We start from the raw sequence: 116,081 nt of genomic DNA, 5'->3' as shown, positions 1-116,081 counted from the left end.
TGACAACAGTGCTGTGTCAGTGTGAGTCGGATGAGTTTGGTTTTGAGGTTTGACTTCTGTTGCTAATGATGTAGCAATCCTTTTTTTTTCTTTTTTTTAGTTTATTGAGAATTTGTCTGTCTTGGCAATCTGAAAAGTGGGTTAGATTTGGAAAGATTTGATAATGTGGGAAATGTATTTGTTGAAAATTGAAACTTGTGTCTTATCCTTGGTTTTAGACTTTTAATTATCAAAGAAAATCAATCAAATCAAAAATTATTTTAATCATTCAATTGTGTTGAACAAAATTATCAATTTTAAGAACAATTAAGATCCTCAAATAATAATGATCGATTGGAATGACAGTAGATAATGCATATGAGGAATTTTGGGTACGCTAAAATTGTAATGGGCAATTAATATGAACGGTTTTGGACATGCTAAAGTAGTACTATTCAAATATAAATCCAAATTTAATTCTCAAAAAAAAAAAAAAATTTAAATCCAAATTCAAATATGCGAGCCCAATTAATCGATTTTCTTAAAATTTGCATAACAATCTAACACTCAGTTGGGTCTGTATTATTATGCAGTGTGTTTCTACAGTCAAATATTCTTTTTTGATTAATGGTCAACCTTGTGGCTATCTCACTCCTTCCAGGGGACTTAGACAAGGGGACCCCCTCTCTCCATATCTGTTTCTGCTTTGTGCGGAGGTATTTTCTAGACTTCTTGAGCGTAAAGCTGAGTTGGGGTTGTTACAGGGTATTCAAGTGTGTCCTGGAGCACCAACTGTTCACCATTTGCTTTTTGCTGATGACAGTCTGTTGTTCGGTAAAGCTCATCCGGAGGAGTTTATGCATATTCAGTCTGTTCTTACAGATTATGAATCAGCTTCGGGTCAACAGGTTAATTTTTCTAAGAGTAGTGTGGTTTTTAGCAAGCGAGTCGATTCCAACTTGCAGATTCAGTTGGCGGATTTTTTGGGTGTTAAGATTGTGCCCAAGCATGAAGAGTATCTGGGCCTCCCAACATTTTTGGGCCGGAATAAAACTGAGCCGTTTGCTTTTATTAGAGAACGGCTTAGCAAGAAATTAGAAGGTTGGCAAGGCAAGCTACTAAGCAGTGCCGGTAAGGATTTGTTGATTAGAGTAGTGGCCCAGTCTTTAACAACTTACTCTATGAACTGTTTTCTTTTGCCACAAAGTTTCTGTGATTCTCTGCATCAATTGTGTGCAAGGTTTTGGTGGGGCAGTAAAGCTGAGAATAAGAAGATTCATTGGCTTTCTTGGTCTAAACTTTGTCAGCCTAAGGAGCTTGGGGGATGGGGTTTAGAGATCTTCATGCTCATAATTTGGCTCTTCTAGCTAAGCAGGGATGGCGGTTGGCTTGCAATCCCACTTCTCTTCTTGCACGTTTGTATAGTGCTCTGTACTTCCCTAATGGGGTTATATGGAGTAGTTACTTGACTTCCTCTCCTTCTTCTTGCTGGCGAGGGATTTTTTCTGCTTTGAGTTTGCTTAAAAAGGGTGTACGGTGGCAAGTTGGTGATGGTGCAGATATTCGAGTATGGGATGACCCGTGGATTCCTAGGCCGGTTTCATTTAGGCCTATTATCCGTAGGGAAGTTGGCCCTATGTGGGTCAAGGAGCTGATTCTGCCAGGGATGCTTTGGGATACTGACTTGGTACGGTCTAGTTTTGATCAAGAGGATGCAGATGTGATCTTGGCTATTTCTTTGAGTCATCGATCTGTCTCTGATCGATTAGTTTGGCATTATGATCCTAAAGGTAAGTTCACAACGAAAAGTGCCTATTTGCTTGCCTTTGATCAACTATATGAGTCTCCCTCTACTTCGGTGACAGGGAATGTGACTGATTTTTGGAAGAGGATTTGGTTTGCCAATGTTCCAGGTAAAATCAAAGTTCATTTTTGGAAAGTGTGTTCTGCTATTTTGCCTACAAGTTCCCAACTCCTGTCTCGTAGAGTTCTTGTGGAGGCTGGGTGTCGTCTTTGTAGTGCAAGGGAGGAAACGATTTTACATATTTGTTGGGAGTGTCCTTTTGTGAAAAAACTACTGGGTTTGTTTCCGGCTCTACGGGCAGTACGGCAGCTCAACCTGCCTTCCCAGTGCACCGTGGTGGATTGGTTTTCTCTGAGCATGAGGTTATTGTCTAAGGTAGGGTCCTCCTTGTTTCTGACCTTACTTTGGTTTGTTTGGAAGGAAAGAAATGGACGACTCTGGTCTGGTAAGCGGGGGACTCTTAATCAATTAGCCTCTCAAGTACACTCTTTTCACCACCTTCATCTGTCTACAAGGTTTGTAGAGAAGGTGTCTCGAATTCGGCGTCCTGCCCAGTGGCATTATCCGGCACCTGGATGGCTCAAAGCCAACTGTGCTGGAGCTTTTGATCAGTCTTCATGTACTGGTGGCCTTGGGGTGATCATTAGGGACAGTGATGGTGCTGTGTTGGGAGGTGTTTGCTCAAAGGTTGGGTCTGTCCTGTCTCAACAGACTGTAGATGCTTTGGCATGCAGAGCTGGTAGTCATTTAGTGCAGCAATATGGGCTTTCCCCGATTTGCTTTGAATCTGATTGTCAAGGAGTAGTTAATGCTATTTCTTCTCCAGGTGTGAATACCTCGATATTGGGAAGGATCTATGATGACATCTCAAGTTGTCCGGAGACTTTTGCAGGGTCAAGTTTTACTTATATAGATAGAGATGCTAACAAGGTAGCCCATAAGCTTGCCAAGTTTGCACTAGGTTCGGATTTTAACTTGTATTGGAGTGGGTTTGTTCCCATGGAGATCAGTGGTTTCTTAGCCACGCTATGTACACAATAGTTCTATTGGTCTCAATATAATCTGACGTCCTTATTCAAAAAAAAAAAAAAAAAAAATCTAACACTAAGAACTTTCACAATATAAAAATAATAATGCGGTAATTCTGAATTAGGTTAGGACTATGTTATATCAAAGGTAAGCACTAGAAGGGTTAGACAACCCGGAGCACCCAAAAAAAACCTAGGTTTTGAGAATTTGCTCGTCCGGCGGCGCTCGGAATCGGTGAGGGTTTGCCTTGCCGCTGCCGGACGGGACTTGCTATTTGCACGGGGAGGTCTTGGGAGAGGTATTGAAACTCAAGGATCTAGACGGGTGGCGGTGGTGAGGTCCCGACGAAATCTCTGGGTGTGTTTTGTGTTGTGCAAGGTTGGCGAGCTTCGGACCAAGCTCTACAGATCAAGGGCGACGGGGTTTCTGATGGGGAGCGGCGGCGTCGCTCTGAGGGGCTGTGCAGCAGTGAAGATCTGGAGGATCCGGGCGGCTCTTCTGACTCTGGAGTGGTGCGTCGTTCTGCTGGGTCGTGTCGGCGAAGTGGGCCATGTCGGTGGTGCGTCGGTTTGCTGGGATTGTGTCGGTGAGGCTGGTTGGGGCGTGATCGACGCGGCGCGGATATGGCAGATTGGTGGTGGCACGGGGTTGTACGGGCAAACGCATGCGGCTGATGACCTTTGGGCCTTGCTCCAAATCCTACTGGGCCTTGGGGTTGGGCTTTTCTCCTTTTGAGCTTCCCAGTGGGCCTCTAATTTGGACTAGGGCTTTGCCTTTGGCCCAATTCTATGTTAGATAGATTTTTCTTTCTAAGTTATACCCTATTTTTTTAGGGACCTATGCGCTTTTGTTTTGTTTTTTATGTGCCTATTTACTATGTATGTTCATAGTTCATAGGCTCGCTGAATATGTGAGCACTGGTTGTCTAATGGGTGGTGCTAGCATACCACGTCCTAAAGTACTTGTCCTTGGTATGGCAAGGGAATGTATGTATCCGTGCCATTCTGGCTTGAGTATGAATGAAATTGATGTTTGGTTCAAATATATATATATATATATATATATATATATATATATATATATATATAATAATTATTAGTGCTCATACATGATTAAAAAGAAACTTTGTAATAAATTTGCATAATCTTCTCTATGTTACACAAATATCATTGTGCCTCGACATAAGATTAACCCCGTCTACCAAAACCTGTCCAATATATATCAACGGTCACAAGACATCTATAATGTTCAGTGTAGCCACCACGATCGAAAACGCCGGCATAACACGCCGCCTCTCATGTAGGAGCATCACTGTGGGAATTAGTGTCCGTACGTACTCAATCAGCTGTATGTATAATTCTCTTTATCCACTAAAATATGTATGTGATGATTGATCATTAGCTACCCAACACTCACTGATTTCAACATGTGCTTATGTAGGGTCAAGTTGATCATTTCACACTGATGTCTTTTGTTAGTACCCAAATTCGTACAAATTTGTTATAAGTGTAAAAGTCAGTAGGTTTAAAATCAATATGGATTGCTACGTTTAATATTAATAGTGAAGTTAACCTTCTATAAGTTTGTTTGAACTCTTATACTCCTCTACTGTGGAACAATCACCAACCATTATTCCAGACATTACTAAGCAGTAAGCACAAAGTTGATAATGATATTCAAAGTAGAACAGTAGTTATCGCAATGAAGCAAGCAAGGGATAACTTATCAAAACCTCCAGGAATAACAAGGCAATTTCGAACCTTCCCTAGCTTCTTGTAATCTCCAAATTAACCAACGTCAAGTCCTTGCTCATATCTTCTGCTATAGAACCTGAACCCTTGTTTCCCATCACACCAGGAAAGCAAGGCTTTCTCATTGTCAGCCATTATAGGCGCGCGCGCCTTAAGTCTCACCGGCGAGCTTCTTGCTTTTGTTCATCAAAACTAGTTCTGCCCCGGCTAGGTTCAAGTTGATTGAACCAAATTTAGGCTTCTTTCTTTGATTGATTGTGGAGTTGTTGGCCCGATCAGATAGGTTCCTAGGAATCCTAGCCATAGCTTTTTGGCTGGCCATGGACCATGGTGGAGTTCTTGGGTTGAGAAATAGAGGGTTGATGCTTATCCTGCAAACGAAGAGTGATCATATGATGATATAGGCTTTCTGGAAGCACCTGCCAGCCAAAGAACTTTGACGTACGTACAGTATGATTTTATACTTTGCCGACAGAAGGATATACATGACCTTTCCAATTACACGACATTGTTTTCTTTTGGAAAAAGGAAATAATACATATCAATCTAGTAAAGAAAAAGAACATTAAGAAATACGCTTTAAAGATAATATTTATTTATTGAAACATTAAGTTACTACATCGGATAATTAAAATTGACAATGGAACAAAAACAAATTTGTGACGTTTATGTCAAATCTGAATGAGGATGCTCCTTGATAAGTTATTGGAAGGTAATGATACCCACACAATTAGAGTCTAGAGTACAAGAATCATTAATTTTGAGCATGCATTTTCTTGGCACTCTTATTGATTACTGGTTATACTTTTCCAGGGCTTAAGCGTATGAAGAGTAGTGTTACACATATAATATTGAAGAAGAGTCCTTGATCATCTCTACGGTTACATATCGGTACTCCTAGATTGTCATCTTGTTTGTTTAGAGCTTTTATCTTGTATGGGATTTTGAAACTAATGACAGTTTAATGAGTTTATGTGGGTTGGTACCAAGCTTGCTAGCTAGTAACAAGTAATTAAGGAGAAAGAATATAATTATAACATTGTATGGGATATATGAATTTCAAAATGTAAAGACAGTTTATGTGGTTTGGTACCAACTTGCTAGTTTATATGACAGTCTTATACTAGATAAGGTTGCTCTATAAGATTATATATCTTAAGCTTTAATTTGTTCGCTCACCAACTTCGACTACTTTTGAATAGACATGCATGAAACATCAGATCATGTAATGCTTTGGGACCATTTTCAAATCCCAAAAAACTTGCATTCAATCTTAAACTCAATCCTAATTCCTTACGTACAAGATAATGACTTGGAAGTTTACCAATTTCATGAGCTAAACTAACATTCCACTATCACATTTCTGCATTAATGTATAGCTGATTAGAGAAGAGAAATTGCCCTAATTTGTAAGAAAAAAGCTACTAAGCTAGGAAACCACACCCGCATTCCGATAACTTAAACACTTGGGGTTTCTTGCGCATGCATGGCGGCGGTACTCTTGGGACGACGTCGCTCATCAGGTTAGCGATGATAGTGTCGTGCACTCGTGCTAGTGTTTATTGGTCATGAGAAGTTGTTTTCTCCAGTAATTGACTTATTTATTTGGCAACTGTCTTTGTCTAGCAAGAAATCGTACATGTAAAGATTAACTTTTTATTATTTTTTAGGAAGTGAAATTGAATGGTTACCATAGGTACGTGCATAGTCAACTAGCTGCTAGTGGTCATTTATGTGTAAGAGATGTCGCTTAAAATTTGTTGTAAGAAGTTCATTATTAATGAAGTTATTATTTGATAAAAAAAAAAAAGTGTAGTAGTAATAAATGCTCTTAAATACTAGAACAGTAAGGCTGCACATTTGAGTTAGTTTTAAATTGATTAGGTTTGAGAAAAATTAAAGTAATGGCGAGCATGACTGTGACGCATCTAAGAAAAGAATAATTTTTATTTATTTTTGTTAGTAATCAACTAATCATAAATGTCCATGCAAGCAAAAACCAAATATAATTTGATCACGAGAGTTGTGACCAAAATTATGTTTCACATAAAATGCGTAAACCTCACGGACGTAGATGATACCAAATTGTTCTGTATATGCATTAAATATTAGATGTGCCCAAATTTTCATTGATGTAGAGTTACCTTGGGGTTAGGTTGGTGTGGTACTTCGGCTGAAACCCACAACTTCGGTTTTTTGGATTTTAGGCACCGAAACCACAAAATGTTTGATCACCAAACTAATTACGCCAATAATATTTGTCACCAAAATGGTAAACAAAGCTCCAAGTTCAAATCTTCCTTCTCTGGAAAAAATAAAATACATGGAGATCAAGGTTGCTTATTTCAACCCAAATTATATAAAGCTTCATTTTAATAAGCAGAAAAATAGCAGAGGATCATTAGTAACAAAGGAAGATTACAATAATCAAAGTCAACATCCCATACAATAACTGGCTGGCACCTCCCATAACAAAAAAGAATTGGCCCCTAATGAAATCAGTAATCTTTCGTTTAATCTTTCTGCTCAATGCTGATAGTGTTTTACTTAAATAAGGCTCAATCCAATTGAAAGGTTCTGCTTAATTAGTGATTTAAGTTTATGCTTAAACAAATGGAACATCGAATCATTTACTGATATTAAAATCCTAAAACTCGCGGCTGATGACAGTCAATGGGTATCATCACTCTAGATACGAAACCGCACATAGTATATATAATTTGTTTTATGTTTTATGTTTTTGGTTTAGATTATGATTGAGTAGCTATCAAAAATAATTTGGCCGGGCTTCTGCGCTGGCTAATAAGTCAAAGCTAGCTAGCTAGTTGCTGAAACTTCTGGAAAAGGGTATTAAGACTATTAGTGAGGTGAAATTTGAAGCATGCCAAATGTATTGATTATGAAGAAATATAAAGCTAGATTCACTAGATTGTGTTCACAAGTTGAGAAAGTGTTTTACCAATTGTAAAATGACAGAAGGAATTCCATTTGAACATCTAATAATTAAGCTCGGGGAAAAACATACCAAAATTGGCTGATGAACTAGATGGAACATGCATCAATGATCAATCTTTTGTAGACAAAGATAAAAAGAATCAACAATGAGAGTTTTTATTGGGATCTCTTAATCTACTCACTAGACCTTCCTTAATTTTTAATTATTCAATGACATATGTATTCTTATACAAAAAAAACTTTTAAAGACAACAAACTAATAAGGAAAATTTTTTTTTCTCTGCAAAAATTTATAATAATGGAAATATGTACATTTACAGTACTTTAATTATTTATTTCCATTTTAGTTCTCATTTCATATTTCTCATTTTTTTTTGTTTATAAAAGCTTTTAAATAAGAAAAAATTAAGAGAAAATGCATTCAAAATTACTTGGCGAATTATATAAAAATAAAACTATGATACAAAAGTCTTCCTCTTGAGGATCATGAAACGGGGGATAGAGAGCTCTCATGTAAACTAACTAAATAAGTTTGTGAAGCGGCATATAAAACAAAAATAAATAATAAAAGAACAGAGCGTGAACAAATTTAATATTGCAACCTATCTAGATTCCAGCATGCAACCATGCATAAACCATAAAAACTAAGCTTTGAAAATCCATAATTAAGCATGAAATAGTTGGCTTGAAAAACCCCTTATAAATTTATGTTAATTAGTTACACTATCTTTTTTCAATAATTATCTCAGATTTTTTTTCTTTGAACAATGTCAAGTTTATTTTGTGGTAAATAAATAATTATGGGAGCACTAGCTCACCTTTAATGCTCCCAAAAATTTTATTTTACGAGTAAGGTTAAGTTAGGTATTTGAAAGAGGTTTACTTAGCAAATTTAAAAAAAAATAAAATAAATAAGAGGTGTAAAGAGATGAGAGGTCAAATGAGCAAATATGGAGGTCTCAATAAAAAAACTCATCGACAAATTAGTTATTAATCTAGTGGTATCTTTATCATAGAGAAAAAAATGCAAATAAAACAAACATGTGCGTTTATCAATGTTAGAGACTTAAGACACTCAAACTATAACAACCTGTAGAAGCAGGAAATTGAGAGATGAATCCTGATAACGGCCACACGGGCTCCACGTCACCCAAAAGTTGTCCACGTGTATGGCTTGAAAATTCGCTACACGTGCGGGGGCGTGTTGAGAATATATACATCCCACATGGGAAAATTGGACATTGCCTATGAGTTTATAAGGGTTTGAGCCACTCCATCCATTGTCAATTGGTTTTGGATGTGAACCTCAGATTACTTTATCACTTTGCCCCATCACGTTGAGTCCTACACTGTAAACAGCGACTAGATAATACATATGGCATTCAATGCAAGTATCCTTGATTTATTAAAGGGAAGCATATATGGGCAAGGATGGTGGCTATAGGTCTACGTACAATTTGAGATCGACCCCCTAAGGTCTAAAGAACAAGGTAACTGATTGTTATGGATGATGGTCACCTTAAACCTAGCCTAAAGGAGCTGTAGGGAGACTCAAGAAGTCAACAGTACGTTTAACTAGCTAGCTAACTAGTCCAGACTCCCAAACACTTCCTGCCTTTCATTGTGGATCGGACCTTTCTTATTGTGTCTAATCAATGATACGTACGCACGGACGTACCCATATAATCTCGATCTTTTATATATGCATGAGAAATAATATGAGATTGCTATGCGTACGTCTTATACCGGCAATGACCTTGGTTTGATTTGATAATGGCGGAAATAATCGATAAAATAAACATCCTATGTATGTTAATTGTTGAACCAACCTTTCACCTTTGTTATAGATGGACTAGTTGCCCAGTTTAATTATCTTATTCCAAGACCCTCAGATGATGAACAATCACCACACCCACTTAGACTAACGAATCACTACTAGAAATATGGCTACTAGCCACCCCCCTTTTGGATACACTTTGTTAGCCGTGTCATTTGATATAGCAAATGACACCATTTTGTATTTGTGGTATTATTTGTTTTATGAGTACTGATAACTGTGATAAAATAAAAAAACATAATCGGCAAAATGCTTTACAAAAAATACAAATTTGGATAAACACAAATATCCGTAATCATTGCTAAATAAAGGGCTAAATTAATGTATTATTATTTAATATTCAGATAAACATCTTATATACATACGGTTAAGGGTGTGAAGTAATGTTAACAAACCACTCTTTTACATTTAATTTATTCAAATTTACAAATTAATCATCCCTTGTTTGCAACAGTATTGGAAATACGCCAAAATATATTATTTTTTGACATTTTTTCTATTTATTATAGCTTTTCCTATTAATAATTAGTTTATCCAAATTTACAAGTTAATCATTCCTTGTTTGCAGCAGTATTGGAAATACGCCAACAATAATATTTTCTATTTAAAATTTTATTAGTGCTTTTCCTAGTATTAATTTAATACACATACTTGGAAATTAACTACGCATAGGTACTCAATGCACTACCATTTTTTGCACACTAGTATCTGTATTCATAGTTCATTAGCCATGGATTTATGTATGAAGGCATAGCAAAATCTAGTTGACTTTTTGTGCCGTTTTAAGACAATAAATTTACATTTATATATGTTCCATATAAAAAACAAACAAAAGAAAGTGTTTAATTCTTATTACCACGGGAAACCGTAGTTGATGTTGATTAACACATAAAACAGTATCCAATATGATTTCTATTTACGTATGAAAATGATTTCAATATCCAATGTGTTGAGGAGTTCTTTTATCATTCTTCTATTTGCAGAACTAATATTTAAGCAACTAAAAAGAAGTATTTTCACTATTCAGAATACAATTGAGTTGAAAAGAAGAACTCCCATCAGCAGGTATTTTTTCCAGTACTAATCGTCTTCAAGTTTTTACTATTCTATATATATATATATATATATATATATATATATATATATATATATATCCCCTGATACTTAATTTTTTTGTTCAACAGTATGGACAAGGCTAGGAATGGATATTTTCAGATAAAAATAGTGAGGAATACAATACTGGGTTGCATGCATTCATCAATCATGCCTTACAACATGCTTCTTTTAAGGGTCAAATCAAGTGTCCGTGTAGTAAATGTCATAATACCTATTACAAATCTCCTGCAGTTATTGAAGAGCATCTCTTTATGGATGGCATGGATCCGAAATATGTGAACAATCCTTGGACAAAGCATGGTGAACGTTTACCAGTTGCAGTTGATCCTAATTTGCCAGGATCTTCAGAACCTCAACCAGATTTTAATCCATCAGGACCATCATCATCTCAGCCAAATTTTGATGTGCAAGATATGTTGCTTGATATATTTGGCGTGTATGAAGAAGAAGATAATTGGGAAGCACCAGGACCTACTGAAGGTCCATCCATGCCCCATGGCCCTAGCCCATATGTAGAAAGATTCTACCGGCTTATAGATGATGCTGATATTGAATTATACCCGGGTGCAGGGAAGAAGATGTTTGATTTCCTGATAAAGTTGTATCAGTTAAAAGCATTGCATAGTTGGAGTGATTTGTCGTTCACAAAGTTGCTTGAATTGTTAAAAGCCTATTTGCCTCCGGGGGAAACTCTTCCTGCTACGTTTTATTTGACAAAAAAAATTTATTAAAGATCTCGGGCTAACATACCAAAAGATCGATGCATGTCCTAATGATTATATGTTATATCGAAAAGATCATGCTTCAGACACAAGATATCGGCGGTATGTTTCAACAACAAGTAATGTCTCCCAGCAATGACAATGGTTTATCAGAGACCCCTACGATAACAAAGAGACAAAGAGGCCCAAACCAAAAAAATTGGGCATTGGAGGGACCAGAAAAATTGTTGTGGAACCGCTTTGGGCTTCCTAAGGGTCCGCGGAAAAAGGTAGCAAGATTTTCCAGATATTTGGGCATTTTAGCAAGAGATTGTTCACTATTTCCAATTAGCGAACCTGATTTTCACAAGTTCAACAAAAGTGACAACTATGAAAGGGCTTGGAATCGCGTAAAGGTATTAAAATGTTTCAAATTTTCTCATTTCATTGCTCGCATGTGCATTATTATGTTTTAGTTCTCCTTATATTGTCATGATGTTTGAGAAATTATTGTTAACAATTTTTGTAGGAAACTCTTGACTTGACACACCCACGACTTGCCTGTTTGGAAAGTAAAATCAGGGAAAATGTCAGGAGCAAGTTGAATAAGCGCTGGAAGCATTGGAAGTCTGAGTTGAGCAAGAAATGGTATAAACCATTCAAGAATAGTCCCCTTAGGTTTCGCAAACCTGATGATGATCGTGTTGATGAGGACCAATAGAAAGTGTTTGTTGCAAACAACGATAAGAAGAAGCATCAGGTAATGAAAATATTGCTTTTCTTATTACCTTATTTAATTGCTTTATTCCTACTTAATGATTTTCATTTATGGATCACACAGAGAATGGTGACCATCAACAAGAGGAACCTGTCTCAAAAGAGAATGAATCAGTCAACAGGGACACAAACCTATGCTAGTTTGGCTCATGAATATGTAAGTTAGCCTATACTTTTACTTATTTTCCATTTTATTGACTAGAAGTTTTGATGTGTTATCTTTATATAATATGTACCATCCTTTGAATTAGGAACTTTTGCATGGTAAAGAGCCAAATAGATGGGAATTGTTTAAATTAACACACCGAAAGGCAGGAACTCAAGAGCCAATTGATGCAGCAAGTGCAAAAGCAATTGTAAGCGCTATACGAAATATTAATGTTTATTTAACAAATACGAGACTAGTGAGATTCTTGAATTTATAATATAATATTTACATTTTGTAGGCGGATTTTGAAGAGGCCGAACAAAAGAGGCTAAGCATGAATGTTGACATCACTGCTCCAGAAATCCGTGAAGAGATGTATGCTGAGGTTCTTGGTGAGGAGAAGGGAAACCGAGTATGGGGTCTTGAAGCTGGGGTTACTTGGGATGAAGTTCCTGGAATTCATGTGGAAGAGCGAGGTGTTTCAAAGGAAGTGCAACTCTTGCGAGAGCGATTAGAAGCACAAACCAAAGAGGCACAAGAGAGGGAAGCACGTCTGATGGATGAATTACAAAGGAAAATGGTTGTTGATATCACTTATACCACATACCGCCAAACATAAGCAACGACCTCATAGGTGGGCCCCGCGACATGGTTAGTCCCGCCTACGACATGCATCCGGTAGTCCGACACCCGAGCTACCTCGCTATGGTGGAGGTCGGCAGGTACCTCGTAGGGAGGCCACCCTCCCATGCTCTCCAAGAGGCTTCAAGAAAAGCAATATATGTATTATTGTCCCACATCGAGAATATGTAAATGGAAGGGGACTCATTTAGCTATAAAAAGGAGTCCACCTCTTCTTAGAGAATGATGGATCCATGATCCCTATACTTGTATCACTACAAAGGCTACTTGGCCTCACTACTAGTGGAATCTCTAAGTGGACGTAGCCTTGCAACCACTATACGTGCTTGTGTCCTTGCTCTCTTCCTCTCTACCTTGCCTCATACTTAGTTCCCGTTCCGTATTCTCACACAGAAACATTGGCGCTAGAATGAGGGGCCCTATGTTTGGGTATGAACCTCCGACCTTGAGCAAGGGTCATGTACGGGAACCACCAATCAAATACGCGCAAGACACCTCCGACCTTGAGCAAGAGTCATGGATGGGTACCACGAGTCATGTACGGGTACCACAGGTCATCGGGTACATGGTTACATGCCGGATACCCCTCACCTTCCCAAGCCTCCGAACCTTCGGGTACATGAGCTTCCTAGTACATGATCTTTCGGGTACACCACTACTAGAAATTTCCCCAATAGCACCCTTTTTTTAGCCACTAAAAATTATCAGTGTCAAAAAAAATAGTATTACACTGATATAAAACATCAGTGGGTTTTTTACTTTCCTCTCACTGATATCAGTGTGTGTAGTATACAGTAGATGAAAAATATTATTTGTTTAATGCGTATGACACTGTTAATGGGGTCAAATCTGTAAAATATGTATTGAGAGGAGCTGACACACATGCTTTTTAATCCTTTTATCAGCTGTGGTGATCTATTCTAGCCGTCGGATCAGTGAAGAGCTGATCGAACGCTCAATAGACAGAAGACCCCTTTCCTTTTTAATCTCTATCGAGACGAGTTCAGACATAAAACCAGATCTAGTCTTCTCTCTCTCTCTCTCTCTCTCTCTGAGAGTTAACCATGGACAGCATCAGATCTGGACTCTACGGTCAGATCTTCCGTCCCGATAACTTCGTCGTCGGTCAGTCTTGTGCTGGAACCAACTGGGCAACAGGTCAGTACACCGGTTGGGGGGAAGGGGGGGGGTTGAGTTTGATCGATTTGGTTCTCGATGTGGTGTGAAAGGAGGCGGAGAACAATTTACTGCTTGCAAGGTATGAATCCGGTGTAACCAAACACAATTTCTTAGATCTATACCTGGAGGTTTCTCCCCTCATCTCTCTCTCTCTCTCTCTCTCTCTCTCTCTCTATCTGTTTCCAAACCTAAACAAGATCTAATTTTTTCTCCCCTCCTTTTAATTTTGGATATCTCTCCTCTATGGTGTTTTCAATCTACTGGGTGACTATTGCAGTAAGGAAAAGATCGTCTCCCATCACTTGTCAGCCGTTTTCAATCTCACAAAAGAACTCGAAGCCGCCATTGACGTGTTTCCAAGCTCTGCGTCGAGGTCCAAACGACGTTATGGTCAAGCCAAGGAGGGATTCTCGAGAAGAACGACCCTCCTATTTGAAGCCTTCAACTTTGTTTCTTTTCTCTCTGGATCTGACCCGTAGCCGCTTAATCTCCATGCCTCTACCGATCGTTAGTTGAGGTTAGAAGTTGCTTGGATTTTGATCAAATTAAAAACCCAAGCTTGAGCCCTTCTATTTGGCATTGTTTTGCTTATGAAAGTTTGGTTGAATTTTTGTGTTAATCTGCTTGTGATTGTGCATTGAGGGATTTTGTTTTGATTGAGATTGTAGCGAGGCAATACCGAGCTCTATGGGAAGTAGAACATGTAGATTGCGGGTAATTTCAGCCTGGTGGATTTGGGAGTGTTCAGTGATGCCAAATTCTTTCTCAATTTCATATATGTTCTTCTAGGTATTATTATCTTTTAATTTGTTTAGATTAACAATTATTTTCATGCTCTTTTTCAAATAGCATATCTTGGGGTTAAACAATTTCTTGGGCTAATGTAAATATGAAACAGTATTTTTTTTTCCCCATAAAATTAGGATTTGTATATGAATTTAGGGGTGCGAAAGTAATGAAAATTTTCTCTAAATATTTTGACGAATGGCAGGCAAAGAGGTTCTTGTGCTGGCCACACCTACCTATGATTTTGGCAGGAGTTTAGCTTGCATGGAAGGTATGTTCCTGTTAAGTTAATATGCTTGTATTATGTGATCGTTTAATTGGAAATTTGAATGCTCATTGGAGTCCGTAATAGAGTGAAATGTAAATGTGTTTTGGTGGATTCATATACAAAAGGTAAGGAAAGATCTATGCACTTAGTGCTTCATGAATAGTGTGTGTGTGTGTACTATGTTTCTAACCTCTCTCTGTTTATGTTAATCGGTAACTGTGATTGATTTTGAATTCGGGATCTCAGTTGACAGCTACCATATCTCATCTGCTTTGGTTTCCTTCTAATTGTTTTATTCTGGTTTTGCAGCCTCGGATGACCGTCTCTCTGTCTTCTCTACTTATCATTTTCTCACCAATTCCACCTTTGAGTAAGAAGCTTTTAGTTTATTAGCAACTTGACTTACATCTATGTTTTAGTTTCTGCATTTTGTAGACTTGTTGGACGGTTTTCTGTCTAAATTTCTTGTTTGCATGCATTGCCTGTATAGGTTTTGAAAGCACAGGTTAGTGCAATTCATTTGATAATTGGGGCTCTCCAGAGGATGCATTTATTTGGTGTTGAGAACAGAGATACTTTAATTCACAATGCCATGGGTAATCCTATTTTCATTACTTTATGAGCTTTCTGTTCTTTCTATTACCCAACTTACTGCCTCGTATTTGAGCATTATGTGCATAAAACTAATGGGAACAATGATAAAAAATGAAACTAGAGAATAGAAACCTGATAACAACTCCAAAACTATTTTGAAGTGTGAAATAGCAAGAGTTTGGGAACAGAGATAATTTAACTCACAATATCACGGGTAATCCTATTTTCATTACTTTATGAGCTTTCTATTCTTTCATTAATTAATCAGTTAGCACATTTACTCATTAGTCAGTGCCTGCATTTCATATTTGTCAGGTTGAGGATGTTTAAGGCCATGACACACCAATACAAGGGCTTGCTGATTCAATAGCTGGACCTTTTGTATACAGTATAATGACTGGGCTACAATATTTGCTTTTTGGTATGTGGTGATTTTTCTTTCACATAATACAAGTTGATAAAAATGTCATTAGACTGTAATGAACCTGAAGTTTTAGATAATTGTAAATGTCAACAGAAACAAAGGGAGTTGGAATCAGATCGCATAGAAAAGTTGCCGGAGGTGGCAGATGCAGCATGGAGAGGAACATGCAGAGATTTAGGTTTTTTGATGTTGTATTATATTTGAAATTGTGGGAGAATTGTACAATACATTCTATAAATACGTGGTTGTGGCTAGACCAAATTGTTATTTTTTTTATATATACTCCCAATTTTGCCACTGATGTTGGTGGCATTGAAAAAACACACTGATTCTGTAACAGTGGGAAAGAAAAAGGTGTATTGCTGCATTGGGTTTTGGGATGCCACTGATGTAATATCAGTGTGGATTGCCCCAATAGCACCTGCTATAGAGGGGACTGATAGGGGATTAGTGGCTGCATAGTGGCTAATGGCATTAGCCACTGTTATCAGTGTGCTTTGTCCCAATAGGGACTAATTCAAATCAGTGTGCTTTGGGGAAATTTCTAGTAGTGCACGTACTACCCCTCACCTTCCCAAACCTCCGAGCCTTCGGGTACATGAACTTCCGGGTACATAAGCTTTCGGGTACATGGGTACATACAGGACACCCCACCCTCAACCTCACCCAAGCTTTCGAGCCAACGGGTACATGAGCTTCCGGGTACATGAGTCGGCGGATACTTGCACATCCCCGTACACTGAACCCTACTCCCAAGCTCTTCTCCGGGACCCTCATAAGTGACCGGGTACGCCATGTCCCCGCACCTTCAAATACATTCCCAAGCTCTTCTCCGGACTCATTAGTCAACGGGTACACCATGTCCCCGCACCTTCAAATACATTCCCAAGCTCTTCTCCGGGACTCATTAGTCAACGGGTACTCCTGTCGTCCCCGCACCTTCAAACCCACTCAACCGTTCCCTACACCACTTATGGCCTTGCCAAGCACCATCAGTAAACATCATGGGCCTGTCAAGACACCCAAATCCTATCTGGACACACGTACGTCCCCGCACCATGCCTCACCTCCCGGTTGGTTCTCAGAGGCAACTTCATCGCCTTACCGGAAATCCAATCTGGGGACCCATGCCCTACCGGCAACTTCTTCGCTTCCTGGTGACCTTCGCCGGTAACTTCCTCTTCCGCTCATCTCCCTTTGCGTGCGCACCTGACAACTCTGAGTCGCTCTACTCATATGGTGCTTCAACTAAACATCTGACTGTCCAAATGGTTGACCCAGTTGGTTTCCTACTCCACCGTCACCGACACTTGTCGATGAACTAGCCCCAATCACAGTTCATACTACCTCATATCAGTGACGGCTTCATCAGGTCTCGGTCAGCTTATCAAGTACCGATGGATCTCACCTCTGGGTGACTTATTCCATCAGCTCCCCGTGACTCAGGTCTCGGAACACGAACAACATCGGAGGCGGAACTCAATCGTTATCGGGTCCGACCCGGTAATGCTCTGACCAAGCCATGCCCATCGGTGACACTTTGATGCTCAGCTCTCGGTGCCCTGCTTCAACCCCCGCATCCCACGAGCCCCCCTGCCGACACCATGACCTTCTATCGACTCAGCTTCTTCATCGAAGCCTCCGGTACCAGCAAAAGCCACCAAGCACCCGGGTCATTTCAAAAAGGACGCTCTGGGCACCCGGAAAGTTAATTGGAAACTTTGTATACTCACCCGGAGACCACAACCCACCGGCAATCCTCGGTGCTCCCTCTCTGGCGAGCAAAGCAAGCTTAATATCAATCTAGCAGTCACCGTTACCTTGGTGGTATTCATCTCGATTTAAAAAAAAAAAAAAAAAAAGGGTCTCGACAACGGGAAACTGGTGTGGACACCCACCCTCCCATCCCGGTAGTTCTTCACAGCAGCATTGAGCACGACCACGGTCAAAGGGCCATCTTTCCGGCACTGCAGTTGATCAAACTCCAGAGAACTTGGCTCTGTTTTCTTCTCCGGCACCAGCTACCTCTGAGGTAGTCTAGTAAGAAAGGGGGGCTTCCTTGAACACCCATCAACCTTCTCTGGGAACCGGGAACACACAACGACCCGTTCACTTTCATGAGTTCATGACCCCGGCGGCTTAGTTGACTGACTGGCTCGGTGAACAATCCTCTATGCAAAGCTAAGTTGTCCCATTCACACTTATTCAGTTGAAATTATAAGCATGCAAGCCCTCATGTTTTCTCTTTATACGTGATCTGTTCAAATAGTACCACGTATCAATCAAATAGATATACATGCACACCTATATAGTACGGTTACACGTGCCCTGTAACTTTATAACACATGCATGCAAGGTATCTTCGACGGGACACTTCACTTGTCCCATTCTCGTGTCAACACATAAGTATCCATCCTCTTCCCTATACAATACATCATATATGACCACCCATGTCCCACTTAGACCCTATGGCACGATTCATGATTAAACATGCACATTTATAGCACATATCTATCACGCACCATTATGGCACAGTTACTTTATTTCTATATGTTACTCCCAAGTTCAAACTAAATATTGTTACTACTTACACTACCATGAGTCCATGATTAACCATGATTATTATTGCATGATGACTATCGCCATGCAATAGTTGTTATCAGTATACGTCATACACCAACAGTGATTATTGATTTTTATTGGCATGATTAAAAATATCTTCTCATGTCAGACTAATTATTTCCCTACTTACATGGGCAATTCAATCCTTCATGCTATTTAAAATAGATTTAAATTATCAATATGCCCCTCACACCATATCAAAGCATTCAAACAAAATATATGTGATTCATCAATTAAATCATATAAATTGCTAATCACTTATTTTGTTTTGCCTTCGGAGGAAGCAAAATCACTCTAAATCGGGCATCTTCTTACGCATACAAGGTTGAGCAAACTATCGACCAATAGTTGATTACATGGAGCGTCATGCTTGGACAACTCTAACATGATTTGGCACTCATATGCTGACTCCAATTCCAATCCACTCCAAATAGGCATAAGATAAGTTCTCACTTACACTTTTTTTTCTTCAAAATTTGAGCTAATGCAATGCTTTACATGCTTCAAATAACGATTTCTATAATCTAAGCATGCCTACAAAATGTGATAGTCTCGATATCATATTATTATGGCTTTGTATTAATGTCATGCTTTATTTAATTGCCCGTCCATTAAAATTACTACATGCATACATGCGGCACTTAAAATCCTCGCTCCGAGCGCGGTACCCCCAAAGGGTAAGCCAATATCATATCCTTACATAAATCCTCTCCAATCGCCGAGGTACCCCAACGGGGTTAAGAGGCACAACCCTCATTCTACCCGGGGCCACGCCACCGGGTACCGAAGGCCCGAGCCACCGGTTACCCCCACGGGGTTAAGAGGCACAACCCTCATTATACCGGAGGCCACTCCACCGGGTACCGAAGGCCAAAGCCACCGGTTACCCCGACGGGGTTAAGAGGTACCAGCCCTCATTCTACCCGGTGGCGTGAGGCCTACCGGCCCTCATTCAACCCCATTGGGTTAAGGAGGCTCAAGCCCTCATCTATCCCACCGGGATTACGGGCTCACTCACCTCATCGGGTACATGAGGCCTCGAGCCTATCTACTCCACTAGGTACACGAGTCAGCCTAACCCTCATCAGGTACCAGAGGCCCAAGGCCATAAATACCCTATCGGGTACGAGGCCTACAGGCCCTCATAAACCCTCTACTCGAGCGAGGTATCCCGACGAGATAACTAAAGGGTAACTCCCTTACAGAAGCCAAGGTCCAGTCCCTTGCATCAAAGTCCTCGCCCAGAGCGCGGTACCCAGGGGGTAAGCCAAGGTCCAATCCCTTGCTTTTGAGTCATCTCACCTCCCGAGCGTTCTCTATACTTGGGGGACTTATTCATACCACTTATCACAAATGGAGGTAGTACCCGACTGGGACTATCATTGAGCTTCACGCTCATACTTTTCGTGCTATGGTCTATTAATGGAAATATTGAAATTTTTCGCTTATTGTTGATTGCAACAATTAAATTTCTTTTACATCCCATTAATAAGACCATATGACAAAACTCATACAACCTATCACCCACTCAACACGAGTGAACTCAAGTCCAAACTTCAATTTTACTAACTACGTGACTTGGGGGACTCGGCGAGTAATAACACTCCCGATCCCAACACATATGTATCACGTGCATACAACATTACATATCATTATGTGTCATCGTGTTCATCACACATCTTTGCATCATATGCACTTTGTATGCTATCACAACCACATACATTTTCGACTTATACGTCGTATGTCAACATTACATAATATGAACATCCACACCATGTGTAACATGTATCTCACATAAACATTCATCCAACTCGACGCATTTGACTCAAATGTCACTTAGATTGCCCTAGCGCAATCAATATGCTCTTTGTACACTCTTATCTTATTTGCAGGTACTAGCTAGATGATGGGCCCCGTGGCACCAACCTGTCATGGAAACTTCACAAGACCCGGAAGAGTCCCTTCTTACTTACGGAGTTGGGGGACTAGTATGGGTATGACGTTTAACGAGGTCATCACTCATACTTGGCGGCATCACATTTAAACTCTCCAACCAAGAAGCGCCTCTTACTCGGGGACTTGGGGGACTTGTTGATATCACTTATACCACATACCGCCAAACATAAGCAACGACCTCATAGGTGGGCCCCGCGGCATGGTTAGTCCCACCTACGACATGCATCTGGTAGTCCGACACCCGAGCTACCTCGCTATGGTGGAGGTCGGCCGGTACCTCGTAGGGAGGCCACCCTCCCATGCTCTTCAAGAGGCTTCAAGAGAAGCAATATATGTATTATTGTCCAACATCGAGAATATGTAAATGGAATGGGACTCCTTTAGCTATAAAAGGGAGTCCATGATACGCTAAAAGTAAGCGCGCAATTTAACCCTGAAAATGTCATCGTTAGTATATGGTAAATAGGGATCGTTCTAACTGGGGATTGAGGGTACACCTGTAATTGCAAAAACAATTAATTAATTAGTAAAAGTAAAAAGTATTATTTACAAAAATAAAACAAAGAAAAGAAATATATACAAGTAAACACAAATAAGGAGGTCTTAGGAATATAAAATTAATAAATAAAATAAAGAAAATGTAAAAACATATACACAAGGGTAGAACGCAAGGAATAAAGATCAAAACCATATCCATATGAATGAAATCCAATTACAATTCCTATAGTTGATTTTCTATGTCATGAGAAAGAAGTTGACTATGTGAAACGTTAGAAAGCAAACGATTTCCCATTTTTTACTTTCCTTGAATAATTAATCTAAGTGAAAGCACCTAAATTAAACCTATTGAACATGCAATCATAGTCTAGAAAGCTAGCTACTCATGAACACATTCAACGCATGAAGAACAAAGAAAGGATGTCAACCAAAGTGCACAACCTAGTATGCAAAGTTCATCTATTTGCAATCCTCCTTAATTGATTTCGACTTTTCTCCAAAGCCTTCACTACTTAAATCTAGCTCCAATTACATGCATATATCCTAAGTTGGCCACCAAAGAACATAAACATGCAAAAGTTTTCTATAATCCAAAATCAATTAAGCAAACTCACATAAGCAACATATAAATCAACATATAAAAATCACAAATTTATTTCAAAACATATAAATGGGCTTTAAACTTTGCCCTTAACATCATGTTAACTAGAATTCATAACTCTACGAATCAAACAAAGGAAAACAAAAGAAAGTAAGAAATACACTGTGAAAGATGGATGACAAGCTTTGAGACGAAGAACTTGAAGATCCTTGAAAGCAAGCAATCTTCTAGAGACGACACAAGGATAGATGGTGGCTAGGATCTTGATGTATTGCATGACTTCTTCTCCTCCTTGCTTGAAAACGCAGAGCTTCTGAAGACTAGAGAATGGAGAGAATTTTTCAAATGTTTATTTTCTGAGGGAGAGAGGTCTTGTGTTGTGTTGGTGTGGTGTGTTTAAAACGTCTAGAGAGGAGGGTATATATAGGGGAAAACAAGGCTTCATGAATTTAATTTCCAAGGAATTTTCTGGTTGCACCACACAGCTCCAACCAATGAATTAATGCCACATCAGCTCTGCCATGTCACTCAACCAATCAAAAAGCTCCAAAATCAATCCCTAATATATTGTTGCTGATTTCCCAAGATTATTTCTGATTTTTCTCTTAATTTTCTGCCAAATATCTAGGCACGAACGTAGACAATGTATCTGGATGCATTTTGGACCTTTTCTCCCTTAAATCTCTCCATGGCTTTATCCTTAATGTCCTCCCCTTGATTTTCTCTTGATTTTCACATTAAAATTGCAGATTTTATTCTCTAATTTCAGCCAACATATCTTGAGGAAATTGAGGAACAAATCTAGACTTGTTTTGAGCCTTATCTTGTGACACAATCCCATGAAACTCTCCCAAGATTTTCTCAACGTAATCTCCTTGATCTTCTCTTGATTTTCACATTATCTCCATCATTTCCCATGCAAAAATCAGATTTAATCTCCCATAATATCTCCCACGTCATCTTCAAGCCATAAGGTCTCCTAGTGCCTCCAGGACTCCTCTCTTTTCGCCACGTGTCTTCATTTCAGCTCATTTCTCCTCCATTTTCTCCAGCGCACCTAAAAATAGAAACTACATTAAAACTGATTTATTTAAGGAAATAAATAAGTAAAATATGAGGAAATAACTATTAAAACATCTCATTAAAATGCTCCTATCAGTCCACCCCTTCTTAGAGAATGATGGATCCATGATCCCTATACTTGTATCACTACAAAGGTTACTTGGCCTCACTACTAGTGGAATCTCTAAGTGGACGTGGCCTTGCCTCAAGGGCAAGGTGAACCACTATACGTGCTTGTGTCCTTGCTCTCTCCCTCTCTACCTTGCCTCATACTTAGTTCCTGTTCCGTATTCTCACACAGAAACAATGGCCGAACAAACAAAAAAAATGGAAGAAATGTTTGAAGTAAGGTGTGAGGCATGGCGGTCCAAAAAATGGGAGAGATGTTTAAACAATGTGGAATATCAGTGGATACGTACACAAGAAGATATGGAGCAAACAATGTCTCAATTTGCTCAGAACATTTCTCAAAGGCCGTCAAATGTGATTTTTTCCCCAAATGATGATGTTTACCGCCCCACATTGCCATTTGAATGTTTTGATATGCAGACAGATTGAAGACATTGCTTGAAGATGGTAGTCACTCGTTCAACTCTATCGAAATTAGTTTGATATTACAATAAAGATTTTCGTATTAGTATTTCCATTTTCTAGTCATTTGAGATTTTAGACTAATTTTAATTCTTGTCTTTTGTTAGTTTAAAGTTTAAACTTTGTAGATTTTATTATAAATATATTTTCTTTAGAATATTAAGGATTATGCCTCATTGTTATTATTATTTTTTTAATTCCGTGAAAATAGAATTATTTGGATATAATTTATTTATATTAAAATTACTGATTTTCATAATATTTTTTTTAAATATAAAATTTAAACGATACCGATGTCGTAGTGTATCCATTGCTTAATACACATGGATAATTATCCGTAATTATGGATAAATTAATATTATACAAAAAATATAATATTAAATAAAGTATAACATATTTTGTATACGTATAAAAGTATTTATGTATTTTGGTAAATATGAAAATAGAAAATAAAAGAAAATGAGGAGAGAGAAAGAAAATAAAAATTAATGCAGTAAAAAAGAAAAGAAAATTAGGAGACTTCAGTGCGTGGCTTTTGGTTAGTGGAACTTGCGATAGAGATCGAATACTCTTTTTCATTCCGTGGCTGCACCGTACCCAATGAGTTTTCGATACCCTTATTTGTATCATTTGAAACAAAAGATACAGAAAAAAATCTGTATTCTATGAGCCTTTTGCTAGTAGTGAATCAGTACAAATACCATTAAGTCTCCAAAATGGCATGGATTATTCTCCAAGTAGTGAGCAAGAGTTAACTTATGAAAACCTCCAGGAATAAGAATTGCAGCGAAGAATTGGAATCTTAGACATATCACGGTATGAATTACTGAAAAAGGATGAGATGGAGAGATATAGATATGGAATTAATTAAAGGAGAAGCATATATATAGATCGAGAAAGTGTGTGCTTATGAGATACAATACTTGACAAAGAAGGCACTAGCTAGGCAGCTCCAACATTCATGCAATTTCAAAGCTTCACTCTAATATATGTATGCTATCCGGCCCCTGAGTCCCTTTCGCTTCATCTTCTTCTTTTGAGCCTCGATCTTCATCTTCTTTCTTTTGTTAATCGATCAAATTAAGCTTGTTAATTTAATTGTTGCCCACATGAATTTCGAAAATTGCGGGGCGAGAGAGAGAGAGAGACCTTGCCATATAAATCGGCATATATGGAACTTCAGAGGCTCAGAGCCATCTAATGCTTTTTGGGACCATTTCCGATCCTCAATCTCAGAAGCTGGCAGTTAATCTGAAATTCATATAAATGTCCCGACAAGCTTGATCATAACGGCGTCCAAATGTTACCTATTTTCAGAAGTAAAACTAACATTGTATATATGAATGCCATTTCCTACCTCAATGTACGTATATAAGAATTAATGATCACAGACAAATTGTTAATTAATATCTAATTGTACATTCACACTATAATTAATGCGTGACAGAAATGAAGCAACACTGTGAGCCCAATCTGACTGGTTAATGTATACAAACTTCATATAATCATCTCTTCACAAAAATTCAAACTTAGACGCCACACTATGACAACCTGTTAGAATGCAATTTATTTCTGAACATCTAAATACTTGATCATATATAGCAACTCTTATCTTTATAGCAGCAAGAACATTTGAAAAACTGTTCATGCAACTTCTGCAGATATATATGATTATGAATTATGATTGATTCTAAGTTCATTGTCATACTAGATAATTAACAAGGCTATGCCAATTATAAGATTGTAATTCTAGAACAACATGAATCAAGAATCTGCTGCATATTGAACATTATATCTACAAAACAAAACTGATAAAAGTATATGATACTAACAGGATGTAGTTCCAGAATCCATTGATGCTTCTCCTAGATGCACCCTCAATCTCAGATTGTTAATGGGACAATTTTGTTTGAGGTTTGGTGTTCTAGCAGGAATCAAATGAGGACGTTGTAATCCTCCTTATATCAGAAAAACTGTTGTGGCAGTTCCTTCCATTAAGCAACTGCCTTATAATTTCCTTATGTTTATCTGAATGGATTAATCTAAATAACCATACATGTTTGAATTCAAATTCAAAAACAGATTGCATTAATAAAACTATTTTCGATTACAAGCTTTATTAAATACTCTGATATTACAAACTGAAACTCTAAAACTCCTCACAATGTCAATTTGCATGTCTAGTTCAATAAGGTCTTACACAACCTTCAGCGCAGGTCTCCGTCAGCGAGATCATTTCCTGCTGGCGATGTTGATCCGTGAGCGGATGCACATCACGAATTGACCCTACAAATGCAATGCGTAGATTAAAGAAGTTATTCATGCTTCTATATGTGGATCCGGCTCCTCTAAAGTGAGCAAATCATGAATTTCATAAAGTTCATAAAATCTCCAACCTCGATATAATCTAATGATTAGAAAGATATCCACGTCAGTTAACATAAAGAAATCATTAACGTAAATTCTATGTTTTTTCTTTTAGAAAATAAACTGCAGTCATTGATCTCATCTGATTAACTTTTATCTTTTGGCCTATTTTCACGAACTGCATCCAACCCCAGAAAAGAGAGTGAATGAATGTTGAACCTACTTTCTTATCACTCTCACTACGATTTGTGCTTTGCATCCCTACTTTTTTTTTATTTTTTATTTTTTATCGATGATGGGTTTCTAATTGCCATGTATTTTTTTTTTTTTGAGTAATCTAATTGCCATGTATAATTGTTGGTTTTGGGGAAAAATTTGATCCCTAATTTATATTTTTGTGTATCATTTGTTGGCTGCATGCAAGAGTCTTAACGTGTGGAGTATGAAGGTTTGAGAAGACAATTGCAATTGTTATTTAGTTTTTATTCACCCATGACCATGGATCTCCCTAGTTTTTCTGTTTTGAGAAATCCATTGATGCGTAGATACAGAAACGCAGGGAGCAAAAGATGAAGATTGAATTGGCCAAAAAATAAAAATTAATTAAATAAGTTTTTTTTATTAAATTAAATAAGATTAACGTAAAAAACAAAATTTCTTCCAAAAAAAAGTCAAAAAAAGAATTCTAAGTGACGTGGATATCTTTCTAGCCGTTAGATTACATTGAGGTCTCCTTCACGTAACTTCATGACTTACTCACTTTAGAGGAGCCGGATCCCTATATGTTGCTTCTTAACAATTCTCCTCAGTGATCATTAGCTGCATCTTTGTTTTTTTGTTTTTCGCCGTGCTCTATGTTATCCAATATTGTATAGTTTCATCGACATTCGATGTTTAGCCTACAAAGCCAAAACTCAGTTGAAAATTAAGCTGTTGACTCCAATGTGTATTATATCTAGTAGCCTAGTATAGGTTGAGAAGATCCTTCTTGATCAATTTCTCAATTTGTTCATTATTCATCACTGCGTTTTGCAGCGTCGTCACTCGTCAAGGAATAAAGAATGAAGTTTTCTAATATAGGATTGAATTCTAATATAGGATCTAATTTAGATTTTCATTAAGAAACTGTCATAAAACAGATTAGTGAATTTGTTTTTTCCTTCAAACACATAACTTAGTTTGATTCAGCCCACCTTCTTTTACAGTCCTGGTTCTGTCCCTGGTCGTCAAGGAATAAAGAATGAAGTTTTCTATGTGATACGAAATGAAAGAACAAGAAAGATATTTGCAGGAACTCATCATTCTGGATTTTATTAAGTCTCCTTTTTTGGTCCCTGGCAACTTCGTATTAGTTGGGTCAATTGCTTGTATTAGATTTCTAAAATGACTTTTTGTGTATTACATATTTTTCGTGAAAGTAATAAAATAGCTGATGTTTTGACGAATTATGGTACGACTTCTCCTAATATGGTATGGTGGGATATTTCTCCATCTTTTATTTTATTGCATTGTCAGAGTGACTAATTAGTGATCAATTTGGTATTTCTCAATATCGGTTACAATAGCTTATTTCTTTTTCGTTACTTTTGTAGGGAGATTTGGTTTAGTCCCCCTCCTAAGTTGCTACTTTTCTTCTTACTTTTTTAATAAATTCAAATAATGGGAAGGCCCTTATTTGCTTTAGCTAAAAAAAAAAGGTATCTCTTACACTACTAACACTGCACTTGGACAAAGATCTTTGTGCGACCTCATTGTACATATCAACACAAAGTGAAGAATTAAGATGTGAGGTTCAAACTTATGAAACCCTAAACCCTAAATGGTGAAAAATAACAAACGTATATTAAAAAACCAAAGACGAACATAATACAGTGTCAATTGAGTTGAGCTCACTTGAGAGTTAGAGTAATGCATATAAAACAGATAGCGATCAGAACTTCTTTGTTGTGTCACAACTTGTGAGAATCGTGCGGTACTAAATTTCCTATTTCCTACTTTGCCATTGAAAAACAAAAAGAAAATCTGACATGAAAGACGAGTCGAGCTTGAATGTGGAACCACGTTTGGTCCCTACTCCATACAATTTAAATTGAAATGCCATCATTTTCATGGTCTACTTTCCTATTTCCCCTAACATGGTAGGCCACTCTTACCAATTTCCAGACACTACTAGTCCACGAAGTACAAAAAACTCAAGTCCACCACTTGACTCTTCCACTAAGCCGCAACTGTTGAAATTGACTGCCATTAACACTACCAAATTCTAATGTAAATTCCCAAGTCAGTCACGTCGTATTCTTAAAATATGATCTTGAACTAGTGTATCAGAATCAGGGTTTTCATCAATGTAGGTGGCTTGGGATGTACTTGAAGCCTTGGAGTGAATCAGAGCAATGGAGTTTGAGAAAGTTGGAAGCTTGGAACTTTGTGGGTTTCTGGTAGGAAGAAAAAATTATTACTCCAGTTCAGTTCTTTTGGGGTGGTTATTTCTTGTTCAGCACAATTTGGGCAAGGACTGAAAAATCGAAACTTTCGGCGAAATTTCGTCTAAAATTTCGGTTTTTTAAGGGGTCGATATATCCGTAACATACCAAGCATATTTCGACCGAAATTTTGGAAATTTCCCGATATATTCGATATATCGCCGAAATTATGGATATTTCCGAAACATACCCAGTTTCTCAGAGAAACTTTCTCACGCCAACCCTCATTCTTGCAAGGTCAACTTTGACCTACCATTCTGCCATGCACGTCCACCACTCTGTCCACCACTCTTCCTTCAAAGTTCAATCAAGTGACAACTCATGGACACAATCTGAAGGACAATCTTCAAATGATTATGGTTATGGCCAAAGTCGAGCAATGCATGATCCCTACTATAACTACCAGCACCAAAACCCACAGCCAATCCCCCCGGACCCATATGGTTGGCATGTAAGTCAATACATGCAAAACTACAGAGGGGAGGTATCATTTAATGACTATTCTTCACAATACACTCAAGACTCTACATATAGAGATGATGAAGATAGTGAAAATTTTGTACCCCATAGGTCTTCTACGTGGTTCTAAGTTACTCATGTAATTCAAGATGTAATGTATGATATGTATAAAGAATGTATATAAGGCGTGATGGCCTAGCCTCCCATTGGGTTTCCAGCCATCAAAAAAAAATTAGACATTTATTTCAAAAAAATTCAGAGTTGTCGGCGATTCAGCATTTACCATTTTATGTTAAATTATAACAAATTACTATATAACAATGTTTATTCAAGGTTTTATTTTCATATATAGTAGACAACTGATAAAACAAACATATCCAAAAGTTTCACTTAAAATTTCCATATTTTTCTTCAAATTTCCATCATTTTTCTTGATTTTATATCGAAATCGATATATCCTCGATATTTTCGTCGAAATTTCCGTTTCCGGGACCATCGAAATTTCCTCGAAACTCGATATTTTGGTCCTTGAATTTGGGTAATGGGCATGTGCAGCTGACATGTAACATTAATAAATCACAGGGCTTCAATACCATCTTTCCCCAACCCAATTATTTCTGTCCAGTCAAATATAGAATCTACCATATTGAATTGTGGAAATTTCCTTGTAGATATTTTGAAAAGCTCAAATAGTTTAAAATATATAGTACAGAATTAGAACTGACAACCCATTGGTCCCATGTTCCAGAATCCAGAGGGTATGATATGATATCTCATATTTGTCAAAAGTGAAAAACAAAAGGTGAAAAGAAAAATGACTTAGACTCAGGGATAGTCAAGCCTAGCTCACCCGTTCATTCCTTCATCCCTGGACTGAACTTTACATGTGTATTGGGTCACCACTACACTACAAGACACCTTCAGATAACAAACCACTGCCACCCTGCAAATCTTCAACACTTGGCCTGTACTGCTCTTCATTACTTTATTTCTCTGTAAATTAATTTTCTTCGTCATTGTTTGCACCAATTATGTAAAGAAATCATAACCCAAAACCCCCCCAGCGCTTTTCCTTATCGGTTTTTAGTTAAGAAGATACATGGGAAAAAGGTCTTATGCTTTTTGGGTGCTAGATTCCATTGTTTGAAAATGTGATTTGCAGACTTGCAGACAAGCTTGAAAATTCAGAGCCCCATATTCCATTGTTTGAAAATGTGATTTGCAGACTTGCAGACAAGCTTGAAAATTCAAAGCCCCATGTGCAACACCCTGCCTATTTGGTCAATTTACTGAGGGAGGCAAAGTGGCAAACGCAAGAAAGAGAGAAGGAATTCCACGTTTTTTTGTGAATTTTAAACCACAGAAAACAACGCATCACAATCATTGGCATTCTATAAGAGAAAGGTCGAGTCTTCATAAATGTGAAGCACAGGAAGGTCTCAGTAGGTGATTCTTTGCAGACATATATTTTGGGATCTGGGTTTTATAGGTATAAGTGCCCTGTTCCAGAATTGTTTTGGGATTTGTGCTTCTGGGTTTCTTTTGAAGTTCTTGTAGTTGATCTATTGGTGGAGGACATACTTTATTTGAATTGTTAGTCTTCTGAGTTTTAATGGGTTACCAAAACCCACTATTTGCATCTCTTTGCATTTTGCTACTTTCATTTGGAGCTTGTTTTGCTTCTTCTATTCAAGATCAAGTGAGGGATAGGATAACACAGTTGCCAGGGCAGCCAGCCAATGTGGGGTTTCGTCAGTATTCTGGTTATGTCACTGCCAATGAGCAAGCTGGGAGAGCATTGTTTTACTGGTTGGTTGAGTCCCCAGCGCATCGTGAACCGGAGTCCAGACCGCTAGTGTTGTGGCTCGCTGGTGGTCCAGGTTGTTCTTCTGTTGGTCATGGATCAGCTCAAGAGATTGGACCTTTTCATATTAGACCTGATGGAGAGACCCTTTACATGAATCCATATGCTTGGAACAATTGTATGTGTAAACTTACGATGCATTTTCTCTTCATTAGCTCCTAATGTGCCAATACTTTTGAATTGTTCTAATTGATTTCCAAATTTATGCAGTGGCAAATTTGCTTTTCCTTGAATCTCCAGCTGGTGTTGGTTTTTCATACACGAATACGTCTTCAGATTTGTATACAGCTGGAGACCAGAGAACAGGTTGTTATTCACTTTTTAGTGTTTTTCAATGAAGTTATAGTTTTCCTCAATGTGTGAGGGACTTGCTTTTGGAATATTCATTGGTTGTCTCAACTTAGTTTCTTTGTTTACAACTTAGTTTATGGCATTCCTGATTTCCTTTTTTTGTGTTTCTGCGTGTCTTACATTTGTAGCTGAAGATGCGTATACATTTCTGGTCAATTGGTTTGAAAGGTTTCCTCAGTACAAGCACAGAGATTTCTACATTGCTGGAGAAAGTTATGCAGGTGCTGAATTACTCTACCTCTACCTAGTTTACCACTTTAACCCCTCCCTCTTCTAATTTCATTTATGCTCAGTTTTCCATTTTCCCTTTCTTTGATATCACTTTCAGGTCATTATGTTCCTCAACTGTCTCAATTGGTTTATGAGAGAAATAAGGGAATTCAGAATCCAGATATCAATTTTAAAGGGTTTATGGTAAGAATGAGTCTCTGGAATTGCAGTCATGTGCAAATGTAAAGTTATACTTTTAACGCATGCCCGATAGAATTTATAACGATGCCATTCAAATTTGGACCTCAATGTTATCTTGTTGATTATTTTTCTCTGCCAGGTAGGAAATGCTGTAACTGATGATTACCATGATCTTGTTGGCACATGGGAACACTGGTGGACACATGGTTTAATTTCTGATTCCACCTATCGTGAGCTGCGAGTCAAGTGTTACAATGTTTCCGCTAAGCATCCATCACTGGCTTGCTCGGAGGCCCTCGATGTAGCAGCGTCAGAGCAGGGAAACATTGACCCATTCAGCATTTACACCCGTCCTTGTAATAGTACTGCAGCACTAAAGCGCAACTTGAGGGGTCATTATGTAAGTTCTTATAACCCTTAATTTCCTTACTTGGTGTTAGATCTATCAGAACAGTTACCATTCTCTAATTGTAAATTTGTAAGTTGGGTGGTGCTGCACTTACATGCATCTCTTTGTGTGCCTTTCCACATGTATGATAGGCTTGCACTCGAAGAACTGTGTTACCTTAGCATGTATTATCAACCTATTTGCTAGGACACCACATGTAAAGTCTAACCAACCTTATAGGAGATGGAGAATTGATGATAAAGGAATAAGCAGTTTTAATTTCTTGGGACTTTAGTTTGTTGTCACTACGTGGGTGTGCTGGAGAATACCCTGCTTTGTAATAACCTAGTAAGTTAGAATTTTGTTCAAATTTTTTAGATATGATAATTTATCTACGTGGGTGTGCTTGACTTTAGTTTATTTCTAACTTAGCTAGCGCCAGTGTACTTGGAATTCTCTGAACTGCACCTTATTTCTTTAAAATCATTCAGAGGTCTGTGTAAGTTAATTTTAATCTTTTTAACTCCAGCCATGGATGTCCAGAGCATATGATCCATGCACTTTTCTGTATTCTGCAAAGTATTTTAACCATCCAGAAGTCCAAAAGGCACTCCATGCAAATGTAACTGGAGTTTCGTACCCGTGGACAACATGCAGGTGGGCTATTTGTTCTTGATTTTAACGGATTCTTTTGCATGTATTTGTATAGCATTGTTTAGATGAAGTGTATATTCTGCAGTGATGTTATTTATGGCAACTGGTCGGATTCTCCACTGTCTGTGCTTCCAATTTATCGAGAGCTCATTGCTGCGGGTCTCAAGATATGGGTATACAGGTAGCTTATGGGTGCATTTGTAGCTTTTTATAAATATGAGCTCTTGATCTGTACTCTCAAAACCTTTCAGTATTCACACCTCTTAGTTTTAGTGTTTTACTGTGCATCCTGTATGTGACATGGTTATTGATGAACTCTGTCCAGTGGAGATACTGATTCAGTGGTTCCTGTGACTGCCACGCGTTACTCCATAGACGCCCTTAAGTTACCGACCATCACCAATTGGTTCCCATGGTATGATACTGGCAAGGTGAGTGCTGTGTATGAGCATGCTCTTTACAATAAGAAACTTGAATGGCATTATGTTTTCGATCATAACTTCAGTCACCAAATCCTTTTGTAAAGGACTCAAATAATTTTTCATTCTGGTGTTATGTATAGGTTGGTGGCTGGAGCCAAATATACAAGGGGCTGACATTAGTCACCATTACCGGAGCTGGACATCAGGTCCCACTCCTTCGACCTCGAGAAGCTTTCATTGTTTTCAGATCATTTTTGGAGAACAAGCCCATGCCTAGTTAATTTTCATTTCCAATCTTATTCAAACATATTCTTGATGAATAAGCAGCACAAACACCTGGAACTTGCAACCATTTTTCATATACAAACGCCGTGAAGAAGGAAATGATAAAATAAGAGAAGTATTCATCTCGAATTCCTCTCCATTCTTGCTTGGAGCAGCGTCATTTTCATATTGTTCTGCAGTTGCTATCTGGCTATTGGGTAATGGATAGCATTCATGAGAAGGAAAGCTACTGATAAGTAAGAGCAATTGTACTATACATATATATAGATGGATTCCTCATATTAAAGAAACATTCTTTGGGTTTCAGTTTAGTAGAAGTGTTCTCATCAGTTATATTGTACTGGTATGTGCGACATATATATAGTCTTCTTCACAAGTTCTTAAACTTTTGCTCACATTTCCAAGTTAAGCATCTTGCAGCCTTCCTATATTTAAATCTTGCTAATATTTGTTTGCTCAAATTCCAATTTCTGATCACCATGATTATGCAGTAACTATAAGAAAAGGCCATAAAAGAAGTATAGGTTCCAAGAAAAGTCCATAGTTTTCGGAGGTTAGGATGCTTATGTTTCTTATTGTAAAGAACAAATCCAAAAGAAGCGAAGAAAAATTGTCTAGTGATAACACATTGTCTAAAATAAGGGCAACACCTCATTATACTTCCAAAGAAGGAATTCCATTTGAACATCTAATAATTAAGCTCGGGGAAAAACAGACCAAAATTGGTTGATGAACTAGATGGAACATACATCAAATGATCTCTCTTTTGTAGACAAAGATAAAAAGAATCGACAACTTAGTTACTAATCTAGTGGTATCTTTATCATAGAGAGAAAAAATGCAAATAAAACATACATGTGCGTTTATCGATCTTAAAGACTATGACACTTAAAGCTATAATAACGTTATTAAAGAAACAGGAAATTGTGAGATGAATCCTGATACTTAACAGAATGCAATAGGAATTATGCAAAACAGGCCTGTGTTTTACTTTGTTTGACCTAATACTTAATTAAGGCTCATACAGTCATACATATATGAAACTAGGAATAAGCACCCTAATTCTATAGGGCTTTACCCCATCACGTTGAGTCCTACACTGTAAACAGCGACTAGCTAGGCATTCAAGTCAAGTATCTTTGATTTATTAGAGGGCTTTTCCTTGTTGTTTTTACTCTATAAAAGTTTATTTTCACTGTAGGGAAGCATATATGGGCAAGGATGGTAGCTATAGGTCTACGTAAAATTTGAGATCGACCCCCGGCCCTGAGGTCTAAGAAGAAGGTTACTGATTGTTATGGATGATGGTCACCTTAAACCTAGCCTAAAGGAGCTGTAGGGAGACTCAAGAAGTCAGGAGTACGTCTAACTAGCTAGCTAACTAGTCCAGACTCCGAAACACTACCTGCCTTTCATTGTACCTTTCTTATTGTGTCTAATCAATACGTACGTACGGACGTAGTCATATAATCTCGATCTTTTATGTATGCACATGAGAAATAATACGAGATTGCTAATACGTCTTATACCTGCAATGATCTTGGTTTGATTTGATAATGAAAATTTTATCGATAAAAACATCTTATGTATGTTAATTGTTGAACCAACCTTTCACCTTTGTTATAGATGGACTACTTGCCCAGTTTAATTATCTTTTATTCCAAGACCCTCAAATGATGAACAATCACCGGCCACATCCACCACCTAGACTAATGAATCAGTGCAAATACCATTAGGTCTCCAAAGTGGACTATTCTCCAAGTAGTGAGCAAGTGTTAACTTATGAAAACCTCCAGGAATAATAATTGCAGAAAAGAATTGAAATCTTAGACATATCACAGTATGAATTACTGGAAAAGGAGATGGAAATATATATATATATATATATATATATCAGGGCCCCTTCTAGTGAGGGATTCATTTTTTTGGTATTTTCTAGGGATAGGGCATTAGACCAACTTTTTGATCATATTTTCACATCTCAACCGTTCAGTTTTTAGGTTCTAATGTATAGATCACTCCTGCAAATTTTCAGCAAATTTGATGATCGTTAAGGCATCCAAAACTGCAATTTACCATTATAAATACGAACGGTTCCGGTTCGACAGATTCGGTCCGTTCGTGTAAATTGCAAGGATGCCTTAACGATCACCGATTTGGCTGAAAATTTGCAGAAGTGATCTACACATTAGAACCTAAAAAATGAACGGTTGAGATGCCGAAATATAATAAAAAAGTTTGTCTAATGCCTATCCCTATAAAAAACCAAAAAAAGGGATCCCTTATTGGAAGGGCCCTGATATATATATATCAAGGCCCTTCTAGTGAGGGATCCCTTTTTTGGGTCTTTTATAGGGATAGGCCTTATACCAATTTTTCGATCATATTTTCACATCTTAACCGTTCAGGTTTTAGGTCCTAATGTATAGATCACTTCTGCAAATTTTCAGCCAATTTAATGATCGTTAAGGCATCCAAAACTGCAATTTACGATTATAAACACGAACGGTTCCTGTTCAACAGATTCGGTCCGTTCATGTAAATTGTAGTTTTGGATGCCTTAACGATCACCAATTTGGCTGAAAATTTGCAGAAGTGATCTATACATTAGGACCTAAAAACTGAACGGTTAAGATGTGAAAATATGATCTAAAAGTTGGTATAATGCCTATCCCTATAAAAGACCAAAAAAATGGATCCCTTAGTGGAAGCCCTCTCTCTCTCTATATATATATATATATATATATATGGAATTAATTAAAGGAGAAGCATATACATAGAATGTGTGCTTATGATCGATGTAGAATACTTGACAAAAAAGGCACTAGCTAGGAAGCTCCAGCATTCATGCAATTTCAAGGCTTCACCCTAATATATGCATGCTATCCGGCCCCTAGCTTGGTCCCTTACGCTTCATCTTCTTCTTTGAGCCTCGACCTTCATCTTCTTTCTTTGTTAATCGATCAAAGCTTGTTAGCAATTGTAGCTCGCATGAATTTCCAAACTTGCGGGGAGAGAGAGAGCGGATAGAGAGACACCTTGCCTGTGTTATAAATTGGCATATATATACACACGCACACCATCTAATGCTTTTTGGGACCATTTCCTCAAATCTCAGAAGCTGGCAGTTAATCCGAAATTCATATAAATCATATAAATGTCCCAACAAGTTTGATCATGACGACGTCCAAATTTACTATATACTAAAGCTCCTATACTGTTTATTTAACAGTGATTTGGCTCCAAGTGGTTGGACAATTTTGCCCTCACTTCAAAAAAAATTTCCCGCATAGTCGTCGGGTTTGGAACTCAGCCACTCACATCAATCAATAAAAAAGACAAGCTTCAAAGAAGCATTTCAGGTCCGGACAAAACGAACCTCCATGATGCTTCCAGAATTCACAACCACTGTTCAGATTGTGCCCTGAACTTTTTGGTATACAAATAAGATCTCCACTACTTTTCCATTTCGAGTAGCCTCTATCAACATCAGTCTCTCTCCGTCGCCGACATGAACAGCTCCCATCAACATCAGCATCATTCATAGCCTGGTAAGATTTTATACTGACAGAAGAGAATTAGCCCAATATAATAAGCACTTATTCAAATTGTTTGATCCAAGTTTTTGATTCAAAGGGCAGGAAACCATCTGATTCAAATTGTTTGATCAAGTTTTTGATTCGGTTTTTATTGCATTGGGAGATTATTCGGTTGCTTTTATTGTATCATTAATTTGTCCTTTTAGTCCGTTTGACAGCTTTGAAGATTTCAGTTTTGAAATTTTTTCTCTTTTACTGGTTCTGCTACTTTTGATATACTTTGGTTTCTGATTGGGTTTTTTTTTTTTTTTTTTTTGTTTGTCCTTATGGTTCATCGTCAATTGATATAGATCTTTACAGTTTAGAAACGACGTACGATGTACTTGATACTTGCTTGAAACGAATAATGTTCTGAAAACTGGGAAAGAAAAATAATAGTAGCGATTCATCAAAATTTAAGATAGAGAGGGTGAAGTCATGATCTAATCAGTCAATTGCACCATTATATTTGAGCATGTTGTAGGACCCTTTTCATAGTGCTGGGTGTTCAAACTGCCATCCACTTTGATTCTGGTTTCATGGTTGAACCAGATCTAAATGGCCGCCAGGTGTTCTGGTTATTAGGGGCTAGCGAAATCAGATCTCAAAATCATTTCTTCCAGACTATCAAGGTGACCCAGTTGCGAAATCAAATTGGAAAAGCAGTTCTAATTTTTAGTTAGTAGTATTGGTTTAGGGTTTTTTGTATTTGTGTTTGTTCTGAGTGTAACTTTCTCTGATTGCTTCTTCTTCTTATGTTCAGAAGAGTGTCGAAAGTTGAGGCTTTGAGGCGATACTGTCGTATTTGTCATTAAAAATTTTTCAGAAGAAAGAAAAACGATAGAAGCTCTTGCGTTGTTGGGATCGGGGGAAGAGAATAAGAGGTTTTTCCTCGGAGGTGATGTTTCATTGATGTCTGTGGTTTTGTGGTTTTGAATCGGTGAATTAGTTTGTGTATAGAATTGAAGAAACATAAATTATAAGTTACAAAGTAGACTAACTTCATCATGGTCGATTAGAAGGATGTTGGGGCATTTAGTAGCCTAACTTCATGTGGAATAGACATAACTTACAAAGTAGTAGACTAACCCAAAATGTCAAACAGATTTCATTTCATTTTGGCTCTAATAACGTGTTTCATTTTGCAGTCTTTATAAAAGGTCAAGCACTGAGATACAAAAGAGAAGTGGGCAACCGAGTCTGCGTTCCTTTTGGAAAAGGTACACAGCAATATTTTGATTTCTGAGATTGATTGGAACAAGTTAAGTATCGTTATCTTGATACCTTTGTTCTTTCCTTTTGTTAATTAAAGATCATCTAATTGAATTCTTTGTATATGAAACTTGATTTCATTTTGTAGTGTCTATTTTTGTAGCTTTTGAATAACTACAGGACCCAAACCTTTTTTGCAAAACTCAAAATTCAGAAGGTTTACAAGAGTTATCAAACCTGAAGAAACCTTGCAGATTGTGCTGTGGAGGCTGAGGAGGTATGGTAATTATTTTGTTACTTGCTTAGTATGCTTCAATTTAAGTTTGTTTTGATACAAAATTGTTTGACTAATCCGGCTATTTTCAAGTGGTTTAGGTGGAAATACAGATTAGATTCTCCACCTTAGACTGAAGAGCTATGGTAATTATCTAAGCACTTCATTATTATCTCTCAACATTGAAATTGTACTTGAATTTAGTTCTCTTCTATTGTTGTTGTTGTTCTTCTATTTTTTTGCCCTTCCCTTTTCATGGAAATTGTATGATTCATTTGGCTATTTTCAAATGGTTCAGGTGGAAATCTTTCGATTCTGCAGCTCTCAAGTACAGTTTATCTCATTCTCTGATGTTGAGTACCTGGAATCTGCCATTTTCCGGTGGGCAAAGGGTTAGGACTAGGCTGCAAAGGTTTGTTCTTTTTCTTATACATGCTTCTTTCTCATGTTTCCATAGTTTATTAGACATTCATTCTAATAATAACACTTTGTCATTTCAGATTCGAAAAGGTTTGTTTGAGGATGAGAAAGCACACAAAGTTAATTCTTCAACATTGGCTTGAAGCTGTAAGTTGACTAAGTTCACACTTTATCTATGACCTTTAATAAGCCCATATATTTCTTTTGAAGACCTATATTCCTTGCAATATAAAATATGCATGATCTAATATTAAGCCATTTACTTCTTGATGTGCTCTACAGATTGATCCACACCATCAGTATGGACACAATTTACACATGAACTACGATTTATGATTTAAAAGTGAGAGCAGCCAGCCTTTCTTCTACTGGTAAGCGATTGGCCGTAATCTTCATTTATTTTCACCATATAATGATCAAATACGTTGGTGAAACCTTTTCTGATGATAGATGTGATATTTGAGACTCACCGACCAATATGTATTTATTTTCACCATATAATGATCATATACTGCTTTGTGTTGTTTATATATTGCAAATTACTCTTTCCAATGCTATTGGTGATAAATAATGTTACCTCTGATTATTTTTGTGTGTCCTATGTATGATTATATAGACGGATACTCATCTGAATTGTGGGAAGGCACTACTGGAAATGCTATTATGTATTTATGTCCCCCTGCCATCATATGTTGCAAAAGACTTGGGACTATGTTCAAAAGCCGTGATGGGTCCTGCTGGAATCTGTTTGCTGTGTTTTTGAACATTTGGTGGAACTATGGGCTTATTTGGGAAGAGAAATGATTGAAGAATGTCACTGTGTTATGTTTGTGTACTGGTAGCTTCTTCTTCTTTTTGAGGCAAGCGACATTTTACATTGGAGGATCAGTGAGCAGCTTTCTTGCCTCCTCTAAGCTGAAATACATGCATTCATTTTAGGTATAGAAGCACCTCCCCTTCTTAGTCTTTTCATATAATCGTTCATAGAGCTGTATGAATAATTGAATCTTCTGATATTTCTTATGACTAAGAAATCATTGTTTTCACATGTTTTTCAAACTTGGTTCATATAGTATTCGTATCTAACAAATGCAAAACATTTTGGTTGGCAGGCCAATTCTTGAAAGTATCCCTTGCAGTATCTTAGAAGCTTTCTTTTGCACCACTGACTCTTTGTAAACATGAAACTTGGTAAGTTCTTATCAAAATCTTGCATTACACCAAGTTTTAGTTCTCATGTTTCTGTGTCTCTTGAAGTTCCATATATAAAAATTTAAGCCCTTCGCGGAGGTTTTGTTTAGGTAATCATCAAGTAACTGCCATTTTGGTGTAGTGATGATCCTAGCAACACCTCAACATGGCTTCCTTAGCGGCTTGCGTAGATCAACACCATTAGCCATCATGAAATCTTTCCACTCTCTCTATCTCAATGATATGTAGCTATAAATCACGTTTCCCCTCCATTCTCAACTGAAATCACATTTCCATTCTCTCTTTTATGTCGCTGTTAGTTTATGTTTTGTGATGACTTGCTATTGATCCTATTATGCTATGATTTACAGTGACAACCAGTTCTAGCCAACCTCAGCAGCGCACAACCAAGGACAGCTTCGAGGAGCTAATGTAAAAACTGTTGAATCAGAATAGAAATGTTATACATTTTTGTTCAGACGTTGGTTAGAATAGCAATTTTTTGAGAAATGTAAATAGACAAGGATGGTTACTGCACTGATTCTACTTAGAATTTCGAGTTTTGAAATATGTAAATATACACAACTGACTCATGAAATAAAACCAAATCCGCAGCATCGCACGGGAGAGGTTGCTAGTGTTACCTATTTTCGGAAGTAAAACTAACATTGTATGAAACTATGAATGCCATTTCCTTCCTAAATGTATATATGAATTAATGATCACTGACAAATTGTTAATTAGTATCTAATTGTACATTCACACTATAATTAATGCTTGACAGAAATGAAGCAAAACTGTGAGCCCAATCTGACTGGTTAATGTATGCAAGCTTCATATAATCATCTCTTCACAAAACTTCAAACCTAGACGCCACACTATGCCAACCTTCAGCGCCGGTCTCCGTCAGCGAGATCATTCCCTCCTGGCGATATTGATCCGTCAGCGGATGCGCATCACGAATTGACCCTAAAAATGCAATTAATAGCGTAGATTAAAGAAGTTATTCATGCTTCTATCTGTTGCTTCTTGACAATTCTTATCAGTGATCATTGACTGCATCTTTGTTTTTGTTGCCGGGCTTTATGTTATGCAATATTGTATAGTTTCATTGACATTTTTTGTTTAGCCGACGAAGCCAAAATTCAGTTGAACAATAGGCTGTTAGCTCTAATGTCATATCCAGTAGCATAGCATCGGTCGAGAAGACCCTTCTCGATCAATTTTTCAATTTGTCCAATATTCATCACTGCGTTTTGCAACGTGGTCAAGGAAGAAAGAAATTTTTTTAACTCATCATTGCAGGAACTGGATATTTGTAGGAACTCATTATTGTAGCTCATCATTCTGGATTTTATCAAGTCTCCTTTGTTAGTCCTTGGCAACTTCGTATTAATTGGCTCAATTGCTTGTACCAGATTTCTCAAATGACATTGTGAATCACATATTTTTCGTGAAGGTAATAAGGTATATGGCACGACTTCTCCTAATATGGTGTGGTGGGATACTTCTCAATCTATTTTATCATATTGTAAGAGTGACCAATTGAGTATTCCTCAATATCGGTGACAATAGCTTATTTCTTTTTCGTTGCTTTTGTAGGAAAGTTTGGTTTGGCCCCCTCCTAAGTTGCTACTTTTTTTCTTATTTTTTTAAATAAATTCAAATCAAAGGAAGGCCCCTTATTTGCTTCAGCTATAAATAAAAAAAAGGTATCTCCTAAACCACTAACAATGCACTTGGACAAAGATCTTTGTGCGACCTCATTGTACATATCAACAAAAAGTGAAGAATTAAGATGTGAGGTTCAAACTTATGAAACCCAAAACTCTAAAGGGTGAAAAATAACAAATGGAAGTTTCCAGTTTTCAACATCTCCAAACATTAAATCTAATATAATTTCAAATAATCAAGTTGAGAAATAAATTAACAACGTATATTAAATAATCATATACGAAATAATACAGTGTCACCTATAGGTTACTTAAGAACAGTGCATATTTCATGCATTTTGAGTTGAGACCACTTCGAGTAATGCATATAAAACATATAGTAATTAGAATTTCTTGTTGTGGTCAAAGATCTTTTCACACAACAAACCACGTTTGGTCCTTACTCCATTCAATTTAAATTGAAATGCCACCACTTTCATGGTCTACTTTCCTATCTTCCCTAATATGGTAGGCCACTCTTACCAATTTCCACTTTTCCAGCACCCTTCAACACTTCTACTCTACGAAGTACAAACTCAAGTCCACCACTTGACTCATCCACTAAGCCGCAACTGTTGAAATTCACTGCCATTAACACTTGGCTTGGGATGTACTTGAAGCCTTGAAGTGAATCAGAGCAATGGAGTTTGAGAAAGTTGGAAGCTTGGAACTTTGTGGGTTTCTGGTAGGAAGAAAAAATTATTACTCCTTCAGTTCTTTTGGGGTAGTTATTTCTTGTTCAGCACAATTTGGGTAAAGGGGGTTGTGCAGCTGACATGTAACGTTTATGTGCCATTAATCACAGGGCTTCAATACCATCTTTCCCCAATTATTTCTGTCCAGTCAAATATAGAATCTACCATATTAAATTGTGGAAATTTCCTTGTAGATATTTTGAAAAGCTCAAATAGTTTAATACAGTACAGAATTACGACTGACAACCCATTGGTCCCATGTTCCAGAATCCAGAGGGTATGATATCCTATGATGATATTTCATATTTGTCAAAAGTGAAAAACAAAAGGTGAAAAGAAAAATGAAAACGTTCTCAGTGCCCAACTGAGACTCAGAGATAGTCAAGCCAAGCTCACCCATTCATTCCTTCATCCCTGGACTGAACTTTACATGTGTATTGGGTCACCACTACACTACAAGACACCTTCAGGTAACAAACCACTGCTACCCAAATCTTCAACACTTGGCCTGTACTGCTCTTCATTACTTTATTTCTCTGTAAATTAATTTTCTTCCTCATTGTTTGCACCAATTATGTAAAGAAATCATAACCCAAAACCCCCCAGCGCTTTCCTTATAGGTTTTTAGTTAAGAAGATACATGGAAAAAGGTCTTATGCTTTTTGGGTGCTAGATTCCATTGTTTTAAAATGTGATTTGCAGACAAGCTTGAAAATTCATAGCCCCATGTGCAACACCCTGCCTGTTTGGTCAATTTACCGAGGGAGGCAAACGCAAGAAAGAGAAAAGGAATTCCAAGTTTTTTGAATTTTAAACCACAGAAAACAACGCATCACAATCATTTGCATTCTATAAGAGAAAGGTCGAGTCTTCATAAATGTGAAGCACAGGAAGGTCTCAGTTTTCTCTTATAGGTGTTTTTTTATGTCTCTGTAGGTGATTCTTTGCAGACATATATATTGGGATCTGGGTTTTATAGGTGTAAGTGCCCTGTAGATAAATGTATTGGAAATCCAGAATTGTTGTGGGATTTGTGCTTCTGGGTTTCTTTTGAAGATCTTGTAGTTGATCTATTGGTGGAGGACATACTTTATTTGAATTGTTAGTCTTCTGAGTTTTAATGGGTTACCAAAACCCACTATTTGCATCTCTTTGCATTTTGCTACTTTCATTTGGAGCTTGTTTTGCTTCTTCTATTCAAGATCAAGTGAGGGATAGAATAACACAGTTGCCAGGGCAGCCAGCCAATGTGGGGTTTCGTCAGTATTCTGGTTATGTCACTGCCAATGAGCAAGCTGGGAGAGCATTGTTTTACTGGTTGGTTGAGTCCCCAGCGCATCGTGAACCGGAGTCCAGACCGCTAGTGTTGTGGCTCAATGGTGGTCCAGGTTGTTCTTCTGTTGCTTATGGAGCAGCTGAAGAGATTGGACCTTTTCATATTAGACCTGATGGAGAGACCCTTTACATGAATCCATATGCTTGGAACAATTGTATGTGTAAACTTATGATGCATTTTCTCTTCATTAGCTCCTAATGTGCCAATACTTTTGAATTGTTCTAATTGATTTCCAAATTTGTGCAGTGGCAAATTTGCTTTTCCTTGAATCTCCAGCTGGTGTTGGTTTTTCCTACACGAATACGTCTTCAGATTTGTATACAGCTGGAGACCAGAGAACAGGTTGTTATTCACTTTTTAGTGTTTTTCAATTAAGTTATAGTTTTCCTCAATGTGTGAGGGACTTGCTTTTGGAATATTCATGGGTTGTCTGAACTTAGTTTCTTTGTTTACAACTTAGTTTATGGCATTCCTGATTTCCTTTTTTTGTGTTTCTGCGTGTCTTACATTTGTAGCTGAAGATGCGTATACATTTATGGTCAATTGGTTTGAAAGGTTTCCTCAGTACAAGCACAGAGATTTCTACATTGCTGGAGAAAGTTATGCAGGTGCTGAATTACTCTCCCTCTACCTAGTTTACCACTTTACCCCCTTCCCTCTTCTAATTTCATTTATGCTCAGTTTTCCATTTTCCCTTTCTTTGATATCACTTTCAGGTCATTATGTTCCTCAGCTGTCTCAATTGGTTTATGAGAGAAATAAGGGAATTCAGAATCCAGATATCAATTTTAAGGGGTTTATGGTAAGAATGAGTCTCTTGAATTGCAGTCATGTGCAAATGTAAAGTTATACTTTTAACGCATGCCCGATAGAATTTATAACGATGCAATTCAAATTTGGACCTCAATGTTATCTTGTTGATTATTTTTCTCTGCCAGGTAGGAAATGCTGTAACTGATGATTACCATGATTTTGTTGGCACATTCGAATACTGGTGGACACATGGTTTAATTTCTGATTCCACCTATCGTGAGCTGCGAGTCAAGTGTGACTTGGATGTCTCTCAGCATCCATCACTGGCTTGCATGGAGGCCCTCAAAGTAGCAGATTCAGAGCAGGGAAACATTGACCCATACAGCATTTACACCCGTCCTTGTAGTAGTACTGCAGCACTAAAGCTCAACTTGAGGGGTCATTATGTAAGTTCTTATAACCCTTAATTTCCTTACTTGGTGTTAGATCTATCAGAACAGTTACCATTCTCTAATTGTAAATTTGTAAGTTGGGTGGTGCTGCACTTACATGCATCTCTTTGTGTGCCTTTCCACATGTATGATAGGCTTGCACTCGAAGAACTGTGTTACCTTAGCATGTATTATCAACCTATTTGCTAGGACACCATCTAGCCAACCTTATAGGAGATGGAGAAATGATAATAAAGTAATAAGCAGTTTTAATTTCTTGGGACTTTAGTTTGTTGTCACTATCTGGGTGTGCTGGAGAATACTCTGCTTTGTAATAACCTAGTAAGTTGGAATTTTGTTCAAATTTTTTAGATATGATAATTTATATATTTTTTTGTCATATGGAAATCTTCTGAGGTGTCCTACTGAGAAGATATGCATCTCATTACATTGCTTTTCTTCAGACCCAAAGTTTTATGTTATCTTGGTTTTATAAGTCCCTTTTAAGCTGTCATTTTGAATGCCGCTAGATTCATTGAAGATGAAACTTCTGATTCGGAACTTTGTCACTGGTATTACACATAGGTGAAATTTGCTTGCTTAGAGTTTATTTCTACCTTAGCTAGCATCAGTATACTTGGAATTCTCTGAACTGCACCTTATTTCTTTAAAATCATTCAGAGGATTGTGCAAGTTAATTTTAATCTTTTTAACTCCAGCCATGGATGTCCAGAGCATATGATCCATGCACTGAGAGGTATTCTGAAAAGTATTTTAACCATCCAGAAGTCCAAAAGGCACTCCATGCAAATGTAACTGGAGTTTCGTACCCGTGGAGAACATGCAGGTAGGCTATTTGTTCTTGATTTTAACAGATTCTTTTGCATGTATTTGTATAGCATTCTTTAGATGAAGTGTATATTCTGCAGTGATGTTGTTGGAAACTACTGGTCGGATTCTCCACGGTCTATGCTTCCAATTTATCAAGAGCTCATTGCTGCGGGTCTCAAGATATGGGTATACAGGTAGCTTATGGGTGCATCTGTAGCTTTTGATAAATATGAGCTCTTGATCTGTACTCTCAAAACCTTTCAGTATTCACACATCGTAGCTCAACACCTCTTAGTTTTAGTTTTAATTTTTTACTGTGCATCTATGTGACATTGTTATTGATGAACTCTGTCCAGTGGAGATACTGATGCAGTGGTTCCTGTGACTGCCACACGTTACTCCATAGACGCCCTTAAGTTACCGACCATCACCAATTGGTCCCCATGGTATGATACTGGCAAGGTGAGTACTGTCTATGAGCATGCTCTTTACAATAAGAAACTTGAATGGCATCATGTTTTTGATCATAACTTCAGTCACCAAATCCTTTTGTAAAGGACTCCAATAATCTTTCATTCTGGTGTTATATATAGGTTGGTGGCTGGAGCCAAATATACAAGGGGCTGACATTAGTCACCATTACCGGAGCTGGACATGAGGTCCCACTCCATCGACCTCGAGAAGCTTTCATTGTTTTCAGATCATTTTTGGAGAACAAGCCCATGCCTAGTTAATTTTCATTCCAATCTTATTCAAACATATTCTTGATGAATAAGCAGGACAAACACCTGGAACTTGCAACCATTTTTCATATACAAACGCCGTGAAGATGGAAGTGAGAAAATAAGAGAAGTATTCATCTCGAATTCCTCTCCATTCTTGCTCGAAGCAGCGTCATTTTCATATTGTTCTGCAGTTGCTATCTGACTATTGGGTAACGGATAGCATTCATGAGAAGGAAAGCTACTGATATGTAAGAGCAATTGTACCATACATATATATAGATGGATTCCTCATATTAAAGAAATATTCTTTGGGATTCAGTTTAGTAGAAGTGTTCTCATCAGTTATATTGTACTGGTATGTGTGACATATATATAGTTTTCTTCACAAGTTCTTATACTTTTTTGCTCACATTTCCAAGTTGAGCATTTTGCAGCCTTCCTATATTTAAATCTAGCTAATATTTGTTTGCTTAAATTCCAATTTCTGATTACATGGTGATCACCATGATTATGCAGTAACTATAAGAAAAGGCCATAAAAGAAGAGTTCCCTCTATAGGTTCCAAGAAATGTCCATAGTTTTTGGCGGATGTAAAGAACATATGCAAAAGAAACAAAGTATAATTATAGACAGAAACTACTTGGAGTTTAGAAAAGTAGTTTCCCCTTGCACTTTGGCTTCATCTCTAAAAACACCTCCACAACCAGCATCACTCGGGTTCACAAAGGAACCATCCGTGTTGACCTTTAGCCAATGCATAATAGGCAGCTACCAGGTGATAGGTGTGAAGCTAGGTGCTGTGCTCTGCAATGGTGACAACCCCAGTAAATTAAAGATTGGGAGCGTATTTTCCGAAGAAGAATACTTGTGGAAAATTAACTGTGCTGACTATGTGAGGAAAAGGACAAAGCCCTGGTTAAAACGATCAATATTGAAATTATCACCATCATTTCTGATCTTATTTCGCTCCTCCATGTGTACCAAAATAAGGTGCAGAACGGCAGGCGCCAGAGTTGCTTTGAGGCTGGTGTTAATTGATTCATAATTTGTGGTGAGAACAAGAAATACAAGCCTGCAGCTTGAGAGACCTGAATTCAAAACAAAGAGCAAACCCAACTCCAAACTGCATGTATAACATTGCAGTCTATAAATAAGTGTGATATTGATTATATACTAACCTTGCAGAAGGACTATTGTGAGCACAATTGGACCCCAATGTTTTGGAGATAAACATCATCTTTGATCTTCCATAAAACACATGCCAAGCAAATAGGCTTCTTCTAGGAGGTAAAGCTTTGTGCTGGATCAATTTACCCAGTTCACAAGAGCGCCAGCTAAGAAATAAAATCAATAGTATCTTTAGAGAGTACCAGAACTGCTATAAGGCCAGATAAGCTAATATGTCTCCGAGTCCAGTGGTAACACATTGTCTAAAATAAGGGCAACAACATCCAGGAAGAGAGAAGAAAAATTGGAGGAAGGATCCATTGATTGTCAAAAATAAATTTACGAACCTGATTATTAGTACTAGTACAATAGTACTAATGCTCTAGTACTTGTCTAGTTGATCGTTCCTCCAAACTTTATAGTTATCTTATGTTGGTCTTCGCTAGACTTGTAAATGGATAAGATTTTGATTCGTATCCGCTCCGGATCCATGGTTATTGAATGAGTTTGTGTTGAAAATTTGATCCGTTGATCCGTTAATAAATTTATTTAACGGATCAAATACGGATTTAGATTGATTCGATCCGTTAATGATCCAGTCTATTTTAATAATAATTAAATATTATTTTGGTATCAATAAATTTTATTTGTTTAAAAGTATTAAGAATACTTATTATTTTTAAATATATAATAACAAATATTTATATATTATAACAAAACTTTTGCAAAAACCTAGATGACGTAGTCTTCTTAATTAAGCTTTCAATATTGGGAATATGGGATAATTAAGGGTACTCTAAGTATTGGGAATATGAGATTATGAAGTTGAAGCTTATTGATGCTGTTTGGACCCAAAATGAGCATTTTGGCCTGACAAGGCGTGTCTTGGAGAAATTGAGCCAAAATCAGTGGCTCAAGCTATATATTGTCGACAAGTTCGAAATATATTATTTAGAGGCTAAATAAAGCCTACTATGGAAGATTATGCGAGCTGCAAGAAAAGGAAATGTTGGAAGCATGGAAATGAAAAGTCAACTTTAGCACATTTTCCTACTTCGGCTAGGAGAAACCGAGCTAAACAAGGAAGGAGGGGTGACAGACTGACCAAATGAACTCTAAATGAGCTGAAACTATGTAGATCCATTCTAGACAGCCCAAGAATCATTTCTTATGAAGAGTGCCAGAGCTAGTTTTGAGTGGAAGGCCTTCAAACAATCAGTCCAATTTTCTGCAGAAGCAAAACTGGAAAACTGGACCTGTAAGAGGTCCAACAGCATTTCAGGCCCAACCACATGAAAGCAATCTCTGAAAATTTGCCACAATAATCTACACTCATTGTGGATAATTTGATATGAAGAAGTCGAAGGCCCATTTTGAGTTCTTGGTGGAGATATAGCTGCAGCAAAATTGGAGCAGTAAGTGCTTAAACCTAACATTCCATTAGTGTTTAAGTGCTTAAACCTAACATTCCATTAGTGTTTTAAGTGCTAAAACCTAACCCATTATGAGTTGTTTAAGGCCAAATAGTGTTGCTTGGTAGCCTATATATAGAGGCTACAACAAGTATCAAAAACACAACAACACAATTCAACAAACAACTCTAAGATGATCTAAGTTCTCTCTAGAGCAACCTCTCTAAAAGCAACTCCTCTCCTTCTCTTTCTCTTACCGGTGATCACACTCCTAGTCCTAGTCTTCTCAGAAGCCGACTTTCAGTGCCACCAAACCCTCTGTCAACGTACTTCGGTCCTAGTCTCCTCGGGAGCCGATTGTAGTACCACGACCACAACGGTTAAGGAACCAGCCAAGCAAGGGTAACGCCCTCGCAAACCAGCCAAGCTAAAGTCACGCTTTAGCAAGTTCTCTCTACTTCCCAGTGTTTCTCGCTCTGCTCGATCTACAACATCGAGTATCGATTGTGATTTTCAAGAAGCTCAGCAAAAGTCCTCACCACGAGGCATAAAGAATCCCACGACGAGGTTGGTGCTCTCCTCGTCTACAATCGCTTGAAAGAAGTCAGGTCAAGGGACACCCCCGACAATCGCACCCGAACGGTGCTGGCACGCCCGCGCAGAAAAGAGACTGTTGACCAGCTGCAACAAAATTGGAGCCAAACAGATGCCTACAGCCCCACTGAGATTTTTTTTTAAAACACATATAAATAGCTAAGAGTTTGTTTATACTTCTAGTTGTCAATTTGGTGTAGTGGTCAGTTTTCTGTTTTTCATACTGCAGGTCACCTTTTCAACTTCTGTTGGCAACATTGGCTGATTTCATATATATATATTTTTATATCTTTTTTGGTTTGGAACAAAACTAATATACTTTTTATTTGTTTTTAACACTATACTTTCTTGTAATTTTAAAAGTCAAAGATAATTTGCACCCCATCATGAAAAAGTTTTTGAAAATCTAAAAATATTTAATTAATAAAATATATAATTTAAAGAAAATGATCTTATTGGAATCTTATTCTAATATTTTAATTTTTTATTAAAATTTTGGTATATAGTTTAAGTTCTAAATGTTTTTTCTAAAACATCTGAGTGCCCCACTCAATATCAAATTCAGGCTCCGCCATTAGATGCCTATGTTCTTTTCGTTCTCTTATCCAAAAACATCAATGAAGTATTGCTTTGGAAATTTAATATCTTGGTTATCTTAGTTTATCGTTTTAAGGAATATATAAGTAATTCAACTTTTGGCGATACTTTCCATTTTTTTAAAATATTTTATTAATGTTTTGTGAAGTACCATGATAAAAAAATTAACATTATAGAAGTCTCAGACCCAGAAAAAGAAACAGAGCCTCAGAGAAAGCATTGGTTATATAATTCAACTTTTGGCGATACTTTACATTTTGTTTAAATATTTTATTAATGTTTTGTGAAGTACCATGATAAAAAATTAACATTATAGAAGTCTCAGATCCAGAAAAAGAAACAGAGTCTCAGAGAAAGCAGCGAGCTAGGGTTCTAGAAGTCTCAGACCCAGAAAAAAAAAAAAAAAAAAACAGAGTCTCAGAGAAAGCATCGATCTAGATGTTCCTTTTTGTTTCAGATTTGGCAAAGAAGAGTAAGAAACAACAACCTAATTGGCCCAAGCCCTCAGAGCTATTCATTCAGTGCTCCCGATGCCCACATATATTGCCCATATGCATGAAGGACTTTGGTTCTCAAATAACTGGTACACATCACTCGACGTCAATCCGGGCCAATTCGACACAAGACAAGGTCAAGTGTCCAAAAAGAAGAAGGTCAGAAATGTTAAGAATTATTGGTGTGGCATCTGCGAGGCATTCCCCCCTAAGCTTCACCAGCTTTGGTGCATTAGAGGCTACGTACCAAAATACTTTGCACAGGAAGCTAATTGGCCAATGAGAGTATTCAAAACAATAATTGGGCATGTGTTTCCTCACTGCATGTGTTTATCAATTTGTACATTGCATGTTGCATGCATGTGCCAATTGTTTTTTGAATTTTTTAAAAATTAACATTATTATTCAAATTAAAAAAAAAATTTCGTTATTATAAACGGATTTGATTAGCAGATCGGATATCCATTAATCCACCAGATACGGATTTAATTTGAGTTATCAACGATCCACTGGGTTATTGAATTGGGTCGGGTTGAATTTTTTTTTTTTTGAAAGGTGGTTGAAATTTTTTTATTACTAAATGAATTTAGATTTAAGTCGATCAAATCCAAATCCGGTATATTTATATGTCTAGTCTTCGCATCTTAAAGTGTTTTGGAGCCATATGTATGCCTCCTTGTACTTCTAAAGTGGTTAAAGTTAAGGTGTTAACCATTTATTGGTTGGGGACTTGGAGTAAGATAAATTTAGATGTAGCATGGAAACATGTTAAGGGACTAGCTTGGTGGTTATGAAGCAATTTTTTTCTTTTTCTTTTAGCGGTGATTAATCTGGTGCTTTTGCCTCAAATCTCGATGTTCTTCGACTGCTGTGAAGTAATTGTGGTCATCAAAGCAATTGGATGAGTGATTACACATTTCCGGACCAAAAAATGTATGTTCACTATTGTTATAGTTCTGGCCTAAACCCTAAACCCTAAAAAATCGTTCCCTTCAAATAGATGTCTATAAATAGGTTTTGTATTATTTGAGTTCTCATCCACCAAACACTTTAATTTGTTGATCAAGTATAAAATTTTAACCAAAACCATACTTTTTTTTTTTTAGTAGTTGATGTGCTACGCCTGCAGCACTTAATATATTTAGGAAGAATCGACCAACAGAGAGTGAATTTTGATTACATTTCAAAATTAGCAACTCAACTGATTTATATACTATCAATTGCTTAAGGGTTCACAAATCAAACTTTCAGAGGTAAACCTCAAACTGTGTTTAACAGTAACTACACAAAAGTAGCATCTAGTCTGCACAAAGCTGTTTTAGTAATATACCAGAAACTAGGCTCAATATGCAGGCGATTATACACAAACCAAAATGAAAGATGTCTAGAAGATCTGAAGTCCTCCGACTCTCAAAACTATCAGTCAACAATGGACAAGTGTCGAATTACATTTGCTTGAAGTCACAATCTGCACATTGTGGAAAAGAACATCAGGACTTCTTAGATACTGCACTCCCAGCAATCTAAACCATATAACCAGTTGAGGCCAGAACTATAACAATAGCAATTGCATCACAATTGCGAGCACTACATCCGGAAAGAGACGGTACGTTGGGAGGAACTGTTACAAGTATTCCAGCTAACCCATTTGCATTTTCATATGAGCAGTAGCGACGAGACCTCTGCAGAACACGGATCTCGTGCACAGTACGCAGCCCATCATAACGTGGATAGAAAGCAACTAGCAAGCCGACACTCCTGGGATGAATCATATTTAGTATACGCCTATGCTGGCCAGAAAATTGCACTTGAAGAACAATCTGAGTGCCAGACATGATTCTCCACAAGTTACTAACCAAACCCCCGCCTGCGGAATACCCAGCTTCTTGAAATCTTCCTTCACAGAAGTAGAAAAGTATTCTCTCGTTTGTTGAACAAATATCCAGCTTCTTGAAAGGCAATCCCAGCACCCACTACTAGAATTATGGCCCCAGACATCGGCCAAAAACCTATGAGAAACAAAAACCCGACCGATGTCTTTGTGAGTGATGAGAAAGATCCGGAAAATGCAGACATCGGTTTTTAGCCGATGTCTAGTATTCGTGTAGACATCGGTTCCTAATTATAAATCGATGTAAATAGATTTAAATGATAACAAACTTACATGTTTTACTATTGTTAAACCCACATTTTATTGTATTTAATGCTTAAAGAAATATAGATTACACAACACAAGTTTGCGTTTTAACATTGTTATTGATTTAAGAACTGATGACTGATACTGTTACAGATATCGGTTCCCATTTTGGAACTGATGTCTGGTACTCAGTAACATATCGTTTTCGACAAAAAATCGATGTCTGTATATTTTAGTAACATCGATTTCCATTTTGGAACTGATGTATGGTACTCAGTAACATATCGTTTTCGACAAAAAATCGATGTCTGTATATTTCAGTAACATCGATTTTCATTTTGGAACTGATGTATCTGTATTACTAGACATCAGTTTTTATGGTTAAAACTAATTTCAACTTTATATCTAGACATCATACTAGAAAGTACGTACGCGCGATGCTGCGGGTTTAGGCGATAAGAGTAGTAATCACAATCTTATAATGTTTGCCGAATATGCTATCGTTTTACATATCATAAAAGCTGGTTCACAAACTTTTTCACTAACTCTTACAAACTCTCTAATTCTTCCATTATCAAATCTATACATTCCTCCATTTCTGCCTTACAAATCACCAGCCTCTTCCACATTGTAAGTTGAATTAGATGCAAGAGAATACTTCTGTGTGGCTGAAAATTCCAGCATGACCAACCTATATATAATCTCCTCCATTTTGGCTAAAAGGGACGAATATGCCACATCCAACAATTCCATAGTCAAAGCTTTGTTTTCTTTTCTTCTTTCACATTTGCTCTTCTCTTCGTGAAAAGTATCTACACAACTGCAAAATTCAAAAATCAATGATCAATGATCAATTCATGACAAAACAAACATAACAAAAATCAATCACTGTATATCACTAAAAATACAATCTTCCAATTACAAAAGCACCTCCAATTTATCAAGTTATCAATCAGAGCTGCTGGTCAAACCAAAGCTGCTGGTCTTGACAGAAAAACCGTAAACTTCAGAGGCAAACAGAAAAACCGTACTTACAAAAAGAGTACTTACTACTTTCAGATGGAATTAATTACCTGGATGCATAGGAAGAAATCAAGGAAGAATCCAAAACTCTGGGGGCATAGGGTTGCTTCCAGACCAATCAAACAAACCAAGTATCTACAAGAAATTATTTTCGTACAATTATAAGCACAACATTTGAGTCTTTAATCATATTGCAACTAGTCTCCTCCTCGGGACAAAAATATAACTTATATGTGTAATGAATACTGGCAGTCACCAAATAGTCCAATTTTGTCTAAATTAGCATAATTTATTTGAAATAAGGTACTGATCAACGTCATTTGGTGAACAAATTAAAAGATTTGGGTGCCCTGGCATTACTGGTATCCTTACCGAAAGCCAAGTCTTTCCCCAAGAGGGCATGTGTGTGACACCATCATGATCAAGAATCCACTTTCTAGCTCTTGGACAAGCATTGTCTTGGCCCCCATCATCAGGTCCTTCTCCGAGAATACGCATACAAACATAGCTGAGAGCTGTGCTGAACATGGTGTTGTGACCTTCGATGTGTAGTCCCCAACCGCCATCGCGCCATCGTCATTCTGAAGTACCCGAAATATACACTAAAGATTAGATTCTTTAATCTTTATACAGTTGCAGATCGAAATGGAAATAGGCAAACAGATGCCAGAAAACAAGAAAGCATATTAAGATAGGTAAAATCAAACCAAACTATCAATCATCACTCCTCATTCAACATAAGTGCCAGTAATCCTCTCTTTCCTTTAATTTGTTTTAAAATTTCTATTATCTCTTATCCACAATTTCTTTCTTTAAATCCCCATGAAACTTATCCTATTAAACTTGTCTTGGTATTAGATGGATTAATTTCTCTTCTGAACAAAATCAACAGAAAACCCCCAAATTCTTATGCATACTTACACATCCACCTACCTTACTCTCACTTGTTCATATCAAGTAGTCAAATTTCGTGAAAGATTGAAACTGTAACAATGAACTCTTTCTTTCAACAATTCCTAAATGCTTGATTGAATGAGTTCACGATTCAGTCAAAAGAAACCACAAAATTAAATTTCCAGAACCTAATAAGCACAACCTAACTAATTTTCTGCTCTCAAACAAAGACACAGATACAGAGCAAGCATCCACATACAAATCGCAGTTGTAAATTTCAAGAAACAGTGCGAATCAGGGAAAACTAGATCGCAGGCAAAGCAATTGAAACCCTAACAACTCCAATAAAGGTAATCGAACTAAAAGAAGAAACCTAAATCCCTAATTTGGAAAGAAAATGGAATCCAGTACATAAATAGATATGAGAAAAAGCGATAGAGAGAAGAGAAGAAGTATAGGGATAGGGAATCATACGGGAAGGGGCGTAGGCTGTGGCGGAGTCGAACCAGAGCTCGGCCTTGATCTTGTCATCGTCGGTCTCGTCCTTGATGAAATCGAAGAAGCACGGGGCAGAGAACTCATAAATCTCGTCGATCATCGTCGTCGTCGTCGAGGACGCCGTCGTGTTAAGTTCCTCCGTCGCCGCCGGCATTTGGTGTCTCAGAAATACTTTCGGTCTTAATGAGAGAGAGAGAAAGAGAGAAAACAGAGAGAAAGAGGCAAACAGATTGATCGATCGGACTGGGAGTGCAAATGATGATAGATCAAGCTCAAGGTCTAGAGGTCTGGAGAACGAGATCGGGGACTCGGGGTCAGAGAGCGAGGCAAGGGAACACGGGGTCAGAGACTGACGTCAGGGACTCGGGGTCAGGTCGGAGGCGGCTTGGAGAATGATGAGGTCGACAAGGTGAGGTCGACGAGGTGAGTTGCTGAAGAAGGAGGTAGGGTTCGAAAGTTTTAGAGAATGACGAGGTCGACAAGGTAAGCTGCTGGAGGTAGGGTTCGAAAGTTTTAGAGAAAGTGGAAAAAAATACTAAGTGTGGGGGGAAATGAAATTATTAGTCCCCGCGTTCTCAAACTTGAAAAATTAGTCCCTCCATGTTTTTTTAAATTTTTCGAACAAAAATTTTCTCATCGTTTTATTTGGTGACTGATGTCTATAATAACCATAGAAATCGGTTTCTTCACAAACTGATGTTAACATGTTTTTTAACATCAGGTGCAATCCTGACCGATTTAATAGTGGTGATGTCTAATGACATTATTCTAGTAGTGACCCTTGGATTACCTGCCAATTTGTTGAAATATGGCTCAAGCAGTCCGATACAAAATCCTAATTATCTGACAAATAGGAGCATATTTAACCAAAACTAATCAATAGTTTCTCCAAAATTGCGGAACTACGAAGTTGTCATTGGAGGGACCAAACAAATTAACAATTACAAAGTTTTTTACCTGTCATGTTTTAATGTTTTATATTGGATAATAAATTAACTAATCATTTTTTTGATCGAAAGATGTCATCCCATTAATAATATTCAGCAAGCAGTACAAAAACGAAACACCCCTGAGGGGTCGACATAAAGAATCGTTTCTTAGAGAACCCTAAAACCTATCCTAACAATAAGAATAAGACCCAAGGTCACACCCACCTTTTAGAAAACTCACGCACCATTATTCCTAACAAAAACCTAGTAACACCGAAACAGAAAGTAAAAAGACCCTTAGAGTTACTGGTCTTTGCGACCAAGATCAAAAATCAAGCAACAATTGGAGTATAGGATGATGTGTCACCATCCCCTCCATCTTCATTCATCAAAACTGCCCAAATTGAGAAGCTCCAATCATCTTCAGTCTAGAGTCGAGCCCAAAAGCCGCAAATGTAAGCAAAAGTCCAATCCAGTGAAACCCTATCAAACCTGCCCAAGTCCAAAATAGCCCATAATTAAGAAGAGCCTCTAGAGTAAACCCTAGAAGCACAGTGCCAATCTTCCACACGTCCGTCGCCGCCACTAAATAGTTGCCGTAGTTATCACCGTCCCCAATCCTAACAGTTTTCTCACAGCAGTCGTGGCCACCACCACCAGTTCGGGTGCTAACCTCTGTTGCCGTCAACCCGAAAATCAGGCCTGTAACTCATCTGCATATCTGCCTCTGCCAGAAGCCGATGAGGAAGCCCTGCCGCAAAGCCTTGCGTTGGCAACCTCCCCACCACAAAAGCCCGAGTCCCTCAAGTTCTCACAACCTGAGAACCATCACCCGAAAATCTTGGATCGGCAAACCGATCTCTAGCACCGCCATCCCAGGCGTCAATATTACTACCAGCATAGAGTCCCCGTCGAGCAAGCCAGCCAGCGCCCCCAAGAAATAGACGAGAAAAGAATGGAAGACCACCCTTCCCTGTCACATATGCAAAACTGCCGCCCGCCTGTGTTGGCCGCAATTGAGAAGCCTCTCGCGAGAGAGTCAGAGAAGAAGCCATGGCAAAGTTAACGAGAGACTAAATTGGATTCCCAAACAAAAACTTTAGCTTAAGTAAATAATTACGGATCACAAAACTTGCAACTAAATATTTCTTTTTCTCTTAGTGCGTGACATAAATTAACTAATCATAACTTTTAGAACAAAAAAAAATTAACTAAAAAGTGGGAGTAAAACGATCTGTTTTGAAAACATTTAATGCTATTGATTCTGAAATTCTAAATTATATGGTTTCTCACCCCATTTAATTACAATTTATCTTCCACCCCCGGTGCAAGTTTGACTTTCTTGTTCAGATCAAAAGGCTTGGAGATCAGTTTCTTCTTTGAGAACCTTGTGGGTAAGTGTAACTATTGCGATTTGATTTTCCATGAGCATGGTGTTTGTCCTGCAGCAGATGGTCGGGCTCTTCCCCGTATGGAGCCAAACTCGGTACAACGAAAGTTAGATATCACTGGTCCTTCTCTAAGTTATATGCATAGCCATTTTGAGAAGGGCATGTTCAAGTTCCAAGGACTTCAAACCCCTATATTACCGTCGGTGGCACGATCCCTTTTTCACTCAAAAGAGCAGGGTGGCCGTAAACCTGTGGTGTTGCGGGGATCGGATAGTCGATCGGCCTCCAGCAGGGATGAGGAGAATCCCACCTTGGCTTTGGTTCCGGTGGAGTCAACTGAGTCAACTAAGCGTGATTGGCAGCCCTCTGACTATCGCTCCCCAACAAAGCTGAAAGTACTCTTGCCTGAGTTGTTTACTTCCTTAGGATGCAATGAAGCTCCCTCTAAGAAATTGAAGATGCCGGAGTTCAGTTCTAAATTTACTGCGAATTCCCTGGGTTTGATTGAAGCTCCGGGTAGCATCCTTGTTCCAAAGTTTGAGACTGACAGTTCTGGGATAAAAAAGAAACGAGGCAAGCCCTTGGGATCCAAGAACAAAAAGCCACTGAAGCCGAAAAATGTTGCTGCTGCCCAGGAAGCTTGCTTGGCTTTTTTAACTAAACCTCCTAGCCCTAGTGTCAATGGCAAGGAGAAAATATAGAGTTTTAGGTTTTTGAACTCTGCCTATCTTCTATGTTTTTATTCATAGTTTATAGGCTTGCTTTTAATAAGTGAGCATGGTGTTCGTTAATGAGTGGTACTAGATATATATACCACGTTTTCTTATTTGCCCTATGTATTCAAGGCAGTGGAAAGGTATGTAATGTACTGCTCTAGTTTGAGACTATAATGAGAAATCGTTGATTTGATTCAAAAAAAAAAAATTACAATTTATCTAAGAAAAATTTATATTAGATGGTTTCTGGCTTTATTCTTTTATTAAACGGGGAGACCATGTATAGAAATATATCTAACTATTTATACATAATTATAGAATACTATAAGGAAAATATGACTATTTTTTCTTTCTTTTAATACATAGATGTCTGTTGTGGTCATTAACCTACCTATAAAAAATGTGATTGAAATTTATAATATGTCCATAGACAACATCTACATCAACGGAGAGACTCCCTTGTGGACGTAGATGTTGAAACTAGAAAGACGAACTCCAACCCTTTTTTGGGTCTGGGAATCTAAATTTGTGGCAAGTGTTTCCTACAAATGAGCAATCAATTTCCAGCAATGCACCCACCATAAACAATTGCGATAGATTTAGTCAACTCGGTCAGAATGCCTACATAGGCAGATCAATCTTCTCAGAGTTGCAGCACAAATTTGGTTTGCTAGTCTGCTGTGTTGGTGGCCAAGCGAATAAGAGAGAACTCAATTTGAAAATTATGTCAACATTCCTGTTTTCTAAATATCGCTCGTGCATGGCATGTGCTTCCGGTAAAATGAGTTTTACCAAAGCTCACTTTTTTTTTTTTGGGGGTCAATAGTTAGACAAAAGACGCTTGAGATTCACGCGCTGTTGTTCCTTAGGTGACTATCCACCTTGACACCTTCACTGGACTTCGGTGGACAGCTGACACTCTGGTTTCATGTTCTAAACGTTGAGAAGCCATTAGGAAAGCAAGTGTGATGAGCAACAACTTTCTATTGTTGTTGTCACGTCTGTCACAAATACTCAACATGTGATTTCCTTTTCAATATTATTTTGATTTTGTTTAATGTCCTATGTTTTAATGCCATAATCATTTCATCATTCGCTAGTGTAACAACAAACTAACAAATACAAAAACGATATGTTATAATACTGCTTAATTAAGAGAAGAGTAACCATAATCATTCATCATTCACTAGTATAACAACATACTAATAAATAAAAAAGGTTTGTTATACTATATATTGTTTAAGAGAAGAGATAGCATAACCATTCATCATGTATAACAACAAACCAAAAAACAAAAAAAAAACGGTATGATTTAGAATCACTTGGATATGTGCTTCCAAGAACATAGGAGGTAGGAAGCAGGGACTTAAAATTCGATATTATTAGAAAGAAAACGCTAGCTTCACATTGTGGGCTTATGCTACAGAATTTGCAATTTTGCATTATACTTCGATCGTGTAGTGCATGGCCGGGCTGGAAAGATTAAAGTTTAATTGATAGGCTTATCTGAAGAGATAAACTCTTTCATGATCTATTTGCGTGCAAATTAAGGTATATAATTTGATATTGACAGTGCCTTTGGAACAATCCGCTACTAATTTTAAAGACTTACGAGCGATTAGTCGTGAAACCATGAGAGGTCAGTACTGTGATGAGAAGAGGGAAACATGAGTGGCTAACCTTGGCATGGGTTAACCACTTGAGTGTCTCAAGTGTAAAGGGGATGATTTTGGCAGTTATCTTCGATTGGCCAACTATAAATATCGATGTCATTACTACATAGGGCATGTTCGGAACTCATATATTTCCATGTGTAAGTGTTGGTTCGATAATACTTTTATTGGAAGCGTTTATGTGAGAAGTACATGTAGTATCTTTTGTTGAAAGAGCGTACCCCTGACTTCGATCTTCAACAGAGTATAAAAATCATTCATTTCTATTGAATTGACTTTTTAGTCGCATTCATCATATCTATGTTGTTTTCATCGTTACTCATATTCCTTAGTTGTTAAGATGAATCATGCTTATATATTATACACATATCTGGAGGACGTCGAGCATATATTCCTTGTTCCATGCCATAAGAATGAGATACCTAAACCATATGCTCAATGGAAATTAAAGAAGTAACAATTATATGAAAGAATAGCTTCTTTACTATAAAAGATCGCTAACTATATGTTAAAGTATATCTGTAACTTTTTAGGTGCATGAGGCATTAATTAATTAAAACTTTCGAGTTGCGCGCATTCATAGTTTGCCTTCTTTGTTTTTAACCATGTCACGAAGCATGGAATTTCATGATCCATGCATGCTATATATATAGTACGTGTGTGTGTATATATATATATATATATATTATATACAAATCCTATCCAGAGCGGAGTTCCGCTTTGAAATTAACGTGTGAAGTTTGAGTTTTCGGTCACTTTTCGGTTGCATATCCACATCTCGACCGTTCAGTTTGTAGGTACTAGTGTATAGATCATCTCTGCAAATTTTCAGCCAATTGATGATCCTTAAGGCATTGATAACTGCTTTAAACTTAGTACGGTTCAGGTTGACAGATTCAGTCCGTCCATTGGTTTAAGCGAGTTAGATACCTTAACGATATTCAATTTGGCTGAAAATTTGCAGAGATGATCTATACATTAGTACCTAAAAACTGAACGGTCGAGATGTGGATATGCAACCGAAAAGTGACCGAAAACTCGAACTTCACACGTTAATTTCAAAGCGGAACTCCACTCTGGATAGGATATATATATATGGATTAATTACAGTTTACCCCCCTGAGGTTTGGGGGTGTCATCATTTCACCCCCCAAACTCTCAATTTCACTTTTTTACCCCCTGAACTTTCCAATTTCAATCAGTCGTGTCCAATTTCTACTATTCCGTCCAAATTGGACTTTGACTTTGACTTTTGAGGGGTAAAATGGTCATTTCAAGACAAAAAAATAAAAAAATTCGTTTTTTTTTTTTTTTTTTTTTCTGTTTTTTCATTTTTTTTTTTTTTTTATGTTTTTTTTTTTTTTTTTTTTTTTATATTTTATTTTGTCTTCAACCTATACACCACAAGTTATAATAGGTTTATAAAAATAAAAAAATACTCTAGGTGGTTAAAAGCCGCTCGCTGGTCTACGATATTTGTTATATATCTCTGATAAAGTGAAGAATTTTAGGATATATCCCCAATAAAGTGAAGAAATATCTGTAAAAAATAATTTTACACTTTATCTGTAAATAAATATCTGTAAAAAATGATTTTACACACTCGCTGGTCTACGATATTTGTGATATATCTCTGATAAAGTGAAGAATTTTAGGATATATCCCCAATAAAGTGAAGAAATATCTATAAAAAATAATTTTACACTTTATCTGTAAATAAATATCTGTAAAAAATGATTTTAAACAGATATTTCTTCACTTTATTGGGGATATACAGATATTTACAGATAAAGTGTAAAATCATTTTTTACAGATATTTCTTCACTTTATTGGGGATATATCCTAAAATTCTTCACTTTATTGGAGATATATCACAAATATCGTAGACCAAAAATGATTTTACACAGATATTTCTTCACTTTATTGGGGATATACAGATATTTATTTACAGATAAAGTGTAAAATTATTTTTTACAGATATTTCTTCACTTTATTGGGGATATATCCTAAAATTCTTCACTTTATCGGAGATATATAACAAATATCGTAGACCAGCGAGCGGCTTTTAACCACCTAGAGTATTTTTTTTATTTTTATAAACCTATTATAACTTGTGGTGTATAGGTTGAAGACAAAATAAAATATAAAAAAAAAAAACGAAGAAACATAAAAAAAAAAAAAAAATAATAAAAAAAACGAAAAAACAGAAAAAAAAAAAAAAACGAATTTTTTTATTTTTTTATTTTTTTTGTCTTGAAATGACTATTTTACCCCTCAAAAGTCAGAGTCAAAGTCCAATTTGGACGGAATAGTAGAAATTGGACACGACTGATTGAAATTGGAAAGTTCAGGGGGTAAAAAAGTGAAATTGAGAGTTTGGGGGGTGAAATGATGACACCCCCAAACCTCAGGGGGGTAAACTGAAATTAATCATATATATATATATATATATATATATATATATATATGTATTCTTGTTTCCTAAGGATCATATGATCACTCTGATCTATCTAATCTATGAAGGAATAGATTGAAAACAACCATATATAGTATGTACCTAAAGTCCTAAACCATAGACAAGTGAAAACAACCAACTTTATGAAGGAATAGCTTTTTTAATTTGTCAGAAAGATGATTTATTTATATGAATCAAGCAGTCGTTATTTACATATTACATATTATATGATCGACGTACTAAAGTAGGGATTAGATACTTAATAGAAAACTTTTCCCTTAAGAAAACTGGTCGTGTAGTGGAGCCGTAAAGAGAACCAAACAAAGCCATTAATTGAATAACTAGAAGCTTTCTATAGGTCGATCGAGCAGAGAGGATAAGAAGGCCATACATAAGCTCATATATTCTATTCCCTTGTGGCCAAGTAGGGTCTAATCTGCTGCTGATCATGCTTCATAAAGAAGCTCAAATAGAACCCCCGGCCCCCATCAGTCAAAAGCAAAAGCTAAACTCACTGAATCACAACATTCTCTAATTCCCAAATGTCTACCTAATATTATGCTTTTCTTGCCTTGGACAATGCATAATGAACTTATTCCTATTGCTCAATTCACCAGCAATATATTGTTCGATCGAGACTACTCCCCATAGTTTTAAATTAATGTGTTGTACCGAATATACAGGTCAACGATTTATATCAGGATAATACGTACACTTGATTTATACGAGCTAGATAGGTGTATTCATGATGCTCAATTGGAGATAATGAGTAGCCGATGAAGGTTGAAGAATTTGAACCCAATATGCCTTCTGGAACTGAAATTGTGATACAGACAATCGAGAAGCCTAATAGTGTAAGTTGTGGAAGAATTATCTAGTCAACAATTAATATTACCAAATTAACAAAAAGTGAATAATTTAGTTACTATCAGCTATAGTACTTTAGATAAAGTTCTATATATGAATACCTTATTCGGGGAAAGCATGCAAATAGAGGAAAGGGGGATACGTATTTTTGAATTTTTGAAGCTTTCAGTACCAAACACAAAGTAGTTAAAGCAATGCCACCCATTTAAAGAGAAAAGGAACCTGAATATATATAAGAGAGTACACACTACACAAACCACAAGGAGAACCAAGAAAGAGAGAGAGAGATCGAGCTAATCAAAATGTATAGGTTGAGCAACACAGTGATTGGGTTCTTGAACCTCTTCACTCTTTTAGCATCAATACCTATTATTGGTGGTGGTCTATGGATGGCAAGGAGCAGCACAACATGTGAAAGCTTCCTCCAAACTCCACTCTTAGTGATTGGTTTTGTTGTGCTAATCATATCTCTGGCTGGGTTCATTGGTGCTTGTTTCCATGTCGCTTGGGCGCTTTGGGTGTACTTAGTAGTCATGCTGTTCCTTATTGCAACCCTGATGGGGTTGACTGTGTTTGGGTTTGTGGTTACAAGTCAAGGTGCTGGAGTTGATGTGCCTGGTAGGGCATATAAGGAATACCATCTCGAGGATTACTCACCATGGTTGAGGAAGAGGATTAAGGACCCCAATTACTGGAGCAACATTAGGAGTTGTATTTTGGGGTCTAAGACTTGTGCAAAGCTTCTTCTTTGGACTCCTCTCGATTATCTTGAGAGGGATATGTCTCCAATACAGGTATGTGCATCATTTATTAATGCACATATGGTATCTGGAACTTTTGTTTGGTGATTGACTTGCTATTCAAATTTAAGGCCATATATGGTCTTATATATATATGTCTTGGACTCTTTTCTATTCAATTTTTGTTCCTATCCCTATTTTCTCTACATTATTTGCAAGATTTGTTTCTTTTGGTTTCGCTCATGCTTGTTTCATTTGTTCGGAAAAAAATGACTACTTAAGTTTGGAAATGAACGCAGTAATTTGGAAACAAGCACAATATATCAAAAGAAAGACATAACTCCTAAGCATATCATTCGAACTTAATCATTTTTTTTCAACCCTTGATGATTGATGTGTATATAACTATATATATAATAGTTAGTTAAGCATGCTTCCTCATGTATTAACCATATATATAAGTAGCCTTGATCAACTATTAAGTGCATAATTTGGTTGTAGTCTGGTTGTTGCAAGCCACCAACAGCATGCAACTACAACATGGCAACAACAGTGAGTCAAGACCCAGATTGCTACCGGTGGAACAATGCCCCGAATTTGTTATGCTACGAGTGTGATTCATGCAAGGCAGGAGTGCTTGAAAATATCAAGAGGGACTGGCACAAGCTCTCTGTTCTCAACATTGTGATGCTTGTTGTCCTCATTGGAATATATTCCATTGGATGCTGTGCTTTCCAAAACACAAAAAGAGCTGAAACCGATTACCCCTATGGCCAGAACCGGATGTCCAAAGTCCGACCCAGATGGGATTACCACTGGTGAGTTAATAGAGTACTTAATACTATCTGCACCTAACTTAATTAGAGTCATAATTACAAGTTAACAACTAGGTCTGAAGGCATGAAATAGGATATTTCTGATGTTTTATGTAAACATGATGTGTTTTTGTTCCTAAAAAGTCGTTGGAGTTTATATTTAAGTACTTAGTGTTGGGTTTTGGGAAAGATTAGCATGGGATTTAGAGTCCTTTTGCTTTTGAACACTGTAAGTACAGTCCATGCTAATCCTTTTTCACTTTAGTAAGAGAAATAAAATTGATCATCAAAGCTGTCCTGAAAAAGGTCGGGTGATTCTGAATCTTGGTATGAGATTTGTCTATAAAGTGTTAGCCATGCCACTTGTAGATATGCGTATGCAGGCCTCAGTTAAAACTTTCAAATTTTATGCCTCTCATTAATTCATGCTTTATCTCAATTCTGGTGTTTTTTTATTTTTTTTGGGATTACTGATTTACTGGTGAATTAATACTACTTAATCCCTGCACTCAACTCATAAGTCATCATACTTGTCTGATCGAGGTGGTAGATAGTGTTTAAAATGATGCACATAGTTAAGATCAGGGTTAGGCATTATGAGTTTACAGTAGTTGTTGGAATGATAACTAGATGAATGTCTAATGCTACTAGGTTTTGGACCTAAGCAGTAGATGATCAAAACCTGAATAATTTTTCTTTTGCAAATTACTAGGTTTTGTGGCTGTGGTTAACCACAAGGTCGGAGGTTCGTCATAATTCATAAAGTGTTTGTCATGACCGTTGTAGATCTATATGCAGGCCCAGTATAAAGCTTTCAATCTCTCTCCCTCTCATTAATCACTGCTTTTCCTATGGGGCTATTCATTTAAGTTTGCTTTTTTTTTTGCAGGTGGAGATGGTGGCATCACAGAAGAGAACAGCTTTACTAGTTGAAGAAAGAAACTCTTATCTTGTTCTGTAGGTGCTATAAAAATATGGGATTATCCTGTTTCTTTTTCAGTGTTATATGCATGGGAATTGGAGGTCTCAAAAGCCTTCTTTTTTGCATATACTTCTTTATTTTAGCTGTCTAAGTTTTGTACAAAGATATGGATTTACTTTTGTTTCAAAGATCATACCGGCCACTACATGTTTTCGAACTTTACTATTATAGACTGCCTTTTCCTTTTGACAATGCTGTGAATGTTTTTAAAGCTCTCAACTTAATCATATAAGCATGTTTTCTCCTCCTCCTCCTCCTCCTTTACCCCTTAACTTGATTCAAATGTAGTTTTCTACTTTTTCTGGCTTTTGAGGGTGGTTTAATTTTTTGATAATTATAGCAATCACTGCAGGCTGAAGTTTATGCAACTTGCTTAGACTATAAGAAAGGCTATGATGGGCTCGATCATTAGGTTGGCTCAAATTGTAGGAAGTCTTAGGTTTACCAGGAATTAAGTTTGAGTTCGAAATCTGGCCGGCCTTGAATAAGGCATTAGTTTTAGATGATTTCCCTTCTTCCTGATCACTGTCATTGCGCAAATGAATTAAAGCCACCTTCATAGAGACTCGATCTTCAAGTATTACATAAATAGACAACTTCAATTCTGCATCAATTTTTCAACCATCCTCTCTGTATCCTTCCATCGCCAACAATAAGTTTGTTGATAAGTATGATAAACTAGGTGGTCCATTCTATGACTAAAGTCATCATCTTCTAGCTTCTTTCTAGAATTATCAGATTCCTATGGAATGTGAGTGTAGCTGTCATTTTTGATCAAGGGTTAGGCTGAAGATGCCGGTTCCTATGAAGAATGGATACAGCAATGCTGTTTCGTATCCGTGTCCGATACGGATACGTATCAGTCTCCTAGTGTCGGTTGACTTTTGGATACGCCTAAGATACGGGAAACTATGAACAAGAGACGTTTTTTGGGGTACTTCCAAACAAATTTGACGCTCTTCAAAATCAGAAAAGGGGCTTTAGGGATTTTCTTTGGGGTCATTGAAATTGAAAACAAAGAATTTAAGAAGAAGAGAAGTGATAGGTATGGATAAAGATCATCTGCATACCAGTTATATATTTGTTGAAAAATCCTTTTACATACGATTTCCCCCTTTTGTTCCTTTCATGGTGTCTTGCTGTAGAACGAAGAAGAGCGTTTCTCTGATAGAAATTAGAAACATAGGCTGGGAAGATTTTATTTACATGGATGTGGCCAGACAAATTATTTATTAAAGTAATACATATTATTATAATTGTCATGTCCTAAACGTATCATTCTTTTTTTTTTTTTTTTTAAATTTCCGTATCCACATATGGTGTGTCGTATAGTATCTGTGCATTATAATTGCCACCTAGTCAGCCACTACTCAAAAGGGTTGCTTAGACTTCTTCTCAACCCAGAAATCTGGCTAGAATTTGGTCCACATTAACGCACTATTGGCCTTTCTAAACTTCTGCAGCAAATTGACTGCAACTTTGGCCACGTACACACATTGTTTTTGTCTCTAACACCAAATGGCCCGAATGAAATTCCATGGACACAATTCATTGTGGAATGAGCCTTTGTTATAATCCCATGTGCACCTTTCTGAGATTTTGTTTTGTTCTTATATAGACTCTTCAACCACTGGCTTTTTATCTTCTGTTGTGACAAGTGGTGATCAGGAAAAATAAAAAACTTGGATGAATGCATAGATTATGGATTAAGAACTTGCATCTAGTCTTATAAAGAAGCTAATTAGCTGGGATGAATGCATCTTTAATTTGGAACTAACTGCTGCTTAGTTCTTAGATTATGTTCAATTTAAAGAAGGTAATAAATCGAGTACTTCTACTCGCTCACCGTTTGCCTAGTCCAAACTTCCCACAGATGATACTCGAAATCGAATAGGAATCGTCTGTGAGCGAGTTTCCTGATTAGCTTCTACGTTTTGATAACCAAGAAAAGTCAGCAGACAAGGACAGAAGCTTTTACCATTGGACGTCTGAGACAACAGCTATTCAGAAAGTCTTGAATTTCTCGTCCACCTCTTTAACTCCATATGTCAGAAGAAATCAATTGCCCTTATAAATAACAGTCATAAACACAGAATGGTTTGTATATAGACATAAGTTCTTATTGTTTTCTTGTGAGTTCTTTTGAGTAATAGAAACTACAATGAAACCTGAATATGAGCGTACATTAGAGAAAACACCAACATGGGCAGTTGCTGCCGTCTGTTTTGTGTTGCTTGTAATATCAATCTTCATTGAGCATGTCATAAACTTCATAGGAAAGGTAAGAATAAAATGCTTGATCAATTGGTTTTTGATTATTATAATCTTCCAAGTTGATTGTTCATTGGAAATGACATTGTAATGGAAAAATTTTCAGTGGTTTAAAAGTAGACACAAGCGAGCTCTCTATGAAGCTCTTGAGAAGCTCAAATCAGGTATCCCATCTTGTGGGAACACTTAACTTCTTTATTTCTCTTTTCCGAATACGAACTAGTTATGTATGTTCTTCAAAGTCCTAACCATTAATTTGTTTGTTCTATGTGAATTGTTTGAAGAGCTTATGCTGTTGGGATTCCTGTCCTTGCTCCTAACAGTTCTACAAGATCCAATCGCTGGTATATGTATACCGAAGAGTGTTGCAGCCACTTGGCATCCTTGCAATGATTCAGATAGTAAGGATAGAAAACTTCATGAATCCTCAGATTCTGTCTTCAGTTTCCGGCGCAAATTAGCCACAAAAGGATATGATAAGTGCACGGAGAATGTAAGGGAAAGACAATTCTTTTGTTGTGCTGTTTCCATCATTGATACCCTACTCTGGCTATTTTTCCTCTGTTCATGAATCTTAAATCTTAATCATGGGAATGTGAAGAAGTGTGTTCTATATTTGGTGTAAGAATATGTGTATTGGAATTGGATAACAGTCTAAATTGACTCTTTATTTCTGTAGGGTAAAGACGTTGCCTTTGTATCTGCATATGGGATTCACCAGCTCCATGTATTTATCTTTGTGCTAGCAGTTTTTCATGTGCTCTACTGCATCACAACCTTGGCTTTGGGAAGACACAAGGTAAAGTGGCAAATACGATTTTGAAATCTCTCTCTCTCTCTCTCGCTCTCGCTCTCGTAACAATTCATTGTTTTTGTTTTTTTTTTTTTTTCTGGATTACAGATGAGAATATGGAAGTATTGGGAGAATGAGACAAAAACAGTTGAATACCAGTTCAGTACTGGTAAATTGGTTCAATCTCTTCACTTAAAAGCTAAATGCATCCATTTTTTCAACATGATGACTTATTTAAGTATGCAAATCAATTAGTTAATCTACAGGTTGACTTTCTTAACATATCAAGTGTTCCTACAAATTAATCTTCTGTGGACTATTCATTTTTCCTTTTTGGAATCTGTAATGTCATCTCAGACACCGGTTGATGAATTTTAAGCTTTCTTAATCACTAGAACTCTTGGATTATACCTTATACAGTATTTGTATTGCAGATCCAGAAAGATTTAGGTATGCGAGGGATACATCATTCGGTAGAAGGCATTTGAACTTCTGGAGCCCGTCACCAGTTTTCCTTTGGATTGTAAATAACGCACTACTATGAAATAGCTATATTGCATTGTTAATAGGAATTTCTAATTGAAATTGTTGGATTTTACAAAGAATCAACTCAGTAATGCATGAAGTGTCCAAGAGCTATGCCATTGAATTGAACAAGGTTTAAGGGTATTCTCCTTTTCTTATCAGGTGTGCTTCTTCAGACAGTTCTTCAAGTCAGTTACTAAGACTGATTACCTAACTCTGAGGCATGGCTTTATCATGGTAAGTGAAACAGATTCAAAACTCAGTCTCATACCTATATGAGGCCTGAGGTCACACTGAATCTCAAATTCTATGCTTTGTGATTTCAGGCACATTTAGCACCCGGGAGTGAAACGACCTTTGATTTTCGGAAGTACATAAAAAGAGCTCTTGAAGATGACTTCTTAGTTATTGTTGAGATCAGGTTGGTGATTTTAAGCATCAAATTTTTAAGGCTCTTTGATTAGATAATTGTGCTACAACCTTAACTTCACTTCATTGGTATATGCAGTCCAATTATATGGTTCTCTGCAGTGTTCTTCCTGTTGTCTAACGCATATGGTAAGCACACAGATGAACTCCTTATCTCTAAATGTCGATCTATATACCTCGATAAAGTATTATGTTACTGCATGATCCCACGCTCACTGATGAAGAACTGTTTTGTCTTTTGAATAGGATGGCATTCTTATCTCTGGCTGCCATTTATCTCCTTATTTGTACGTTCAATACAACTGTATTATGACAGTACAAGGCATGCTGCTTTTTACTATGGCCACCTTATATCAACATAGATAATTAAGAGTTGTGAGACAAAAACATATTGCAGATAATCCTCTTGGTGGGAACTAAACTACAAGTGATTATAACCATGTTGGGGATGAGGATCCAGGAAAGAGGGGGTGTGGTGATGGGTGCACCGCTTGTTCAACCTGGTGATCACTACTTCTGGTTTGGACGCCCCCGCTTCATGCTCTTCCTCATCCACTTTGTTTTGTTCCAGGTAGTTCAACTTGCTACTATAATATCTTTACAGTACTTGATATTTGTACTTATTCTCACCAGCTGCCAATTTGTGCTTTCTTCTTCTTCTTCTTCTTCAGAATGCATTTCAGCTGGCCTTCTTTGTATGGAGTACAGTAAGTATATATTCTTAGAAGTTAACCAAGTATACTTATAGTCTTATACCATTCATAGGAATTTAATTTCTCTAGTTTAATTTCATATACTGATTGATTACTTTTGTTCTTCAGTGGCAGTTTACCATACAGTCTTGCTTCCACCCAACCCCTGAAAATATCGCCATCAGGATCTCAATGGGGTGAGGTTTACATGCACACTACTACTAATACCTTACCTCATACAAGAATCATCGTTGTTTAAAGTTTTAACTTTCACTTTCTTTTATGGTTCCTGATACAATGAGGAAATTTTTTTTTTTTTCTGTTGTATGCCAAACTAATATTTTCTGATCTCCTCAGGGTTATCATACAAGTTTTATGTAGTTATGTGACTCTGCCACTCTATGCTTTAGTGACACAGGTGAGAAATTTACTTCAACTAGAATATCTATATGTAAACCTCCATTAATCTAACATGGACTAATTTTTTTTTTTCCAAATAGATGGGTTCTAGTATGAAACCCACTGTTTTTAATGAGGGAGTGGCAGAAGCAGTGAAAAGTTGGCATCACAAAGCAAAAAAGAAAGTAAAGCACAGACTGCATTCAGAGAGAACCACACCATTCTCAAGTAGACCTGGAACTCCTACACATGGCATGTCACCAGTTCATCTATTGCAGAATGTCAACAACCGCAGCGATGAGGATGACTTGTTTCCACCTCCAGAAGCATCAATAGTCGTCGAAATGGAACATTTGGACACTGAAGGGTCACAAAAGAACAGTGTTGGACCGAGTGAAAGAGGAGCAATTAGGCAAACTAGTACTGTTAGAGAATTAGGCCAAATTCATGAGCCTCCAGCTCCAAGCCCCTCTCAGGCTCAGCATGTAGTTAAAAGTCCGTCAAGCTTCTCATTTGGTACATCAAGAAAGTGAAAGAGTTGAACCCTGGAAAAACGTTGCTGATGTACACCATTTTTTCTTCTGTTTGAGCATTTGCAGAAACATGGCTAAGGATATGACAATGTTCAGTTGTGTTGTGTGTAAGACAGTAAGATATACTAGTACTGCAAATGCATGATGTCACATAGATTTTTTGCTCCTCTAGGCTTGGCATATTATACTTGATATTTTCTTTTTACAGTGTGATCATATAATGAATATACTTCTATGGTCTCTAAGATCCCAAGAGGATTGACTTTGTAATGTAAACTCCTCCTAAGTAGGCTTGTTCTCTCATCCTAAAGCCCCAACTCGTAGCTGCAATTTGGTTAATGCAATCTTATAACACTAGTCACAGACTCACAAACTCGTGTGTTTGATGTATAACACAGTAAGCTCGCTAATTTCAATGTCATGCTGAAATGGGTTATTGCCCTTCTCAAGAAGTAGATTTTCATCTCACTGCAATTGGTGCTGGAATTTGAAGAAAGTACTTGGCCATTAGGTATGCAAAAACCAAGAGGCCTGAGACACTCTCAAAATCTTACATATATGATTGTATTGCGCGACTGCCTCGCTTTGGTCAGGAGTAAAATGTATTGTTGTGTCGTTAGGGTTGCAATGATGGTTGAGAAAATGAACACATCGCAGACTGAATTTCCTTGTCGATTGAGAAAAACAAATGAAGGTTTGAACTGATTTTATAGTTTTTCTTGTCGATTGTGATATTTACAATCTTAATTTATTGTTGTAACGACCTAATTTCTCATGAGATTTTTATTTTGTGCCGAATTCTGAAAGCCAGCCTTGTTGGTATAGAATTGGATCAAAGGACAATGTTGCTAATAGTAAGCATCCAACCCTTTCTTCAATCTTCTTTTGTTTGGTATCATTGTACATGACTACATGCTTCAACATTTGCAAAAGCGGTTGCTACATTATGCATAGGACAATGCATTCATTTGTATAGTTATGAATGGCATTGAGGTATTGATTTGGGGTGTGATCCAAAAGGACTGTTTTCTTCAAATAATTCATCCCACTACTAGGATGCTTGAGTTGATTTGATGTTTGAATTTTGTAATATGCGGTTTGGTTAAGATTCCTTTCTATCCCCCATAGAATGATAATAAACAATTGTTACTTCAATTTCTTGCTGTTTCTATTTCATGTTTAAAGAGAGCCTTTTGCAATTTGCATCTATGGCAGCAAAAGAGTACTATTCCCTCCATTCTTTCCTTTTTCAATGAAGGTTAACAATCTATGTTTGCCCAATTTCAATTAGGGATCATATTGATTGCTCTCACTGTACACTTACTTTAATAAAATTGTTTCTATTATTTCCTCATTATTTGAGTGTGATGCTTTGTGCATAATCTTTCCATAATAATTTTCTTATGTACAACTGAGATCACAAGGGTCAACATGACAGCACATGATTCACATTCCAAATAAGATGGGGGGAGAACAATGCACCAGAGTTGTATAATATCATTAAATAGATATTAACTATTTAATAACGGATGTTCAAGTTTTTTTTTTAAAATATTAACGGCTCATATGTCTTGGAACAAGATCGAACTCAATTTAAAACTTCAATGATGTTTGTATAGGTTAGCTGTCTAGATGTATCCTTTTGCGTCGGGACTCATATGTGACAAAATCAAATTTGGAGTCATTAACATTCAAATGGGCATATGTTTTTCCATTATAATCTAACCGTTTTAGTCTACTTTGTACTTGATTAACTGTAAAAGACGAGTCTTGTTAGACATAATCTCTTGCTATCATTAGATAATGACTCTCTGTCTTACCATAATGTGTGTGTATTATTGCTTCACTTAAGATAATGGGTTGAAAGCTTGAAATCCCCACCTCAAAAAACCAATAATTTAGTGCAAATTATTGAGTTATAATGGGGGGCTATGTTACATATGATTTTGAGTAAGAAAACACCAAAGGGCTGTGGCTCCCTCCATTATAGTCACGTTGAGAAAACTTTCGAGTAAACAAGAAAACCCAACAACAACAAGAAGAAGACAGTGACTCATTACAACCACCCCCAGAAACCGTTAAACCGGAAGTTGATCAGAGAAGCGAGGATTGATCATGGAGGTCCGTCCCAATCAGACGACGGACAACTCGTCGGGGCCGCCGCAGCGTAGCCAGCGCAATACCTCTCAGAAAAAGCCGCTGGCTTCTCCAATTCCGGTCGACTCCTCCTCCGTTTCTCAAAGGTTGGTGCTTTTTTGTTTGGATCACCAAAAAGTTGAAGTCTTTATACTGATGTGGTTTGTTTCAATCTTGTAGGCTTCAGAAGGAGTTGATGTCTCTAATGGTATGCTATGCTTTCTCTCAATCTGTTTTCTTTTTCTTTTTGGTTCTTTGATTTTGATATTTCCTGGTGATTTTGATCCTTAAAAGTTTCATTTGTTATTGGCTGGATAGTTTTGGTTGTAATCTTGAACTGGTTTGCAGTGGTTTCCTGTTGATTTGTTTCCTCTTATATGAACTTGGTTATAGATTGTTGCTAGGAACTATTAGTGGAATGGTTCTTTATTGTAGTTGTGTAATCATATCGAAATCTGTAGCTTTAGGTTGGACTGGGATGAAGAGTGCTCTTGATTTAGGAGATGAAACAAGTCCATTACTGTCTTTATCAAGGGTTCTAAACAGCATGGGATAAAGTGAAAATTCAATCACCACGGAGGTCGTTAACATATATTTGTAGCAGCTACAGAGATACCAGAGTTGAGTGATAGAAATTTACTACTCAATCTCTGTCTTTCTCAGAGCACCTTTGGTAGGTTCACCATTGCTCCTTAGGAGCAATGCTGTTGTAACATGTTTCTGAAGTAGCCTGCATGCGCGTTACATAGGCAATATGGCTTTCCTGTATAGAAGGATGAGGGTGGTTTCATGTTGATTTTATAAGTTGAAACGTGATGCATAATCAACAAGCCAAAAGGGACTATCTTGATTCTTGGTAATCATGAGGTTTCATAATACACAGGCTTGTTGTGCACTTGTGTGTATTCTAACCCTTCATGGAAGTTGATTGGGGTGTCTTAGCCATTATTACACTTTCCACTCGTAGGAAATGGTGTCCTCCGTAATTAAGCATTACCTAAGTGGTAGAAATTAGGAGATGCCCTATAGTAACGTCCAATCCAGTTACACACAACAACACCTCCTCTGGAAATAACAGGTTGCTGGATGTCCTAAATCATCAAGCCTACCGAGTGGGATTGACTGCTGTACTTCTCTTCATAAATGACAATAATTGATTTCCACATCTATTTCAATTTAGTCTCCCATCCCCCAGCAGTTGAGTATTGATGATTTCGGTAGTCCTAGGGTCTGTTGCTACTTTTACACAGCTTCTGCTACTTGAGTTGGATTATTTACCCTCTCTTCATTCACTATTATATGCGTGAAGTTTGAGGAATTTATATTTTGAACTTGATTTCTATGTTAGCTGTCTATCAAATTAAGTGTGTGGGTGGTGATCTATAATTTATCAGTCTGGAGAAACCATACACTCCTTCACAACTTGAATATACGTTATTGTGGTGGATTAACAAGCCTACCTAGTACTTAGCAATAGCAAATTCAGTTTCCTGTTCTATTTCTTACCAAAAGTTACTGGCTTCAACAATATCTTCTGAAGTAACTGAAGTTTTGGCCTTTTACGCCTATTACATCAATGGGTTGTCGGTAGTATTTCCTACTCTTCATTTCAGTTATTAAAGACATGTAATCTTGTTCTTCTCTCACTTTTCACTATCTATTGTTCCTTGTTTTCAGATGAGTGGAGGAGAACTTGGAGTATCAGCTTTCCCTGAAGGTGACAGCATTTTTGCATGGATTGGCACAATTGAAGGTGGAAAAGGAACTATGTACGAGGGTTTATCTTACAAACTGTCCTTGAGATTTCCTATGGATTATCCTTTCAAGCCACCACTAGTCAAGTTTGAGACAATGTGCTTCCATCCAAATGTTGATCAGTTTGGCAACATATGCCTTGATATTCTGCAGGTATCTGTCTCTTTTGTTAAACTGATTCTAGTCTTTGTGCTACTAAACTCGAGGAGGATGAAGTCTGAAAAGCTGTCCTCGCTGTCTCTAATATGGATAAGTGTTGGTTAACCATATGATGGTCACAGTGTCTCTAGTATTAAGGAGTCTGGTTCACCATGTGGTGATCTTAGGAATATTAGAATGCTTAATGGAAAGTAGTGTTAGTTGGAGAAATCTAAATGTTTGTTCAGATAAAATTGTGTAGGAAAGAATATGAAATTGATGCTGTTACTGCCAAGGGGACTTGATCAAATGTCAATGCCCTTTAAACAGGGACCCTACCTTAGGGTCAGTGTCCTTATCTTAAGGGCACTGTGTGAATCCCTGTTCCAATATCAGCAGTTTGGTGGATGATATTGATATTGTTCCTTTTCTTCATTCTTCGTACATTCTCAAGCTGATGTTGTTCTTGCTAATCATTTCATAGGACAAGTGGTCTTCCGCTTATGATTGCAGGACTATTCTTCTGTCCATTCAAAGTCTGTTGGGAGGTTAGCTTTCTCTTCCTTGCATGAACTTTCTTATAAACATCTACATTCTTGCCTGACTATTTGTTCTTGCATGCAGAGCCAAACCCAGAGAGTCCCCTCAACAGCTATGCTGCTGCTCTTTGGAGTAACAAGGAAGGTTAGATTGTTTATTTTCCCTTAGCTATCAAATGTGAAGTGAAGTGCGTTTTTATTCCTGAAAGGCTGAAACCCACACTGGCTTGAAAGTCACAACTTTATAGCTTCAATTCACCATGAAATGTCCTAATTATTTTGTCCTAGTAAACTAGCTTTTTGATTTGTATATCATGAAAATTACTTCAGATGATAAGGAATGCATATTGTTCTTCATCTAGATTATGCAAGCCTCTTATTCCAACTCTTTTGCATTGATGTTGAGGAGCTTATGTTAATTTGTTTTGTACAGATTACAGAAAAATGGTCCAGAAACAGTACTTTGCTGGAGAATCATTTGAGAGCTGACGCTTTACTATGGATGACAGAAATATGTCATTTGGGCACTCTTTCTTGAGCAGGGTAAAGTTTACAATCATAGATATAGTTACTTCGTCATTGAGCATTGGAAGTTCTTTAAACCTGAAGAATTTGGTCGGTTTGGCCAACCTAGAAGAAGCCAATCGGATTCTTGGGGCAACTCTGTTAATATTGGCCTCCTGTGATTGTGAAATAAAGACTAGGTTGTAAATTTGTTCAATGAATTTGATTACTTTTTCTCTACTGCTAAAGGGTTGGTGGCTGTTTTTTCTCCACGGGATATATAGCGATTTCTTTCATCTCTTACTTTTAACAACTACAGATGGGAAAGCAAAATAGTTGTTCAAATGAGTTTCTGTTTCAATATATGGTCCTTTCACAGGGATCACAAAATATTGAATTCTTCCTCAGTTATGTATACTTGTATTCATTGTTTCTACCTGCTAAACACAAATGTATTAGAAGTTTAGAACATATATAAGATCAAGACAGTTCAGAAATTTTTGGCTCAATTGATCAAGCTCTATAACTATATGATTTATGCCTTGATTTAGAGAAATTGGTCATAGTATAGCTATAGATTTATCCTTGAAGTCATCATGTGGAAGCATCTCACAGGCATTAAAACAATTTAATAGTCTGTTAGGTTACATCTGAAGCCATCAATCCAAGGTTTTTGTACAAACATATGACAAAATGACAAGGAGCAAGTTCCACTCAATATCCATATGAAGTATAGCAAAAGGATCCTCCAGGGAGAGAGGAAAAGAAAAGGAGAGAAGCTTTTTCCTCAAACACCAAAAAACCTCTGAAGTCGTAACACATAATGGCATACTGCACATTTGACATCTCTTCCCAACTCTCCTGTACCCTTTGCTGCACCCAATCTCTCAGCTGCCAGTCTTTCTTCCAGTGCTCGGGTCCCTCTTTCCCTGCAAGAGCCAATTCAATCACAAAATCAAGGTGCTATTAACAGATGTAATTTCACAAGGTAACCCTGGGCCAATAACATGAAAGACAGAATTGGCTTCCTAGAAAAAGTGAATTGATATATTCATCTAATTTAATACTGCTCAAGCTTAAAAACTAAATTGAAACCCGAAAAGCGGTGGGGAGGACAATTTCTGACACTTGTTATTTAAGTACATATCTTTAAGTACTCCAATGGTCCCTTCTTATTTAGTCTTTTGGTATGGTAAGAGTCCAAGGGAGATGTATTTATAGGGCTGCTTGCTGTAAAGCAGGGAGATTGTAATGAATGAAAACTGAGTGTTGTTGAAGGCTTGGTGCCTTCAAATCTTCTCCTTAATCTCTTCTCTAGCTTCTCCTCTCACTTCTACAATCCTATCTCTTGTTTTTTCTACAATAACAGCTACCCTAAACCTTCTGAGTTATCTACCCTGTTCTATTTCTCAAACTTCCATCAGTCTGAGAGCACAATATTCAAACTCACACTCTCCCTTGCTTTTCCCTACAGCAAGGTTCCTCATTGGGTGTAGTCGAGTAAATGAAAGCAGTGCGCAAACGATCTCACTTTTACTGATGAAGAACTGTTTTGTCTTTTGAATAGGATGGCATTCTTATCTCTGGCTGCCATTTATCTCCTTATTTGTAAGTTCAATACAATTGTATTATCCCAGTACAAGCATGCTGCTTTTACTATGGACACCAGATATTGTGCTGTCTTCTTCTTCTTCAGCTGGCCGCCTTTGCATGGAGTACAGTGAGTACATATGCTTAGAAGTTAACCAAGTATACTTATACCATTCATAGGGATCTTAATTTCTCTAGTGTTCATATACTGATTGATTACTTTTGTTCTTCAGTGGCAGTTTAGCATAAATTTTTGCTTCCACCAAACCCCTGAAAATATCGCCATCAGGATCTCAATGGGGTGAGGTTTACACCCTACTACTAATACCTGGAACTCCTACAAAGCAAAAAAATAGAGTAAAGCACAACCTGCATTCAGAGAAAACCACACCATTCTCAAGTAGACCTGGAACTCCTGCACATGGCATGTCACCATTTCATCTATTGCACAATGACAACAACCGCAGAGAAGTGGATGACTTATTTCCACCTCCAGAAGCATCAGTAGTTGTCGAAATGGAACATTGGGACACTGAAGGGTCACATTCCCCAAAGAACAATGTTGGACCGAGTGAAAGAGGAGCAATTAGGCAAACTAGTACTGTTAGAGAATTAGGCCACATTCAAGAGCCTCCAGCTCCACGCCCTTTTCAGGCCCAGCACAAAGTTATTAGTCTGTCAAGCTTCTCATTTGCAAAATCAAGAAAGTGAAAGAGTTGGAGAATGGAAAAACACTGCCAATGTAAACCATTTTTAATTCTGCTACAGCATTTTGCAGAAACAATGGCTAGGATATGACAATATTCAGTTGTGTTGTGAGTAGGATAAACAAGTACTGCAAATGCATGATGGTACATAGATTTTTGCTCTTTTAGGCTTCAGCATATTGTACTTTATATTTACTTCTTAATATTTACTTCTTATAGTGTGATCTTATAATGAATATACTTTGATCATATATACATATCTCAGGTTTAATAATTCTCAACAGTTATGCATCTTAATTATTTGGTATTTGATAAACTAGTGTTTCTAAGATCCCAAGACTTTGTAATGTGGTCACAGACTAGTAGCTGCAATTTGGTTAGTGCAATCTTATAACTAGAACTAGTCACAGACTCACAAACTGGTGTGTTAGATGTATGACACAGTAAGCTTGCTAATTTCAATGTCATGCTGAAATGAGTTATTGCCCTTTTCAAGAAGATTTTCATCTCACTGCAACGGGTGCTTGAATTTGAAAAAAAAAAAATACTTTAACCATTAGGTATGAAAAAAACCAAGAGGCCTGAGACACTATGTGCTAAAAAATCTTACATACATGATTGAGAAAATGAACATAACTCGACTGAAAAAACCAAGAGGCCTGAGACACTATGTGCTAAAAAATCTTACATACATGATTGAGAAAATGAACATAACTCGACTGAATTTGCTTGTCGATTGAGAAAAGCAAATGAGGTTTTGAACTGTTTTATACTTTTGTTTGTCGATTGTGATATTTACAAACTCAGGCTATTGTTGTAATGACCTAATTCTCATGAGATTTTTATTTTTGTGCCGAATTTTGAAAGCCAACCTTGTTGGTATAGAATTGGATCAAAGGACAGTGTTGCTAATACGTACTAAGCAGCTATCCCTTTCTTCAATCTTGTTATGTTTGGTACTTCCCATTTTACATGCTTCAACATTTGCAAAAAAGGTTACTATAGCATAACAATCATGCATTCATTTGTATGGTTATGAATGGTATTGAGGTATTGATTTGGGGTTTGATCCAAAAGGACTGTCTTCTTCAAATTAATCATCCCACTACTGAATAAGATGCTTGAGTTGATTTGATTTTAAATTTGTAATATGCTGTTTGGTATAAGATTCCTTTCTATCCCCTTAAATTCATAATAAACAACTATTGCTTCAATTTCTTGTTGTTTCAAATTCTATGGCTTCAAAAGAGTCCTATTCACTCCATTATTTCCTTTTTCAGACTAATTCCAATGAAGATTTGGTCGTTTTGGCCAATCTAGAAGAAGCCAAAGGCAATCGGGTTCTTCCCCTTGGGAAACTGTTAATATTGGCCTCATGTGATTGAGAAATACTGACAATAAGTTGTTGTAAAAATTTGTTCAATGAATTTGATTACTATTTCTCTGCTTCTAAAGGGTTGGTGGCTGCTTTTTCTCCACGGGATATAGTGTCGCTTTCTTTCATCCGTTACTTCAACCACTACAGATGGGAAAGCAAAATAGTTATTCAAATGAGTTTCTGTTTCAATATACGGTCCTATCACAGGAATCACAAAATATTGAATTACTCCCCAGTAATGTATGCTTTGTATTATTTGTTTTTAAATTGCCAGACATAATTGTATTATAACATAGCAGAAGATCAAGACAGAGTAAAGAAATTCTAGAGCCCAATTGATCAAGCTTAATAACTATATGATTTATGCCTGGATTTAGAGAAATTAGTCATAGTATAGCTGTAGATTTATGCCTCGAACTCATCATGTGGAAGAATCTCAAAGGCATTAGAACAATTTAATAGTCTGTTAGGTTACATCTGAAGCCATCAATCCAAGGTTTTTGTACAAACATATGACAAAATGACAACGACCAAGTTCCACTCAACATCCAGATGAAGTATAGCAAAAGGATCCTCCAGGGAGAGAGGAAAAGAAAAGGAGTAAAGCTTTTTGCTCAAACACCAAAAAATCTCTGAAGTTGTAACAGATAATGCACATTCGAGTTGTTGACAAAATCCGAGCAGTCCAAGCAACTATACATTCTCTGTGGCATCTCTTCCCAGCTCTTCTGTACCCATTGCTGCACCCAATCTCTCAGCTGCTAGTCTTTCTTCCAGAGCTCGTGCCCCTCTTTCCCTGCAAGAGCCAATTCAATCACAAATCAATGTGCTATTAACAAATGTAATTTCACAAGGTAACCCTAGGCAATAACATGGAAGTCAAAATTGGCTTCCTAGCAAAAGTGAAATGATATATTATGCTCATGCTTACAAATTTAATTGAAACCCAAAAGGCGGTGGGGAGGACAATTTCTGACTTTAAGTACATATCTTTAAGTACTCGAATGTTCCCTTCTTATAAATTCTTTTGCTATGTTAAAGAGTCCAAGGGAGATGTAATTCAAGCCTATAAGGCTACTTGCTGTAAAGCATGCAGATTGTAATGAATGAAAACTGAGTATTGTTGAAGGCTTGGTGCCTTCAAATCTCCTCCTTAAATCTCTTCTCTAGCTTCTCCTCTCACTTGTACAATCTATCTCTTGTTTTCTCTACAATAACAGCTACCCTAAACCTTCAGTTATCTGACATGTTGTATTTCTCAAATTTCTATCACTCTGTGAGCACAAGTCAAACTCACACTCTACCTTGCTTTTCCCTACAGCAAGGCTCCTCATTGCGTGTAGTCAAGTAAATGAAAGAATTGCATAAATGAAGCTAAATACTTTCTATAAGCGATGCACAAACAAAGTACCATTAATTCTATTTCATGTTTTATTTGCAAACTACCATAGGGATTATCATCTAGCAGCTTTTAATTGCCAACTGAATACCAGAATGTCCAGTACTTATTCGTTCACTGAGATTGATACAAAACGCAGTGCAAAAGAAGAAACAGTACCTCCTTCTAGATGCCTCGATGGGGTCAGATCCAGGCAATGTGGTCCCTCCCACGGTATAACCTTGGGCTTCATTAGAGGCTTCAGATCTTCCACAAAGCATCCGATGGAATATGGATGCAACAGGATCAATGACTGGTCTGTAGAATTAACAAGAAACACTTGAGAGATGGCAACTATCACATCTGCTGATTGGAAGAGTTCAATAATTATAGCAATGATAATTACCTCAAGAATTCAGGGAAGAATGTAGAAAATGCAAAATCTTCACTTGGATCACCCTTGAGTTTTGTTTCTGGTTTTCGCTGCCAGTATCTAAGGTAAATCCAGCTCATATAGGTGCCAAATATCAAGATTGGAAGATATGTTGCTGACTCAGCTGTCCAGAAGCTGATGGCAATGGACAGCAGTAGTGAGAGAGATGGTAACCACTGCACAAAATTGAAACCAACACCAAATCAGAGTTCTACAACTATTCATCAACCAGCAGAAAGTTTCCATCAGAAGTTAATTTCATAAGCCCACACCTTAGCTTTTATTTTCAATAAAGGTAACTCTTGGTCAGGTATCATTTGCTTAATGCCAACCAAAAAACCTGAAAGAACTCCATGGAAGCCAGAAAGAGGCATATATCTAGCACAAAAATGAACCAAATGAGATCGCATTAACTAGGATAAGATAGAAATGGGGGAAAAAAAATGCTAGCATATTTACAAGGTTTCTGTTCTCTTCTTGATCTGTTGACTCTAGTCTCTATTACACTTTTTGCTATCTATATTAGAATGACTACTAGCTCATCGTGACTTCTTCCATCTATAAGTTGCATACTTGAGTTTGTCAATGCTGGAAGGATGGGATGGGATGGGGTTTAACTAATTGTATGATGTCCTTTGGAATTATTCCTAACATGCAATAGGTATCTTCAGGTAAAGGACATAAAAAAAATACAAAAAAATAAAAATACTTGAGCATGTTGAAAGAAGAAAAAGGACTGAGCTATGAACCACTGATATTCGAATAACTACTACTTATTATTTCTCTCTTGTTTTATTTTATTTTATTTTGGGTCAGTTATTTCTCTGTTTGTTTAAAGGTTTCTTGGTACTTACAGGTAAGTTTCCTTCCTTGTAATGTAGTACAGCGCAATGGCAGTGATGAAAATGCATATGGAAGTTAGGAAGTTAACTACAAAGATAAACTTCAAGAACTCCCTGGAACCCCAGACAGGTTCAAGCAGCTTCCCTATAAAAAGAAGACCAAGAGTGCTTACAACAACCTGTTAAACAAGTGTGAGAGTCAGTTTAATAATAAAATTGGAACTGATGGGGTACAAGCATCTCCACCAGTTTATGATTGCAGCACAAAGAATTTGTTTACGGAAACAGAATCCTATACCCCAAATATTGATTGTTCAATGTAACCGGATGTTACGAGGTTCCAGACAAAAGGAATCGTCCTACAATACAGAAGTGTGAATTAGAGTCAAGTTGTGCATCATTCAAGTCAAGAAGGTTACAAACCTAAAAGATGCAAGTCAGCCTTAATTGGAGTGTAGCATAACAAGAATAGTGATACAACACTCAAATCCCAAAACATTCAGGTTTTAAGTCTAGCATTACAAGCTTGAATCAAGCGAACTTCAAGACAGATAATACGACGAAATACACATAAAAGTGGGTTGAACAACGCACAGGGGTAGTAAAATTGATGAGAATACTTAGACTATAACATCATACCACCTATTTAAACCTCTGCACTTTTACATTTCCCTTGTAATACACACAAGGAACAGATTTCTAAGGCAATGCTACTCAAAGCAGGGTCAAGGAATAACCTGACTTCCAGATCAACCCCATAAGCAAACACTTGAAAGCACAAATCTTTACCCCAATTAAACACATTTACACACAAACTCTACAAATCCCACATCGGAAATTTCAAATTGATGCATTCTTTTGAAACAATTGTGGTCAATATGGAAATGAAAAGTCAAGGATACCTGGCGGGAATGAGGGCGAGGTAAGTAACGGCGACGGGGAGGAGCTGAACGACAATGTGGCCTCCAATCAGGACCACCGCTAAGCCCTTGCATAGCCGAGTGAACCCAGAGAAGGCCCCCATGCCCTGCATCACCCAACAATCTCAAAACGGCGTCGTATTTGCAACAGGAATTGCAGAAATCAGAAGAGAAAGAGGAGAAAATTACTCACCCCTGCGAGTGACGGAGTGCTCATGGCGGGTGATGGCCGTCGGCCGTTGGATTTGGAGGGGGTCGGAGTGATCAGGTGGATCGGGATCGGAGAAGGAGGAGCTGAGGTGAATGTGAAATTGGGTTTTGGGGAATAAGGCGCGAGGTAATAGTCGGAGTCGTCTCTATCTGGATATAGACATGTGAGATGGGGACTTTATTACTGAGTTTGGGTTGGATTGAGTAACAAGGTTGCTACTTTACTTTTTACATTTTTTTTTTTTTTTTGGGGTAATTAGGGGAGTTACAACTAGAGTTGAACTAAAACTTAACTAGGTGTAATGGGATCTTTTCATGTGGGATGAGATCCGAGAAGTTCAAAATTGCGACATGATTAAATGAAAAACCGAAATTGAGGAATATGTATTAATGTAACACTCAAAATTACAAGAATTTGGTTTAATGGCATAAATCTTTTCTTTGTAACTTTGTGAGTAAGAGTTTCAAGTTCGACTCTTTTCGTTTTCTATCATTGGTAAAACAATGTTGATTAGGTGGTAATACTCCTAATCAAAAGTCCTATATGATCAAATTGAAAAATATGTATTTTGTAATACTCAATATTATAATGGGTAATTACGACAAGTTGGTCTAGTGACATATATTTCTTTTTTGTAAGCAAAAGTTTATTAATTTGACTCTTCTCGTTGTCTACCGGTTAGTACATATAAAAAAATTAAAATAAATAAATAAATAAAGATGGTGATGGTGAAACATATAACATGTTGGTTAGGTTGTTAACCTTGTAGGATACTAGGATGCAAGGATAGCTTATCTATACTATTATTAACAGAAGAGAGCTTGCTCTCCAAAACTGAAAAATTTGACGAATATAACCCTCTAATATTAAAAAACTTTAGAAACTGAAATAGAAAATTACTCACAAGTGCTATTTTGAAACTTTAATTAGCCACAAGTCCACCTAATTTTTCTTGTACAAATAAAGCCACTTTCATCTTTAAAATATTTCATCTAGGATGATTTTACCATTTCAACTAACAAACGAGCCCCATATTGATCTTCTGATCTGATTCAAACTCTCTCTCTCTCTCTCTCTCTCATCACCAAATCGCGAAGCCCCAATCAGTCGACCTCTCTCTCTCTAAGCTCTGAGTAATCGCCGTCGTTCATCGAAGAGTAATGCGGCATCGTCTCAGTAAATCGAACTGCAGTTCTTCACTTAGCTCAACGGATCGTTGTCCACGCGCCTCTCTTCTCTCCTCGCCGCGTCTGCTTCCCGATCCAAGCCAAGGCCTTGACGAGCTCATCCAAATCGCCGTAAGTCATCTCCTCTATGTGATTCACTGATTAATTATTCATAATTGATGTTGTTGATTTCATTGCTGACCGGAATTGGTGAATCTTTGATGTTGTTGATTTCATCTCCTTAAGTCTCACCGCCTCTACGCCCAAACCTCCACCTCAGATTCACACCCACACACGTGTCTCCGCCTCGCTCAAGCCTGACACCGCTCTCACCTCCTCACCAATGACGCCTTCTCCGCCGCTCTTTCCCGCCGATCCTGGTCCCTCTCCTCCTCCAATTTCAAGCTCAAGCCCTGGACTTCTCCTGCCGTCGATCGGAGCAGTTTCGAGGTCGCCGCTACTGCCAAGAGCTCCGGCGAGACCGCCGAGCCGAAGAGCAGCTTATTCAAGACTCTCGAGCTCGGGTCGTTGTTCGGCCTCTGGTACCTGATCAACATCTACATCAATATCTATAACAACCAGGTAGCGTTTCGGTGCCTTTGTTTGTAATTCGTTTTGGAAATGTGGATTTTTACTTGTTTTGATGTGGTGAATGAACGTTGATCGCTTTGGAACTGAAACCGTGAGGGTTGCTGGTTAGAATTCCAGTGAAGTTTAGTAGCTTTTAGATATTTTTTGCTCGATGAAAAGTGAAAAGTGAACGAAGATGAAAAAGGTAGATTTGATTTACTATTGAATAACTGCAAGTGTGATTCAAAACGCAGGGTGGTTCTGTGCAATCAGCGTGTATGTTAGTAGCTTTTTATTACTGGTTTAGTAACTTTGTACATGTGTCACAGTAGTTTTCTGTGTCTATGTCAGTAAATTTTTAGATTGCTTGTTTTTAGTCTACATTTTAAATACTAATATTTTGTTGTATCTTCTTGCAGAATTCTTTCCCTTTGTATTTGCAGCAGTAGATTCCGAAAATCATGTGAATTTGAGTGCTGAAGCCTCCATTGACCAAGAGATTATCCGGCCAACCAAGAAATGTTGAAATGAAGTCTGATGCTAAAGGTGGCAAAATAATGTCTATGGTTAGCGTAGTGTGGTAGAGCTTGACAGTAGTTTTATACAACTATTGTAATAGATTTTCACAACTATGGTAGTGGTTTTTTACAACTATGGTAGTAGCTTTTTACATAATTATATCATTGTTGAACCCTGCGTACTTTTTATAGCATTGAATACGTTTTCATTTCTCAATTGCAGTAGCTTTTTTATTTTGGTTGTATCCTTTAGATTTCCATATCTTTGTTAATCTTTGAGAATAGCTTTTTTCAGTCTCTCAGAATAGCTTTTGTTTTGCTTAGTTATTGCTTTTGGCGTTATTGGGAGTAACTTTTGATGATGGTGAGAGCAGCTTTCTAATGTTGGTGACAATAGTGTTTGTTAGTGGTGAGAGTAGGTTTTGGTGTTGGTGACAGTAGTTTTTGTTGGTAGAGATAGTAGCTTTTAGTTTCGTAGAGCGTAGCGTTTGTTAGTGACAGTAGTTTTTGTTGCTGGTGACAGTAGCTTTTGTGACCTCGTTGGAAATCTCAACAACGTAGCTTTTGTTGCTGGTGATAGTAGCTTTTGTGACCTCGCCGGAAATCTCACCAGCGTAGTTTTTGTTGCTAATGACAATAGATTTTATTGTTAGTGATAGTAGCTTTTGTGACCTCGCTGGAGGTTGCCGGAAATCTCATCACAGTAGCTTTTGGTGTTAGTGATAGTAGCTTTTTGTGATCGCCGGAGGTCGGCCGGAGACTCTTCGGAAGTTGGCCGAAGACCTGCCGGAGTTGACCGGAGAGGAGAGAGAGAATGATTGTTGACTTTTTACTCTAATGGCATCTATGTAAATATGTTGGTTTTTATATCCAAAATATAACACCTTTTTTAATCTAGTGGTTTTATGAGGGAAAAAAAAAGTTGGTGGCCTTATGGCTAAAAAAACATTCAAATATGCACTTATATGTAATTAACCCAAACTGAAATAACCAACAGGGACAATAATGTCAATTTAATAAAAAATTAAATTAAATTCCTTAAAATAAAATAAATAGTAGTTATTGTTGCAGGAAACTGCTTTGGTTAAAAAACTACCCACTTCTTTATCAAAAAAAAAAAAAAAACACCCAGACATATAGAGTGTGGGCACATGCTAGTATTAATATATAAGAGAAACTAAGAGCAGAATTTTAATTTAGTGAAACACAAACTTACAGGGTCCTTTATGACATAGAAAAGAATTTGACTCAAATGTTAACATAGGAATAGGGCTTGGGATGTACTGGAAAAAAAATAATCACCCACATTCTTTAGGCTACTTTCTACATTTCACACCCATCAGGCATGTGGATATTTCTAGTATTGTATTAAAAATAACCAAACAAACAAATGCAGGATGTGTTGGTTTCTACCAACTATTGAGTACACTAATCATCATCCCATAAAACACTCTTTTTTTTCAACACAACAATACATACTGCTTTACTAATTATATATTCGCACAGCAAATAAATTGTTGTTCACTAGAGCACAAGAAAATCAAACCATTACTACAGTTTGTTGATAGCTATTTGCATCTTTGTAAGCTGGAGGAACGAAGTATCCACCACAATCCTTACTCCTTGAAAGCATCATCTTCTCTCATTTTTCCTGCTCCTCCCAACAATTCTCGAGCATGTGTTCCTAATCTGAACAATCTGGAGTCTTATGCTCAACACAAGTACCACAAATATAACATTCCACTTAATAACGTTCTTCCTCAGCCAGAGGACAACCATCCTTGATACCACCAACTTGCAGACTTCATTATGAACACAAGAATCACAATATCCCAAAAACAAAATCTCCATGTCCATCGCCACCGCCATCTTCTATATATTGTGTTGAATCATAATATTCTTTCATAGCGTTCAATGTTTTCAAAATCGCTAGATGCTAGTTGCGCAGTGGCTAAGGGCCTAGCGCCCAAATACTTAGCCGACTTTTATTTTTTAAATTTTCATCTTATTTTTATAGTATGTAATAATAAGAATACCTAGCGCAGTGGCTAATGACTGAAAATACTCAAAATAGAGAAAAAAATTGAGCATACAATGAAATAATAAGTTCTTAGAGAGAGATAATTGGGGATCAAATAGAGAAAGATAAATGGAGATTAAATATAGAAAGAGATAAAACAAAAATCCTTAAAAACTCCATTTATCTCCATTTATATTTCTCTATTTGGTCCCACCCAAGCCGCCTAGACCATCCAGGATGTAAAATTTTCAACGTTTTAAGTATTTGGAGCAGAAAGTGATTCAATTTTATCATGTTCCGACTTGTTTTAAGACATAAATGAATCTCTTAAATTTTCCCTTGTTATTTAAGCAATCCAATCTCTTAGAGCTAGATATATTTTTTTTAGCAGTGAAGTGTGAGCAAGTAGCTAGCTCATTTTTCTTTCTCTATCTCTAGCTTCTTCTTCAGTTCTTATATCTTTTTTATGTTATATGAATATATTGCTCCTATGTTCATAATTTCCTACTTAATTACTAATCTATCTCTCATAATGTTTCTCTGTTCTTTAGAGCAAGATGTCAGACTTGATGCGATCATTCTCATGGAAGGGGAGCAGTTCAATCTCCATAAGCGACCATGAGGGTTCCGGTAGTTCTGGCTCCGGCACAGGCAATGCACCAATCAACTTGCAGGACATGACGGAAGAAGAGAATGACCGTCCCTTGGCTAAGTATTTTGAAAAAAGAGGCCACGCCAAACATCTTAATAAATTCATTGCAAAATTTTTCAGTCGGATGAATAAGATCTCTAACATCAATACTTTTGAGCATGATGCCATTTGCCATTTTGAACATCTTTAAAAGGAAATTGTCTATCTTATTTTAAACTTTCGTTGATTAGACTTTCAAAATTAAAGTAATCTTCTCATACTTCTCTTGGAAAAGTTTCACCTCTAGTTCAGCCATGTAAACATCGAGGATATCTAGCTCCTCTTCTACCAATGTGTTGTATGCTTCTCTTTGGAAAATATGACCCTAAGTTGTAGCATGTTCATCATTTCTTTGGTATTGCTTTTATTAAATTGGTGTGATTTTTTTGGTTTTTAGGCACATTTGTCTCTCCTTGTTTATGTTATTGATTGTCTCATTGGATTTCCTTAACGAGGATGGAATTTCAACGGAGAATTCGCGCTTCGAAATTGGAAGCTACAAGGAATAAGGAAATTGTGTGAAAGGAACCTTATGAGAGAACTATGGAGCCGGGTATTTCTTCAGCTCTTACTCCTCTTGAGGATCACCTTGAGGGTTTACACCACAAGGGGGTGAGGATATTCCGTGTATTTTCCGTTGTATCTATCGAGTTCCATACTGAGTGAGACATTCAGATACAGAGGCCTTTACACCCCATGTAATCTCTAAAGGGCCACTTCATCGTGGTAAGGAAGCCTTAAAGCCAGCTGAACGACTCAAAGACTCTTACATAAAAAGTTTTTGGATCCGGTACAATTTCAAGATTGATGATCTGGTATCAAAGGTAGCCTCCAGACGTGTAATGGTGCACATGTATTATATGGAGAATATTAAGGTCTATGGTGATGATTTTGCTAGAATGATTACTTATGATGCTATTTTCCTCATTGAACTGTTGTTGAGGGGTTATTACAGTGAGTTGGTATCTGAGAACAATCATTTTGGGAGACCATACATGATATTGGATATATGGCATGATCTGATGTTACTTGAAAATCAAGTGTCGTTCTTCCTTCTGCACTTTCTTTGCCCGGAGTTCATCATTACTTCTAATGGAATGTATCAGAGGCCCTCAATGCTTTTTCTCGCCCATCACCTATTTGTTAGATGTGGCATGAATATAGAAGGAGATAGGCAGGAGAACGTCGATTTAATTCTCTATCATCAAGTAGAAGTGAAACATCTTGTTGATCTGCTTAGAAGGTTATTGATACTCCCAACCATGTTGAGCTCACCGTCGTCTTCATCATCGCTGAGAACATCGTTGGTTCCTCTTATGCTTTACTAGAGAATAATTTCAAGTTCATCGATTTCCCTTCCGGTGTGTATTATTTCTAGAATTTACTATAAAAATATTATTGAAACTTCTTCGTTCTTTGTTAAGCTGTTGTCTCTCAAGTGGATACAATAAAAGTGTCATTTGGGTAGCTCTCTAACTAGTCATTTCCTTATTAAGTATCGCCAACAACATTGTTATGTGCGTGAAATAAAAAATAAATTCATTGCAAAAAATTTCAATAAGATGAACGAGATTGCTGACATCAGTATTCTGAGAATGTATATGTTATTTACCGTTTTGAACACCTATAAAGGGAACTACATGTCTCATTTTAAACTTGAGATATTTTAATCAAGGTCCAATTTGCTACATTAATTTTCATTGTAATCCAGCCACTTTTTTATTGTTAATTGCGGTCTAATTACTTTTTTCGTTATCCATTTTTCCCCTCAAGGTAAACTAGGGAAACAAATCAAAATTCCATAATTTGATAGGCTTACTTACCCCTGAGAGTGATGAAGTGCTCATGACGGGTGGCCGTTGGCCATGGGATTTGCAGCGTTGGAGTGATTTGATTTTAGGAATTGTGGATCCGGATCGGAAAAGGAGGAGCAATGAACAAGAACGTGAATGTGAAATTGTGATTTGTGAAAGACGTGAGGTGTTAGTTGGAGTTGTCTACCTGGTTAAACATGTGAGGTTTAGACTTTTTTATTGAGTTTGGGTTGGATTGCATGACAAGGTTGCTACTTTATTTTTAACATTTTTGGGTAATTAAGGAGTTACAATCAAAGCTGAACTAAAACTTGTCAAGTTAATGATATAAATGGATTTTCTCATGTGGGATGAGATTCGGAGTTCGAAATTCTGTTATGATCAAATGAGAAACTAAAATTGAAGAATATCATATTTTGTAATACTCAACATTAAAATGGCTAACTACGAGAGTTTAGTCCACTAACATAAATTTTCCTTTTATAAGAAAAAAATTTTAAGTTTGACTCTTCTTGTTGTCTACCCGTTGGTGTATATAATAAAAAGAGGATGGTGATGGTGAAACATGTAACATGTTGGTTAGGTTGTTAACCTTGTAGGAAGCAAGGATATTTTAAATTGATATGGAAGAGAAATAAAGTGTGGAGTTTTAATAAAGTGAACAAAAACTTATATGATTATATGATTTGGGTCTGGATCATGGTACACATTATTTTACACAAATTTTTACACTTCCTTTTAGCCATTAGATTTAGCTAAGTTTAATGGTCTTGATTAATTTCTCGGATGATGTGGAAAATGACATGGAATTAAAATTTTTTTTTCTCAACTAAAAAATAAAAAAATTTAAACAGTCATTTTCTAAACATAAATCAAAATAAAGTTTCAAGAATACAATGAGAAGAACAGGCTAATGTTCTTGAAAAAAAGAAAAGGTGGAAGAACCGGAGTGGGCGGCGAAGACAACAAACGCCGGTGACATGGGTTTGGATTGAGTGGAACTTAAAAATTAGGGTTTTTGAGTGAATTGTAGGCCTGGGATCGGTTCTAGTTTTGCCATTTTTTGCCGGAACCGGAACCGAAGTCTCTTTTCCGGTTCGGTGTGCCCGTTATTTTTGCAGGAACCGTTAAGGAACCGGAACCGTTGTTTTCGGTTCGGTTACGGGTTGGAACCGGTTCTTAGCCAGAAAGAAAACAAATGACTTTTTCCAGTTTCCCAGCCACATTTCATTGCAGTTCATAACTTCACAAATCATTAAACTTCAATGCAGAACACAACCAAGACAATGAAATGAAACAATCAGTAGTACAATACATTGAAAATATAAAATCAAATGAATCAAAAGTTCAAAACCACTTCAACAGTTGGATCAAATGAATCAAAAGTTCAAATGTTCAACCTCTTCAAAGAACTTCAAGTCTTTGATGCAATTTTCAACAGTTGGAAGTCTTTAATTACAACTCAATGAGTTCATGAACATCTAACTTCTTCAACTGTGTAGTAGCAGCTTCGAGGAGGTTTCTGTTGTTTCTGTGCCGGTGCCCGCTTTCTCTTTGCAGCACCCTTCTTCGATTTGCCGGGATCGTGAGCCTCAACTTCTTCATCTCCTTGTGTAGCTGCAACAAGTACAATCTCATTCCCGGACCGAGAATGACTACTTGAATTCAAAGGAATGGACGAAATTGAAGGATTAGAAGCCATGGGAATCGCCGATTGGGGATGAACTGGGGGTTTATGAGTGTATGAGTTTCTGGCTTTTCAAATGGAAGAATTTGGCTTTTCGAATGAATTAGGCATCTCAATCTTCAATGAAGTGATGAACGAACGTCGAACTGAAGAAGAGCTGAAGAAGAGCTCTTGGACTGTTGGCAATCCGTTGAATACCTATTGTAAAAATGAAAAGTGGAAATCAAAAGATGAAATTGGAGCTAGATGGAGCTACTTCGAAAGTCAAAACTGGTTCAATTCCATAAACTCATAGAGTCTTGAGACAAACATGAAAATATAAATCAAACTCTGAACCAAAAAAAAATAATAAGAAGAAGATAAATCTCAGCCCTAAACATTTGAGAAAAATTAGAGGTGAAAATTAGAAAATCTTACCTGGAGAGTTATGCTCGTGTCCTGGGCTTTGCTTTGTGTTGCTGCGAGATGTGGAAATTGAATCCTCTAGTAATCTGTTTGAGGCTGTTGGTTGTGGCTTGCGTTGCAGAGAGAGAAGGAAGATTTAAGATTATGAGAGGAAAGATTGATGAGAAAAAAATGAAGAAAGATTACACAATGGAGGTGGTGGTCGTCGGAGGTCGGGATGGAGAACTGAAGTGACGAATCGCTGTGAGCCGATAAATCGAAGATATAAGAGCTGAAGTGAGAGAACTGAAGAACTGAAGAACGGCTAGGTCAGTTTGGTCGAGAACTCGAGAATGAGTAGGAGGTCAGGGTTTTTTACTTTTTTTTTTATCTTTGGGTTACCTAAACTGGGCTAGAGGGCTTCCAAAATACGCGTCCATATATGTTGAAGCCCAGTACCTCGGTTTCTCCCGGTTCCTAGCGGTTAGGGAATTCCAGAACTGGAACCGAACCGGAAGATGGTAATCGGTTCGGGTTTTTACAAAAACACCTCTTCGAGAACTTGAAACCGAATCGAACCGGGGATTTCGGTGCGGTCCGGGCCGGTTCCCGATTTGAAAATCTCAGGCCTAGTGAATTGAATCATTTAATGAAGGGGGTGGTGTGTTAAATAAAGGATTGGGGCTTGAATTTTATGATTGAACAATTGCAATTGGGGGAAAATTAGTTAGGGTTCATGTGGGATGATTATCATGAACCCAGAATATTTGTTGTACGACGTGATATTGGTTCCTTGCCTACTTGGTGATGATGACAAGTATAAGAACTCTTAACCCCAAACCATTGCTTTACGGAGGATGTGAATGAGGTGAATTGTGATAGAATAGACTATCAATTAGAGAGGAGAACATGAGTTGCATTGAAATCAATGCCCACTATATAGCATTGCATCATCTGAGTATGGTTTTGATTTTTCTTTTTTTTCCCCGGAGAAGATGATGCTCTCTTTTAACTTTTTAAGTTTTGTTTTGATTTTTTTTTATAGAAAAGTTAAATTTAAATTTTCTTATTTTTTGGTTGATGATTTTTTTTTTAATTCCATGTCATTTCCACATTGTGAGGGAATTTAATCAAGACCATTGAATTTAACTAGATCTAATGGCTCAAATGAAGTGTTAAAATTTGTGTAAAATAAGGTGTCCCAGGATCCGGGACCCATATGATTTATATATTTAGTTTTATGGTACACAAGAAAAAAAATAAAAAATTACACCAAGCTTAAAAGACCCAGCAGCATCAACACTAACAAACTCCATAAGGGGAATTGACCCACTTTTCAACAATATATAGATTACAATTTGATTTCAACAATCAACTACCAACAAAAATTAGATGTGTTACAACTTACAACATGGGAAAGAGTCCCCTTTTCTATCTTCTAAGTATAGACTGCATTGCTACCAGCATTAATGAGATGTTGATCTCTTACATGCCATCTGATTAACTCGAACTTGCAAAAATCTATACATATACACATGCCTCAGTAGTTTATACTCTTTGACAGCTTATATGTCCATCCTTGATACACTTCTTTCCTCACATTTCTGGCTTAGTCTTTTATTCCTGGGTCAATGCAAGCACTGAGTGACTGAGGTTTGGCGTGGCCTTGATACGTTAATCCAACTCAAGAAACGAAAGAAAAATCCCTCATATCTTCCATTGAAATCAATCATTCTTGCTTCAAGAAGTTTCCACAGCTCTTATCTACTTCAAAAGGGTTATATGGGAGTTAAATATGCGCATCATGGGATCGCATACTGTTTCGAAGCAAAAGATATCGGGCCCAAGTAAGCTTCAGAGAAGGATATTAGAACACGATGAGAAGCCAAAGCAAAAGCCACAACAGACATAACAAAGGAAGTCCAACAGAACCTCAGCATCAGTACTGGATTTTTCCTTGCAGAGTTTATTATGTTTGAGAAAATCACTTTGAGCCGTCGATCTCTGAGGACAGAGCGATAATCATAAATTGGAGTAGATAGTCTGGAAGATGGACCTAGTTCTTTGTTGTCAGGTCCACTTGCCACTCTCAAATTAGAGCTATACTGAACTGTTGTAATGCCCCGCACAAACGTTTCAAGCATCCATTGATGCAAAATGTCTGCAACAAACCTGCAAAATTGCTGGCGGAAAAACTTTGCTTCCTTGGATACCATTGCTTGGATCAATGAAGCTCCATCCTGTTGAATTCAATTGAATTTGTTCATATTTGCAATACAATATTATCAGTGATAGAGAATGGACAAAGACCATCATGTTTCATATCCCTCCATCTGACTACTTCATTGTCACTCATGCAAGACAAAATCCAAATTCATTTAGAAAAGCATTACAAAACAATCATTCATCTAACACCAAGTATTAAGCACAAATAACACGAATACCAGAACATTTGATACTAATGTTCAACCATCACAGTAGTGAACTTGGAACAAGATGAACCATCAGCAGACACAAAAGTTACTGAAACTCAAGAAAGGGTACCATTATTTATTATAAACTAAAAGATAATGTGCATGAGAGGCATGTGGAAAGTGATAGGGATTAAAGTGGCAAGAAGGAAGGTGAAGTATGTGGGACATGGGTGGATCGACTGGAAGAAGGAAGTAGGGGTAGATCTGTGTTTCCCATTTGAGGTTGGCAGAGATATATGATAAAATACAGGTTTAGTATAACTTACTGCAGTCATCAAGAGTCTTCTCAGCACAACACCATCTTTAGATGGTAAAAGCTTCAGGACCAAGTTTGCAACATCAATTTCACCATTGTCTCTTGTAGGTAAATAATCATGAGAAGTGTCGAGTTTTGATGCTATACTCCCATTCAAACCTTTCCTGTGAACGAATATAAGAAGCATGAACTACTAACCCTTTTTTCACTTTACAAAGAATAAAGTGAGGGATATAATAGGACTCATAGCATTTCCATTGAATGGAAGACAATCATTTGATTCTTAAACGAGTTAGTTAATGATTTTGAATAACCAGATTGCAATAAGGTATGGGCTTAATGATTCATACATAATATACCATAAGCAGAAAGATGCAACTATACCAAGTTATCTAGTAAATCAACAGATAATACGACATAGGATCAGCCTTTTGTTAACGAGGTTTAATTTACCTAGTTGCGCCTACTTTTAAGAAAAGAGCAAGCTTTTGCCACTGGAACTCCTTCTTTTTGTTAAAAACTACCTGAGACAAGCAAATGGACCAAGTAAGTAATCAATACTGAAAAATTGATGTAGGGACCTCACCTAGGTAGACTTCAAGTTTACAGTGGAACAAAAAGAGACATGCTACTTTTCAAATAGTGAGGATGATTAACATAATGGCAAGAAAGTGCCTTGCCCAATGGCCTTTTGTCCTGTACTAAATGTCTATGCCTCTGATTAAGAAACATGTAATCTTCATTGAGATGAGAATTGAGATTCAAAAGGACGTTTCAAAGTTTCCTGTTCATGTGAAACCACCCAAGTCTAAGCTAACAAATTACGTTATGCAATATCATTTTCATTTCCAAGTATGCCAAGAAAGATAAACAAAAGGGTTCCCATTTGGCGTGTGGGATGTACAAACAGGTACACAGTAATCAGTTACAATGTTAGTAAATAGTCCATAGTAAGTAACAGAAAAAATCTTATAGTTCTTCATACCGAATGCAAAATTTTCCTTGTGGCAGCTGAGTTTTCAGTAAGTAGTTTCCGAACGACATAAGGGTATGCAGCTTCAAATGTCTTAAAATTTCTATCTCCAGCAACGGCTAATCCTGGGACAACATGACAGCAAAGGACATCAACTACAGTAAATGTCTGTTGATAGCTAACTAGACGGAAAATTGAACTCTACCAAGTAAGCTGAGAGAGTTCAATGTTTCCCTATTGCGCTCAAAAGTCTATGAAAATACATTTAGAAGTAAAAAATAATTAGGATTAGAAGCATCACAAAGAGAGCTAGATTCAAGATACAAAATATCTGAGACAAATTGATGCAGTGCCCTAAGAAAGTGAACACTACCTTCAAAGGAAGCAAGAGAACGTAGAACAAGCGAGTAGTAGGGTGGCATGCGAAAATGATACTTGAAGGCTAGGGACCAGATCTTACCCAAAACCTTCAGAAAAATTACAATTAAAATCAGCCTCTAGTATATAAAGCGGCAATCAGGATTTTATAAAATTAGCATTATAGTTAGGATAGACCAGTTTCCATGTTGTTCTAGGATATTATGTACTGAAGAATCCTATAGGTTACCAATATTTACGAGTTTCTAGCCACAGAGTCATTAGCATTATCGCTACCATCACTTTATTTTGATGAGAAACATTTAAGTTAACCTTAAATGCCTACCAGAGGAAATATATAGAATGCTGCTAATGATTACAGCACATGAGGCCATGCACATAGCAGAGCAGGACTCAGAAAACAAGCAAACACTCAACTAAAAGCCAACAAATCAGGATCCCCCAAAAATTGTCTTTAACAAGTTCCCAAGAAAAACTACTACCATCATGCATCCCTAAGAATAGAAACACTTAGATGAGCACCAATCTGTAGAGATATACATTTTTTTCTAGAGAACGATTCTCACCCTGCTGAACTTCACATCAGGAACTCCATCTCTGAATTCTACCTCCCCCAAGTCATATTCCAGATCCTGAAATATATTTACAGTTAAAATAGTCGGTTTCCAGACTTCACAAACACAACCTCATTGTTCTCATAAGAAGATCTTGCTACGTAACATAACATTTAGCAAGACATATGAAACGGAAACCAGAGAAGCCAAGAAGATACCATTGTTACACGTCTGATATTAGTCCCTGGTCTTACAACATCCATTTCAGTCAAACATTGGACAAGGGATGCCCAATCTCCATTTACAATGTGGACAATAGATGCAAGCATAGCATATTGATGCCTCTTTTCCATCTGACAAAGCAGGCCAAAATCCAAAAACCTGACATAGAAATCACGAGGAGAAGTGAACAAGAGCTAGAGATATATTTTACATCTGCAAAAGAAAGTAAAATCTTGTTTCTTATAATGGCCATTGAAGAGGTACCCTATTTGTCCTGAAGATGTGTAACGTAGGTTCCCAGGATGTGGATCAGCATGCAATAATCCTGTTTCAAGGAGCTGAACTAGTACTGCCTCCACCCCTTTCCTGACCTAGAATTAAAGCAAAATGATCCGTCAATCAACTACATATGATGGCCAGAAAATATAGTTAGATCAACCTACAAACTAAAGTATAGTTAGATCAGAAAAGGAACTAAAATATAGATAATTACCGTACAAACTGAAACAGGAAGTATAGTTATACCCTTTTTTTTAATGAAGTCACCGATTCACTAGATCAAGAAACCACAATATCAACTTCATTTTCATTAAACTGAACATAGGATTCCAGCTTTCAAATTATTTACAGTAGGATACAAAAATCTCATCTCCCCACATGCTAAGGACATTTTCCACATTTCATTACCGTATTCTCCTTTGCGCACAAACTTCACCCCGTAGAACCTTCTGACCTTTCCCACAAACATGCACGATTGCAAATCCACCTTTTCCTCAAACATTAACCTAGATCTGAATACCTCTATAGCTATCACATAGGCATTCAATCGGGATTATGAAACTAACTAAAATTTGAGTAATGTAGAATCATTTCCTAAGTGCATACCAGATCAAGGAGACGCCTTTTGGAATCTAATCTTTGCCTCTCTGTATATGTAGAGCTATCATCTGTAGAGCTTCCAGAAGATACAGACAATAAGTCAGTTGGACTCTCACCAACAATCCACTCCATTGTCAGAACTCTCTTTCCACTTAAACTTTGGAATACTTTTGGCACACGCATGAATGGATAGGAGGAATAAACTTCCTGTACATGAAACAAACAGTTACTGGAAGGAAAGAAAAAAAGGCATCTAATTTTAGGGGGGAAAAAGGCCTGTACACTTGTACAGCAAGAAATTTTATGGCCTTTTTCACAAAGCAATATATTACTTGGAAGCGTTTGAATCATTAGTTTGTTAGAATATGTTCACTCTCATGCTGAACTTAATATTTCCTTTTTCTAGCCAACTTTCATCAATACTACATATCAAACAAATGAATCGTTAACCTCTAATAATGAATATTGACAGCAATATAGCCTTTTACTTTAGCATACTCTTTTAGGAATAACCTAGGCTCCTAATAATATATAAGGAATCTGATGTAAGCCTTCACTCTCAGAGAAAGCTGACATCAAGGTTGGTTCTTTTTCATTTCCTTTGCTTCACAATCTAAAAGTTTTTCTTAAAACAACATGCGTGACTTAAGTTGCACATCACAAATTAAAACTGCAATTAGTACCAGAAACTTGGAAGCATTTGCAGCTTCTAAAGTATAATCCAGTTCTCCAACAAAACCTTTACCAAGCTCATCGGCATATAGGCGGAGATCACCTTTTCGCTTTGCTATCTTTTGCAATAGTCCAAGCTGAAACAGTTGGATACAATTGAGTATAAGCTTGAAATAGAAAAACATATACAGGAAAGTTGCAAACACAAGATAACTGGATTGCAATACAAACCCCCAGGCGAAGAATGTATATATCGCGCACTACAATATGACGCAAGTTAGGACGTTGAACTTTAACAGCAACATCCAGTCCATCATGAGTACGTGCACGGTAGACCTAGAATATGTAAAACATCAACCAAATAAGAAATAAAATCTAAAAGTTCTACATAAAATGTACATATGCATGTCTAATACTTAAGCCACCTGACCAAAAGATGCCGCTGCCTCAGGTTTCTCAGAAATGTAGCTATAGAGTGACTCAGCAGGAGATCCTAATTCTTCTTCGATAATTTTCATCGCCACATCCCTGGAAAAAGGAGGGATTTGATCATGCAGCTCAGACAATGGCTGCAACCATAAAAGGAAAAAGGATGAAAAAGAAGAAAAAAGAAATCTAGCAGGTTAATCTACTGTATGTTAAGGATACTGAAACGTGAAAAATATGCATGACCAAAATAACTTTTAGAAAAAGTTTCATACCAAGGAAAGAAAATCACTTAGTAACGGCATAGTATATTTTAATTGTTGAAGCCACTTACATAAAGATGCAAGAACACACAAGTGACACGACCACATATTTAAAACAATCTAAGATTAATCAACATGCATTGCAGAACTACATAATAATAAAGAAGGCATTGGACTATTTCTAATAGTTCTTTATGCTGATATAAGAGGAATCTGATGGAACATACAAAGTTACTGATAGTTACTTTGCAGATGAATACACTAAATATACCGATACACTTGACACTATATTCATAGAGCCTGTAGTATAATCACACGTAAACTCATATAGCTAACAGACAATATATTGATACCCAGCCCCCACTCCCAAGAGAGAAATTAGAACTCTTTACTAACCTGGGAAATTTCAGCACCAATAATGTCTGGTCTGGTGGAAAGGGACTGGCCAACTGCATCAAGAAGCAATGGCATGTTACGCATATAGGTAATCGATGGAAGTCCACTACAGAATTTAATGAGACAAATGTGAAACAAGTGGGCTACATTTTATTTCAAATGAGTGCCCAAAATCAAACATCAACTAGTAGGCACCTTTGATAAAAGTGGGACCCAGATTTAGCATAGTTTCTTTTAACACCATTCCAACATTGTATTGTGATAAGCTTTCATAATCATCACCCGAACTTGGTCGTAAATACTTTTTGATCCCAGATGTCCGAATTCTGATTGCAGCAAAAGCAAAGGAGGAAACTACCTTCAGTAAAAAATAAAATAAATCAGTGTGGATGCATTGTATAATCCATAAAGTAGACTATATATTTCTTCGAATTGCTATGTATTAACCATCCATTCCCTACCTCAAGAAGTCTAAGGGTGACTACGTGAGGCCTACAACTGAAATAATCAGCAACACTTTCTGGGTCATAGACTTCAGGAAGCGGCTTGGACCAACTCTTAGAAAGATAATAAAAGTAAAGAGCATATGCCTCTAACGCTTTGAGATCCGCCATGAATAGATCGACACCAGTGAATTCTGTCAAGGTGGATTTCCAACATCAATTTCCACTAAAGGGTAAGCAATTTGAAAATATTAAAAGCTACATATCAACAAACCATTCAAGTATGCATGCATAGCAGCAAGCCAAATTTTATTTGAAATTCAGTCAGGATGGTTTTCTACAGAAGTGTATCCTCCAAAAATGCACATTTCTGATCAATTACCAATGGTAAGCCATATTTCATAGTATAAGCTATAAAATCACACAAAGAGCATAGCATATCATTAGTGCAATACACTGGCAACCCCATTCTGCTAGACGATTGAGCTCATTGTCAAATGTCACCAGCAAAACATTACATCCGGACCGGATTACTTAGAGACGAAGTCTCCTACTTCTTCAAAGACGTTGCAAAGGAAACCTAATACAACTAATAAGACCAGACCAATGTAGCCCTCAAGCTCGGAAATCAATGGAATGACTTATACAGTAATTCGACAACATCGATAACTAAGTCTTCATTTCAGTATCCACTACAGCTTTGTAATGACATAAAAGGTGACATTTTAAACTCACACTGTAAACTACAGCCATTTTGTCACTACATTCAACACTCAACTCACTTACTAGTCCCACATGGTGAAAAAACTTCACAAAATTCAAACTTCACATTACTTCATAATGACATTAATTTAACTCGAAAACGATTCACCTATTCTAAAAATATAAACTTTAACAGCTGAGTATGAAATGGAAAGTAAACCTGGATAGGAAGGTTGAGGCCAACGCGCCTCCGGCAAGGGAGGGGCATAGGGTTCTTCGAGGTTACGAAGCCAAACGACGTCGTCGACGGCTTTGAACACCTCCGGAATCCGAAGAGTCTTATTCGCCCACTCAAATCCTCCACCAATCCTCCGCTTCAGAAACTCCACGTCCTTGCTGACCACCAGACCGAAGTGCCCGAAATCCCCCAAAGCTCGTCCCTTTATTGCTCGCTTACTCTTGTACGTCGTCGCTTTGGCTCCCCTCGGCCGTCGCAGCACGCACGACGGCTTGAGAACCAACGCCGCAGCCGCCGTCGCCATCAGTAACGGAAAATTTGGCGGGTTAGTTATCGGCGATTGAGTGGGAGGGGTTCATTGGTTTGGATTTGACGGCGTGAGTGGATTATGACGGTGATTCGGTGATGGGGATTTGAGGAAGAAGAAGAAGAATGAGTGGCAGTGGGAGAGGCGTTGTGGGTGGTTTGTGTCCCATGGTGGAGCGGGTAAAGAGTGCAATCCTGTGCGGTCGGGTTTAGGCTAGGCTCAGCCAGTGGAAATTTGACACGTGGAATTGAGAGTTGGTTCTTTTGAATTGTGGTTGACCGATGGATTTCCATTTTGTGAAGCTTTAGTACCATACACAGGCTTGGAATATTGAACATGAACAAGAACAACTCAGTGTTAGAAAGGTTAATACGGTGAGTAATCAAGTCGGTCACTGGTTATATTACTGTGTTGGTGGGCATCCTAAAAATGACAAGAACATGATACATGAAACACGAATTGTTATTTTTAAGACAGTCACACAGTTGTGATTAGTACTTTTGTGTATATATATGACATATCTCAAATGTTGGAAATTAGTTAGCATACTCGAGGACTTTTAGAATTTCTCTAACTATTTAGTTGGGTTTTGAAAAAAATTGGTATCATGAAAGTGAAGACGATCGAGTAGGACTAGAAGGTACTTCAATTACATATTGTTGGGTAGCTTGTAGGGTCTAAGACTTTGTTGCTTTAGGTGGAAATTCTTGTCATCTTGATGGATAAGAACTAGCTAGAAGATTTTGCCATAGTATCCGAGACTAGATAGGGCATACACATGCATGCATTTCATTTGACAGGAGTCCCGTTCCCCTGGTCAGCTACTGACCAGGGATTATTTGCTCAACTACCGTTCGATTGAAATCGGACGGTTGACATGTATCTAGATTTTAAAAAAATGAAATCTGCCAACCGTCCGATTTCAATCAGACAGTAGTTGATCAAATAATTCCTGGTCAGCTACTGACCAGGGGAACATAAAGGCTTTGAGATTTTTAGTGTACATGAGCTCAATCTGTCTAAAATTTCACAACATTCATTTCTTTCAGCAAGAAGATAACCGGTGGGTGAGATTTTCCTTCTATTAAAACTCAACCTCCACCACGCAGATTAGATTTCACCTATCAGCTGCATATTCCCCACATAGCCACAAATTTGGATTGGAAAAAATCCACGTGGTCCAATAAGAGAGCATAAGCAAGGAACATTAACCAATCACAATCCGACTTTGGATTCGCCTATATCCCACTTGCAGATACTTGAACCACTACTAGTATTCCCTGCCATTCCTTCACACTTCCATATTCAATAACCAGTCTAAGTCTCTTTGGCCACAACAGAAATCTTGCAGACCAGGAGTTGAATCAATTAAAATGGCTTCCAACACTTTGATGAGCTGTGGCATTGCCACCACAGCCTTCCCTTCAGTCCTATCTTCCTCCAAGTCTAAATTCGCCACTGCAGTCCAGCTCCCTAGTGTTGGTGCCAATGCCTCCTCCAGGTTCTCCATGTCAGCCGACTGGATGCCCGGCCAGCCCCGGCCTCCTTATCTTGATGGATCCGCTCCAGGGTACGTAATCAATCGTTCCACGATCACCGTCACAAAATTTGGTTACCAAACTCGTTCATCAATTAATTGATATGCATGTTAGTACTATACATATTATATCTTAGAAGTAAACTATGTTTAAAGTTGGCTCTGAGTTTGACTAAAAACATTGTCGCATCATTTAGTGAACATATTAACTGTCTTGTTTAATCTAGCTATCAAATGATAAGTAAATATTTGATAAGAAAATATAAAAAAATAGACTACATACAATTCGAATTTGTAGTGGTATACATAGATGACATTGTGTTTGGTGATTGTGGGTTTCAGTGACTTTGGATTCGACCCGCTTAGACTAGGAGAAGTACCAGAGAACTTAGAGAGGTTCAAGGAATCTGAACTCATTCACTGCAGATGGGCTATGCTTGCTGTTGTAAGTGTCCAGAAAACTTTGAAAATGTAGAAACTTAGTTTACTTTTTGAGCAAGTAATGCTTTGATTTCAAATGAATATCAATTAAGTATTTGCATACAATTAATTTTATGCAGCCAGGGATTCTAGTACCAGAAGCATTGGGATTGGGGAACTGGGTAAAGGCACAAGAATGGGCAGCAATTCCAGGAGGCCAAGCCACTTACCTAGGCAATCCAGTTCCATGGGGGACTTTGCCTACAATATTGGTCATCGAGTTCCTCTCCATTGCTTTCGTAGAGCACCAACGCAGCATGGAAAAGGACCCGGAGAAGAAGAAGTACCCCGGTGGAGCTTTTGACCCCTTGGGTTACTCCAAGGACCCTAAGAAGTTCGAGGAATACAAAGTCAAAGAGGTCAAAAATGGTTAGTGCTTTACTACATTTCATCACTTAAATTCGTTAAATAAAAGTAATGTCACATATCTTAAATTCGTTGGATATGTGTAGGTCGGCTCGCATTGTTGGCTTTTGTGGGATTCGTAGTTCAACAATCGGCGTACCCTGGCACCGGACCATTGGAGAATTTGGCTACTCACTTGGCTGACCCATGGCACAACAACATTGGGGATGTCATTATCCCCAAAGGGCTTTTGCCTTGATCATGCAATATCAATCATTTGACCCCCTGTAAAATTCCATGTAACCATCTGCAATGAACCATAGCTTCATCTCTTTGGCATTATGAGTGAGCTTAGAAGCAAACGTTTACTATCACATTTTTATTGATTGGATATCAGAAAGAACTGTACTTAATGATTATCGTTGAATATATCAGTAGTTCTTGTCAAGTCTACATTTTGGCATGCATATATATACTTCAGTTGTGTCATGTTGTAGTTGATAAAGTAATTTAGACTTTACAACCAAAATCAATTAGTACTGGCTTTAACCGTTATAGATACATTTGTGATGTCCCTATTTTTCAACGTAGAACAAACACGTACATCATATTCTCAGTTTTGGCAAATTAATGATACTACAACGAGGTTTTGGCATTGTATATGCCTTGCTCCATGAATGTGGAGGGAGGGAGGATTCTCACTACTCACATGGAAACCGGATCTTTTTCACAGATTTTAAGGAGCAACTTTTGAGTATGGTGATCGACTTGGGAGGGTGTTGAGTTTCTTTGCTTCCATATTTCTCAAGGGCTGGGGGGAGACCAAATTAAGAAGCAACGACCATTAACAAGTGACTAATTAGAACATTGATAATAAGGTGTGGAGGAGGTAATTAAGCGCAGATAGATGCTGCAAGGAATGATCGATGTGGAAAAAGGGAAAAAAAAAACACTGAAAGAGTTCAATTCCTGTTCGCTGGCCGGATCAGAGGTGAAGAGAGGCGTATGGCTGTGTCTCTATCGTCACTCTCTGTGCGTCTATGCATTTGATAGTTTGGGATCTTGTAGTCAGGCAAGGAGGGTTTCTTGCACCTCCAATATGTACAACGAGGATTCAAACAGTTTGGGATCACGATCGTCAAGGGTCCTGTGATTGGGTGTCTATTTTCAAGCAAGCTTGGTGGTGTTGCCGCTGGTATGCGATTTTCTGGTGGCTGTTGCTGGGTGAAAGCTAGGCTTCTGTGAAGATATATAGAATGTGGTACAAAAAGTTTATCTTCCTGCCATGCATCTAAAGGGTGAGTCATGACATGTAATGTGGATCCTTCAATTAGCCGAGCACAGTCTGTGATTGTAACCCTACTTGATTAGGATACACACGTACATAACTTATTTCACTTGGGCTTGGACTTTGGAACTGTGGATGTAGACTTCAATCAACCCTAAACCTACCTAATGAAAATCATCAAGTCAATAAAGATTTAAAGGTTATTGATTTAAACCTACCTAGTTAGTAATTCAATAAAGGTTGCTGCTTCTTCAAGGACGATGAATACAAACTGACTAGATCTAAGTCTATTCATTAACCCTTCAGTGAGTTCAATCCATCGAAGCCTACAAATAGTCTATTTTAGCCTCCTGTGCCTTGCTTATCTTGTAAGCTTTTTGATACTGTAATTTTATAAATTTGCAATTTCAATTTAGCTTTCTTATATACCAAAATTGAGTCTTCCACTCAATTTTAATTAGCTCCTCCTTCGTAAATAAAACAGTGTCGTAGAAATAACAGAATAACATAGATTTAGAGAGTTCTAGCCCTCAAGGTCTCAAATTCTCAATAGTAGGGGAGGAAAAGAGAGAAACAAACCAGCCTTCCTGTTTAGAGGAGTGGAGTTATAGAAAAACAAGAGCGTTGGTTTGGTCTGTCACGCTTAGGGTTTATATATACCTTGAAGATATGACAGAAGAGACTAAGACGAAAAGAATAAGAAGGCTCACGCTTCATTATGACACGTGTTTATGGAAACCGAACTCTTCTTTGCAGTAAAAACCAACTGTTTGAACATGGTGCCGTTACAAAATCCAGAAGAAAAAAAACAAAGAGACGCATCGTTTCCCCAAACCTACCCAATTCAACAGGTACCTCATCATGAATGTGCATGCACGTACCCTTTCTTCATCTATAAAATCACTGCAACTTCTTCTATCACATCACCCTGAACTTCTTCTATCGTATCGCACTGAACTTTTCATAGCCTTTCGCAAACTCCAGAAACATGGACATGTTCTCATTTTTGCCTGACCATCTTCTTGTAATCATATTGTCCTTCCTTGCTTTCCAAGAGGCGGGCAGAACTTCAGTTCTCTCAAGGAGATGGCAGAACATTTGGCGTCAAACAAGAAATATTGAATTTAATGAGCGTTTCTTTTCCTACATTGGTGCAGATGATGAGGCTAGGAGAATAGCTTTCGTAAACTTTGTCCAAAACTGGACTGATAACTATCAACCTTCGGTTTTGGACAGAGTTTGTATAACATTTTCTCGGCCTGGAAACTTCCTTGTGCTTGTGGAAGATTGTATCAGGTTTGCTGTTACGCGTGGAGTGAAGGTTCTAGGGCTTGATTTCTCTGATCCATCATGGAATGATGAACTTCTAGAACTTGGCAATTATCCTGAACCTGCATATGTTCTGCCTCAGTTTGTCTATCAACATGGGGTTCTTGAATCTCTAACCCTCAGTTCTTGCAACTTCAACTTGCCCGAGATTATCAACTTTCATCTCTTGAAGCATCTTGCATTGGGTTGGATTGAACTGCCTCTACCTACACTCTCTGTGCTACTAAACAAGTTTCCATTGCTCGAAAGCCTGAGTGTAAAGAACTGCTGGAACACAGATGGTCTTCAAGTTGGTGGACAAAACTTGAGGTTAAGAAGCTTAGTCGTTGAGAAGTTCATCATGTCTGAGAATCCTTGGATTGAAATTGAGGCACCACATCTGCGGTACTTGAAGTATTCAGGGACAATGGCTGTGTTTGATATCGAAGCTGGGGAGTTGGAAGAGGCCTACCTTGACTTTGGACTCGAGTATGAAGGCAACGAAGGAATGGGGGATCTCCTCTATCAACTCCTCCACCAACTTCCTGTTAGAACACTCACAGTATGCACGTATATGCTTCAGGTACTCCTCTAGAATTTAAATCTGCTCCCATTAATTCTCTAAATATTTGAGCACTATATATATATATATATATTCATTCAATTTTGGTTATATATGCGTTAACTGTTGCAGGTTCTGCCATTGGAACTGATATCCAATGGTGTAACTCCTGTCTTCGGGGTGGCGAAGTTAACTCTGAGGACCGCAATGCTCAGTTGTGAGCAGAAAGGGGTCAAGTATCTCCTCAGAAGTTGCCCTGTCTTGCAAGCTTTGACCATCCAAATAGTCCCTCAGAGACTAGTTGATCTTGATGTGAGTAACTAATTCTCTTAGTATATGATTTGATTAACTATACGTAGGTCTATAATAAAATTTAATTAATGCTTCTATTTTTTGTGATATCCTATAATTTCTTCAGGAAGGTCAACCGGATGATGTACGTCATGTATGGACTCTAAATGCACTGGAGTACCATTGTATAAACCAAACATTGAGAGTTGTACAGGTGAAAGGTTACACAGGTACGAGACACGAAATTGGCTTTCTGAAGTATCTCTTTTGCCGTGGCCGTGTGCTCGAAAAACTTCATATTAGTATCGGCGAGGAGCTTTTGAACCAGAGGAGTATTGCTGAAAATCGGCAACTTGTAATTCAAACATTTCAAGGTTTGAGAAGAGCTTCAAATAATCTCCGAATAAATACATATGGTAGATGATCGATGGGCGCAGCTAGTTTGCCGTGGAGTTTGTTGTTGTTGCACTAATACTATATGATAATAAAGACTAGTATTGTATGAACAATTTATATCTTGTATTTCGTTCGCATGATGGTAAAAGATTGTACTATTACATGTACAATTTGTATCCTGTATTTCGTTCACAAGATAGAAATTATTTATTATTGCATACAACTAGTTCATTCACCAGCAGAGTTGCAGTGGCGGATAATGGGATTTAGGCCTAGGCGTGGCCAGAATGCTGGGGCAATCGAGCACAAACCCTCAACAATGCGCCTGATGCTAGTTTGTGTTAGCTTATAATGTGATAGAATTGAGAACCCCATTTCTTGATGTTTTTTTTAGTTACCAGAATGTAGTATCACCAGCAAGGGCATAGAGTTTCCCATTCACTTGCCATGGCATGTGTTGGGTTTGCCCTCCTACAATGGGATTCGATGGCCTCCTCTTCGCAAACTCACGTATAGTGAAAAGTTCTATAGCACTCCTAGTGAGCATATACTTGTCTTACCATAATACAGGTCATGAAATCCGGAAAAAAAGCTTTATATGGAAATATTATCAAGCATGCAATGAAAATGAAATCTGGAATAGGCACCCCAATGCCCCTTGACAAAAAAAGAAATGCATAAAATGAAATTAACTTCAAACCTTTTTATGTTAATCTTGCGATGCAGACATGGAATGAAAATGACTGTACAGTAACAATAATATTTAAAAGAAAGCTACTTAGTTCTTTAACAGAAACTTTTTCTTCCTCAACTATCTGCCACAAAGCCAAATACAAACCAGCCAGTGACAAATGAACTGATATACAGTAAATGAAAAGAGAACCTTTGACGCATTAAAGAAACTAGCAGCTAACAGCCCGTAGCAACCAGAAGCTACATATTTAGCCAGCTCCTCAACCCTTGGCTCGTTCCACAATCCTTGGCTCGTTCCACAATTGGCATCAGGTGTCAGCATAAGGGACATAAGTGATTTATCTCCAACCACCGGACTACTCAATTTCCATGATAAAGATGTAAGCATGGCATACGCGTAATGAGTTTATCAACACCAATATATGACTGGCTAGTTAGAAAATGTTGATTGGCAATCGTAGACTTGTTCTTTAACAAGCAAGCGAAGTGAACAACACTACTAAAGTACCAAACCAAGTGAGAGCCTCAAAGCTTCCGCTAAAAGCAGGGATTACAGAAGCAATAGTTGAATTGATCTATCCCGCCGAGTATCTAACAGAAATTTTCACTGTTACTCCAGATCAAAATATGTTAAAATGACTTTTAGTGATACAACTAGCAAAACAAGCACTGAAGGTCTACATGTTTTAAATTTCTCATCCACTCTGAAATTTATATTCTGGTTATATACAGTACTCAAAGTAGAGACCAAAGAAGGCTTGGAAGATTCTATCAGGGGAAGAACTGAGCTGATTGATAGCTTATTAACCTGTCCTCTACACCAAATAAGATGACATGAGATTCCAACTAAGTTTCATGTGGGTTGGCATCGATGCCACAAACCGAAGGATATCTGGCTTCAAACTGTCTACAGGGTGCCAGTTGTCTGACTTCTGATCCAATAAAACAAGGAACTTAGCAATATTGGGGAGTACGAGCTCTCTACAGTGTAGATGCAAAAGAGGGACTTTTGATAGAACACTTCCCTTCTGTACATCCAGACCTGCTGGCCTCCGCAACTTGTATTGTAGCCCAGTTGCCGGCTCAATATCGACTTGAGGCATTTGTTTCCATCTCCGGTGAACAAACCACCCATACTTATAGTCACCCACAATTGGCGTGCCTAAAGCTTCAGCACAATGAACACGGAGCTGTACAAATACAAAGAATTGAACATCATAGACGGCCTTAAATCCAGTATCCACCAATTCTCATTTTCTGGAAGTGTCGTTAAGGAATTTGTACCTGATGCTTTCGGCTAGTGAGTGGTTGTAATTCAATCCATGAGCATCCATTTATCGTAGGACCAAGCACCCGATATTGAGTTAGAGCCGGTTGGGAAGCTTCTAATCCTGACTGAGGAGCCAAGATGACCCTCTCTGTCTTCCCATCGTCAAGAAGCACCTGCAATCAATGATGAAATAAATACAATCACACTATTTCTTCACAACAGAAATCTGAAACTTGACTTTAGAGATAGAGAACCTTCATGAGAGGAGCACAAATTAAGCCTTCCTTTTCCTTGGGCGACCCTATAACCAATGCCCAATACCTCTGACATTTTGTTCTACATGCATCATTCCAAGCCTAGAATTATCCAAATCATGTCAGTCTTGAGAATTAAATCTTAACAGTTTTACATATTTCATATTACAAGTTGTTGCCTGGTGCTAAATGAGTGATTAGAAACATGAAGTATGATACCCTGCATGATGATTTCCCAATGTTGATGTCAGTGTATAACGAATGCAGAAGAGATGCACTGTCTTTTGTTCTTCCCATTAAAAGGAGGCCACTGCTCTCTCTGTCAAGCCGATGAACCTGATAATATATGCATATATAAACAGACATTCTTAAATTATGCAATTAGAAACTAAGTGTATTGAAGAATCAACTAAGTTCAAAAGAAAACCAAAGAGTCGGAGACTGCTGATATGAACAGTCTATGATACAGAAAAGCTAGTAACTAGGATACGAAGCCACATGTTCTCAATATCCCCGAGAACTTTATTTGATGGGAATCATATAGAATTGAAATCTTACCAATTTAGGACCTTCATCATAATCATAAGATAATGCTGCTGCTGCCAATGCATCCATGCTGTTATGGACTGGCACATTACCCTAACCAAATCATTATACATGTACATTAAACCAAACCGTAACACAGCATGCTGATGCAATGAAACGGTATGAGACACTACAAAGACTGGCACAGTATAGATTCTAACCTTGACTGGCAATTTTGGGGGCTTGTTCAGCACTATTATAGCAGAGTCCTTACATATAACCAAGATACAATAATCAGAAATGTAAACACACTGATGAAAACCGGCAAGTGCAGCTACATAAAAATAACTCAACACAAATCACCAATGAGTATCAGAAATTGGAATTGAAAGCATTCACACAAACAAAGACCATGTTAAGAGAGTGCAGGAATTAGACCTTGTACTTGACAAGCCTTTGCAAGTAGTCAATCTCATCCGCATTTGGGTACAATGTCTCACTCGGTATGCAGTCGAATCTCCTTGAAATTTTACTCTCTGCAATCGATACGGGTACATATACTCTTGCACCTTCCTCCATTACCTCACTAGGCCTAATCTATTTCAAATACAATAATCACAACATATAAAAATGGAAACGCTTTCTTGCATCACAATCAACTTGACTAAATGAGCAAGTATGATTACCTTTCTCATACGTTTCACTTGCCCTTCCTTCCCAATTGAATCCGGGCCTTCCATCTGAACCTATAATTAAATTGAACAAATTAAAAAGGTATACTGTTGAGAAATAAAAATCACAACTTTAGGGATGAGAGTTCATCAAGTTTTACTCACAAGGCCTTTGTTGAAATGGGACCGAATGGCGGTGTCGTCAATCTCATGGAAGTAATACTTGAGCCAACTGACGGCGGTGACGTGTGAGGGTCGTGAAACGGCGCCGTCTTGGTATGACTTCTTCTTCCCCGGCAAATGTCGACCGCCGGGGAAAGGCGGCAAGGAGAGGAGCTGCCTGGGTTTCGGGCCTTCTTTCGGTGGGCCCAGTTTGGCGACGTGGTTCGACACTCGGATGAGCGGCGGCGGTCCGGCGGTCTGCGGCGGTGGAGGAGATAAGCTAGAGTATTGGCGAGTAAAGGGTGACACGTGGCAGTAGGTTACGATTCTTCTCCGCATCGTTTTACATGTTGGGATTGCGGGAGTGATTGACGGACTGACGGCGACGGTGGAGGTGGAGATGGCGCGAGATTACAGAGGAGAACAATGAAAGCTAAATTAGATAAAATAATTGGGGAGGAGAATGGTCAGGCTAATAATTAGGTATCATTATTATATTATTATACATCGACGCTTTATATATGTATAATAATATAATAATGATACCTAATAACCGTAACAGTCAGGCTACTCACCTCACGTTGAGTAGCCCAAAATCTATATACTTTCAACCCTGGCCCCATATTCTGGTGATCATATAGAGGTCAGTCACGCAGAATCTTCTTCTTTTGATCCGAAACCCTCTGATCTAACATTCTTCTTGTCTTCTCCTCCCCTGATTTCCTCACAATTGCATCCAATATTCAACATTCAACAAAATCATGGACACAACAGAAGGGCGCGCAATGAGACTTCTGTTTTAAAACATAATGCAAAATTGTGTGATAATAAATCTAATTTTGAAAGGAACCACTTCAGGAAACTTATTTGAAACTGAGTCAACCAATTGTGTTCAAAATTTCTAAATCTAGAGCTTTTCGCCTATCAGAAGATGACAAAAAAGTTTGAGACAAGGCTCTCAAGAATCAGATCACCATATATCATTGGGCAACAAGAGCTCGATCGGTCCCTTAGGGTGGCCTCAATCTTTCGAAAAGCTTCCTAACCTATAACTTGCCAAACCCCACAGCAACTCAGCTATACTAACACTTAATCCTGAGGATATGGAATTCTAGCATTAAGCATAACATGGAGGGTTATTAAACAACATAGCATACAAACAAAGAGCAACGGGAAGGTCTGATAGATGATGTTAGAGCTGTCAGCCTAAGGAAATTAGTCAATGAAGCTGTACTGCTATCTGTAATTCAAAGCTCGGATAATCCAACATACAAGCAGCAGTTCAGGGTCACTTTAATGAACTTGAATTGAGATGTCAAAAGCATGCATTACTTCTTCTTTTCTTTTTTGTCTATCACAGATTAATTGAATTTCCTCTGGAAAAGTATCTAAGCACTAACAAAGTTTACTATTACCCATGCTCGCCTGTCCTAAATTTCAAAAAAAAATCTAAACACTTTTAATTAACAAAATAGACCAAGGAATACGAGAAAGTTACACAGAAATGTATAAATAAACTAGGTAGAAAATGGAGTCCAAATGCATAGCAAGAATGGGAAAGGTGGCTGAACTAAGAATGGAAGCTAGTCTTTCTTAAGGATAAAGTTAGAGAATTATAATTTCCCACAGGGTGAAAGCAGGAATAACAATTTACATTCTGTCTACACCATTTTTATGCAAATGAGACATTAAATAAGACGATTGGAACAAGTTTAGATAGTAATACTTTCTAGCTTAATTAATTAGGAAGTATCCTTGCCTGTCTATCCAAGAGGTTAGAACTCATCAGTAAACAGGCAGAGACAGACAAAGTTCATGTTTTCTTCACAGCAGGGAGAGCGGTGTAACCCATGATCAGATTATTCCTAGATTATTTCATATGCAAGAAAATGGAGGGAAAAGAATCATATACTTTCCCTTCCTTGCACCTGAATAGACTCTCTCAGGTACAAACAACCCTTTGTCTTTCTCCTTCACCTTCTTTGTCTATCCACATTTTCACTGCCAATGATCGAAAATCCTACATAACACTAGCTATCTTCCTTGTCTTCTCTGTTTTGGACCCCAATATCTAGAGTACTTTCTCTTAGACAATCAAGACTCTAAGACCCCAGGTAGAAGCGGTAACAGAACTCAGTAGAATTAATCACTAACTAATATCTAAGCACATAAGGTTTTCGGTTCGATGTTATCATCTCCATGTCTTGTGCTCCTAAATCCAACTTCCATTGACTCTTCAAGCATTTGAGACCCTCTACTTATCCATCTCAAAAGCATAAAGTCAAGACATGCTTTTGAGTTCATATTCAAATGATCTCTGTTTCATTTAGCGACAAAGTGAGAGACATTTAGTTCTAACTTACATTAGCAAGGACTACATGCACAGTTTTCAGATTTACTTAGGAGGATCATCAAGAGTGTATTTTGTTCATGACAGATAAAGAACTAAACTAAACTCAGCTCAAATTAGCACAAGAAAAGTGCAACAATGGAAACTGAACAGGAAGCAACTGAAGAGCACCCAGAAATATCAAGCTTCATGCTTTAAGCTGGAAAGTTACCTTAGAGCAAATGCACCGGCTGTTTGATTGGGTGACCAATCAGTGGAAATGAGGAAAAGAAAGAATGCAGCGGCAATTAATCAGTCGACCAATTCGTGGGTCCTAGCAAGTCGGGATCGGCTGACCGAGAGTTAGTAACTCAATTGCCTGACCTAGGCTGTCGCTCCCACACTCATGTGGGTTTCTACCAAGGGTCAGATCTCTTTGATATTAATTCAAAGGCCTCTATTGGATTGACAAAGTCAATTTTGTTTAAGTAAAATGGATTCGAGAGAGAATTGTAGAGAGAGATGTGTATTATTATTGAGAATAGGAGCCCTATATATAGGGATTACAAAGTGCTAGTTCTAATGTTACAAGGAATACCAATCCGTGTAGGATTGGGAAATCTAGAACGTTCTCTCCTATTGCTACTCCTAGTTTGATAAGGCACACTAAATCGATATTCCTTCAACACTCCCCCTTGTGCCGCTTCAAACTTGGTGGTGACGCTTCATCCGTTGCCTCGTTAAAAACCTTGCCAGGTAACAAAAATCCTGTGGGATAAAAATAACCCTGGTCGAAGGACAAAAAGAGCACAACACGTCCTTCACTCTTCGAGATCGAACATGTAGACATCATAACTCCCCCTGATGTCGATATCTCCCCCTGATTACTACAATCGTGGGAGTTCGGATAACTTTCTCAATCCGATGCTCTTCACATGTTTCTCGAATGTGGATTTAGGTAACGACTTAGTGAATAAGTCCGCTACATTATCCTCTGATCGGATTTGATTCACTTCAATCTTTAGAAGTGATTGTTGTTGCTGATTATAAAAGAACTTAGGCGATATATGCTTGGTGTTGTCGCCCTTGATGAAACCTAACTTCATTTGTTCAATACAAGCTGCATTATCCTCATAAATGCATGTAGGTTCATCTGTGGTAGACTTCAAACCACAACTTCCTTGAATATGTCGAATCATAGACCTTAGCCATATACATTCACAAACGGCTTCATGTAGAGCAATAATCTCTGCATGATTCGAGGAAGTAGCAACAAGGGTCTGTTTCGTAGACCTCCAAGACATCGCAGTGCTTCCCATGGTAAAGACATAACCTGTTTGGGAGCGACCTTTGTGAGGGTTAGAGAGGTACCCTGCATCAGCAAAACCCATCAAGACATCATTGTTGTTTTGATGGAGGGAGATAGAAGGACGCCGGCCACCATGAGTGGCGGCGGCGCCGGCGCCGGCAACATGGCCGGCGGCCATTCCATGGACGGAGGAGTTTTGCCTTTTGGGGTCCGATCCCAACTTTCTGTCATTCCTCTTCTCTCTGTAGGGATAAAATAGGCCCATATCAATCGTACCTCCTAGGTATCGAAAGATTGTCTTTACACCAATCCAATGGCGGCGTGTTGGCGCAGAGCTATGTCGAGCTAACAAGTTCACTGCAAAAGAGATGTCTGGTCTTGTGCATTGAGCTAAGTACAATAATGCGCCTATTGCACTTAAATAGGGCACTTCGGCCTCTAATGCTTCTTCGTCCTCATCCTTTGGACGAAACGGATCTTTTCCTGACTCAAGACTACGACCAATCATGGGAGTACTCACAGGCTTTGCTTTGTCTTCATTAAAGCGCCTTAGGATTTTCTGAGTATATGCAGACTAATGGATCAAAATCCCATCACTACGGTGCTCGAGTTCTAAACCGAGACAAAACCGTGTCTTCCCAAGATCTTTCATCTCAAATTCGGATTTCAAGTATTTAGTAGTTTCCTTTAACTCATCTAGAGTTCCAATTAGGTTCATGTCATCGACATAAACTGCTACGATTGCAAATCCGGAACTTGTTCTTTTAATGAACACGCATGAGCATATTTCATTGTTAATATATCCCTTCCCAATCAAGTAGTCACTTAGACGGTTATACCACATCCGTCCGGATTGTTTTAATCCATATAGTGAGCGTTTTAATCTTATTGAAAACGCGCTCCGTGGTT

General features: G+C 37.7%; 11 protein-coding genes and 3 long non-coding RNA genes across 42 annotated transcripts; 10 read left to right on the top strand and 4 right to left on the bottom strand.

Annotated features, from left to right (window-relative positions):
* Positions 1 to 13,773: 13,773 nt before the first annotated feature.
* On the top strand, positions 13,774 to 16,367 carry LOC133716039 (uncharacterized). 5 transcript variants are annotated; one of them, XR_009849318.1, is made up of 7 exons: positions 13,774 to 13,997; positions 14,196 to 14,435; positions 14,910 to 14,975; positions 15,282 to 15,342; positions 15,463 to 15,568; positions 15,882 to 15,987; positions 16,084 to 16,367. It is a non-coding gene; the product is annotated as an uncharacterized LOC133716039 (long non-coding RNA). The 5 variants fall into 5 exon arrangements; XR_009849319.1 differs by having other exon boundaries at positions 15,688 to 15,987; XR_009849321.1 differs by having other exon boundaries at positions 15,463 to 15,780.
* A 3,801-nt stretch (positions 16,368 to 20,168) lies between these two features.
* LOC133714563 (uncharacterized) lies at positions 20,169 to 25,278 on the bottom strand. 3 transcript variants are annotated; one of them, XR_009848729.1, is made up of 4 exons: positions 25,153 to 25,278; positions 24,244 to 24,571; positions 21,829 to 22,724; positions 20,169 to 21,065 (listed from the first exon to the last, which is right to left on the bottom strand). It is a non-coding gene; the product is annotated as an uncharacterized LOC133714563 (long non-coding RNA). The 3 variants fall into 3 exon arrangements; XR_009848728.1 differs by having other exon boundaries at positions 20,169 to 22,724; XR_009848727.1 differs by lacking the exons at positions 20,169 to 21,065; positions 21,829 to 22,724 and having other exon boundaries at positions 24,160 to 24,571.
* Positions 25,279 to 29,555: 4,277 nt separating this feature from the next.
* On the top strand, positions 29,556 to 33,389 carry LOC133714559 (serine carboxypeptidase-like 27). 2 transcript variants are annotated; one of them, XM_062140693.1, is made up of 9 exons: positions 29,560 to 30,611; positions 30,704 to 30,799; positions 30,973 to 31,065; positions 31,173 to 31,258; positions 31,395 to 31,655; positions 32,173 to 32,300; positions 32,383 to 32,478; positions 32,623 to 32,728; positions 32,860 to 33,389. In XM_062140693.1, exons 1-9 carry the CDS (start codon positions 30,242 to 30,244, stop codon positions 32,998 to 33,000), a joined length of 1,377 nt encoding a protein of 458 aa, XP_061996677.1. In that variant the 5' UTR covers positions 29,560 to 30,241; the 3' UTR covers positions 33,001 to 33,389. The 2 variants fall into 2 exon arrangements, with proteins under 2 accessions (XP_061996678.1, XP_061996677.1); XM_062140694.1 differs by lacking the exon at positions 32,383 to 32,478 and having other exon boundaries at positions 29,556 to 30,611.
* Positions 33,390 to 36,344: 2,955 nt separating this feature from the next.
* LOC133714562 (uncharacterized) lies at positions 36,345 to 40,322 on the top strand. 18 transcript variants are annotated; one of them, XR_009848710.1, is made up of 11 exons: positions 36,345 to 36,555; positions 37,067 to 37,214; positions 37,346 to 37,480; positions 37,731 to 38,071; positions 38,170 to 38,214; positions 38,367 to 38,480; positions 38,569 to 38,635; positions 38,771 to 38,859; positions 39,105 to 39,427; positions 39,601 to 39,679; positions 40,051 to 40,322. It is a non-coding gene; the product is annotated as an uncharacterized LOC133714562 (long non-coding RNA). The 18 variants fall into 18 exon arrangements; XR_009848722.1 differs by lacking the exon at positions 36,345 to 36,555 and having other exon boundaries at positions 36,592 to 37,214; positions 37,731 to 37,843; positions 37,958 to 38,071; positions 38,162 to 38,214; XR_009848721.1 differs by lacking the exon at positions 36,345 to 36,555 and having other exon boundaries at positions 36,592 to 37,214; positions 37,731 to 37,843; positions 37,943 to 38,071; positions 38,162 to 38,214.
* Positions 40,323 to 42,411: 2,089 nt separating this feature from the next.
* LOC133714560 (serine carboxypeptidase-like 27) lies at positions 42,412 to 46,559 on the top strand. 2 transcript variants are annotated; one of them, XM_062140695.1, is made up of 10 exons: positions 42,412 to 42,556; positions 43,023 to 43,576; positions 43,669 to 43,764; positions 43,938 to 44,030; positions 44,139 to 44,224; positions 44,361 to 44,621; positions 45,326 to 45,453; positions 45,536 to 45,631; positions 45,794 to 45,899; positions 46,031 to 46,559. In XM_062140695.1, the coding sequence occupies exons 2-10, from the start codon at positions 43,207 to 43,209 to the stop codon at positions 46,169 to 46,171; spliced, it is 1,377 nt and encodes a 458-aa protein (XP_061996679.1). In that variant the 5' UTR covers positions 42,412 to 42,556; positions 43,023 to 43,206; the 3' UTR covers positions 46,172 to 46,559. The 2 variants fall into 2 exon arrangements, with proteins under 2 accessions (XP_061996679.1, XP_061996680.1); XM_062140696.1 differs by lacking the exons at positions 42,412 to 42,556; positions 45,536 to 45,631 and having other exon boundaries at positions 42,563 to 43,576.
* Positions 46,560 to 63,224: 16,665 nt separating this feature from the next.
* On the top strand, positions 63,225 to 65,741 carry LOC133717765 (tetraspanin-6-like). 3 transcript variants are annotated; one of them, XR_009849926.1, is made up of 4 exons: positions 63,225 to 63,803; positions 64,251 to 64,567; positions 65,277 to 65,367; positions 65,454 to 65,741. XR_009849926.1 is itself a non-coding variant. In XM_062144493.1 (4 exons), exons 1-3 carry the CDS (start codon positions 63,312 to 63,314, stop codon positions 65,293 to 65,295), a joined length of 828 nt encoding a protein of 275 aa, XP_062000477.1. In that variant the 5' UTR covers positions 63,225 to 63,311; the 3' UTR covers positions 65,296 to 65,309; positions 65,454 to 65,741. The 3 variants fall into 3 exon arrangements, 2 of the variants coding, with proteins under 2 accessions (XP_062000477.1, XP_062000476.1); XM_062144493.1 differs by having other exon boundaries at positions 65,277 to 65,309; XM_062144492.1 differs by lacking the exon at positions 65,277 to 65,367 and having other exon boundaries at positions 63,229 to 63,803.
* A 1,475-nt stretch (positions 65,742 to 67,216) lies between these two features.
* LOC133717764 (MLO-like protein 12) lies at positions 67,217 to 71,491 on the top strand. Its single transcript, XM_062144491.1, has 15 exons — positions 67,217 to 67,827; positions 67,924 to 67,981; positions 68,102 to 68,310; positions 68,497 to 68,616; positions 68,719 to 68,779; positions 69,045 to 69,133; positions 69,298 to 69,372; positions 69,462 to 69,556; positions 69,644 to 69,693; positions 69,811 to 69,851; positions 69,962 to 70,135; positions 70,236 to 70,271; positions 70,386 to 70,453; positions 70,614 to 70,674; positions 70,757 to 71,491. The coding sequence occupies exons 1-15, from the start codon at positions 67,708 to 67,710 to the stop codon at positions 71,186 to 71,188; spliced, it is 1,689 nt and encodes a 562-aa protein (XP_062000475.1). The 5' UTR covers positions 67,217 to 67,707; the 3' UTR covers positions 71,189 to 71,491.
* A 1,557-nt stretch (positions 71,492 to 73,048) lies between these two features.
* On the top strand, positions 73,049 to 76,573 carry LOC133717766 (uncharacterized). The gene is made up of 6 exons (XM_062144494.1): positions 73,049 to 73,431; positions 73,505 to 73,532; positions 75,002 to 75,232; positions 75,702 to 75,765; positions 75,842 to 75,901; positions 76,190 to 76,573. Exons 1-6 carry the CDS (start codon positions 73,304 to 73,306, stop codon positions 76,243 to 76,245), a joined length of 567 nt encoding a protein of 188 aa, XP_062000478.1. The 5' UTR covers positions 73,049 to 73,303; the 3' UTR covers positions 76,246 to 76,573.
* A 3,788-nt stretch (positions 76,574 to 80,361) lies between these two features.
* LOC133718376 (rhomboid-like protein 19) lies at positions 80,362 to 83,876 on the bottom strand. Its single transcript, XM_062145210.1, has 8 exons — positions 83,702 to 83,876; positions 83,491 to 83,615; positions 82,887 to 82,947; positions 82,601 to 82,767; positions 82,019 to 82,124; positions 81,720 to 81,922; positions 81,494 to 81,631; positions 80,362 to 80,731 (listed from the first exon to the last, which is right to left on the bottom strand). The coding sequence occupies exons 1-8, from the start codon at positions 83,723 to 83,725 to the stop codon at positions 80,629 to 80,631; spliced, it is 927 nt and encodes a 308-aa protein (XP_062001194.1). The 5' UTR covers positions 83,726 to 83,876; the 3' UTR covers positions 80,362 to 80,628.
* A 5,650-nt stretch (positions 83,877 to 89,526) lies between these two features.
* LOC133716825 (UPF0481 protein At3g47200-like) lies at positions 89,527 to 90,012 on the top strand. Its single transcript, XM_062143480.1, has one exon. It carries the CDS (start codon positions 89,527 to 89,529, stop codon positions 90,010 to 90,012), a length of 486 nt encoding a protein of 161 aa, XP_061999464.1.
* Positions 90,013 to 93,865: 3,853 nt separating this feature from the next.
* LOC133714364 (uncharacterized) lies at positions 93,866 to 101,917 on the bottom strand. Of its 2 annotated transcripts, XM_062140462.1 has the most exons (16): positions 101,428 to 101,913; positions 100,524 to 100,699; positions 100,258 to 100,420; positions 100,063 to 100,115; positions 99,403 to 99,546; positions 99,209 to 99,313; positions 98,989 to 99,114; positions 98,312 to 98,512; positions 97,691 to 97,797; positions 97,423 to 97,585; positions 97,217 to 97,282; positions 96,646 to 96,739; positions 96,285 to 96,397; positions 95,753 to 95,823; positions 95,310 to 95,463; positions 93,866 to 94,809 (listed from the first exon to the last, which is right to left on the bottom strand). In XM_062140462.1, the coding sequence occupies exons 1-16, from the start codon at positions 101,747 to 101,749 to the stop codon at positions 94,372 to 94,374; spliced, it is 2,496 nt and encodes an 831-aa protein (XP_061996446.1). In that variant the 5' UTR covers positions 101,750 to 101,913; the 3' UTR covers positions 93,866 to 94,371. The 2 variants fall into 2 exon arrangements, 1 of the variants encoding a protein (XP_061996446.1); XR_009848622.1 differs by lacking the exons at positions 93,866 to 94,809; positions 95,310 to 95,463; positions 96,646 to 96,739 and having other exon boundaries at positions 95,788 to 95,823; positions 101,428 to 101,917.
* Positions 101,918 to 103,029: 1,112 nt separating this feature from the next.
* Positions 103,030 to 104,562, top strand: LOC133718450 (chlorophyll a-b binding protein 6A, chloroplastic). The gene is made up of 4 exons (XM_062145289.1): positions 103,030 to 103,322; positions 103,632 to 103,734; positions 103,850 to 104,138; positions 104,222 to 104,562. Exons 1-4 carry the CDS (start codon positions 103,126 to 103,128, stop codon positions 104,371 to 104,373), a joined length of 741 nt encoding a protein of 246 aa, XP_062001273.1. The 5' UTR covers positions 103,030 to 103,125; the 3' UTR covers positions 104,374 to 104,562.
* Positions 104,563 to 106,390: 1,828 nt separating this feature from the next.
* LOC133716824 (putative F-box/LRR-repeat protein At1g56400) lies at positions 106,391 to 107,987 on the top strand. Its single transcript, XM_062143479.1, has 3 exons — positions 106,391 to 107,293; positions 107,405 to 107,584; positions 107,691 to 107,987. The coding sequence occupies exons 1-3, from the start codon at positions 106,391 to 106,393 to the stop codon at positions 107,985 to 107,987; spliced, it is 1,380 nt and encodes a 459-aa protein (XP_061999463.1).
* A 1,293-nt stretch (positions 107,988 to 109,280) lies between these two features.
* On the bottom strand, positions 109,281 to 112,009 carry LOC133715228 (RNA pseudouridine synthase 3, mitochondrial-like). The gene is made up of 9 exons (XM_062141642.1): positions 111,538 to 112,009; positions 111,388 to 111,447; positions 111,140 to 111,298; positions 110,923 to 110,970; positions 110,735 to 110,815; positions 110,396 to 110,512; positions 110,177 to 110,278; positions 109,937 to 110,095; positions 109,281 to 109,842 (listed from the first exon to the last, which is right to left on the bottom strand). The coding sequence occupies exons 1-9, from the start codon at positions 111,871 to 111,873 to the stop codon at positions 109,468 to 109,470; spliced, it is 1,437 nt and encodes a 478-aa protein (XP_061997626.1). The 5' UTR covers positions 111,874 to 112,009; the 3' UTR covers positions 109,281 to 109,467.
* Between the last annotated feature and the right edge of the window lie 4,072 nt (positions 112,010 to 116,081).

Source organism: Rosa rugosa, chromosome 6, assembly GCF_958449725.1.
Source record: "Rosa rugosa chromosome 6, drRosRugo1.1, whole genome shotgun sequence".
Classification (NCBI taxonomy): Eukaryota; Viridiplantae; Streptophyta; class Magnoliopsida; order Rosales; family Rosaceae; genus Rosa; species Rosa rugosa.
The sequence above is the reverse complement of the archived record's forward strand: the minus strand, read 5'-3'. Positions and strand labels throughout refer to the sequence as shown.

Coding starts and splice junctions, on each gene's coding strand:
- LOC133717765 (XM_062144492.1), top strand. CDS start 63,312: ATGTATAGGTTGAGCAACACAGTGATTGGGTTCTTGAACCTCTTCACT. Junction 63,804..64,250: donor GGGATATGTCTCCAATACAG/GTATGTGCATCA, acceptor ATTTGGTTGTAG/TCTGGTTGTTGCAAGCCACC. Junction 64,568..65,453: donor CCCAGATGGGATTACCACTG/GTGAGTTAATAG, acceptor TTTTTTTTGCAG/GTGGAGATGGTGGCATCACA.
- LOC133716824 (XM_062143479.1), top strand. CDS start 106,391: ATGGACATGTTCTCATTTTTGCCTGACCATCTTCTTGTAATCATATTG. Junction 107,294..107,404: donor TATGCACGTATATGCTTCAG/GTACTCCTCTAG, acceptor TAACTGTTGCAG/GTTCTGCCATTGGAACTGAT. Junction 107,585..107,690: donor AGAGACTAGTTGATCTTGAT/GTGAGTAACTAA, acceptor TAATTTCTTCAG/GAAGGTCAACCGGATGATGT.
- LOC133715228 (XM_062141642.1), bottom strand. CDS start 111,873: ATGCGGAGAAGAATCGTAACCTACTGCCACGTGTCACCCTTTACTCGC. Junction 111,448..111,537: donor CCCATTTCAACAAAGGCCTT/GTGAGTAAAACT, acceptor ATTTAATTATAG/GTTCAGATGGAAGGCCCGGA. Junction 110,971..111,139: donor AAAGGCTTGTCAAGTACAAG/GTCTAATTCCTG, acceptor GTTATATGTAAG/GACTCTGCTATAATAGTGCT.
- LOC133714364 (XM_062140462.1), bottom strand. CDS start 101,749: ATGGCGACGGCGGCTGCGGCGTTGGTTCTCAAGCCGTCGTGCGTGCTG. Junction 100,421..100,523: donor TCACCCTTAGACTTCTTGAG/GTAGGGAATGGA, acceptor TTTTTACTGAAG/GTAGTTTCCTCCTTTGCTTT. Junction 96,740..97,216: donor CTGATGTGAAGTTCAGCAGG/GTGAGAATCGTT, acceptor ATTTTTCTGAAG/GTTTTGGGTAAGATCTGGTC.
- LOC133714559 (XM_062140693.1), top strand. CDS start 30,242: ATGGGTTACCAAAACCCACTATTTGCATCTCTTTGCATTTTGCTACTT. Junction 30,612..30,703: donor TCCATATGCTTGGAACAATT/GTATGTGTAAAC, acceptor AAATTTATGCAG/TGGCAAATTTGCTTTTCCTT. Junction 30,800..30,972: donor AGCTGGAGACCAGAGAACAG/GTTGTTATTCAC, acceptor TTACATTTGTAG/CTGAAGATGCGTATACATTT.
- LOC133717764 (XM_062144491.1), top strand. CDS start 67,708: ATGAAACCTGAATATGAGCGTACATTAGAGAAAACACCAACATGGGCA. Junction 68,617..68,718: donor TGGCTTTGGGAAGACACAAG/GTAAAGTGGCAA, acceptor TCTGGATTACAG/ATGAGAATATGGAAGTATTG. Junction 70,675..70,756: donor TCTATGCTTTAGTGACACAG/GTGAGAAATTTA, acceptor TTTTCCAAATAG/ATGGGTTCTAGTATGAAACC.
- LOC133718450 (XM_062145289.1), top strand. CDS start 103,126: ATGGCTTCCAACACTTTGATGAGCTGTGGCATTGCCACCACAGCCTTC. Junction 103,323..103,631: donor CTTGATGGATCCGCTCCAGG/GTACGTAATCAA, acceptor TGTGGGTTTCAG/TGACTTTGGATTCGACCCGC. Junction 103,735..103,849: donor GATGGGCTATGCTTGCTGTT/GTAAGTGTCCAG, acceptor AATTTTATGCAG/CCAGGGATTCTAGTACCAGA.
- LOC133717766 (XM_062144494.1), top strand. CDS start 73,304: ATGGAGGTCCGTCCCAATCAGACGACGGACAACTCGTCGGGGCCGCCG. Junction 73,432..73,504: donor TCCTCCTCCGTTTCTCAAAG/GTTGGTGCTTTT, acceptor TCAATCTTGTAG/GCTTCAGAAGGAGTTGATGT. Junction 73,533..75,001: donor AGGAGTTGATGTCTCTAATG/GTATGCTATGCT, acceptor CCTTGTTTTCAG/ATGAGTGGAGGAGAACTTGG.
- LOC133714560 (XM_062140695.1), top strand. CDS start 43,207: ATGGGTTACCAAAACCCACTATTTGCATCTCTTTGCATTTTGCTACTT. Junction 43,577..43,668: donor TCCATATGCTTGGAACAATT/GTATGTGTAAAC, acceptor AAATTTGTGCAG/TGGCAAATTTGCTTTTCCTT. Junction 44,031..44,138: donor TGCTGGAGAAAGTTATGCAG/GTGCTGAATTAC, acceptor TATCACTTTCAG/GTCATTATGTTCCTCAGCTG.
- LOC133716825 (XM_062143480.1), top strand. CDS start 89,527: ATGGTGCACATGTATTATATGGAGAATATTAAGGTCTATGGTGATGAT.
- LOC133718376 (XM_062145210.1), bottom strand. CDS start 83,725: ATGAGCACTCCGTCACTCGCAGGG. Junction 83,616..83,701: donor GCACTCCGTCACTCGCAGGG/GTGAGTAATTTT, acceptor TGGGTGATGCAG/GGCATGGGGGCCTTCTCTGG. Junction 80,732..81,493: donor ATCGAGGCATCTAGAAGGAG/GTACTGTTTCTT, acceptor TGGCTCTTGCAG/GGAAAGAGGGGCACGAGCTC.